The sequence below is a fragment of the Paramisgurnus dabryanus genome, chromosome 3 (genome assembly GCF_030506205.2).
Source record: "Paramisgurnus dabryanus chromosome 3, PD_genome_1.1, whole genome shotgun sequence".
NCBI lineage: Eukaryota > Metazoa > Chordata > Actinopteri > Cypriniformes > Cobitidae > Paramisgurnus > Paramisgurnus dabryanus.
The window spans coordinates 32,790,426-32,912,394 of record NC_133339.1 but is presented as its reverse complement, the minus strand read 5'-3'; the positions used below and the strand labels follow the sequence as shown (position 1 = coordinate 32,912,394).

The following is a 121,969-nucleotide window of genomic DNA, read 5'->3' as shown; positions in this document are numbered from 1 at the left end:
GCAGGAAACCCCAATGAGCTGGCTTTGCAGTTTGCAAGCACTTCATTTTATAATTCTGCACTCTTAAAACGGTTGTGTTAACTAATCTTGTGTTGTCCTTTTAATTTATTTGAACACAAAAATGCTATGTTTTCACATGATGTGTTTAAATAAAACATTATTTGTTGAATGGCTTAACACAAAACAAAACAATGTGTAAATGGTGCATACCCAAAAATGCATAAAAATAGTAAGTGACGTTTATTTATGAACATGACAAGGTGTTTATTTTTTTTTATTACATAAATGCAAAAATTATACAAAAATGTATAAATAAATATACAACTCACAACAAGTGAAAAAAAAACATTAAAATGTCTGTGTTCTTTTTTTACACTGGCAAAACAGGTCATGCATGGTTCGAATGAAAAACTTTTATCACTCAATCGGTAGTCCATTTCTGCCTCTTTTATGCTGATGCATAAACACCCTCTGCTGAGCAGATTAATACCAAAATATTATATAAAAAAGATACTGAGTCTAGTTATGTTTGCATCATTTTGTGTGTGCGCGTAATGACGCGAGGCTGCAGTGCAACGGGTTTAATAGAATCGAGTGAGTGTGAAACCATACCAACACTGCGGGGGGCGCCGGAAACAATCATAGTCGGGGTTGGACAGCAGCAAACAAGCCTAGTACAGTGTAAAAACGCCCCCTGACACAGACTTCATTAGACCAACTACAGTTCTGCTTTGCAAGTCTAACTTCTCTGCTTGATAGCAATGAAGAAACGCGACATGTTTGACCATGTTTATGATAACACCCTATGGATGAAAAAGAACACACGTGGAGGTGAGTCCTTCGATATATTTAATAACAACACATCAAGTTACAGTAATTAAGGTTTAAGATGTTTTTACGAGATGCATGCAGTATCCTCCTACAGTATCTAACAACTATGCATTTAGTGTTTTTTATTTTTAATTAATAATAAATTAACCATCTTAACAACATGATTAAAGCCTGAGACATCAAATTTGGCTTCAGTTCTTGTTTTGTCGATTGTATTACCTTAACGTTGGTCAAATACCGGTTGTTTCAATGTGACATCTTAAAGTGGACATTTCACAAGACTTTTTTAAGATGTCAAATACATCTTTGGTGTCCCCAGAGTACGTATGTGAAGTTTTAGCTCAAAATATCATATAGATAATTTATTATAGCATATTAAAGTTGTCACTTTGCCGTTTTGGTTGTCCTTTAACATGCAAATGAGCTGATCTCTTCACTAAATGGCAGTGCCGTGGTTGGATAGTGCAGATTAAGTGGCGGTATAATTATAATAAGATCCCCTTCTGACCTCACAGGGGAGCCAAAATTTAATGACCTATTTTTCACATGCTTATGAAGAATGGTAAACCAAAACTTATTTACTGGGTTGATCTTATTCACATTTTCTAGGTTGATAAAAGCACCCTTTAAGCTTAATGTAACAACAATTTTAAAATATGCTTTATAATAGCTGAAGTAACAGTTTTAATGCTGATATTTTTGCTTAATTTATTTTTTAGTTGTTTATTATGTGGTATAGGCTTAATTAGGGCTACCTCTTATTATTTAAGATTTTCCTAATAGCAACAAATCCAAGAAACTTCTATTTTCCACATCCTAAAACTATTATTATTATTGTATTATTATTTGTGAAATTAAAATATATGCATCATTTTATTCAAAGAAACATTACAACTAAACATTACAGCAGTAAAAAATTTATAGGAAGTGTACAGGGCCTTGTTTTGAATGACTTATGTGTTACGGTATGGTCTAGGTGGAGGACAAAGGAGAGTATGACAGATCAGTATTAACAAGAACTTTAATAAGCGTAAGCAAACAGCACCTATACATCACATCAACGTAACTTAAACAAGAATGGACGACGACTAAAGAAAACAACAGGATATATATGTGTATATAAGGCAGTGGCGGCTGGGGACTTCTTTTTTTGAAGCGCACGATGCGAACTTCGTCACAACATGTATGTAGCCCGTCATGTGTGTGGTTACTTATTTCAAAATATGTGTTCTGCGGTTTGAGAGATTGTGTGTGCGTCAAAATAAGTGCCTGCTGCAGACGCGTCTAAAGGGTTTAGGATAAAAGAGACGCTCGCATTTGCTAGATACTTGCATAATCTCATGCGTAATCACAGTTTACTGTTAAGTAGGTGTCTAGCGTGTATTTTGGGAACGTTAGCGTCTCTTTTATCATATACGGTTTTGACGCGTGTGCAGCAGGCACTTACTTTGACAAAACACATGATGCACACAGGATCTCTCGACACGCAGGACAAATATTTTGGAAAAGGGAACCACACACGTGACAATCCGATCTCGGATGCGCAGTCACGAGCCGCCACTGATTTGAGGGTGATGACTGTCAGGTGAAAAGGATTGAAGATGATGATCAGGTTATGGAGAGTGGAGGATGATGGGAAATGGAGTTCCTATGAAGATGAAAGGGAACCAAAGTTAAACAGGCAGGAAAACAGAACGGTCTTGTAACATTTTGCACATCTGCGTTCACAGGACATCGTCTCTCACACTCTCTTTTAGTCTCTTCCACTGTTCGGGGTCATAACTTTGTCACCAAGAAACTTTCAAAGAACCGAGAAAAGGAACTGCTTTACCCATTTGGCTCTGTGATTGTCCTGCATGAAAATTGCTGTCTGATTGGGCGATGAACACAGGGAAGGAACCGCATGTTACCGCAGGAGGTTCTGAAAAACACTTGCGTTCACTCTTCCATGTAGCTGTATAAGAGGTTGCATAAAACATCCTCCAAACCATGACACTTCCTCCTTCACCTTTCACTGACTTATTTACACACATTGGGTTCAGACTTTCCCCAGTTTGACAACGAACATATTGTTTCCCATCAGACACAAATAAATGAAACGTACTTTCATCGCTGAAGTGATCTTTGGATCAGTTCTCCTCTGTCTACACAACATGACCCTCAGCAATGATTAGTCTAGCCTTTTAATTCTGGTTTAGTCACTGCATAGTGGGCTTTCAGTTCAAAATCTCATAACCATTGGAATACTGTATCCAGAGGCAGGTCCTTACCCTGTTCAGCATTGTACAGATGAGCAATTCCAGCTGCAGTGTTGAAGCGATTGCCCATTGAGGCACCAAACCAAACCATGGGATACTATGCAATGGAAAAGCACCATTTTTTAAGTGGTTCTCAAACTTTTTCAATATCCGGACCCCCTTTGGTAAGGTGTATGCCTTTGTGCCCCTCCAAAGAAAATGAATGACATAAAACAATATAAAACTTAAAATTTAAATTAAACTAAATATAAAATTATAGAGTGTAGTGCTGTTGGTTAGTAGCCTTAATTTCGAGGTTTAATTACACCGAACTTATAATTAATTTATTTATTTTATAAATGTCTTTAAACTTGGGCCCCCCTGGCACCATCTTAGTGCCCCCAGTTTGAGAACCACTGTTCTAAAGAACTAAGGGTATGTTGTTGTGAAGGCTATGTGAATGAAAATCATTTTAACAGTTGAGTTTAATTTTTATTTTATAGAGAAGAGTTCTGACAAACAGAAGAGGCATTGTAACTGCATAAGCGTTCTCTCTGTTGTCTTCTCACTATCTCTACTGGCTAATGTTATACTGGGATGCCTGTGTAAGTATCTTTAGCCACAGTTAAACATTTAATTCAGAGCTACAGTATGTTTACATCTATACTTAAAACTATGTTTTTGATTTACTACAGATTTTATTAAAAACACAAATATGTTTTTGCATTGTGAGCCGGTAAGAAACTGCTCAAATTCAGGTAAATTATGTCTAAATCTTTAATCTTATACTGTATATTATCTTATATAACTATAACTTAAGCAATTATTGCATGCTTTCTTACACTGTTACTCAGGTCATGAACAAGTTAACAAAAGCTGCAAGTATGAAGAGAACTGGAAGTCATTAAACAACTGCCCAGGTGTTTTGTTTTTCAGCATACATAATAACTGTAGGATTATATTTTAATAGATGAGTCAGGGATTTGCAGTACAGTTTGGTGTCAGTCTTCAAACCTAAACAACAGAGCCAATCAGCTAGTAATCATGTGTTATTTGTTTATAACAAGAAGTTATAATCTTACATTTTACATTTATGCATTTGCCAGACATTTTTATCCAAAGCGACTTTCTGTATTCTGTCAGTATGTGTGTTTTCTGGGATGACAAATTGCATTACAGAGAATACAATGGTGGAAATACATTTAGGTTGGTGAAGGTTAACTGGGTGTTTTTTTACAACCTACAAATGATTTTCTAGCCAAACCACAGACGTTCATTTCCTTTACTTGATTAACAAATATTTTTCTGTAGATTTGCCAGAGCAGTGGTTGAAAGGCAAAGGCAGTTTCTATGTTTTCTCCAGCAACAACAAAACCTGGAGCTCCAGCAGGCAGCACTGTCAGAGTCTTGGTGGAGATCTGGTCATTATTAACAACCCCGAAGAAAAGGTATATACAATTGTGTTTACCGTATGGCCCTCCTTCTCATCTTTTCAAATGAGATGGAAATGTGAGAGTATGCCCACGTGTGAAACATGGGTGTGTGAAGATCAAGCTGAGTTTATGCAGAAACAATGAACAGAATTTTTTTTATCTATATGCATTGCTTTTATCTCCATAACAGATTTTTTATAGATAAATAGATAATATAACATGAATAAATATAAAAAATGCAAACATGCATGATTAAAGTAAAATATAATCTATTTTGATGTAGGAATTTCTTGCCGAGAAATTATGTATAACTGGAAAATCGAATCTCTACTGGACTGGCACTAGTGAGAGGAACTGGGAAGGTCAGGAACAAGTCAACTGTTTTGCACTTAAAGGAAATACACAAGGAAAAGTGTCTTGCCAGAGAAATGAGAGAAGCATCTGTGAGATTCCTTGCCTCTAACAAACAAAAGGCTGATTACTTTTATGGTTGTTGAGTTTTTTAAAACTCTTTCCCCGCCATTGCAGAGTTATTTCGTCAATTAAGAGAAATTGTTCCCTGCTAATGACGCTGCCATGACGAGTTTTTACGTTAATCTAAATTACCGCTATTACCCACTAGGTGGCAGTCTTGCCTAACTTATCAAACACTTAAGTACCCACTGATTCAAAAACACCAAAAACTCTGATTGATAACAAAAGTCCTTAACCAAATTGGAATTATCCCTAAAACCTGCCCATATTTGAGAGGTGAAATCAGTGTTAGTACACTTAATGCGTTGTTCCAGAATACACACCTCTGTGTTATTATTGGAACAACACATTCTGTGTTACTTTTAACACAACTTGTGGTTTATTTGAACAGAAAATCAACACAAAATGACACATTATGTGTTATAATGACACAAAATGTGTTAAATGTCATAACACAAAAAAATTTGTTAAAAAATTAATACACTTTCTTAGAGTTTATTTATAGAAGAAAATTTTCTGGAAGGCATGAAACTTTTGTGAAAATCATTTAAATGGCTAGTTACTTTTTTTAAATGCTGGCAGGGAAAAGTTCAATATTTCTTTATTTTACTAAATAAAATGTCTTAGCAATTTTGTCTTACAACAGCGATGATATATATTTTTATATTAATATGTTTATAAGAATTTAATTATACTTGTTTGTTTACCATGTATATTATATTAAGCCATTCTTAGTCTGTTCGTTTTACATTGTGTTAATTAATAAACCCAGAATAATATATATTTAAACTCTCAACAGAGAATGCATTAGGTTTATTTCAAGTCACATAGTGTATTTATGTTGATTTTATGCAATAAAAAGTAAATTTGCATAATTTTTCTGAAAGTTAAGACTGAATGGACCTGAAAATCTCAAATGGTGTAACCGCCAATTGTGCCAAAGAATGAGAATATTAAATATTGTTTCCACCTTGATGGCATGTACGCGTTATATATATGCTGAAAACAGCTCTATTTTCTAAATAATCTTTGACAAATTAAAAAATCATATTACACTAAATTAGATGATTATATTTGATTCCACATTTTTTATTAATATATTTATTTTTCCATAAAAAAAATACTAGTTACACCAATTGACACAGACCGGTTACACCACATTGACATTTTTGCAATTATCCCCCAAATATTATTTCCAAATGAAATAAAACCAGAAGTTTTAGACTTGGGCTCGGTTGCATAAAGCACCTTAAGTGTAATTTTCAAGTTTACCCTTATGTTTCCCTTAAACTTAAGTGTGTTGCAGAAAAAACCCTTAAGTTTTTTCTGTTGCGTCTCCATGGCAACAATAGTATTTTATAATGGCAAATCTGAGTCGCTGTCGTGAAACACTTAGATTACCCTTACCTAAAAGAACCATTTAAGGGATTATACTGTATGCAACACCCTTAAATTATTATCTTGGGTGAGGAGAATTTACCTCTTAAGTGTCATACTTAAGGGAAAAACTTATGGTGCTTTATGCTACCGGGCCTTGGTCCTCAAAAAAGAAAATGTATGCAAGTAATCTGCAAATTTATTTTTAAATTTTAAACCTTTTACATTTAATTAAACCACACCGACACAAAATAATTACGGTCATGTCATTGACCCTTTTACATGATCGAGGTGGATATGAGCTACGTATTTCTATTTTTTGTAAAGCATTTCATTTCTCTTCAAAAGCAATTTTTTAACTTTTGATGTACAATTCAGAAATAAAACCGTTTTGATTTTTTTAGACTAAATGAGGCTATTTGTCTATTTTTATATGAACTCTTTAATTTGTGTACTGTGAAACAAGTGTCAAATATGTAGATGTTGATTATCAGAACATGAAATGTACTTTAAAGCACTATTAACCAACTGACGGGAAATTGCGTGCAAGCTTAATGTTTCCGTCAAAATGGCTGTGGCTAACCAAAACACCCCCACCAGACACGAAACACCTGCCTGTCTTCTGTATTTTATCACATATAGGACAAACAATGTTTTCTTCAACACTGAATATATCTTTTTCCACATAAGATGCATAAGAAAATGAGAGACTCCAAATTTAAAGATGACCGTAAGTGTCTAATTTTTGACCTTAATAAACAAGTAATCTAAAAAAAAACAAGTAATGACATACAATAAAGATGTTTGAGGAATTTGAGCACTTCAGTTGTATCTTAAGTATACTTTAAGTATATATTGGCCAGATTTAAAAGACGAGGCCTATATTTCTAGACTTGCGTATGCGATGTCTTTACCGAAAACAACTTGCACTATCATGGCTTAAAATATATCAGTGTTTTGTCTCCAGTATAGCTAATGTTTTTCTAAGGTACATTTATTAATGTTAAATGTCCTAATTTATAAGACTTACTTATTGGCTAATATAAGCCCTGACTGTGAAACCAATCTAAAAATGCTGGTTATTTAAAAAAAAGAATGAACACAATCCAGAAACATTTTGTATTTGACGCAATAACTGGTTAAAACTACCATTTTTGGTTGAAACAACCCACCAAGGTTAAATTACAACCCAATTGTTTGGGTTTGTCCTTTTTATATATATATTCATGCATATATTTATGATATCCCTTTTCATAGTTTTGTCAACTTGTGTTTACAATTAACCATCAAACCCTCTCTTTTACTATCAATGCTAACTTTGTTGATGACTATAAGTGAATCAACGTCCATTTTCTCCATTCAACACGGTCACAAAAATAATAAACCTTCAGTTTTTAAGTTATCAAGTGTATTTTCATTTGCAGGACATTGTTCCAGAGCAATGCTGCGGCTACTCTCTGTTCTTCTGTTTTTGTCTTTGTTAGCAAATGGGGTACTGACATACATGTGTGAGTATCTTCATGCTTTCCAAACACTTTTACTGTACATGTTATATTAAACTTATGGGTAATTTGCACAATTTCTAATTTTATTTTTAATCTTATGGTGATTCTTAATGCGGATTCTTCTTAGATTACAACAAATATGTGAATCGACATTGTGAACTAATTCAGATATGTCAACATTTACTCCAAATGAAGCATATAATATTTCTTCAACAAGAAAGGAACATATATTTGAAAATCTCCCCATTTTCAGTTTTTGTAGATTTTCAACCAGTCATCTCCAAGAATAATAGACAACCAAACTATTGTTCAGGTAGACACTATATTATTTATGTCCATCAGATAAAAAAAAAATCATATGCATTTTAAGAGTGTCCTGGTCATGTTTTTATATAAATGATTCAGTAATAAATACACATGTGTGCAGCACTTTTTGTTAATATTAATTAATTATTATTTGTTCCCCCTCAAATCTATTTTTAGCTTAACCACAAAAGATACGTGTGTTCATATCCTCTATTAACACTAACAATGATGTGCATAGATTTGAAAGAGAAGTGGTTTAAGTCAAAAGGCAGATTTTATGTTTTCTCCACTGACACAATGGACTGGAACAGCAGCAGGGAACGTTGTCAGGCCCTTGGTGGAGACCTGGTCATCGTCAACGATAAAGAGGAGGAGGTAGAAAAGAAACGGCAGACTTTTGCTCCTTCAATTCAGAAAAGAAGTATACTAAGAAGTAATGGGCTTCATTACACAAAGCAAAGACTAAAGCATTTGTTTTCTGTATTTTAGGTATTTCTCGCGAAACATGTGGGTGATATAAATGATTTCTATTGGATTGGCTTGACTGACAGCCAGACTGAGGGGGTGTGGCTTTGGGTAGACAACACCCCTTTAAACAACAACCACTCGCAAGTATCATTTTAAAAGCCTGACATTAAAGGTCCCGTTTTTCCTGATCCCATTTTTCAAACTTTAGTTAGTGTTGCTGTTAGAGCATAAACAATACCTGCAAAGTTATAAAGGTCAAAGTTCAATGCCAAGCAAAATATTTTCTCATATAGAATTTCTCTTTCAAAGCCTACTGTAATTTGTATTACTTCCCGGTTGAATGATGTTTTGACTAAACTCCGCCCACAGGAATACGTCAGTCGCCAGCTAAGCTCAAGGTGAACGTGATTTCAAGTAGGATGTGATCCCTCTGCTAAAAAGCTGCTGTTGAATCACAACACACTAAACAAACTACACAATCAGAACTCGTTACGTATTTCTGAAGGAGAAACTTCATAGAACAAGGAAGACATCAGACCGTTTTTAGGACAGTGAAAACAGCGCAAATAAGTAAATTTTGTGAAAAATACTGCGTTTTTTACACGTGAAACATAAACACATGTTATATTGCACACTATAAACACAACCAAAGCTTCAAAACCACAGGAAAAATGGGACCTTTAATATCTGATGTGCATGCATTACCTTTATGTCAGCATACATTAGTGTCTCGTGAATGCAATAATGGATAAACTCACAAATGTCTTTGCATTTCGTACTAAATTTAACAATCCAGTATTTACATACTTTAAATGATTCTCTCTTAGATGGGAGTATCCTCCGGATGATTGGAAAGTAGAAAATCCAATAGGTGAAGACTGTGTTATCCTAAAAAAGAAAACAAAATGGGGTGATGTTTCTTGCTTAAGGAGAGAGAAAAGAATATGTGAGATACCCTGTTCTAACCCCCAGTGATTTACATTTTAACCATGTCCAGCTTAAATACATTGTATGTGTAAGTCACATCAATTTAAAATGTTGACTACAGTGATGAGTTGCTATAGTTATAAAAACAAGTTAATTTTATTTAACATATATTACGCAGTATTCGTTTTTAACATTGTATGACTATGACCTATATCAGTGGTTCCCAAACTTTTTCAGCGTGTGGCCCCCCTTGTGTATGGTGCATTCCTTTGCGGCCCCCCAAAGAAAATTTGTGACAAAGAAACGCTCTAAAACTCAACATTTTAATTAAAAAAAACATTAAATTATACAAAAAAGTAGTGCTTTTGGTTAGTAGGCTTATTTTTTTAGGTTTAATTACACAGAATTCATGATAAATTAATGTATTTCATGAAATGTCATAAAACTGGGGCCCCCCTGGCACCATCTCGCGGACCCCCTGGGGGCCCCGGCCCCCAGTTTGAAAACCACTGACCTATATTACTCATTTAGACTCTTTCTTTACATGCTTTTAGTTATTCTTAATCTTCAAAGCTGTTGTGATTTCATGCTTGTATGTTGTTGGTTAATATGCCACATATGTTTGTAATCTCCTTTAAATAAAATCAAAAAGTAGGAAAAACTAATACAATGTATACAACTGTGTGCTTACAATCATTTATCAAAAAAATTTTTTAATACTTTCATAATATTTGTTTTCCTACTATGGAAGTCAATGGTTACAATCAGCTGTGTGCAATCATTTATCAACATATCTTCTTCTGTGTTCATCAGAAAAAATAAATTCAAACATATTTAGAACAACATGATAATGAGAAAATTATGACATAATATTTATTTTTGTGTAAACTATGCCTTTAAAATTCAAAATCCATGATAATTTTTTATACTATTGATCAAAAAATATTGGTGCTGGAATGCACAATTTATTTGAGTGGTCCTTTAAAATCGTTTTGTAAGAATATTAACATAAAACCTTGCGTCATTTAACAAAAAATATTCTGATTGGTCAGTAGCGCCCGAGGAGGAGGAGACTATCCACACACTGATCAACTCTATGCGGAAGTCTGCCGAGGACGTGACAGTATTTGACAGCACTTTGATAACATTATGTGGCTTGCTGTTGTTATAATCTGTGTAGCTTTAGTTGCTATTATCTATAAATATGTATCGGGATCAGGACCAAACCCGTTTGACATCGACACCCGCGAGCCGTTAAAGCCCATGGTATTTGATCGGAAGGAGAAGAATAAAGTTTTGAAACAAGGTGAGTTGAGAAGTGCGCCCACTCAGTTGATCTAATGAATTGCACTTCGTGTTGTGCATTTATGTAATTCTGGAATTATAAAAACAATTCTTCCCTTTTGCAATCACTGTGAATTGCTGCAATTGATTTATTCCGTTAGATTAATATCTGCAGTTGCAAGAGTTAAAAACGTGTGATAGATTGAATATTTTCGATTGGATTTTCATGAATGGAATTGCCAAACTCTTTTTAAGAGTCACTTACAGTGCATTTAAGCTAAACATTTGTGTGTGGGTTCCCTGCAATTGAACCCATGGTCTTTGCGTTACTTATGCACGTGTCACCAACTGAGCTACAGGAACGGTATTGGTTAACACAGTGCTGAGTATTGTATCTCCTTGTTGTATCTCCTTACAGACAATGCATTCATTCAGTTTGACAGCATGTTTCTCTTTCACATCTAGGATTTCTGGCAAATAGGGTGCCTCAAGACTTGGACGCAGTAGTTGTTGGCAGTGGGATTGGTGGATTGGCAATTGCTGTCCTGTTGGCTAAAGTGGGTAAGAGGGTTTTGGTTCTGGAGCAACATGATCGGGCTGGAGGATGCTGTCACACCTTCACAGAGCAAGACTTTGAGTTTGATGTTGGTAAGATTGATTTTCTAGTCTGTGCCAATTTGGTCAGCAATGTAGCACTACTGTACGTACCTGATCAAACAATACCTGATTTATCTGTCTGAAACCCAGAAATAAACATAAATGTTATGTCCTATCAGAAACATATTAAAGATTATATAGACATATCTACACCATGTCTAAAACGCATATAAATGTTTCATGCAGGTTAGAAATGAATAATCATTATTAATTATTAACACAAACTTTGAACTTGATCTGTGATGTAAATATACTGTGTCTACATTGATTTCCTGATAATCTTTTAAAAGATTTGTACAGTAGTGATTTAAATGCTTCATTCCTCTGCTTTAGGTATTCACTATATTGGAGAGCTGCAGGACCATAAGCCCTTTCGTTGTATGATCGATCAGTTGACCAATGGACAGCTGCAATGGGAACCGCTGGATAACCCCTATGACCAGGTGGTCTTGGGTCCCCCAGAGAACCGACGCATTTATCCCATCTACAGTGGTCGAAACCGTTTCCCAGATGAGCTAAAGAAATGTTTTCCAGGAGAGGAGAAGGCCATTGATGAATATTTGAGACTTACAAAGGTTAGTAGGTGGAAAGTTGTTAAGGTGCATTTGACTTTGAATTATAGTTCATATTTAGCTGGTTATGAAAGGTGTTACATAACAGAGGATTCGTAATGCACTTAGGGTTTAGATGAAATTTATATGACATTTTCCCGACAGCTATGAGCAAAGTCGGAGTGTTGTGACAATCTCTCAGGTCACGTAATCTTATCAGTTACATGAGACTTTTATAACTCAGTCATTGCACAATTCACCCATGAACTTAGTTTTAGAAATTGAATTAGCCTACACAGACAGATTTATGCAATGTTTTAAAAAACACACATTAGAGAGAGACCCAAAGTTGAACACTGTAAATGTGTAACCCTGCATTTTAATGTTTCCATCAGAAAGTTGGGGATGGTGTGTGGTTCATGGTCCTACTGAAGCTCCTGCCAGCTCCTCTTGCAAATTTCCTGGTGCACACAGGTCTGGCTAATCGTCTCTCTTCCTTCTTCCGCTACGCCTCCCGCAGTCTCACCGAGGTTGTGAATGAACTCACTCAAAATAAAGACCTGAGAGCCGTTCTCTGTTACGTCTTTGGAACCTATGGTAAGGTCATCCACCTGTCTGATAGACCAGGTGGTTAAGGTCTTTATCATTAATCAGTGCATCAATATTTTTTTAACAGGTAAAATCCCCAAAGAAGCAAGCTTCTCCATGCACTCTCTACTTGTGCGACACTATCTTTCTGGTGCGTGGTATCCAAAGGGTGGCGCTAGTGAGATTGCCTACCACATGATTCCCATCATTGAGAAGGCAGGAGGGGCAGTGCTTGTTAGAGCACCTGTCAACCGCATACTTCTCAATGAAGCTAAAGAGGCTATTGGTAAGACTTGCGCACGTTGGGTCTTTCAAGCTTTAATATTCACACAACACTGACAAGTTTATAATAACCAAAGCATTTTGTTGGGATGGATGCAGGTGTGAGTGTTATGAAGGGGCAGGAGGAGGTGCATATACACGCTCCTATGGTGATTTCAGATGCTGGAATTTTCAATACTTACCAAACTCTTTTGCCCAAAGATGTGCAGACCATGCCTGGTAAGAAAGAGTTTGTGTTTACACTGTTATTAATAAAAAAATCTCACAGATCCACTGGATGTATTGTACTCTGTCTGCTTTACTGCATGGCTGCAATACACAATGTACAGAATCATGATTATAAAATTGCTAGGTGTTCACATCTGCACAAGAGGTGTGTACTTTTATTAAGCCACCAGAATTATTTAAGAATGTAACTTTTTTTTTCGTCTGTGCAGCGATCCAGAAACAGCTGAGTATGGTGCAGAATGGAGAGGGTGGTATGAGTATCTTCATTGGTCTTGATGGAACGAAAGAAGAGCTCGGTTTAAAAGCAGAGAATTACTGGATCTATTCCGAGAACAATCTGGATGACCTGTAAGGACAATTTTAAACCTCTAATAACGTTTAACAAAATGTTCAATTCCGTTTATTTCCAAACCATTGTGCTCCAGGACAACAGTACTTCTGCTCTCATTCTGTATCCATGTCTGCTCCTCAGGGTGGAGGGCTATATGAAAGGAAACAGGGAAGAATCTGTTAAGAAGATACCTTTGATTTTTGTGGCATCACCATCTGCCAAAGATCCAACCTGGGAGGAAAGAAAACCAGGTACACATTGAAACCAAAAAGAAATACTGAATAAAGAGGGGTCTACCAAGAAGCTTTTGAATGATAAATATGAGCAGCGCTGTGGTTCTATTCATATCTTTAGCATAATATATATTATTCAAATTCCAGTGTACTGTGGGAGGGACACTGCATTATTTGACAGAAAATTCATCAAATACAACAACTCAACAACAAAAGCTAAACATGTCACACATGTTTGGAAAGCTGAAATTCTTGTGATTCGAATGATGTAAACCGTTTTAAGATACAATCAACACAGCAGGTACAATTTGTGTCCTTTTTAGGCATTTTTTAGCCTTTATGAAGAGTTTTAAGGGCTTAAGTCATACACTGCAGAAATTACTTTCTTATTTAGTATTTTTGTCTTGTTTTCAGTAGAAATGTCAAATAAATCTTAAATCAAAATGGGGTTAATTTTTCTTGTATTTATTTTTTTTCCCACCCTATTGGCAGATATTTTTGCTCGTTTTAAGCATAAATTGACAAAAATTTTATATTTTTTGGTCTAAAAACTAGATTTTTTTCTTAGGTCATTTTTGTCATAAGGAAATACATATTAATTTAACAATTTTTTGATATTCCTACTGAAAACAAGAAAAAATACTTAGTAAGAAAGTCATTTTGTGCAGTGTACTTATGGCTTATATGATGAAGTAATATAAGTTGGTTATTTTACAATTTTTTTTTTGTAATTTATTAAGCCTTTTTTTACATTTTGCACAATTCGGTCATGTTTTACTCGGTGTGAATAAGTGTTTTTTTTTTTAAGTAAAGTGATCTTTTTTGGGGTTCCTGAAGAACCCAGAAGTGCTGCTATTGAGTTTTTGTTTGTACACTGCAAAAAAGGACTTTCTTAGTATTTTTGTCTTGTTTGTAGTACAGATATCTAAAAATTCTTAAATCAGGATGCATTTTTGTTGAGCAAAATGACCTTAGAAAATAAACAAATTTAAGTGAATTTGGGCTTAAAACAAGCAAAAGAAAAAAAAAATGTGCTAAGAAAATGGGGTAAAAAAAATTATCGAATTTTTCATGGATTAGGCGTTTAAGAAAAAAGTTCAAGATTATTTCTTGTTTTATGCTCAAAATTCACTTAAATTTGATATTTTTTTGTCTAAAAACTAGACTTTTTTCTTAAATTATTTTGCTCATCAAGAAAATGCATCTTTATTTAAAGGCGCTCTAGCGAAGAATGTTGGCTAAACGTCTGATGTTTATCATACACTTTCCTGGAAACCCTGTGGGAATGTCGAAGTCGTCTTTTGATTTGTTGAAATAAACCGGATTTCCGGAAAACGCGAGTGTCGCGATTAGTTTCGGTCCCTGGAAAACAAAGCTCTGACGCTGGATTCTCAAAAATATGCAAAGTTCATGGCATAGACTCTCTAAAAGACTTCCAAGAGTTTTGCTTGAGGCGGTTAGTGGAGTCAATAAGTTTGGTTCTCCTGAATTGCTTGTAGGTGTTAAAAAGTAAAGAGATTTGCTTCAAACAGACATTTAACGGGAGCGTCTCATTGGTGTGCCTGTTGATGAAGTGCACAACGTTGTTCAATGGTGAGTAATGCTGTTTATTTAGATGCTATTCGGTTGCAGCTGGTTATTTTAATAACTGACTTGTTGCCAGCTGGCTCATTATTGTGGGGAGTCCAAAACGTGATGCTAGATGAAACAAACTGTGATTGGTTGTTTGACATGTCGGTCAAACAGGCAAACGGGCTTTGTCCAGAAAAAGCAGCGAATAACACCAGACCTTAAGCTAGCAGATAGTGAGGAGATGTTTGCAGTATGTAACAAAAAAATGTTATGGCCTAAAACGTGTGAATTCGCTTAGAGCACCTTTAAAGGCAGGGTGCATGATCTGAAAGCCAATGTTGATATTTGAAATCCCCTAAACCAGGGATGGGCAACTTCGGTCCTGGAGGGCCGGTGTCCTGCAGAGTTTAGCTCCAACCATAATTAAACACACCTGAAGAAGCCAATTAAGGTCTTACTAGGCATACTAGAAACTTTTAGGCAGGTGTGCTAAGGCAAGTTGGAGCTAAACTCTGCAGGACACAGGCCCTCCATGACCGAAGTTGCCTATCCCTGACCTAAACAAACATGCCCCTACCCTGAATAGAATCTTTTGATAGACCCGCCCCACACATACACAACCCAGGCAACGATGTTGGTTAGTAGATTGGCTACAAGTGTGTTTTGGTATTTGACCCGACTCCCTCTTTCAAGGTGTTTTTCAAAAATCACGCCCCCCGCCTTTAAGAATTTTTAGATATTTGTACTTAAAACAAGACAAAAATGCTAAGTACGAAAGTCATTTTTTTTGCCATTTTAATTTTTCCTAAACAGGTAAATCCACCCTGACTGTTGTTAGCTTTGCTAACTATGCCTGGTTTGAAGAGTGGAAGGATGAGAAAGTGAAGAACAGAAGTGCAGATTATAAAGAACTGAAGCAGACCTTCATCAATAGTGTTGTAGAGGTGTTGACTGAGATCTATCCTAAGATCAAGGACCGGGTATGAAGTTGTACCATCTCATTCTCTTGAGTAGTGTATAATCTGCTTCTCCTCTGCTTTTCATCATTTACCCTCTTCTTTTATTTTTTTCTGTGTATCTCTGTAGATTGAATATGTGGATGCAGGTACCCCGATATCAAATCAACACTACCTCGGCGCTCCTAAAGGAGAGATCTACGGTGCAGATCATGGCATTTCTCGCTTTAGTGTAGAACTAAACGCCACCATCAGACCACAGACGCCTATTAAAAACCTCTTCCTCACAGGTAAGTGTGCACGACTATGTGTTTGTTAATGAATGCAGAACATGTGATCTCTCTTTTATATTTCTTTTCTGGATGTTGCTCTCAGGTCAGGACGTTATGCTGTGCGGTTTTGCCGGAGCGTTGGGAGGGGCACTGACATGCGGTTCAGTTATCCTAAATCGCAATCTTCACATGGATGCCTTTGCACTTGCTAAAAAGGTCAAGAATGGCAACAACAAGAAGATGCAATAAGTAGACATAACATGTAATGAGGCCGAGACTAAATCTGTTGATTATTTGTGGCCAATTCTGGTCTAAATGGTTTAAATGTTGCTAAGCGTGCTATAGTATAGTGTTTTTTTTTTTTTTTTGCTGGGTGATTTTTATGAATGACAGATGTTGGGATTCTTACTTTTCTGCTGGTGCCGACCCCTGACTACTTGAGTCCTCTACTTTAAAATTATTGCCTAGAGATATCACATTTGATGAAGAAGGTGATATTTGGGATTATAAAAAAATTAACCACTACAACACCCGAATCGATATACTTTCTGTTTGTGCAAACCACGTAATTAAAGGGAAACAAATTAATTTAAGTTTTCATAATGGCATTTCAATATTATGTACATAACCAAGCTGCAGTAGATGTTATCATCTATGTTTTGCCAACTATGTATGTTAAAAAAAAATGCACATTAATGAGAGAAATGCTAAAGACAAAAATATAGCATTTTGTACTTTTTGGTATTGTTGAACTGACTGCAAACGAGACAGTGTTTTATCAAATAAATGTTATGTCTTTAGATTGTGTTTAGTGTTAAAGTAGACTCAGTTTAATGTTGTTTATTAACAATTTAAGGTTTTAATGCATACTGTCTTTATTATATAATGATGACATTTATGTACACATATGTAACTGACAACTATGCGTATTGCTGCCTTTTTAGATCTATGTTTGTGTCATTGAATGAACCTGGATTTGCATAAACCTGTATACAACTGATTTGTAAAAATACTAAATAAATGTTTATTTGAACAATAATTTTGCTATGTGTAATGTGTCTTAACTTTATCACCAGAGGGCACTGTGGTTCCTAAATCATGTTACCTTAAAAAGAAATTTTTTCTATTTTGTATTTTATAAATAACTTTTTTTTGGTTGGTTTTCCAGTCATAAGTAAACACAAGTAAACCTACAATTTATGCTAATATTTGGATTATTTTAAATACCTAACATATCATGATTGCATGTTTTTAATTGCTTAATGGCCATATGTGTGATTTAAATACGACTTTTGTCAAAACATGGAAGAGATGAAAAACTAAGAGTTAAAATGAGACATGGATCCAGAGCTGTTCATTGGCTGGAACAGTCCTTGTATAAATCGCGCACCTCTTTGCACGAGTGTTTTTTCTTAAAATCATGGCTAACACATTTTATTAATCCGTGTCAGTGACTGATATCAGGAGACAGTCATTTTCCTGCAAGATTTTTGGATGACATTGGTTAAAAAGGTAAGTTAGAAACGTCAATTATTTAGTTTACTATCTCATGACTGAAAAATCTTTTCCAGAAACTGTATTTTAATCGCACGAACAAGTGACGTTGGTGCTCGCCACGTTATTAATCATAAATGTTTTTAATAAACACATGTCAGGGATGAAAGACGTTTTCAGTCCCTCGTGTCACCGATTCGAGCACATCAGTTAGGCTCATACAAAAACCAACCATGGTTTAAATATAGTTTTTGGATACATTTGTAGTAAAATCATAGTAAATCGATCATTTTCAGTACAGAAACCATAGTGTTACTATGATATATTTGATGATTGATAATCAATCATCCAAAAACATGGTTATTTCATCTTTACCCTGATAAAACCATGGTGTTCTTTTGTGCAAACTTGGAAAACCCCAAATTATGTTAACCTAATGCAATGGCAGTGTCCATGTACCATCACTTAACACTGTATATTCCTGTTATCAATTTAATTAATTATGTAAACTAAAGTTCATAAAGTCCCAATTTTTTTCTATTTGTCCCCAATGACTGTTCTCTCTTGCAGTAAGAAAGTCTTACAGATTTATATCAATATGGACGATTGCTGTGGTGATATGTCAGATTATGAGATCCTGGCAGAAATTGGACAGGGCGCTTATGGGAAGGTGTACAAGGCCCGAGAGAAGCGTGACCGGCAGCGCCTCGTGGCGGTGAAGAGACTCAACATCTCTGAGGATCCGGACACTGGCATCCCTCAGTTCATGATACGAGAAGTGGCACTCCTGCGGAAATTAGAGCACTTCAACCACCCAAACATAGTCAAGTGAGTATAGACATTACCACAATTTCAGTGAAATTTCTTTAAAAATAATACGATACAATCTTTTCAATAGGTTGCTGAATGTCTCGGCCGGATGGCAAAACCAAATCTTTGACCTGACACTGGTTTTCGAGTGTATCGATCAGGATCTGTCCACATTTCTAAGCAAAGCTTCAGAGGAAGGCCTGGCCAGGGACACAATCAAGGTTTTTGTCTTCCTGTCTGCATCGCTCTTGACATTTACGAATCCTTTATATTTGTTGAATGCATAATGCTTCTCACCTATACTTACTGCTAATATGTAGTTTCTCATTGTGTAGGACGTTATGCGTCAGCTTCTCAGTGGACTTGACTTTCTTCACACGAACACTGTCATTCACCGGGACCTGAAGCCAGAAAATATCCTGGTGAGCAGTCGAGGGGAGATCAAGATTGCCGATTTCGGTCTGTCCAGGATCTATACGTACCATATCGCCCTTACCCCTTGTGTAAGGACCACTCATAAACATGTTATAATGGTGTTTTATGTGGATTGACAGTGAGCATGAAATGTGTTTGTATTGGTATAGGTTGTTACTCTGTGGTACAGGGCTCCAGAGGTCCTGCTTCACTCCAGTTATATGTCTTCGGTGGATATTTGGAGTGCTGGTTGTATCTTTGCAGAGCTCTTTTTGCTAAGGTGAGAACAGAGTTGTGCATGCTAAGCTAAACATATATCCATGTTTAGTTTAAACCAAAAGCTATTAAAGAGATACATATTTTGTTCTTCTCCATTTTTCACACAGGCCTTTGTTTTGTGGATACACGGAGATCCAACAGCTGCAAAAGATATTTGAGTAAGTAAAAATACAAATCTGAATGTAATATTACGTAATTGTTTCTGTAGCTCAATTGGTAGAGCATTGCCAATTATTAGCAGGGCAAAGATCCTGGGTTGGATCCCTCAGAAAACACATGATAAAACATACATCTTACTGTGCAGTGTAGGTCGCTATGGATAAAAGCGTCTCTCAAATGCATAAATGTTAAAAATAATCACTTTTTTTTGTTTCCAATTATATGCATATTTTAACTCTTACACAGGGTTATCGGTGTGCCCGGTGAGGAGGACTGGCCCATGGAAAGTGCTGTCTGCTACAGTCCTGTTTGGGCTGAGAAAAAGCCTACAACACAGATTCTCCCTAGCCTGTCCCATGAAGAGAATGACTTGCTGTCTGTATGTATTTCTTAATTCTTAAAAAGTTTTTTAATGGTTTTACATACATTTGATTTGATTTGACACTTCACTTTTTATGCAGCAATGTTTGACATTCAGTCCAGCTCATCGCATCTCTGCCTACAGTGCTTTGGCCCACCCTTACCTGGCAGACCCCTAATGCCAGCACAGATGGATTTAGTGGGGCGGGCCTTACCTACCCAGACAGGCTATGAAGACGAAACTAAGGATTTGTCTAATCTTACAGGATAATTGCCACAAATATGCTGCACCTTAACTTAATTAAATTGTTTGATTAACCTTTTCCATAAATTATATCAGGACTAAAGGGGATCTTTTCTATGCCGATTCTAATGATCAACTTTGGGGCACAAAATTGCTACTGAACATGAAACATTTTAATAAGAGTTAATGATTTCTTTAAACATGTCTCTTATAATAATGAAATTTTAAAGAGTAGTTGGTCGGTTATTTTCAACAGGTAAGTTCAATTTTTATGTGTTTTAGAGTTCTTATTGTAAGTTAACTTTTACTGTAACTAAGTTTTTTTCTGTCATATCAGGAGTGTTTGTTTTTAAAGCAATTAATGTTTTGTGTTCTGAGAAAATTGTTTTGTTTTTTTGTTTTTAAATGGACAGAAATGCTGTTATTACAATGACCTTTTAAACAAACTCATTTATATACAAGTGTACATACTTAAAAAAGTTTGTTCAGTTTCAACATGTAATTTGTTGCACGTTTAATAATAGCACAATATGTGGTCCTGTGTGAAGATATTTGTTGCAGATCAGTAAAACTGCTGTTAAGTTTGCCACCATTGCTCCATATTGCTATTGTTATTTTTTTTTGTGAATATATAATGGTAAAGAACAAGAGCAAACTTTAAGTGCATTTCTTTATTAATTGTAGTTACAGAACGTGACCATTAGGAGGCAGTGATTCCATAGTTAAATGACATACGATAACAAACCTATGTAGTCCAATGCTTTTCAATAAAAATAGTAATACACTGACGGCTCTGCAAGTCATAAATAGTTTTAGATCAAAATATTTATTGTGTTAGTCACCGGTCCAGAGGAAGTTTAAGTACTTAATTCAGCCTTTAAATAATAGGGCATGCATGCAGTCCCTTGAAATAGTGAGTTGCAATGTAGACCCCCTGCCCTGCTCTAGTCAACTGGGTATTTTTATCCCTCCCCCTCCCCTCTCTCCCTTTTGACTGACACACACATACACCCTAAAAGGGCTTTTGACACCCTCTCATTGGTCTGTGTGTATATGTGTGTGTGTATACACCTGTCAGTCAGATCTTGATCCGAGCGCACAGCTGATCCACCCGCGCAGCGAGTAAGTACCGTCATTACTTTCTGTCTTTCATTGATTTCTGCCCTTAAATTTATCACTTTTATAATAACACTTTGATTTTTAGTTTCTGAAGTACAAAACTTATAGTTCACGTCACCGAGTTAGTTTGACGGGTCATACTGTAATACTCGCTTTCTTTGGTCATAAATAAAGCGCTAGCTGTATTTGAAGTTTCATTTGGTTGCTTATCTGAGGCATTAACGCGCCTGGTAAAACGAGTGCAATTCGATATTTGCAACTCCGGTTGCACCTATTTTCAGCATTGCAAACTCGTACCTGTACACTAAACCCTTTCTCTCACTTTTCCAAATATACGACATCTTTTATTTTGGATTTCCTTTGTATGCGACTGTACACTTACATTATTCACCATTTTTCAATGTTCATAACCATTTGAGCACGTGCCGTCTCACGTTAACTTTAGACATGTTTCTGTCATCATTGTCTACCTATTAGTAAGTTAAAGCGATATAAAAAGTTTGTTTTGTAACACTTTACAATAAGGCTATATAATACTGTAGTAAACATCACAAGCATAGTAAATGCATTAACTAACATGAACAGTATTCATTCTTGTTAATGTTATGCATTAATGTTAACAGTTACAACGCTTGATTTTATAAATGTATTAGTAAATGCTGAAATTTCCATAAACTAAGATTGATAAATGCTGTATAAGTAGTTCATTGATAGTTCATGTTAGTTAATGCATTAACTAATTATGAACAAATATAACCTTATTGAAAAGTGTTACCAAGTTTTTTGTTTTTTTGTAGCACTATACATATAAGCATAAAAGCAAAGCAGCCATAATGCCTATATAGATACAGATTACTTGCATACTTTATAGTTAAGTATTTAAAACCAGTATAATGCATTTCTTATCATAATCCAATATTATGTGTTATAATATGACATAATGTAAATAGTGCACTATCTCAGAGTTTGCCATTTTTATAAAGGATATGATGGCACAGTTTTTTCATTATTATTGTATTGTGCCAGCTAATTGTCATTGAAAATTATCTCTAATTTTAATGTTTTTCCCATGCCACATGTTTATAAGTGTGTCTCTGTACATGTGTGAGGGTGATGAGGAGCTTATGTGACCTGTGTGTACGTGTGAGTATAACCAAGGTCAAAAGCTATGCCATTTCTGTCAGTTATTTATTGTTTGTTATGCTTGTTTTCAATGGTGCCGATTAACACTTTAAATATTTTGTAGTTGTACTCTTTAGCAGATGACTTAAAGGCTATTATCATTTTGCCATGATGGAGTTAAATATAATCTTGACATTGCATTACCTGTTCACAGTCCAGTATGGGGGCTAAAATAGCTTGAATTGAACTTGCTCTATTCTGAATCGGTTGTGATGCGACATAGCAGCACAATATATAAAAGGACATCTCTAGGTCTAAGAAACTGAAGTTTAATACAGACTGAAATATAGAGACTCTCAGAATAAATACTGTATAAAAATATGAAGATTTATAAAGAAATCATTGTGTGTGCCGGACGTTGTCACTTAATAAGCATATGAGGTGCTATGTTTTGGGAATCTGAAGCTGTGTGCCATAGATGACTGAACTGAATGCAGGTCAGCAGTTGTTTTGAACAGGTGTGCTTTGTCGTCCATGTTAGTATATTTGAGCACAGGCCCACTTTGAAATCAGTAATTTGTTTTATTAAATTATCTACAGATACCTACAGTATCATTATATAATGAGATTAATGGCGCTGTGATGGTGTAAATTAGCCCTAAAAGATGGCACGCATGCCGTTGTCAATCTTTAGTGCGATTAATCTAATGTGTTAAGTGTTCAGTTTATCTCTTTGAATAGTGAACAATGTTTTGTGTCTGTATGTGCGTGCATGTCTGTGTATGTCCGTTCACTGCACATGTCCACATCAGATAGAATTACTGGATTAAGGGCTGATGAGTCCATCTGATCCCAAACATCAACGAGCCACCACCTCTTCTGCCCACATTATTAAACTTCCTCTCTCACTGTGTCCCTTGTGTTGTGTCATGGTCTGTTTTTTGCTTTAGTGTAACTGTCTTTGGCTGTTTTGGCATTTGGAAGTTGACATCCTTTTAAGCTGATCTGTATTATTACCTCTAATTCAGTTGGAGTTCATTTGGCTGTTGATTTCTGGTGATTTCCGGCTTTTTAAGAAATTTGTTGATGGAAATATTGTTCAGTTGTTTATAGTGATTACTTTGAAACTTGAATTTCCTACTAGGGATGCACCGATACCACTTTTTTGGAATACGAGTACGAGTACGAGTACTTGCATTTCGGTACTTGCCGATACCGAGTACTTAATAAAAAAACATGATTTAAATTTACAGGTAACAGCTTTAGTCAAATAATTTAACAAAAAAACAAAGGACTAGTTTTCCAGTTTGTTGTAAACTCTGCCTCTTTAGGCAACACAAGAGGCATTAACCCCTTACACGCCGCTCAAACATAGACATTTCTCAGACCGTGGTATCGATTCCAGGTATCGGGGGACTTTTAATGAGTACGAGTACTATAGAAAATATGGTATCGAGGCCGATACCCGATACCAGTATCGGTATCGGTGCATCCCTATTTCCTACTTACTCTTTACTGTAAACAGTCTCTCAGGTCATGTGCTAACAGGTCTTAAATTAAATTAGACAGTAGTCTTTCTATCAATCTTTTGTTTATATAACAAAGTTTGTCATCTTATGTACATTTCTACATAGAAGCTTAAAATCTGCTTTTGGCTTGTGAAATACCATGCATAGTATTTTGGCTGAGTAGAGTTGTCCTCTTCTATCTAGCATAGTACTGCTGGATCTCTGCTCTGTTGTTGTGATGTGTGTCTATTGTGTTTCAGTTGTGAGAGGATCTGGCAGAATGCTGATGTTTACCGTTTTTTTTTTAGCAGCAGAGGAACCCCTAAACCAGGGGCTACCACAATGGATAAAACAACTTTTTGATATAGTCTACTCAAAACTTTTTTGGTTTACTTGTTGATATTATTTTATTTTGCTGGTTGATATGTTATTAGTATTGTTTAAAATGTTAACATACGTAAACCAAGCCAAGCTAATATATAAATATGCAATAAATAAATATTTCAATTGAGACTATTAATAGAATGTGCAGGTAACCCATTTTTCTGTTCGGGCACCACATTGGACCTTCCCTAAACACACACACACACACACACGCACAGCACACACACATATTTGTTGTTCACATAGACTTCACGTTATCCTACCCCTTAACCAAACCCTCCAAACTTTTGCCATTTTTTTATTTAGTATCTTTTAAGCCATTTGGTTGAAGAGGACACAGGAAGCATGTTGTTATACATATGTCATTATTAGTGGTTGACCGATATGTTTTTTTATGTCGATATTGAGAAAGCAATCAAATAACACAAATGCAATTTACATCTTAGTGTCATTTATTAGGAGAAACTTAAATTAAGGAACAGAAAGATTCATTGGCGATTGCAAGACAAGGCAAATGTAATATTATAGCACATTTCAGGTAATTCATAGTGCTTTACGTAAGGAATAATTGATGATGGACCGTTAAATTATTCTAAAATAATGCACACCCAAGATGGTAATGCGGCACGATGCGAAGTATATATAATTTAAAGAAAAAATATTTCAATTATAGTTCATTTAATCAATTATAGTATATTATTCTGCTTATACCACGGTTACCACAGACAATGCTCAGGTGGTTATTTCAGACATTTGACAGGTTAGGTGTGCGTTTTACAAATTAATCAACACCCGTGTAACATTTCTCAACCAATCAGAATAAAGCATTCGACAGCCCCCGTGTTATAAATAGAAATAATTTCAAAGAAAAAAAACTCTAGGAGAAATTAAAGGTACATAAAAATGTTAGTAATAATGGGGATAATAATAAATATTGGCCGACATATAGGCCACTGCAAACACCAGTTACAAACACCAGTTATCACAATAACATTTTTGTCAATAACAATTCATAATTGGCCATTGTCTGTCTTAATACTGACCCCCCCCCCACACACACACAAGCAGACACACTTTACTTTGCAGCAGCAAATGAATGGGTTGGAGAGGTCTAAGTAGTCGCCCATCGACCACATGCCATCAACCACAAGTCTATGTTACCTGGCTGATAAGATGATAATGTCATTATTTATGTATGAGTAAAACGGTGTTTGTGTTGTTATGCTGGCCAGGTGAGCCGCATCGTAGCCATGGGTGACCACATCTTTAGACTCGCATATGATGATCATTTCGAGTAAAGCTTGTTCTGACTTGTCCTGTCTGGGGAACATCAGATGTCTTTAGCTGAATGTAACTAACATGACTACCTTTGTCTTCAGATCTGACTCATTAGCTTCACTTATTCATCAACTAGGCATTACTTATATTTTTTTATGATTCATCTTTGTCCATTTACATTTATACTTTAATGTATACAATGTATACCATACAAATTGTTTGAGCAATATTTAAATACATATTAAAATATGAATACCATGCCATAATGTGCTTTATGGTGATACATGTGAAAATTTGATTTGTTGTTTAAATGTTTTTAAGAGTCTTTGTAAGCTTTACTGTTAAACTTACTGATACTGAAATATACTAAACTACATCTGTTTTGGGTGTTGATGGATCGGTGTATCTATTAAATGACTTGCACTTAGAAACTGCTGAGTAAGACTATGCCTCAGAGGTGTAGTGTATCAGTTCAAGGGGAGTTTCCCAAATGCAGGAGCACAACATGTCATCCAGCACACAAAGATGGACAGGACAGGGGAATATGAGGCTAGCTAGAGATGCTTATTGTGCAGGTTTTTTAAGTGGGGTAAATAATTTGACTGGATGATCTGAAAAGGCATAGAAACATTATATATGTAATCTAATAATAGTTTTTTAGAGTATACTAGGCTAGTTTAAGGGCACATATGCAAAATCCACTTTAACAATGTGTTTGGACATAAATGTTTGTTGGCAGTGTGTGAACACAACCACCCTACAATGAAAAATTCACAATTTTTTTAATCCCCAATAAACCAAAGCAGGACATCCTGTTTTGATTCTCTTATCAATGTGATGTCACACTGCTAAAGCCCTGCCCATGACCACTGACTGACAGCACTGCATAGTTTCCATCCTCAGCCAGTTATAGGCTGTCTGCCATATCTTAATAGTGAGATGCTTTTGTCTCAGGCTGTATTCACAGGAATCAGATCCATTTTACTGAAAGTGCTCACTGTCTCCTTTGGTAAGGAAGTGAGGAGCTGCAGCTCATTTGCATTTAAAGGTACAGACAGACCCCATTTTTGCTCCCACCTAAATATAGGCATTTTGGACATGCTATTCAAACGATCTTTGGGGTATTTTGAGCTGAAACCAGACGGAAACTCAGGACCTCGGAAACACATGCTGGGCACACCTGAAAAAGATATTACATCTTGTAAAAGTTAGCATAATAGGTGCCCTTTAATACAATTAATCTTTTTTTTGTGCATCTGTAGACTTATGTGACACCTCTGTATATTGAACTGTTGAATGTTTAAGTTGGCTGTCCTAACCAACCTTTCATTTGCTTTTTCAACAGTGCCTTTCCCTTAAGGTAGTAATCAGGATTATATGCAAACATACCGTTAGATGAACCTGCTGTAATCTGAGCGTCTGAGTAATCACACTTTTTTCGATTGTGACTTCACCTTGTTTTCAAGTCGAGGTGTTGACATCATCTTGAACATACATCAGGAGTTATTCTCTCTACTTAAAGCACAACAGATATCCAGCAAGGACAACATGGAAAATTTAGCCCAGGAGTCCAGAGCTGAACGGATAGCTCGGTACAAGGCGGAGAGAAGGCGGGAACTGGCTGAACGCTATGGCAACCAGGAAGAGGAGCTTCCATCGAAGTGGTCAAGAAGAGAGAGGGAAGGACGGGGCGTCCGTGATGCTACCTGTGCAGATAAATCACTTTCAGAAGGAATAAATGGGGGAACGGGCCGGAATGGCACAATACCACTAGACGAAAGGCCAATTTCTACAAATATCTCCAATGGGTGTACCAACAGTGTAGAGAACGCCCACCAGACCAGGTGAGATTTCATAAGATGATATTCGATATCAGTGTCTTTTTGTCTCATCCTATGTCATTTGTAATGGGTTATTTTAATTAATTGTACAGCTAGGTGATAAGTGAATGCCGTTTAAGCTAGTTGTCATAACATGACATTAGTATTGTATTAAAAGACAATATATCAAAATCAGAGATTCAGACAGTACATCTGAATCCATCCTTCCTGCCTCGCATACTCTCTTTATTTCCTCCAGGGAATGTTTGTTTGGCTTGTCAGGTGGGAAAAACCCTCCAGACTCCCATGGGCTCTCGACCCCTGACAAGCCCCAGTTACACACTCATGTATCAGTAGGCCAGCTGAAGAACAACCTGCTACAGCAAACCACCAAACCAGCTCCACCTGACAAAGTGTAGGGACGTGTGTGTATTTATAAATCATTTGCTGTTACCACAGGCTGAGCAAAAACATATCTGCCCAACGCTTACTTGATAATATTACTCTAATTCACAGCTTATTTACTTTGCTATGGTGTGCTTTGCTTGGCTTGCCTCTTTAATATGTGGGTGCACTAGAAACCAGGATTTGGATGCAGAATTAGAAAAAGGGTTTCATATAACAGTAAACAGGAAATCAAAAGATTATTATATTATAGATATATTATATTACCTGTATATTATATTATATTATATTATATTATATTATATTATATTATTTAGTTATCTAGTTTGTTATAGTGATTTGTAAGGGAAAGATTGTTCCTAAGAGACAAATAGAAGCTAGTTGCTCATATGTAAGTTATTAAAATTCCTTTTCCCCCTATAGATTTAATTATTGGCAATAAGGTTGATTTGTTAACAGTACGCATTAGCTCACATGATCTAACAATGCACAACACTTCTACAGCAGTTATTAATCTTAGTTTATGTATGCAAATATTCCAAAGCTCATTCAGTTTAATGTAATGCTTTCATTCACTTTATTGGCCTATAATGAGATGCTAATTTGCACATGTAGTTTTTGGAACATATGTGACCCTATCTGTCATATCCAGGCTAAAGTTTCATAATTATGAGATTATGAGCATCAAACTTTGATTTCAATCTTGATTTCGCATTGATTTCAATCTTTGACCTTACTCAGTTAATTTTAAAGATATCAAGGTTATATTTTCACTGAATGTTGTTTTTTTAGTTATATGTAGGATGGTTTATAAAACAGTAAATCCTAAAAAAGGACTTATTAAGCAACATATACACTGTTAAAAAATTGTCAAAATACAGTATGTACCCCAGATGTCACTGGGGCAGTACTCTTTAAAAAGGTCCTAATATGTACCATCAAGTACATATACAGTACTGTGCAAAAATCACCAGCTTTGTTGCTTTAGCAAAGTTTTAATATCCATCCATATTTATTTTTCACTCTTTTTTAAGGTACAAACAGAAAATACAGGAAATATGTACTCAAATTTAAAACAAAAATGTTATGTACTAAATCTCTTCTTCAGGCATCAGTGTGACATATAGTGCATTTAGTGTGACCTCTCTTGGCATGAAACACATCTTGAGCTTTTTTGAGGAGACTGAAGTCCTGAAGTCATTTGACTTGAATTGGAAATTAGGATTTAATTAATTTCATTTAGGTTTAAGAGATCCTGCAGCTGCCTGCTGCTATTGCTCAAGTGAAAGGGGAGTTTACCCTAAATACTTGACACTTCAACTTTTATACAGTTTTTAATTCTACATACAAATTTCCTGTATTTTCTGGTTGTATTCTAATAAAGAGACTGAGATATAATTATATATGATCACTATAACATTGCAAAAACAACAAATCTAATGGTAGCATGGTGGCCTAAGACTTTTGCACAGTACTGTATATACTGTACCTTTAAGATGTATCTTTGAGGTACTAATACGCTCTCCTTGCTACCAATATGTACCTCTAAGGTACTAATATGAACTCTTTAGGTACAAAGCTGTACTTTTTGACAGTGACAGCTGGGGTACATATTTTAGCCATTTTTTCTGACAGTATAATGACAGTAAAGTTTGATAAATACTGGCTGATATTTACTGCAGACATCTTTTCTAATATTTTCCTTTGTCTCATTCTTTCATTGTTGTTTTCTTTCCCTCTCTCTCTTACACACATACACACCCACACATTCTTCTTCTCCATCTGTTACGGTCCATCTCTTATCATAGTGATGGTGATGTGGTTGCCTTGACTCTTGATCTTGCGGTTCAACCAGTCGGAGAAGGAGGTCGCCGTCGTACCCGTCGCTACTTGCCGGGAGATCCCGTGGGGAGCCGCAAAACTAGCGAACGCTTTCGTACTCAACCCATTACAGCATGTGAGAAACATGACAGCTGCGGGTATGATCTCCACTCCACAGGCCTGCTATGACATCTGCTTATGGGAGTTACTGTATTGTTGCTTAATAACAACACGCTGACTTTGTTGGGATGATATGATGTATTTGCCATTGACCTATTTTAATAAGTGACAAAAAATTATTCAGACATGCTCATATCTACTAAACTACATAGCCAAATATGTGTAGACACTGAAGCAATATATTCATACTATATGTATATGTGCTTGTTTAATAACCATCAACTGTAATAAGGAGTCTGTCGCTTTACAGCTGTAACAACTTCAACATTTCTGGGATTGTTTTACATTTTTATGTGTAAACATCTCTATGATTTTTTTCGCATTTAGTCATATGAGCTTTAGTGAGGAACGCTTATCCTGGCAATTGGGCCTGGCACACAGTTGCTATTCAGAATTATCCAAAAAATATGCAGTAGAGTTTTCTCATTCTTTACTATAAAATCAACCAACTAATATCGAAAACTTGCTCTAAAATTTCATCAAAATGTACTACTGCCAAAGTTACAACTTGCATTGAAAAGCTGCATTGCTTTTTCAACCATATTGAGGGTGTTTAGTGTTGATGTTTTGTATAACTCGTCTTCACTGAAACAGCCAAAACTGTAAATAACTTAAATAATAATTTAAGGGGATGTTTGCATGTTATTGGCCATCTCATTATTGAAGTATTACATTTCCTAATGTGCTGTAAAAATATAATATGAAATATTTTTTATGATTTATAACATGCTCTAATGTCACATATTGCTCATGAATTGGCCCATTGCTGTTTTTGAGTCAGGGACTGAGCTCAGTATGTAGTGTATTTCATTTGCTTATCAAACAGGGTGTGTTTAAGCACTCAAATTGTTTTAAAAGTTGACATTATGTCATGTTTGTAACTTGCACAGATATGTTTGAGTGTCGGTCACAATACCTGTAGTGCAGGAGAGGCTTGTTAAAGCAAGATTTGACGTGAAGTCACCGCAACTTTTCTTAACCTTCATATCTGTCATGTTGGGATCCTGACTGGGATCCTGACTGTGTGTGAGGCTGACTGTTTACTTTAATCTCTGACACTTCCATTAACTTTATTTTACAGAGTAACAGACAATGAAAATCAGGACAACTCACAAAGTAAGTGCTTAATCTAAAATGTTATTTTCATCGTAATTTAAAGGCAGGCTGCATGATCTCTGAAAGCCAATGTTGACATTTGAAATCACCTAAACAAATACTTTTCCTAACTGTTTTTTATTTTTATTTTAAATCACACACCCCGCCTTTAAAGGTGCATTGTGTAACTTTCAGAAGCAGACTGCAATTTACAATGTCTCCGCTAGAGGCAGATAAAAATCTACACACTGTAGCTACTGCACCGATGTTTTTGTGAGGGTTATGGGATAGACAATATATTTAGCTCAGTATAAAACCAATAGAAAGGCCTCACCATGATGTGTGTGGGTGTGTGTGAGCTTGTTTAAGGTCAGTTATAAATCTGCCATCTGAGTGCAGTACACCAGGTGAAGAATATATCTGCCAGGCTATTTGTGCATTTGGCCAAATACAGAGTAATGAGTTTGTGAGTGTGTGTGTGAGAGAGAGAAGGAAGGAAAGAAAGAGAGAGAGTGATATGCCTGTTAGTCATTTGGTGATCTCACACATAAAACTTCATTATGATCTAAGGTGAATAAAACGTGTTTTTACATGTATGAGTGTAAGTGCATTTTGTAAATCAGCAGAAACTTTGCACACATTTCATATTTTGCCACATGACAGCTGATGCAATATGTTTTTTTTATATTGATTAATTGGCTCTATAAAGCATATTTACGTGTTAAGCTTTTCTCTGTGTAAGTTTGTGCATCTTGTATTTCTTGCAGTGGATGTAAAGACGGATGACAGAGCCAAGATGAGTGTAGCTGCCAAGATGTCTCTGTTTAAAGTAGGTGAAAGAAGACCCCGCTATATCTATTTAGCAACTGCTGCAGCCCGAACAGATAAAAGATTATTGCCATTGATGGAATGGAAAAGACCCTCAAAAGAGCTCTTTCTACACACTCAAATATATACACACCCCAATGAGGGCTTCTCAAAAATATAATACATTTATTCATGTCCATGGAACGATATTCAGCTTTTTTCGTGCCTTGAGCATGAATGTCTTTTTCGTGTCATTTTATGTTTTGTTTTCTTTTTTCCCCCTATTTTTAAATCATTGTCGCTTGGAGTTGGGGTTAGATTTGGGGTTTGGTTTAGTATGTACTTTTATGTTTTGGTTTCTACCATAGACTGTAAAAAAGATGGACGTAGTGTCTGTGACGTCACCCATAGGTTTCTGAAGATCGTTTTTGAAGCTTAAAGTAGGCGGTGCCTGCCGTCGCCATCTTGCCCGCTCGTCACCGCGCATTATGGTTACAGAGGTGGGACATGGGTGAAGCTGAAGTGGTTGCTTGCTGAAACCACGCCCCCCCCCAGCTCGACTCAAGTGACAGCCGTGGCTGTTCAACCGTCACTCAAGCGGCCACACCCTTAATTATGCAGAACTTTAAGGCTAAATATAATTTAAACGGATGAGTTACAAAAAAATTCACCCCCCCTCACAGTTTTCATGAAGGGCAAAATAAGCTACATAGCCAAAAAAGTTTTTTTGTACCAGGCTGTAAACATATTATTTTCTACTGTAAAGTTGGACATTTTTACACGGAGGTCTATGGCAGGGATTCCCAAAGTGTGGTACGCGCACCCCCAGGGGTACGCGAGCTGCCACCAGGGGGTGCGCGAGAGGAAAAATGTAATGGCGGTCTGTTTCTTTAAGTGGGATTTTTCCATACAATAAATAAATAAAAAAATGAACAGTAAACATTTCCTTTGTAATCGCTTTTATTTTAAATAAAAAACTATAATTTATTAGTTTTTGATAGAAACGTAGAAGACAGCTGCTGTCTTTTTCTACGCACTGCTCTTCTGTTATATCCACTGCAGCCGCTATATGCGTGCCAACTCGTTTCATTCATTCCATATATATTATAAATATGCTTAACTGACTGAAATCAGGGAAACTGTCATGTGGGACGTCTTATGATAAAGTTGTTAGTCACGAAGGAGGAGAGGGACCAAGAGAGAGAGACTTTTTTATGGCAAAAATAGAAATAATGTGTACGTTTTTTACCATAGTAAACTCGAATGGTGTCTAAATTTCACAGTGGTTAAACGCATACACGGGGGCGCGCATCATCTACGCTGAGCGTAGTTTCAGATGGTGCAATAGGCGTAAATATTTTTCACAATGTTGGACGTAGCTAAGCTGACGTAGGACTATTACACCCAACTTCTTAACGTCCGGCTAGTGCAACCGGCCCTTGGTTATTTGCGCATGATTAAACATGAGTATTTATGGTGAGAAAACAAAGCTTTTTTGGATTTTTTTTAAATGGGGATTGGGGGTGCGCCAACCCGGTTGGGACATAGAAGGGGGTGCGCAGGAAAAAAAGTTTGGGAACCCCTGGTCTATGGGAATTGACTCACTTTTGGAGCCAGCCTCTAGTGGCCAGTCAATGAATTGCAATTTAAGTCACTTCCGTATTGGCTTCAGCAGAGAGATCGGAAGGTTGCCCCTTGGTTTTTACATGTTTTTCTTTCGCTTTTAAAACTGTTCTCACCTGGAGTTGGGGTTAGAGTTGGGGTTTGGGTTAGGATGTCTGAAAATTTTACAGAAAGTGATTCTAACCCCAAGCGACAATGGTAAGAAAATAGGACAGAACTTTAAGAAAACAATACATGAAATAAAACCAAAAAGACATTTGTGGCACGAAAAAAGCTGAATTTCATGCCATGGACACGAATAAATTAATACAATTTTGCGTGACTATAACACAACTCGCCGTGAGATCAGTCTGCCATTACAGTATCAAATACCATTATGGCACTTTTTGATTAAAGGGATCTTCATTAAAGGGATATTTCACCCAAATTTTATATTCTCTCATAATGTTTTTCAAAGGAAACCCTTAATGAAATTGAAGAAATCTTTCTTCATTGAGCAGAATTATTCATTTAACTATTTAATTCCATATTAAACTAATGTAAATTAAAGTTTGAAACCTATATCAAATATGTAACCCTAGTCTTTAGTGTCACGCTGTATTTGTAGAAATAGCCAAAAATACATTGTATGGGAAAAAATGATCGATTTTTTATGCCAAAATTCACTAGGATATTATATGAAGATCCTGTTTCATGAAGATATTTTATACATGTAAATATATCAAAACTTTTTTTTTGTGAGTGGATGCAGTTGCTAAGGACTTTACTTTCGATAACTTTAAAGTGGATTTTCTCAATATTTATATTTTTTTGCACACTCAGATTCCAGATTTTCAAAGCGTTGTATCTAAGCCAAATATTGTCAAATATCCTAACAAACCATCAATGAAAAGCTTACTTATTCAACTTTCAGATAACATACATCTTACTTTAAAAAATTGACCCCTTATGACTGTTTTTGTGGTCCAGGGTCACATATATACAGTACTGTATGAAAATGCATTGAGACATGATTTAAATGTGCTTTATGTAATTATCTCTCTTCTTGTCTGCTTCTTTGGTTTATCTGGGTTGTAGTTAGTAATAAGACACCCAGAGTGTTTGGTTACAACATGACCCACAATGTTTCATTTGTTACTATGACTTCCTTACCCAGGCTGCCCTGGACAGGTGCTGTTTAATTCATCCACCCGATGACCCATTTAACCAGAGAGAGCATTAATATTAGCATTCAGACTGTTTGGCAGAAAAAATTAAACCCCATATTCTTCAATGTTAAAAACGCAGATAATGTAAACTCTGATCATGTTGGGAGCCTTGGAAAATGTGTAAAGAAGGTTGTGAAAGGTTGTGATCTTTTGTTCAAAATATTGAGAAACATACCCTTTTCCCACTGACTGACACAACTGGACAATTTTAAAAACAACACAGTTTTATCAAAAACAAATACACTTTTTGTTGAAGTGCCTATTTGAAGCTACTGGTCGCAACTTTTAATTTCGTTATTTAATACTTTCTGTTAATTTAGGAGTTGGAGAAGACAGCTTCACCTGATGCCTCGTCCTTCCTCAAACCCCGCTCCAGTTTCCATGAGCGCAGAGTTCGCCGTGGCAATGATACCCGGGCACTAACTCAGCCAATCACCTTTGAGGAAACAACGAAAGCAGTGAGGTGGGCGGGATATTCGTTTAATAATAGACTGCAGTAATTTAAAGAAATAGTTTACCCAAAAATTACCTTTTTTTAGTCATTGTATCTCAGTGTCATGTTACCTGACTTAACTTCTATCCATCTTCAGTCCTCAGTCAGGTGAGTCCCAGCCTCTGCAGACTGAACCTGAACCAGTGGAAGATGATGCCAGCTGTAAACTGTCTATGAGTGAGAAACTGGCTCTTTTTAACAAACTGTCTCAGCCAATACTGAGTGCTACGGGGAATCCAATAGGAGATAACGGCTCTCAAGAGCCCAATGAGAGACGCAGACAGAAAGGAGCACGTTACCGCACACAGCCCATTACTATCGATGAGGTCAATTTGGTAGGTGTATTCAGTATGCATGCATGAACAGACGTGTCACATTTGTAAGATTCTTGGATCTAACAGGAGAAATATCTAAGATGCAGGAGACTTTAAAAAAAGACTTTAAAGGATTAGTCAATTTTCTTAAAAAAAAAATCCAGATAATTTACTCACCACCATGTCATCCAAAATGTTGATGTCTTTTTTTGTTCAGTCAAGAAGAAATTATGTTTTTTGAAGAAAACATTTCAGGATTTTTCTTATTTTAATGGACCCCAACACGTTACAGTTTAAATGCAGTTTAAAATTGCAGATTCAAAGGACTTTAAACGATCCCAAACGAGGCATAAGGGTCTTATCTAGGGAAATAATTGTCTTTTAACAAGAAAAATAAAAAATATGCACTTTTAATCGACAACTTCTCGTCTTTCTCCGTCTGTGCAACGCGCCACATATATGAAACACGCATAAACTGACACAAAGACATTAAGTAGTATAATTCAACATACAACAATGTCGGAACGGTCCTCTGTCTCCACACTGGGGCGTAGTTTCGCATACGTCATCCGTGACCTCTTGACGAGATGTTGTACTACGTGAGGTTGCGCTGGCGCATCACAGGACCGGAAGAAGATGAGAAGTTGTGGTTTAAAAGTGCATATTTTTTATTTTTCTTTCCAAAGTTTACAATCGTTTCACTAGATAAGACCCGTATGCCTCGTTTGGGATCATTTAGAGTCCTTTGAAACTGCAATTTTAAACTGCATTAAAACGAATAAATGTTGGGGTCCATTTAAGTCAGTTAAAATTAGAAAAATCCTGGAATGTTTTCCTCAACAAACATCATTTCTTCTAGACTGAACAAAGAAAAACATCAACATTTTGGATTGAATGGTGGTGAGTAAATTATCTGGATTTTTTTAAAGAAAATTGACTAATCCTTTAAACTTATTGAGATAACAAGAGACTTCATGCATGATTTTTATTTATAATTGGTAGCTATTATTTGGCTCTTTCAGAGATGTTAACATAGTAACTCTTTCTTCCACTTCCACTGTAGCTTCAGAAGGGGCCTGTTCAACTTCCTCAGCTTCATCTCTCGCCTCATCTGTCTGACCGACAGCAGTCTCTATCCATCAATCTGAAGCCCAGTGAAGTGCATCTAAACTCTTCACAGGTGGAGGTTTCCTCCTGTGAACTTACTAGTGCACCCAGTCAGAAGCCTACAGACGATGGCAGCTCCCATAATGCATTGCAGCGAGGCACTCAGATCAAAGGCATTCTGAAAAAAAGCCCATCAGAGGGAGCGATATGGAGGAGAGAAACTAGAGACAGAGATGACCTGAATGGAGATGGTCAGGGGCAGAATGGGGGAGAGAGGAATGAGGAGAAACGTACCAGCGTGTCACCAGTGGATGCATCTGTTTCTCCGCTCTCTGCTGCTCCCTGGAGACAGAGGGCAAGAAAGGACGCTGGTGGTTCCTCTGTCAGAACTCGAAGATCTGCACCAAAGCCTAAGGAACGTCTGTCTCTATCAGAGGAGAAGCCGGTCCATTCCCAGATTACGGAGCATAGTGGTTCATCACCGATTAGTGACAGGTCCTCAGTTTGATTGTAGAGATTTGTTAGTCAACCACCTGGTTATGTCTTGTGAGAATGATAAAATAACAAGTGAAAAATCTTTGTCACAGGCTCACAGACTCAAGAGAAACGGAGGAAGAAAAGGAGATGCAAGGTGATGGGGCAAAGTGCAATATGACTGTAAACACTGAACAACAGGTATGCATGTGTTAAAAAGAAAATTAAAGCAATAGTTTCTTTCTCAGTCTCATATAACGATGTGACTATGACCCATATGTTTTTTCCTCTTTTCTCTACACTGCCCCCTGTAGGATGAGGCAGTCACTACAGTTGAGTCTGCACTACAAACTCAATGCTGGGTAAGTGGGTTGTTTGTGTAATATAGGTTTGTGTGAGTTTCACTCAGTTACGCATTGTTTTTTATGTAAAAGAGATATTTCATAAGTCACTGACCATAGAGTTTAAAAAAGACTTGTATAGACCACATATATTATTTACAGTGTCACTGTGTTCATTTTATATGTTCCTCTTTTCTTCTTTCTTTAGAAGCCTGTGTTCTCCTCTGTATACTCTCGCTGTAACTCAGCACCTCAATATGTGATGTGTTTTAATGAGGTGAGCATTTCAATGTTCAATCCACATCATGCATTTATTATTCATTATCAGATGAAATGTGTCTGTTAAAGGGAAAGTTCACCCAAACATGAAAATTCTGACATTATTTACTCACCCTCAAATTGTTACAAAGTTGAAAACTTTATTTGTTTTGCTAAACACAAAGGGAGATTTTTATAATCAAGCAAAAAACAGGAGCATCATTGACTTCCATAGTAGGAAAGAAAAATACTATGGAAGGCAATAGTGATCAAAAAAAGGTTTGGTTACAAACATTGCTCAAAATATCTTCTTTTGTGTTTGTAAAATGTATACAGGTTTGTAACAACATGAGAGTGAGTAAATGATGACAGAATTAAAAAAATTATTTGAATTATCTTTTAATTCACTATTAATGCTTTAAGCATCTGCTGTTTTTTAAGAGACAGTAGTTGAAGGCAATTTAAATTAATTAATTAAATAATAAAATAAAAAATAAGATCACAAAATATGTCCCAAATGTAAAAAAATAATAATTATAAAATAAAAATGAAAACATTAAATTAAATTATTTCATTTTCAAGGTGATAAAATTGAAGAATAAAATGCAATTGATGATTTGACATTTCGTTTTCAATACAATCTCGAGGCAAGACTGGCAATATTAAAATTAAAAGACAAACTTGAAAAGGAATCTGTAAATTAATTTTTTTAAAGGCTTTTTATTCATGCCCAAGCAACAATAGTGACAAAATTTTAATGTAAAGTTCAGTTTTAATTTTATGTTATCTTTTATTTATTAGTTTTTTTATTTTATTTTTCATTTTCGAAAATGAAATAATTTTATTTGTTTACATTTTTATTTTAGCATTTAATTTTCTAATTTGGGACATATTTTGCGATTTTATTTGATCATTTAATTAATTAATTTAAAATTGGCTAAAATGACCTTCCATAGTACCACACACATTTAATATTTTAATTATGTGGCATGGTTTTATTTTTTTATAATCAATAAACTACAGATAATGATTTGTATGATTAAGTAAATTGGCATTTTTAAATTAATATTCATAATACATTTACACAATCTGTTACTTTGTCTTATACTCTCTCTCTCTCTCTCTCTCTCTCTCTCTCTCTCTCTCTCTCTTTTTTTTTTTTTAGAGGAGTCTTTCTTATGAAGCTCAAGAGGTTTCATCTCCCTCTCAATCCCAACCACAAGCTAAGGAGAGAGCCAAGGTATCCATAACTTACAATTTAGAAAAAATTTGCATAATTTTCAAAAGAAGTCAAAGCATCAAACCGGGAATATCAACTTTGCCAACCGACAATTGATTTTATGGAAAAAGAAAAATCATAAAACTGGTTCCACTTTACATTCACAAATATTATCTGCAAATACAGATAAGTGGAGTAAAACAGTGAATGTCTGTGTTGTTATACTAAATAAATATCAGCGTTGCTGCATCATGTAGACCAAGTTTTGTTTTTTCCCTTTTATTTTAGGCAAGCTGTGAAGAAGATGACTCTCCCAAACATGTCCTTACCGAGACACAAACCATTTTCCCAGATGAGTTCAGAGAAAGCCTGCAGTGTACCACTGATGTGGCTAAAGAGATCATGACCTCTGAACCCTCTTCACTGCCAGCATGTCAGACCAGTGGAGGAGACACAGAGCCCGAAACGAGCTCTTTCTATCAAACAAACACTCAAATGTGTGTGTCTACATTTATGACTTTTTATTAAATCTCGTATGTGCAATTCAGTATGAATTTGATGAATTTAATGTGTGTGTTTTTAGTTTGAGTTCAGCTGTAGCTGAACACAGACGTTCGGTGCGGCCGTCCCGCAGGACCCAGGGTTCGAGGAATCCATTACGTGCTCTTGCAGCTCGGGAAGATATCCAACAGGATTTCATGCAGCCTGAGGATGACCGGCAAACGGAGAATAACAATGGTCAGTCAGTCAAATCTCCAATGAAATATTAAAAGAAAACATCTTACATTTCATGCCCGCTCAGTAGAGTAGACTTACATTTTATTACTTTTCCCAGAAACTATGAAGAATTCAAACGGTACCACACCTGATGAGGTCACTTCCTATGGAAAAGTGAGCAGACCTACAGTGCCATACAACAATCTCATGCTCATACAGGTTAAAGGTATTCATGTTTTTATTCATTTACAGAGGACCGGTAGTGAAAATGCTTCTTTTGTGCTTTTCTCTAATTTGCTCTCTAATCTAGCAAAACAATTTGTAAAACATGTTTTTCAGATTAACCAATACTGAGAATAACCCAAGTGTATGTTTCATAGTTAAAAGTAAGTAAATGTGGTTTATATACGGTATGTGTGTCTGTGCATTTAGGATGGAGGCACGTGCAGGTGCGTTTGGTGAAACCCGTGTCACGATCTCTTAACAGTGGCGACTGTTTTCTGCTGGTCACACCTTCACATTGTTTTCTCTGGACTGGAAAATTCTCCAACACCATTGAGAGAGAAAAGGTAATGTCAGATTTGGAGATGGTGTTATTTCTGTTTGAACCAGGAAATTGTCTTTTATATCAAAAGAAATGTAGTCAGGTTCAATCACTGCTTTATATAATGCTTAAATTGACTAAAGTTATAGATTTTCTTTGGTACTTTTTCGAAACACAAATGAGTTTTTATGGTATATATGTTTATGTCAACTCCAGGAGGACTAGCCGTGTGAAAGATAATCTGAATGTTTATTGTTTTGTTTTTTTGTTCGATAGTAGTGATGGTTTTGGTTTGTAGATGCTGACTGATGTTTTGTTGCAGGCATCTGAAATGGCTTCCTGGGTTGTCTCTCAAAGGGATTTGGGTTGCCAAGCGACAGGTATCATTCACCTGGATGAAGGTGTAAATACAGACAGTGTTCAGGCTGAAGAGCTCTGGAAACTTCTCGGTGGACAGGCCCAATATAAAGGCAAGAGATGACAGAGCCGTCAGGCCACAACCTTTCCCATCATCATGCACACCAGTGGTTCCCAACCTTTTTCACTTTAAGACCCCCTAGTTGCCCATACCAATATTTGAAAGCCCCTCACTCAGTCATTTTTTCCACATAAAATTATATTTACTTTTGAATGACTAGACAGTAAATGTGCTACTAAAATGGCCAACAATAAGAAACATCTTGTTTTTGCTTGTTTAAGCTTATTTTAATGGTTGTTTTGTCCAATTTTTAATAATTTTAAATCATTTTGTGGCCCCCTTGTAAATCTGCTGAGGCCCCCCTGTTGGCCCAACCCCCTGGTTGGGAAACACTGATATACACTTTTGAAGTTCAACCCTACTAATCTTATTCATCATCGAAACTGCTCTAAAGATATTTATAGGTTTGTGTATACATTTCTCTGCAGGTCCAGATGGTGCTGATGATGATGAACATTATGAAAAAGCCATATCAGAGTCAAACTGTATTTATAGACTGCAGGGAGACAGACTTATACCTCATGAGCAGGCCTGGGCCTCTATACCGCACCTCTCTCTACTGGACTCCTCTCAGGTAGTTATCTCAATCCTTACAGTATTATAATTGAAAGCTTTGTCACACTTTGCAGTGTCCATGTCCATTTAAAGTAAGTACTGTAATTATAAAGGACTGATTTGTTAGTATAAATGGTGAGCTGTGTATTGCTTTGGTTGTTAAATGTGCATTATATACAGTAGAGAGCTGCAAGGATGACATATTTTTGTAGGCCATCCTGGAAGTTAGTGTAGCTTTTCACACGTTCCCTCCACAAAATGTGATTTAGATTATATCAATAAAGCTCTATGATCAGCAAAAGGTTATGGTACTTACACATTTTGTCCATCGCCAATCTTTACAAATGAGAACAACTTTAATGGGGAGATATTATGCCCATGCGTCTGTGAAGTTTCAACTCAAAATATCCCACAGATCATTTGTTATAGCATGTCGAAAATGCACCTACTTGGGTGGGAGCAAGTAAGCGCTGTTTCATGTGTGTACCTTTAAAGGATTAGTCCATTTTCTTTAAAAAAAATCCATATAATTTACTTACCACCATGTCATCCAAAATGTTGATGTCTTTCTTTGTTCAGTCGAGAAGAAATTATGTTTTTTGAAGAAAACATTCCAGGATTTTTCTCATTTTAATGGACTTTAATGGACCCCAACACTTAACTCAACACTTAACAGTCTTTTTCAACGGAGTTTCAAAGGACTCTAAAAGATCCCAAACGAGGCATAAGGGTCTTATCTAGCGAAACGATTGTCATTTTTGACAAGAAAAATAAAAAATATGATAAGACGCTTATGCCTCGTTTGGGATCGTTAAGAGTCCTTTAAAACTCTGTTGAAAAAAACTGTTAAATGTTGAGTTAAATGTTGGGGTCTATTAAATTGAGAAAAATCCTGGAATATTTTCCTCAAAAAACATAATTTCTTCTCGACTGAACAAAGAAAGACATCAACATTTTGAATGACGTGGTGAGTAAATTATCAGGATTTTTTTAAGAAAATGGACTAATCCTTCAAATGCAAACGAGCTACAGTTCGTCACTCCTTTACCAACAGACAGTGAGTGATTTTGGTTCAAAATAGATCTGATTAAAACAGTTTGAGACAATAGTATATTTAGCTGCATAAGTGCTACAACATGCTAACAAACACATTTAGAAAATCGGTCAGTGGCCGTGGGTGGGGCTTTATCAGTGTGACGTCACATTAACAAGAGAACCAAAACAGCATGTCTAATGGGACCGTTTTGGTTTAATGGGGATTAAAAAAGAAGTATTCTTCATTTGTTTTTATTTATTGCAGGGTTCTTGGGCTCACACACTGCCAACACATATTTATGTCTAAACACTTTGTAAAAGTGCATTTTGCTTTTAAGTCTAAATAGAATCACCAGAAATTTAAAGCTAGCATCAGTCTATAAACTTCATAAAAAAACGTTCATAATTTTTTTTTGATTTTCATGCATGATGTTGATAACATATTGACAATGTATGTAATAACATGTAGCAACTTGTTAGGAACCACTCCTTTCAAGAGACGTAAAAATTCACAAGTCGAGGTATTACTGGGGTGTTTTATGTCATCAGTAAAATGTGAAAATATTTTAAGCTTGTTTTAACCACAGATCTTATCTAAAACCCCATTTAAATAACCCATTCACTTTACGGAAGTGGTAAAATGCTAACTTGTTGCTGGGTTTTGGCCTACAGAAATACGTCATCCCTGCAGCTCTCTATTATAGCTTTGGTTAACATGTTCAAATGAACTGAACTGAAGTGTTGCATGGTGGTAGTACTGTTTTGCCCATCCCAGGGTAGCTCTCAGTAACCTCACTGGTATTGTTTGAATGTGCCTGTCATCTACCACATTAGGATATGACAAACTGTACACTCATAAACTGCTTTGTCGTTTTCAGACTCTGTTGTTTGACTTCGGCAGTGAACTTTATCTGTGGCATGGCCAAGACGTTGGACCGAGCGAGAGGAAACTGGCGCTGCAGCTCGCTCAGCAGGTCTGGGATGGAGCTTACGACTACAGTACCTGCAGGATCAATCCTCTGGATCCCTCTGGTGGAAATAACCTGACGTAGGCTTAAATGTTCATATATTAGATTAGGAAACGATTACCTCTATGTTCAAACTAGCATATCAAAAAATCAAACATGCATGAATGAAACTGTGCATTGCTTATGTTATTGTGTGTCTTCGAAAAAAAAGTAATGTTAAAGGTGTGTGCACGTGTTTAGGCAGGGCACTGGCAGGCCGGACTGGGCAATATTTGGACGTGTGTTTGACCAAAATGAGACGGTACTGTTCAAAGAGAAGTTTGAGCAGATAAGGCCGAATAAGAATAACTCTGCTCCTTCCATTCAAGAGGAAGTTCAGGTGAGAAACTCCAGACTTCTCCAAAGTGTTTGGTAAATTATGGCTCTTTTTGTACTTTTGTAATTTTATCAGGTTCTCATAGTTTTATGTTTGTTCTGTAGACCCCCTTTCTTGAATCCCAACCAATGCTTGAGCAGTGGTCATGTGATGCCAAAGCTCTCTTTGATGGAGCCGGTTTCTCAGAGCTGTCACAGATCGTTCTGGATGGGGTGGATGTACGAAGGGGGCGGGACCTCGTCACGCTAAGCAATGGTCAACAGGCAGAGTTACGTACCATAGCGGTAAAAATGTGGCTTATTAAAGAGGGTGAAGAGCGTGAGGTGGACCCGGACAGTTTTGGACAGTTTCATGAAAACAACACGTATGCTATACGTTGGATGTACAGCCTCGTAGTTGTGGGTGAGTTCTTGTGTAAATGTGTGTTTAAATTTTTTTTTTAATGTGTTTTGTGGGTTTTTCAAATGGAAATGCTTTGATTACAGTGGATCATATCGCCGAAGACCAAGAAAAGTCTGCGCTTTTTATCTGGAAGGGGCGGCACTCAGATATCAGTGGGCGGGAAGTGTCATCAGTTCTGACCAAAGAGTGTAGTCCTCAGGTGTTTGTAAAAGAAGGGGAGGAGCCACCCTGTTTTCTGCAGCTGTATCAGGGAGGAATGGTCGTTTACAGACATCATGGCAACAGGGATGTAGGTCTGTTGTTTGTGTTATCTACCCTTTGCTTTCCTTTAAAAACAACTTTAATTTGGGATTTCTCTTGATTGAGAAACTATTGCCATGCATATCTTTAAATTTCAAAATGACTGATGTTTATGTGTTTCAGGAGGCTGGCGTCTGTTCTGTGTGAGAGGTGATGTGCCAGTGGAGGGCAGTCTATTGGAGGTCGAACCCTTGTGCTCCAGCCTCAGGTCTCGTGGTTCTCTGATCATGCTGAACAGCCAGGAGGGGGCGATTTACCTTTGGCATGGCTGTAAAGCCCACAGCAAAGCCCGTCAGGTGGCTAAGCAGACCGTCCAACGCCTCAAAGAAACGTACGAATCACAAAAATTGTTTGTTTGTGCAGTGAGAAACAATTTATATAAAATTCATGATGGATGATGAATATTTATAGACTTGCAGATGTAATGTCTTAATTTGATTGATGTAATGATTAGGTGCCCACCTGAGTTAGGTGTGAGAACGGGCGGCTTTGTGAATGTCCAGGAAGTGGAGGAAGGAAAAGAGCCAGCAGAATTCTGGAATGCGATTGGACCACAGGACAGGAAGTCATATGACTGCATGTTGCAAGGTGTACACTTGTTATAACCTATAGCAGATCTTTCAAAACATGATTTATTTCTATTAGGCAGTGAACGTGGGTCAAAAATGGGCATACCTTAACAGTTGGGTTAAAGTTAAATTTTTCTATGTTATTTTTTAACCCAATGGTTGGAAGTTTGTTTATATTTAAAACAACAATGGCTTGTGTGTTTTTGGTGTGTGCTACCCTTTTAATAACCAACTTAATAACAATGTCCTATGTCTTGTTTTTCAATTAGATCCTGGTAAATTTAACTTTACCCCCCGCCTTTTTCACCTAAGTGCCCAATCAGGAACGTTCAAAGGGGAGGAGCTGATAAGCCCCTCCCATGTGAATGGTGTCATAACAGCAATGCCCTTCCTCCAGGACAAGTTATATGATGTGCCACATCCAGGTGAGAGGAAGCACGTTCACACAACACCAAAACACACAAAGGGAACAATTTCACGTGTGACATCCAAAATGTAGACACTGTATGCATAACTTTTTAGATACTTTAATATAAATTAAATATGCATTTTCTTTTGTTCTTAAAACTACTGTTGTGTTGCAAAACCTCTCACAGCTCTGTTTCTGCTGGATAACTTTCTGGAGGTGTATTTATGGCAAAATAGTGAACCCGGAGCCTCACAGTGCCCCCATTGGGACAAAGAGAAGAAGTGTGCCATGAAAACTGCCTTGCAGTACTGCAAAGGTAAGAGTGGATAACCGTCACAGAAAAACACAGGAAAGCTTTTGTTTGTCATGGCACTGCACTGTCTTTTATGTGTATATGTTTTGTACAGTAAATGATTTTTTGGTGTTTGGTGTTTAGAGAGAAATCCCAGACGGCCTCCAATTGCGTACCTCATAGATGAAGGGGCGGAGCCTCTCACATTCACTAATATATTTCCTTCATGGGAGATGAGACAGACAAAGGAAATGCAGGTCAGAAAACTTGAAATGTGACTCAGTCTGTAAGTCATTTCTAAATAAAATCATTCGACATAATGTAAAGAACATATTGTGAAAATATAACCTTGATATCTTTAATATTTACTAAATAAGGTCACGTCAAAGATTGAAATTAAAGTGACCTTTGAAATCAAACTTTGATGCTTCTAATCTCAAATTTACATTGAAACTTGGTTACTTCAACTACTATGCATGCAAATATATGTATGCTTAAATATTTGTGTTGTATTTTAGGACTGCATGGTGCGTAAAAAGCTGACACTGGTGCAGGATGCCCTAGCTGCCCTTAATAGGACCCAGTTTCCCCTGGAGGATCTGTTGAAGAGACCCTTACCTGAAGGAGTGGATCCGCTACACCTGGAAAACTACCTGTCTCAGAATGATTTCAAGGTTAACGACACATTCATAATCATGTCTATGACACTTATATATTCATAGTTTTCTTATAATCAGCTTGGAAAGGTTTAAGTCACTGCTCTGTTTATTTGTTTTAAACAGGTTGCTTTGGGAATGACGTGGAACGAATACAACTGCCTATCAGACGAACAAAAAATAAACCTCAAGAAAAGCAAAGGACTTTACTGAGCATCAGCGCTGTGACCTGATGTCAACAGAAACAATGATATATTATTGTAAAATGATGACAATCCCATGTACAGTACAGTGTAATTGTGAGTGTGTTACACAGTGAGTGAGTTTCCTTTCAGCCTGTTTATATAACGTCCAGCACTCATTTTTGGCCAAAGCTCTGTGCTCACAGCTCCAGTAGACTGAACTGTTTACTCTTTACCATTACTTTGACAAATAGCTGCCATGTTTTTCTTTGTGATTTCTTTCTTCCCCTCCTCCATCCTCCAGCGCAGCTGTTTCTGCTCTCACTCGTTCTTTATCTCTCCTGTCTGCCATCAGTCTCCTCTTTAAACACAAGCAGCACATGTGAATATGAGGTGTGGGTGATTTCCTTAACTTACAGCTGAATTTAGTCATGCTTATTTTGAAATAAAAACACGTGACGTATTTGCACTGTGAAACTTATTGTATTTATCTTTACACATTTCAAATACATTAACAGGATGAGAATTAAAGCAGGAATGGAGCAATAAAAAAGAAACATTGGTACATCAGTAACAAGAACGCTCGCAAACCGAGACTATAGAAAATAAAATCGAAAGAGGAAATACTGACAGAGATTCAAACAAACATGGCATTTTCTAATATATTAGTGAATAGTACATAATTGATTGATAGACGATTGATAAGACTATCAGTTACAGAGTCTGTGTGTGTGCGTGCGTGTGTGTGTGTGTGTGTGTGTGTGTGTATGTGTGTGTGGAATTAGACATCATGTGACTCCAGTGAAACATAACAGACCACGTGTGGATGGCTGACAAAGAAAAGTATGTGAGTGTCTGTTTTACTTGCTTTATAACAGAATCTGCTAGCTACATTCACCATGAGCAAAATAAGTGCTGTATCGAGATGTATGTATGTATGGTATGAATTTTACAAACATAATTTAACATTTTTATTCCATTTAAGAAGATGAAAAAAAGAATATTGTATCTGTGTATTATACATGCTCCTATCCTATTCCTTACATAACCGAATGACTGCAGCACACGAGAAGCTCATTCAAAAACACAGCACCTAATCCTTAACCCAGTGGTTTTAAAACTTTTTCAGTGTGCCGCCCCTCCTTGTGTATGGTGACCCCCACTTGTGCCCTTCGTGGTCCCCCCAAAGAAAATGAATGAAATAAAACATTGTAAAACATACAATTTGAATTAACAAAAACTTATTAAAATATACAATGTAGTGCTGCCGGTTAGTAGCCTTAATTTTCTGAGGTTTAATTACACAGAATTCATGATAAATTAATGTATTTTTATAAAATATTATAAAACTGGGGCCTCTGTCACCATCCAGGGCCCCCAGTTTGAGAACCACTGCCCTAACCAATAAACTTGATAATAACAATTAGTAAAAATGTTGGTATCTGTTTTATAAAATTTGATTGTCTCGGGCACTATGACAGCTTGGTATTTGCATTTCAATTCAGCATAGGAAAATAGATGTTATGACCACAGTTTAACCACTGGACTGGAATGTAACAGAGATAAACTTAAAAGAACCAATTGAAAGGAAAAAATAAACACAAAAATAATTTGTGTTTAAAATACCGACTTGATATCACAGGTATGCGTACGCATTTCACGAGGTGGCTTATTTGTATAAATTTGTATGAAATAGATCGTACAAAAACGTACAATCATAAGGAAAAGGCATCAAAGAAACCCCGCCTCTAAACCCATTCAGTCAAATCGCACAAAAACGTACAAATGATCTGTAAAAAATGAATTCCTGGAGCCTTATTTATAAAGCATGCGTATGATCGTAGAATAAGTGTATGCAAAAATTCACAGCAACTTTCATATTTATAAAAATGGTCTTAGTGTAAAAGTGCTTAGAGCCACGTCAGTATGCACTTTTGCTTGTCCGATTGAAGTTTTTGGAAAATAAGCCATTTTTACTGCTCTAAAAGGATTTAAACATTGTTAGGTGATCTTTTATATGTCAATGACATTAACTAGGCATACGTTTCTTCACAAGTATGCGTTTTGAGAAATGATAACAAGTTTGAATTTAGGGTGATTTCTAAGCAGCGCTTTATAAATGGTTGCCTTAAAGGGGACATATCACGAAAATCTGCATTTTTTCATGTTTAAGTGCTATAATTGGGTCCCCAGTGCTGCTATCAACCTGAAAAAGATCAAACTAGTAACTTAGTTTTGGTAAACCATTCTTGGCAAGCATGTGAAAAAAATAGAAAAAAATAATTAAATAAAAAAAGGTAATTGAAATCTGTCTTTCTTTGTGATGTCAGAAGGGGATAATATGGCACCTTGCATGCACTATCCAACCATGGCACTGCCATTTAGTGCAGAGATCAGCTCATTTGCATTTTAAAGGACACACCCAAAAACTGCACATTTTTGCTCACACCAACAAAGCGGCAATTTTAACATGCTATAATAAATTATCTATATGATATTTTGAGCTAAAACTTCACATACTTCACATGGGGACACCAAATATTTATTTTACACATTAAAAAGGTCTTGTGAAATGTCCCCTTTAAAATTTAATAGTAAGGAAGTTGCAGTAATGTGATCGTACAAACTGATATGAATAAACCACCTGTTAAAATATGTACGAATTTTGCCTGAGATTGTGTTGGTGATGAAAATTTCCTTGACTATAAACACATGAGTATCTCTTGTGTACTTTAAAGAAGTCAGATCGACTGCTCCCTCTCCGGCAGGCATCTCTCTGGTTCTGACGCCAAGGCCGCTTCTCTCAGCACGACCATGTGATCCTCGGCTGCATTCAGTGACTGGTCGATCCAATCCAGACAGCCAGACATGTGGCAAGCGTTTCGTGTCACCAGCACCAAGTGACTGACTGACAAAAGCAACGCAGTGGCCCTGTGGGGAAATTTTAAGAAAATATGTGCAGACTTAGTCTACTTTAAACAGAAACTGTTTGCATCCTGTTTGTCTGTGTAAAGCAAATTTACTGAGATACAACAGGGCTTCATATGTAGGTATGAAATTACCTGGCATCTAGGAGAATGGGGTCCAGGGGAGGATACATAGACCGAACCACATCATCAACCCTGTGACAGCAAAAAATATGTTAGTATTACCAAGTTTAACACTGTCAGGTGTGTCACGCTTCTGAATCCGGTTACCTTGGGCTGATACGTTTGGCCACAGTGATGATGTCATTCAGACTGGCAGGTGCCTTGACCTTTGCACCAGACCCCATTGTCATGGCGACAAGCTTTTCAGTGAGAGTGTGACATATCTGTATAGAAAAAGAATCATCAATTAAGAAATATTTTTGGTAATTATTAATACTAAATATATATATATATATATATATATATATATATATATATATATTAAATATATAGTAAATAGTAAATCTACCTTAAGAATTGCAATGCAGTGAGACACAAGGCCCCTGAGAGAGAGAAAATAAAATAGAGATCACTACATTGTTAATATACTACAACAGTGATTATTAAAGTTGTGAGGATGAGTGTGAAGTGGAGGTAGTACGAGGCATCCTCGATCCAGTCTTCATTTTCCAGCATGGCCTCAATATGAGGGTTTGTGATGACAACATCATCCAGCTCCAGCTCTGAAGGTTCACTTTGAGTCTCCATTGCTCCAATCAGATCCACTGTGGGTCTGAGATGGGGTAGATTAAGGGGTGAGAAAGTGAACGGGAGTGAAAGTACCTTATTGGCTGAGAAAAACAATGGTGATGCAATGCAAAATGATCCCAGCCTAATCCACAATGTGAGAAACGAGGTCACAAGGTACATACTTGGAATCAAAGTGGTGAAGAAGGTCAGGAGGGTGGCAGTAGCGATGCCGGCACACAACCACTAATGCCACAAATGATGCCAGGAAGATGGTGGCCAGCACACCTATGGCCACAATCACAACTGTCTCCATGGTTACGTGATGATGAATGATGAAGATGAGGATTGTCTAAGAGTTGTTTGGTTGGGGACACCAAATTCAACATTTATCTGCGAAAAAAGAGGACATTTTATCTCTGTTTGCATCAACTTTTACTACTGAGTGTAATTATGTAGAGCTTCATTTAGACCTCTCAGATCAAGGCTTCTCTGAAGTTTATTGCAGTCCAGGAAGCAATATTCAATATAATGTTCAAGTATAAAAAAGAAAAGTCAGTGTGGGAGTGTGTTTGTGTACCTGGTACTTTTGTAGGGGCCACTCCCATCAGACTTTATCCCAGAGTTTAGTCAATTATTAACCTGGTTACAGGTGTATATACCTGATATTAATAGTGAGTGTGAATGGTGTGATTGCTGTAAGTAAAAATAAATAAATTGTAGCATGCACTCCCATGTTAAGAAGTTTTAACTACTTATAATAATTATTCTTTCCCCTTGTCACATATTTGCTTATCTTTTGTTATTTTTTTGTAGACTTTTAGTTTGTAATTCGTGTTTCCTGTTTCCCCTTCTCTTCTATATTAGGCCATGCCATCTTATTTATTAAGGCCCTTGTGTTCCAGAGTTTACTTTCATGTCTGGTCTTTGTAATCTATAATGTGGTAAATTGTCAATTATTTTTTTGGCAGTTTCAGTTCAATATGTTTCTTTTTTTTCATGAGGCCTAATGAGTTAAGCATTGTCTGTTTACATTGTTAGTAATGCAATGATTATTCACTATGGGCCACAATTAAAATATAAATAGTTCATTTCCATCAAGAGGATTATGTATGTGAAATTCAGTTTTGGAATGCTGTAATTCACAAATCAGATTAATGAGCATTCTTCTGGCTGTGTCATACTGTGCAATCTCTCTAAGCATTTTCCCCTGAGCATTTGGAGGCATTGAATTAAAAAAAATTTATACACACATTTTATGTATGTTTTACAAATAGTAACATAAAAGTTGATCATAGTGTCAAGATTATGTGAAGGGTAAAAACAAGTAAGTGTTTGTATTTTATTTGAATGCAGTGATAATGCTGAATGTCAGTTAGACGGGTATCAACAAATCTGAACTAATAAATTATGAATTATATAAATTTGAGAAGTATAATTATTTCCCAACAGAAATATTGATACAGGCTCATGTAAATTTCACAGGCAGTAGTTAATATGAACTGCAGTTAATAAAGGAAAATAAGTATGGACCACAATGAAATTAACTGAGATCAAAAATACTCATAAATCAACAAAACAGACTTGGCGTCAATGCGAGTTTGAGGAATAGATGACAAATTATGTTATGAAATAAACAGAAATAAAATGCAAATAGGAAGAAAGATTGTTTTATGTAATAAAATAATACATTTAGGATGTCATGCATTATCTGTAAGCACTGAATTAACATTAAACGCATTGTGGCAGTTACCCGGACAGGGTTTAGATTAAACCAGGACTATAGGCCTTATAATGGCAGTAGTTTTTAACAAACACACCAGTCTTTTCTGTAAGTTACAGAAAACAAAACTGGCAGGCATCTTGAGAAAAACAATGGCACTAAATGATATACGTTAAAGTAAAAGTCAGTGCAAGATGTTTTTAAATTAACACACGTGCATTGTAGTCTGGGACTAGAATAAACCCTGTCTGGGAAAACACCCCAATTGTTTTTGTTTAGTATTATAATGTCAAAGTTATGTTAAAGTTATGTTACCCTAGTTAGGTTTAGCATTCTTAAAATCACAAAATCACTCACAATTCCCCTTTAAGGACTGAGGATTTTATGTTTATGGTAGCCTTTAATAAAATATGAACAACATGGATGCTGTTTTGTTTACTGCCTCACACGGATAAACACTTGTGTCTAAAAGTTTTCTTTAGGTTCAAGGTAATACATTTTTTTTAATTCACAGTCACTAGGCTATGTGTTGTCTTTTTAGAAAAAAAATTGTCCTATATAGACTCAATTAATGTCCATATCAGCAACCCCACTATCATCAGGCTTTTCAACTGCAGATAGCACAACTTCGCACAATCATCATTTTACAATCATTATTTATGTTATCAGAAAAATTCTAATAAATACATTCTAAGAATATATTGCATAACATTAATCCTGACGAGAAACGTAGTTTGGATTTTAGTATCTTACCTATATACCGTTTCCATTTTGCGGCGTTGTCCCATTAAAACAAAGCGCGTTTGGGTGGTCGAGTGGAGACGGCACGGAGATCTCCAGCGCGGGAGTGCGCACAGCAGTTCGGTGAACTTCGCTCCGAGGCGCGCGCTCACATCTAATGCAAACTGTTAACACTCAGCCACAAGGTGTCAGTGACGAGTCAAACATCAGTCATTAAAAAGTAAATGATAATAAAAAAGCTTTCTTAGACTTAAGAGGAGAATTAGAGATTAAAAATACCATAAGTTTATTATAAAAACAATAAAATCCCATGGGACATCAGTGTGTGACTCGGTTTTATCAGTTATAGAGATAAAAAAACTTTTAAGGATGAGGGTTCACAAAAGTGACAAAGTAATCAGTAAAGGTTACAGCATCTTTACTAAAGTATTCCCATTACACAAAATAGACTCTGTAAATGTAGTTTTCAATCCTTAGCTGTATTCGTTGGAAGTTGCAAAGTGTATGGTACAAGCAGAATAGATGTCATTTTACAGCTTATTTTTAACAATCCGGCATTTGGTTAAGATTAAATAGTCTGCAACCATTTGCAACTACGCACATGATACTTCAATGCATCATCTTTTTTAATGCTGCTTCCTTTTCTTTAGTGACATCTTTGATGTTATCTCATAAGCTGGTTACTTCTTTACATGACTTATTTATAAAAACTCTAACTGACATTTTTAATTCAAAAATAACATGTTGTTCATGACATGACAGACATATGTATAAAGATTTCAGGTCAATAACACAAATGGCTCTATCAAGATTAACTTTTCTTTTTTTTCAAGTTTTATACTTTGCTAGCAAACCACATCACAAAAACGTATAGTATACTTGACACTGTTTGCAATTTTGCGAATACTTAGTTGACTTATACCTTAAATTACTACTGTAAATTAAAATAAAACAATACAATAGCTGCAGGTTAAGTTAAAGGAAAATGACTACTAGGGTCCAGCTGCTTTGTTGCTTATAGTTTTTACAAATGTGTGTGTTTTAGTTTTATTTTAAGCAGGCATACTCTGAGTATTCTGCTGTGGTGATCTGTTTTTGAGCAGGTCTTGCTGCATTTTTAACATGGACAACAGTTGAATATGTCACTTCATCCTGTAGAAATAAACGGAATGTGAGAGATTGCGTTATAAACATTTACCTAAAGTACAAACACATGCACGCACAGAATAGATTTTGACTGACCTCAGTTTCATCTTGTTTAATGTGTTGGTCTTGAGCTGAGCTATCAGGCTTTAAGACATCCTAATAAATGAGAATGCTTGTTAAAGCATACACAATTACATCCATCATATTCACACACCCTCTTTCTCAAACTTTCTGAAATGTATCTGGCACCTGACTATGATGCTTTTCATAGTCCTGTGTTAACAACAGGGCTTCTATTGACAAAATATACAGTATGCCATGTATCTACATCTTAACTTAATATCTTTTTACAATAGATTTGTGTTCACCTTCTTCTCCCCATCATTATACAGCACTAGTCCATCACTGGTCCCATTTTTCACATCTCTTGTTTCTAAACAATGAAACATTAGCCAGAAATCTGTGAATCAAACTTTAGATACATCAGTAAACGCTTAATATTTCACAATATATCTAAAGATGGTTGTTCAGAATAAAATCTAGCATTAGATAAATAGCAACTTTCAGTTATAACTGAACTTCTGATTATACATGTTGTTGTTTAATCATCTCAGATTTACAAGTCATTAAAACGAACTATTATTTATCTTGACTAGAGATGAGGTGTTATAACTTAAAAATATCGTTGCAATATGTCAACTTTATTTTATAAGTTGTAGCTCATCTCTTGTCAAGATACATAATAGTAAGTTAAAATGACTTGTAAATCTGAGTTGATTCAACTAAAAAAATTAATGCAGCATTAATTTTTTACAGTGTAGGTGTAAATTTAGTCAAGTATAATTTATGTGTGTGTATGGATGTGTGGTTGTGTACCTCTGCGTCTCCAGATCATTACTGCTAGTACAGTAAGAAGCAATAATGAAAACACTGATATAAGAGCAAAGACATCTATGAAATAAACAAAAAGACACACATACCCTAAATATGGATATTTAAAGTGATATAAAAAGAAGATTTCAAAAAGACGTGACTGTTACTTACATGGTTTTATTGAACTGCCTTCGGTTTCAGATCTGGGATTGGTTTGAGGTGTTGTTTGATGTGTTGCTGCAGTAGAATATGTTAGATTATTTCATTATTCCAACAATTTAGATTTTATGAAGCAACTCAATATTGTTAATGTTCAAAGTTACAAAATTAACACAAATTTACCTTTAGCTTTAAGTCTGATGTTGATGTATTGTTGAGACCCTACAGAACATGTATAATATCCTTTATGCTGTGTGGTCAGGTCTGATAAGAGGAGAGAAAGATTTCCTGGACTTGTTTTATTTAACAGTTTGATTTTATCTTTGTGTTTCGGACTCTGCTCACTTGGGTAAATTTCTTTAGGTTTTGTATTGAATTGTGTAATTGAATAAGTCCATGCAAGTTGTTGAGGTTTAGCTTGTAGCTCTTTACAGTAGCAGGGCAGAACTACAGACTCTCCTGGACGTCCCATCACTTCAACTGTCTGTGTATTATTAACCAGATCACAACCTGTTCACACATTTATGAAACTTATATTAATATTTAAAGTGCATTCACTACTGATTTTCTCCATGACTGTAATGACATGTTTGTATAAATCCTTTTTGTAAAAACAACATATAAAAATAATAAAGTGGTACTGAATTTCTTGTATTATTATTTTATCACTGTACTAGCATAACATTAACAAAGGGTTATTGAAGGTTTGTGATCAGATCTGAATGTAAAAATTACTTCTGAAATAGCACATTTCTGTTTCTGTTTAAAAAAAATGTAGGCCTATTTCATTTAGTAAATTACTATTACCTTTAATTGTTATCGTAATGTCTCTGTATTCAGGGTTGTGACTATATATCTCACACCTATACTTTCCTTCATCCTGCTTTCTCAGGTCAGAAATGAGAAGAGAGAGATTTGTAGGTGAACTTTCATTTAACAGCTTCAGTCTGCCTTTGTAGTTTTCATTATGAAATACTTCGTTTCGCTGCTGTTGCAGATAAAGCCAGGTAAATGTCTGAACTGTAGACTGTGGGTCTGTGCAGGTACAAGGCAGCAGCACTGAACCACCAGTGTATCCTGTGAGTGTGAGCTCTTCTGTTCCTCGATTAATACAACCATACAGACAAAAGAGTTTTGCCATTCAAAACAGATCAGAGATTTTCAGATTTAAACAAACAACAGGAAGAAGTACCAGCTAAGAAGTTGAGAAACATATAGGGACATTTAAACAAAAATGCAGATCTTAAATATTTACATGCTTATAAAAAACTCATTGTAAATTATAAGCAGTTACTATGGGGGATATATGAGTCAAATAGAAAATGTATCTAACACTCAGTACTTTTATATGTGATAAATTAAGATAAAAAAGTAACAACATTAAGCAATGGTTACAAATGTTTCCAAAAGTTGAGTAACAGAGAGATTTAAAGAAAAGCTCACAGTGTATTTTCTAAGGGTTTGTTGACTTCCTCTCATGATGGTTTGACCACTTAAAGGCAATGTTATATGTGTTTCTCATATGCTTGCAATTTACCACTTCCTGATTTTTGCCTCCTATTTTCATATGTATGTAATATCTTATATATTATTAATAATAAAAGTGAACTTATCACACTTTTTTTATGTTTTAAAAAAATTGTGTCATAGTAGAGCCAAAACACAGATTGTACTATTTAAAAACTCTTGAAGACTTTCTTAGAAATATTTTTAGAAAGCTCTAACTTTACAACAACCCTAACAAACAAACAAACAAATCTTTGTTAAGCTGTTTAAAATGACTTCTTTACTCCTCAAGGAATTAAAGATTTCCTTCACAATTTCTTGTTGTGATTCACAAACAGTCACGAGTTTTCTGTATTCTTATAACTTTCCAAAGGTCAGCTTTATGTTTTATTTTAATTAGTATTGACTTATAACACCTCAGATGCCTTAATAGTTATTTTCCAAAAGAAAAACAGATACATTAATGTTTGGATTTGATTTTTAGTTGTTGGTCATTATTTAGTAATCTTTCATCAACCCTTATTAGGTTTTGTTGAGCACATTTCTAGTATGTTAAATAAAGTTTATAATTTATGGATCAGCACTACTGCTACAGCTGTTATGAATAGTTAATAAAAGCAGAAAGTCTGGACTCACCTGCAGTGAAGTGAAGCATAAAGAGAAGATAAAAACAGATCTTCATGACTGTTTCTCACTGATCCTCCATACACGTAGACAACACTTCATGAGCGAGTGTGAATGTTTTATTAAAGTCTTCGGGAACTCATCATACGTCATTTCCCCCTTTCACTACTGCATGTTCTATATACTTCCTGGATCTTCATTAAAACTTTTATTATTTTTATTAAGTAATCTACTGTATGATAATATTTTGTGTGAATTTCTGTTTCAGGAGAGTTAAACTGGTTTTGCTAAACATGAAGAATAAATGTATGTGATATTTATATGATGTTTATGTGTACAGAAAGGCTACAGTATATGATGTTGAGCGCCAGTAGTCTTGTTTTTGTGTTATGTAAGGTTTAATGACAGCTCACATAGAAGAACTTCATGTACAAGACAGCTGAGATGTTTTTGTAATAATGTCAATATGTGCTTAAAGCTCAAGCCATTCTCCAGCCATTAACTCATCATCATTTGTTATAATTTTTGGTCCATGGATATTAGACACTAATACACTAATAACACTTTTATATTACACTTTCTTTGTAAATACACTATGTGAAACTTTATTTAAATGCACTTTATTTATGTAAACAGTTATCTCTGCACACACAACATTTAATTGGACTGGGTTTACACATTACTATAATTCTTAAGTTAAAAGAGTATTGCATCAGGATTGCATACAGTTACTGTATCTTTACATACACACAATATAATTGCCAGGCTATAAGCTAGGTTTAAAAGTTGAAATACCTTAAAGTTGAACATACAATATAGTTCATAGATTTTAGTCATTTTGCTTTGATGTAGTAAACTCTGTGTACTCTGCTGTCACGTTATGAGCAGATGTGGCTGCAGTTTTAACAAACCACAGCAGAATGTGTCATCTTATCCAGTCTACAGAAAAAGAAGAGATTATTATCAAATGGCAAAAACCTCTTAAACAGATGCAATGGTATGAAAATTAACACGAAAATGCAAGTTTGTAATGCTGAACCACATCCTATCCTAAGCCTCACTCATACTTGTTGAGATTATTCAGTTTTAAACTGCAATCTGTAATTTTTGTTTCTTAAAAATAACAAAATTCACATACTGAGTAGGCTAAGTACATAAATAAATCAATTTCTTCTTAGCTTGATTCACAACAGCAAGCTTACATCAATGATTTATCATTTTAGCTGTTGGGTAAATTGCACAGGAAATGTCAGTTTGACATCATCTGACTTCAACCCCTATACTTTTAATTTTATGTTTTAAACAATGATGATGGGTCAAAGGTTATGGATTGCAACTTAAAATAAAATACCATTTGACCTATTTATAAGGTACTGTACAAATTAGTGAGGAACTTTGTTACTGTGTTAAATGGTAGTTTCAGTTTTGACCACGGTTTGAGACCATTTGATAAATGATGTCATTTTAAACATTTATTGCTTACATTGTGGTGTGTTGTGCGAATTCTGACTCTTCAGTAGTTGTTGTCACTTTGTTTAACAGGTTTATCTGTCGATAAACAGACTTCTTGGATATGCCATTTGGATGTGTCATCTACTGTAAAGATGATGTTCAATAAGTATCAATGAAAAATCATTTATTCCTCCAATAGTTGGAATATTTAAAATACTTTATATATTAATGAAGTTAAGAATGTTGGTATTTCATTAGTTAACTTTTAAACAATTTTAATTAATATGTGCATCCTTAATACATCTATACTCTGGGTAAATGAATCACTTTAGATTTGTTGTGGCAAAACAAATGAAGACACGTGTCAAACACTTTTAGCTAAAGCCTAAGAAATGGTTATACTGATGTTAACAGTTACAGGAGGAGAATTACCTTTGACTTTAAGTCTGATGTTGATGTATTGTTGAGACTCTATAGAACATGTATAATATCCCTCATGCTGTAGGGTCAGGTTTGATAAGAGGAGAGAAAGATCCCCTGGACTTGTTTTATTTAACAGTTTGATTTTATCTTTGTGTTTGGGACTCTGCTCACTTGGGTAAATTTCTTTAGGTGTTGTATTGGATTGTGTAATTGAATAAGTCCATGTAAGTTGTTGAGGTTTAGCCTGTAGCTCTTTACAGGAGCAGGGCAGAATTACAGACTCTCCTGAACGTCCCATCAGTTCAACTGTCTGTGTATTATTAACCAGTTCACAACCTGTTCACACATTTATGAAACTTATATTAATATTTAAAGTTCATTCACAACTGATTTTCTCAGTGACATGTTTGTATAAATCCTTTTTGTAAAAACAACATATACAAATAATAAAGTGGTACTGAATTTCTTGTATTATTATTTTATCACTGTACTAGCATAACATTATCACACAATTATTTAAGGTTTTTGATCAAATGTGAATGTAAAAATTACTTCTGAAATAGCACATTTTTGTTTCTGTTTAAAAAATATGTAGGCCTATTTCATGTAGTTAAGTACTTTTACCTTTAATTGTTATCTTAATGTCTCTGTATTCTGTGGTTCTGTTTTGACTATATATCTCACACCTATATACACCTTCATCCTGCTTTCTCAGATCAGAAATGAGAAGAGAGATATTTGTAGGTGAACTTTCATTAAACAGCTTCAGTCTGCCACTGTAGCTTTCATTATGAAATACATCGCTCCACGACTGCTCTTGATTACGCCATGTAAATGTCTTAACTGTAGACTGTGGGTCTGTGCAGGTACAGGGCAGCAGCACTGAACCACCAGTGTATCCTGTGAGTGTGAGCTCATCTCTACCTCGATTAATACAACCTACAGACAAAAGAGTTTTGCCTTTCAGAATAGATCAGAGATTTTCAGATTTAAACAAACAACAGCAAGAAGTACCAGCTAAGAAGTTGAAAGACTAATGGAGATAAACAGAAATATTTTCAATTCTCAGATAATAAATATTTACATGCGTATAATAAACTAATTGAAAATTATAAGCAGCTCCTATGGGGGATATATGAGTCAAACAGAAAATGTATCTAACACTCAGTACATGCAAAATTTGATATGTGATAATTTATGATAAAAAGTAACAACATTAAGCAATGGTTAATGATGAATGCAAAAGTTGAGTAACAGAGAGATTTTAAAAAAGGCTAAGAAAGCTCTTAGAAACTACACGCAAGACACTCCCTTAACAGTAAACTTTGATTATGAATGAGATTATGCGAGTATCTGGCAAATGCGAGCGTCTCTTTTATCATAAACCCTTTAGTCGCATCTGCAGCAGGCACTTATTTTGACAAGACACGTGATGCACACAGGATCTCTCGATGCGCAGAACTCATATTTTGAAAAAAGGAACCACACACATGATGGACTACATACATGTTGTGACTAACTTAGCATCGAGTGCTCTCGAAATAAGAAGTCACCAGCTGCCACTGCCTTAATGTTTGGATTTGATTTTAGTTGTTGGTCATTATTTAGTAATCTTTCATCAACCTTTATGAGGTTTTGTTGAGTACATTTCTATGGACAAATTTTAGTTTAAAATAATCTCAGTTTGTTAAATAAAGTTTATAATTATTGATCAGCACTACCACTACAGCTGTTGTGAATGGTTTATAAAAGCAGAAAGTCTGGACTCACCTGCAGTGAAGTGAAGCATAAAGAGAAGATATAAACAGATCTTCATGACTGTTACTCACTGATGCTCCACATACATAGACAAACACTGCATGAGCAAGTGTGAATGTTTTATTAAAGTCTTCAGGAACTCATCATACGTCATTTCCCCCTTTTCAGTCCTGTATGCTCTAGATACTTCCTGGATATTTATTAAAACTTACTTTATAAGGAATCTACTGTATGATAATATTTTGTGTGAATTTTTGTTTCAGGACACAGTTACAGTATCTCTACGCACACACAACATTTAATTGGACAGGGTTTACTGCTTTTTTACTACTTTATTGCTTGCATACTCTGTGTACTCTGCTACAGGGCCGGAGTGGGGATACTTTTCAGCACGGGAGTTATAGGCCCAAGACCGGCCCACTTTTTCCATGGTGGAATTCCAAATTAGCACTTTTGCCAAATTGGATAAATGAAGCAACAGTTCAGCATTTACTTTTGTTTTTATTAATACCATGGTTTGCTTGTGAATAGGTAGACAACAGTATTAGCCGAATAATTAAGTTGCTAACCCTGCTGAAAAAACCAGCATCAAACCAGCATGGACCAGCATGGGAATTATGCTGGTCTATGCTGGTTTAGCTGGTGGTCACAGCATACCAGCACCAAAACACAACATATGCTGGTATGACCAGCATGGGATGCTGGTGCTAATGCTGGTTTAGCTGGTGCTAATGCTGGTTCGCTGCTGGTTTAGCTGGTGCTGATGCTGGTGCTGATGCTGGTTTGATGCTGGTTTAGCTGGTGTTCACTAGCAAACCAGCACCAAAACACAACATATGCTGGTCTTGCTGGTATGCTGTTTTTTTCAGCAGGGAATGCTAATCATTACTAGGCATATCTCTCTTTACCTGTCACCACTTGTGTTTGTCCTCTTGAAAATGAATTGGTAAGCTTGGCACATACCGTTACGGTAGGGCCGGCCCAGCCTACCTGAGTAAAGTTTTGGAAAAGACGCGCTATGGACCGAAACAACTCTATGGGAGGAGAGGGGGGAACTCACCCACATGGTACAACCCATGCAGAGGCTGCGCGCTGCGGTGTCAGAATGCGGAACGTGTGTGTTATTTAAGAGAAGATAGACTCACCAATGTGACAAATGTAAAAAAACAAAAACCTCAACCTGCCCAAAAGAGAAGCGGCCCACCGGGAATTCTCCTGTTTCTCCCGATGACCTACCTCGGGCCTGCTCTGCTATCACTTTATGAGCAGGTGTGGCTGCAGACAAACCACAGCAGAATATGTCATCTTATCCTGTCTAAAGAAAATAAAAACAGATATTATTGTCAAATGGCATTAACCCCACTGTTCAATAAAATCAGCTAAAACCGCTGTCAGTGGTTTATAAATGAAAGTCTGGACTCACTTGCAGTGAAATAAAGAGGATATTAATAAATCTTAATTTTTGTTTTTCTGATGCTCCACGCAAACATTAGCGAGTGTGAAATGTTTCTTTTTCCAAGTCTTCAGAAACTCACACATTGTATGCTTTTAACATGTCCTTTATACTTCCTGGATCTTTAAAGCTCCACTGTGTACTTTTTTGAGTTAATTCTTAGCAAAAACCCATGTTTTCTTTCAAAAGTATGTGCTCATTCATGTGCAATTACTTCCCACCCACTAATCAAAGTATTCTCGTAAGTGTAGAATCTGCTATTTAAAATAAATACGGTCGAATCGCTCGACTGGCGCATCCATGTTGTGCCTCCATCTTTGAAATACATTCGCCACGAGGGACATTCCTGAAATTCAAGCTCCGCCTTTCGCGCTTTCAGACTACACTCACGCTGGCCGCTAGCTGAAGCTCCCGAGGTTGCATGTGTAGGCGGTATACGTCATCAAGACAGTCTTATTTCAGAATATTAACAATTATAAAGCTGACAATTATTCTTAGTTAATTGTAAATTTATGTAATATGATTATGACTTCTGAATGTAATGCTCAGTTAATTTAAATAAACCAGGTTTTATGACGTATGCAGCCCACATATGCGACCTGAATCCTTCGGCTGCAACAGCTGTAAACCGTGATGATCCCGCAATCTAATGCTTTGATTTGAGGCAGATTTGAAAGCCTGTTGAAGACATATTTTTGAGGACATTAAAACAAGTTGCCAAGGAAGCGAAAAGGGTATTTAAAACGACAACGCGACAGGAAAAACAACAAGACCAAAGTCAATATTGGAGTAATGTTAGTTTTCCAAGATGGGACTCAAGGGAGACAGAAGTTGCACTTTCTATATTCTCCACAGGTAATTCAGCATATTCGTTTACATCGATACAGTCTATGTTGTAAACTTAAAGTTTTATAGTTCCTTGGCTAACTTTAGCATGATTATGCATAAGACTTGTTAGTGTAAACATGCATGTGGTTTAATGTGTTCGAACAACCACACGCCGTCTCTCCACCCATTTATGTAATCTGAGGTACTGAGATAAATGTTTTTCATCTTTTCTGACCTCTAGCACAAACACAAGGTGACAGCCCTATTTTAAGCCTTTCATTGATTAAACTGACCTGCTCGTCTTTCGTTTCATTTTACAAGCGTGTGAAAGTTGACCGATCTTATTTCACTAATATCAGAGAAAGCTCTTACATACACGGACATGTAACATGTTTACTTAAAACATAGGCATTGGACTCTGACATAATATAAGTTTGTTTCCATTTAAACCCGTCATTACTCCCGCTCATGATTAAATGACAGGAGAGGGACTCGTCCACAGACCATCCCCTCAGTAATCTGGAGTGAAGTGGTCGAAAATGGACAAAAAGAGTAAAGTGTAAACGTGATGTGTCTCTCTCGTCCACTTGTGATCCGATCGACGAAAACACATCTTAATACCAAGTGTAACAACCCCTGGGATATTTTTCCTCGCGTCAATGAAAAAGGAGTGTCTAAGCTACGTTTATGGATGTATGTGATTTTAAGCGGACATATCATGAAAATCAGACTTTTTTCATGTTTAACATAAATCTGTGTGCTTTGATGGATCACAGGCAAAGGACATTGCAAATTGTTCATTTTTTTCATTGCTTTTGCTTTGTAGCTACTGGAAGCCATGTTAACCTTGGCATGACACAGCCACCGTACGAGTTAAAATGTTTATTTTTGCTAAACAGGAAGAATACATTTGCGAATAAATTCAATATACTTCTATTGATTTGATAGATGTACAGTATTAGCTATCTAAAGGAGTACATTCCATAGACCTTAATACACAAGTAGTTAATTTACTTGGACCTTTAAAGTGCCCATCTTGACTGCTTTTCCACAAGTTATATAAGGTGTATGAGTTCCATAAAGCATGTTTCAAAAGTTGTTTGCTCGAAATAGCTTGTAGGAAAAGATTGTTACCCATCTCTAGTAGCCTCTGTTTCAGGGCAGTTCAGATTGTGCCGTTTTGAGCTAGTCTTACATATTTATGAGCTGCTGCTCCTTTGATCACGCCCCACTACTAACGTCATGTCCCCGTGCGCGTGCTCAGTGGTATCGTGAGCAGTACAGACCATACTGTGTTATTATTTTATATATTATTATTATTATTAACGGTTTATGTTGCCAACAGACAAATCATAAAGAAAAGCATCACTAATAAGTACACTACAGGAGAAGAAACTCATGACACACAATGATTCCTGAGTAAATTGTGATGTTACGTTAGCAGTCACAACAATAAACTCGTTTTCCCTGGACAATGCTAACATATTCCCATTATAAAACATTTTAAAACGCATTATTTTCGCAAATTACATAAATTAAGACCCGACGGGGGATGTATACTGCTTGTGGACTGCGTGCTAATTGCTAGAAGCTAGCGGGAGGTCCGGACCGTAAAGTTATAAGAGGCTCGGGGGTTAGCCTCGTCAGAAAAGCCGGGGCTGTAAGGCCCGGTCTCGGTGTGTCAAACTCATCATGACACACAAAGATTCCAGCGTAAATTGTGATGTAGCAGTCTGAACAATACACTCGTTTTCCCTGGACAATACTAAAATTTCCCGTTATAAACATTTTCAAGCGCATTATTTTCGCAAATTACAAAAATTAAGACCCGACGGGGGGATGTATACTGCTTGTGGACCGCGTGCTAATTGCTAGAAGCTAGCGGGAGGTCCGGACCGTGTATATATCTATGCGGACCGTAAAGTTATTAGAGGCTCGCCTCGTCAGAAAAGCCGGGGCGTACGGTCTCGGTTAGTTTGGCAAAAAGCTTTTAGCTCTAGCATCATAAATGTAGTATTTTGTGACAGAAGATGACAACATGCAAAATATAACGTGACTTCTTACCTTTTGTGATGAAACAACGCGATCGCGAATCGAATCCAGTCTGTTTCAGATGTGTGAATGATCCATGAAAGTCCAATAAAATACATCCAATTACCATTTTTGTGCACAAATGCTTATAATCCGTGAAATATAGATACATAGTCTGTTGTTTACATCAGATTTCGCATGAAGGTCTTATCGCCTACAATCTGAGGACTGTTTGCGTCGTAACACACTGTATATAAGATTACTCCGGGTTCCAATAACCACGCGTTAAAACTTTGTTTTTAAAAGTAGGTGGGAGTATAATCCATAATATCCAAGTAGCGCTGTTATTTCCGTGAGAGATGATAACAGCACAGAGGGTCTCATTCAAGTGACTGCTCTATGCTCTCTAGCTACCTGGTGGGTGGAGACCTGCGAGTGGGGTGGTGGGCGGGAAAATTCAAACTGAATGTGACGAAACGGTTTGTTACGTCACAACGGAGCTGAGTTTTAACTGGCGCAATCTGAGACTCAAGGCAGAGGACATTCAGAAACCTGTATCTCACTCAAAACAGCATGGATGGATTTTTTTCCAAGTTTGTATGCGTGTGGGAGCATCAGAGAGACAAAATAACACCCCAAAACCCAGAAAAAGTGAGTTTTTCATAATACGGGCACTTTAAAGCTTTATTGACAGCCTCTTATAGATGCAATGAAGATTATTAGATTCAAAACAAATCATGATTTGGCCTATTTATGAGATTTACCAATAGTGACAGAAACTTCAATTGCAACATGAGCTAATGGAAAATGTATGATGATTGCAGTTTTAGTGTGTTTTAGTGGTCTCCCTTTCCTGTGAATTGTAGGTGTTAAGCTAATTTGGGTGTTCATCCCCCCACTGATGACTTGTCTGATCAATTTCAGCCACTGATGTAATGTGTTTTTTTCATGTGTTTACAATTCACCACTTCCTGATTTGTGTCTCTTATTTTCATATAAATGTAATGTCTAATACAACAACAACAGCAACAACAACAAAATAAAAAATTGTCCTGAATTGTACACTCTTAAAAATAAACGTGCTTCACGATGCCATAGAGAAACCTTTTCTGTCTAAATGGATGTTTAAGGCATCTTTAACATCTGATTTTTTTTCACAAAACGGTTCTTTAAGGTATATAAAAGAACTTTAAGATTATAAAAATGTTTAAAAGAAAATGGTTCTTTGAGGAACCAAAAAAAGGTTCCTCTATTGCATCATTGCAATGGTTTTGTCTTGTCTTTTGTTATTTGGATCTTATATTTTGAAGTCTTGTTTCTGGTCTTTTATTTTGATATCATTCCATGTCTCACTTCACTATTCACTTCCTGTTTGTCTTGTATAAAGCCTGTTCACCCACCCAGTCACTTGGCGAAGTATTGCCAGTGTAACACTGCATATCGTTCTGGATCTTGTTTCTTGTTTCTTGTTTCTTGTTTCTTGTTTCTTGTTTCTTGTTTCTTGTTCTTGTTCTTGTTCATGTTCATGGTTTTGACCCCTGATATGAAGAGTTTCTTTGCAAAACAAGATAACTTAAATTTTTCAGAAATCTAGTTTTTTGGTTGTGCATTCCAATTAATATCAATTCAACTGAAGTTCGTTTGTTTTGAAAATACAGCTAAGTAACATCATAAAAAATAATAACATGATAACATAACAATACACATGTTTTGACAAAAATGTTAAAAACGGATTTATCTTGTTTTGCAATGAATCTCTTCATATATTGCCTTTGCTTCACTAATGAGTGGTTCTCCCTTCACTGTGGGTGTTGTGGATGGAAAACCAGAGACTGATCACAATACACCAACCCATGCTATGCCTGTTTTGACACAATCAGCTCAAGCTAAGCCTGTCTCTAAGATGGCCGCCACCATGCCTGTCTCTAAGATGGCCGCCACCATGCCTGTCTCTAAGATGGCCGCCACCATGCCTGTCTCTAAGATGGCCGTCACCATGCCTGTCTCTAAGATGACCGCCACCAAGCCAGTCTCTGCACCCAAGATGGCTGTCACTTTACCTGCACCTGTTTTTAAGATGGCTACCACCATGCCTGCACCTGTTATCCAAAGAGCCATTGCCACGACCACACCCGTCTTCAAGAAGGCCGTTGTCATCCCTGCACCTTCTATCAAGACGGCCGCCATGCCAACACCCGAGCCACTTAACAAGATGGCTGTCACACCCGAGCCACTTCACAAAATGACTGCCTCACCTACATCTCCAGTTCATGCCAAGACCCGACTATTGATGTCAAGTTTGCTGGATGTCTTGATGTTGTCTGTGCGGACAGCTAGGATCTAAAGTCAAGTTTTGTCCAGTTCTGTGGTCCCTATGGCAACTGAGGTATGTCCCTGTGGTGTTTGCGTGGTTTGTTTCCTGCTCTTCTGTTTCATGTGAGGATTCTCAAGCCCATGAATCTGAATCATCCGATACACCTCCTGTCACAGCTAGAACCTGAGCCTCATGCACATTCTGTCACGAGTGAGTCGTCTGGTTCACCTGAGTCGTCTGATTCACCTGAGTCGTCTGATTCACCTTAGTCGTCTGATTCACCTGAGTCGTCTGGTTCACCTGAGTCGTCTGGTTCACCTGAGTCGTCTGGTTCACCTGAGTCGTCTGGTTCACCTGAGTCGTCTGGTTCACCTGAGTCGTGAGTATTTATAGTTTTTTTGTCTAGTGTTCTGTTTTGTGGGCTCCAGGAGTCACCCTTAAGAGGGGGGGGGGTTCTGTAATGGTTTTGTCTTGTGTTTTGTTGTTTGGATCTTATATTTTGTAGTCTTGTTTCTGGTCTTTTATTTTGATATCATGTCTCACTTCACCATTCACTTCCTGTTTGTCTTGTATAAAGCCTGTTCACACACCCAGTCACTTGGCAAAGTATTGCCAGTGTAACACTGCATATCAAGCGTTCTGGATCTTGTCTTGTTTCCTGTTTATGTTCATGGTTTTGAAAGGTATGAAAGGTTGACGCAAACAGCGCATTTTAGCTTCTGGAAAATAAAGCGAGCACTACAGGCCCAAGGAGTTATGGCAATGAAACACAGCATCTCGTTCACTATCTCAGGGAACAGAGGTTACAGTCGTAACAAGACATTCCCTTGGAGGCAACTCAAAGCTACATCATGAAATGGCCTTTGGGGAATGAAGGCCTACTATGCCATTTGTGCCTGTCCTATTGTAAAAAAAGTGACATGCACAGATTAGGACATAAGAACTTGATTACAAGGTAAGGATGAGAGGTCAAAACTACACTCACCTAAAGGACTATTAAGAACACCATACTAATACTGTGTTTGACCCCCTTTCGCCTTCAGAACTGCCTTAATTCTACATGGCATTGATTCAACAAGTTGCTGAAAGCATTCTTTAGAAATGTTGGCCCATATTGATAGGATAGCATAGTTGATGGAGATTTGTGGAATGCACATCCAGGGCACGAAGCTCCCGTTCCACCACATCCCAAAGATGCTCTATTGGGTTGAGATCTGGTGACTGTGGGGGCCATTTTAGTACAGTGAACTCATTGTCATGTTCAAGAAACCAATTTGAAATTATTCAAGCTTTGTGACATGGTGCATTATCTTGCTGGAAATAGCCATCAGAGGATAGTGATTGGTTGATTAGATAATTGCATTAATGAGAAATTGAACAGGTGTTCCTAATAATCTTTTAGGTGAGTGTACCTTATAAAAGTATGGCGAGGTGGATTACCCTGCAGCATCACACACATATTGCATGGAGGCCCCAGATAGAAGGGGCTGAGAGATGCCATACTTCTGGTCGAATGTGTCCTGACTAGCAAAGGTAAAGGCAATCTGTGCACCTCATAAGCTAGAAAAACAGCTTCCACAATTAATGTACTGATGCTCTGCTTGGAGGCAGGTTGAACCTTTGGTAATGGCCCCAAAACAAGCAAAAAGTTGATCAGATCTTTTCCACAGAGAAGACCTTCTCATATACTCTTCTAATGTCCTAACAAGGCATAACAAGAATAATCTTGTTGATCGCGACTTGTAAGGAGGAGGATGAAATGCCTGAAGACTTAAGGTCCTGGCTGCATGACCAGGAACCTTAGGTATATAACTTGGTCTTGGGTATAGAATGGCTTAAATTCTGCCTGGAGCGAACTGCAGACATGAAAGAGAGGCAGATAGTGTATGATGGCCAAAAGAAATGATAATTAGGTGACAGAAGTTTGTCCGTACAGAAATAAATAGATTCAAAGGGTGCCATGATCCCTTCTAAAAATACAGTAAAGTACCATATCGGAACTCTCACAGAAGGAGGCCTCAGGAAACAAATGAAAAAGGGATGACTCCCCTAAAGACCCCTCAGTAGGAGGGAGGGAAAAGCAGCTAAGGCTGCTGTATATACTCTTAAAGTAGAGAGCGCAAGACCTGAGGAAAACCGATCTTGTAAAAGTTCCAGAACTAAAGCCACTGGGCAGTTAATGGGTCAATGTCTTTCACTACACATGAAGTCAAAACTCTCCACTTTAATGTATACAGCTTTAGAGTTAGAGACACTGATTCACAAACTGATCCCTTATAGGGGCCGGAAAAATGGCACCCTTGGCCCACATCAGAAGGTGCCTCCTCAGAAGAACCTGTCATGGTTTACCTGCTAGGAGAGCTAGGAGGCCTGAAAACCCAACTCGGGCTGAAAAGGCCAATGCAGCCTATCAGTTCTTTAGAACCCCAGAACGATTGGGGAAGAAGGTGTATACTGTAGGTGTCACCTCAGCCACGTATGTACTGTAGCGTCCAACCCTAAAGGGGATGGACGTGTCAGGGAGAACAGTGGGTAAATGGGTCGTCTCCTCAGACACAAATAGGTCCGTAAACCATTTTTGGACCAAATACAAGACCACAGTTTCTTCCATGTAGACAGGGAAACTAAGACATTGCGCATAACCCTGAACATAGAGAATGGTTTCCCCTCGGGGAAAACCTTTTGAGCCACTATTAAGGAGGTCTCATGTGTAGTAAGCCAAAAAGAATGTTGGATGCTGCTACCTAATACGGTCCCAGACACTGTTGTCAGGAATGATGCAGCAGATAGATGTGCTTGCATTGTCACCGAATCCCAAACCACCCTGAGAAACAATGTTTGTTTATTTGTTTAGGGCATTAAATTGCTTTGTTTGGCTTTAAGCCGAGCCATTTCAAATGAACAAGGGACTACATCTCAATGCCAAACTTCCATTTTGTGAGACTTTTGAAACTGTACTAACACATACAGTCATCTAAATTGATCCCCTGAAGTCTCAATGGAGCAAGGGCTGAATCCATACATTCTTTGAATGTGAGAAACCACGGTTTCTTTCATGTAAACAGGGAACGAAGACATTTGCATGTAACCCTGAACATACAATACAGGTTTCCCCCCAGGGAGAACCCTAGAGTCACCACTAAGGAGGTCTCCTTTGCAGTATGCCAAAATGAATAACGTTTGATGCTGCTATTTCTAAAGATACTTCAGTGTGAATGCAGCTGAATATGATCCTGGACACTGCTGTCAAAATTGACTCGGTGCAAGCAGGAACAGATGTGCCTGCATCATCACCGAACCCCAAACCACCCAGAAAAACGATGTTCTTTGTTGGGGGGGGGGGGGTTGATTGCTCTCTTATGGCTTTAAAACCATAACCCCAGACGTTTCATATGGCCAGGAACGGCATCTCGATGCCGAACAATCATTTTGTCAGAATGAGCTTGCACCACCCAGTTGTCTAAGCGAATCCCCTGAAGTCTCAGTGGAGCAAGGGCTAAATCCATACATTTTGTGAATGTGCGAGCGGAAAGAGCTAGGCTGACCGGAAGCACCCGTTATTTATATGCTTTGCCCCCAAAAACAAACCTCAGAAACTTTCGATGAAGACACGCTTTTCACACTGCACTTAACCCTGGGTTATCTTCATTCTAAACCCCGCTTTTAACCCTAGGTTAAGGATTGTTTCACACTTGTTATTTAGAAGTGGGGTTATCCCTGAAATTAACCCATGTTTATGAAACCGGAAGGAAGGTTAGCTCTGCTTTTGTGGGGTTTACCCAGCATTGTGGTGCCAAACGCATGCAGTGTGAAACGAAGCAGGGTAAGAATGTCATGACCTCAATTTAACACAGCTGAAGCAGCTAATTACAGACAGGTGTGTAGGAGCAGGGCTGGAGACACCTGACCTAGGGTTTAGGAATGCATAGTGTGAAACGCCAGATAAATACCCAGGGTTTTCTCTAAACCCTTGATTAAGTATGAACAGTGTGAAACGTGAAACAGATAACCCAGGATTCCGATAACCTGGGGTTTTGGTTAACTATTTCCAGTGTGAAAAGCCCTAGAGAGATCTGCCGCCCATCTGATCTCGTTTAATAAGGCTGCATCCACCAGATCACCCTCTTTTATTCCCCCCAGCAAGGCAGCCTGGTATGCCTGAAGAATATCATAGTATACAGGCACTCACCAGCCCGACCTGCCGCCATATATCCTTTGCCCATTAAATTTGATGTAACCCGACATGGTTTTGAGGGTAATATCGGGCTCTTTAGAGTTAAGAGAGTTCGTAGGAGTATGTTTAACACGCGGCATTGTCCCATAACCATTTTCTTTAAATCACTCAATGTTAGAGAAGTTAGATGTTGTGTTTGTGCAAATATGGGCAGAAATATGTTCTTTTACATAATTTAGACATCTTTATTATAAAGATCTGGGAAATAGGGAAACCCTTGGCGAAGGGGCTGCACCCGTTTCTTTAAAAACCTCTCATCTAATTTACTTAAAGATGTGGATTCAGTTTTCTCAGTTGGCCATTCAATGTTTAATTTATCAACAGCCTGGGTGACAACCTCCATTAATTCCTCATATCCATGTGTGAATTGTGTATCTTGGTGCAGACTAACAACGTCTAACTCCTCAAAGCTAGAACACTACATTCTCATGAGTGTCCCTGGCTGTTATAAAACAAGGACAGGGAAACACACTTCCTGAACTGCTCACTAGCCATTTCTTAAACTAGTTCTGACTAAGACACAGTTTTGACACAGAATAATTTCAACACAGAACGCTCGCTGAATGACAGTAAGCTAAAATGTGCTGTTAAAAATAAGATATTTAAAATGATTTCCTATTGACTCCTTAAAATGTCATGTCTGAAACAGAGTACATTTTTTTCATTATTTTTTCTGATGCAGAGATGTGCTTTGAGGTTCATAAACAGAAACGGTCACAAGAGTTATATATATTTTTTCCAATTCTAAACTTGACATTTGCTTGTTTAGGATTGACTCATAAACCCTCAGATGACTCAAAAGATAAGCAGATATGCTCTGCACATGTAAAAACACTTGAGCGAGTGTGAAATGTTTCTTATTCAGGAATCTTCTGTCATTTCCCCCTTTCATAACATGCTCTATATACTTTCTGGATCTTTAATGCCCTGTTTATAAAGTTTATACCATACCATTATAACATACAGTTTATAAAAGCAATAAACTGCATGAGAATTTAAAATATTTTTTGTGAACTTTAATTAATTTTTGTGGGTGCAAACACTATTGGGCGGTTTCCCAGACAGGGATTAGACTAGTCCTAGACTAAAATAAAAGTAAGAGCTGTCCACACTGAAAACTACTTGCACTGACGTATCTTAAAATACATCAGTGCCCTTTGTTTTGCCCCAAAATGCAAACAAGTAATGTTTTTAGTAAGGCATGTTTGTAAAAACTAGTTATATTTCCTAATTAAACTAAGTCCTGGTTTAAGCTAATCCCTGTCCGGAAAACCACCCTTTTATGAGTAGTGAGTTCTAGTGGTGACAGGTTATACACAGAAAAATTGATTTTGCAAGACATCTGAGATACTTCTGTGATAATGTCATTATGTGGATAAAGATCCAAATCTTCAGCCATAATTTACGTAAACGCATTGTACGAGCATATAGCATTCAGGAGATTTGCATGATTCGATTGCTTGTTTAGAAGAAACGATGCAAAAAGCTAATTAGCTGTGAGAAAAAGCCACAAACACAGCATACCAAGAAAGCAACATCTCACAAATGTGTTAACACAGAGAGCCGTTGAGAACAAAAGTATTCAAGCAAGGCGATGGCAAGCTAATGCTGTGTTGTGTAAGTTATGCTTGCATGCTAATTTGTGTGTCCCTACAATGTATCTCTATGAAGGTTTAATTTAGAAGTTTGATTCCAGCCAAGATATGTGTTTCATGCAGAATAGCTTTTAACTTTAACTGTTATCCAAAAGAAGTGTTTACTTATGTTATGTCTGTCTAAAAAAACTTTCAACTGTCAAGTTTTCCACTAAGAAAAGCCCACTCAGAAAGGAATGATTTTTCCCAGTCTTACATTATTTGCATGGTGTAATGTCATTCTGTGACACAAGCATGGATGAAAGACCGGAAAGTGAACATTTTCCACACATTGGTTAAAAAAAATCAAAGAAGATTTTAACAAGAATATTTGACTAAAACGCATGATACAATTATGAAATGTACTTCTAAACTACATTTACACAGCAGCTAGGCTTTAAGAATGAGCACAGGACCAAAATGTTACAAATAATTGAAGGATGTCTACAGTCGCGTGCAGTGGAGAAACATGTTTAATTTTCGTAAGGTTACTGTTATGATCACCACAGTGGCTCCTTCTACTGGCCACCAGAGTCTTCACAACACATTATTCTCAGGACTCCATCACCCAGAACCCCTTCCACCAAACTTATTACTGCCACACTTGCTGCTCATTATCTGGACTATATAAACCTGGCTATCACGCTCTCATTTTGCTAGTCTTGATTAGCTGTAACACTGCAATTCTGAGCTTTGGTATCTGTATTCCCTGTTTTCTGGTTTTTGCTCTCTGCCTGTTCCTTGGATTATTCTGTACTTGTTTTGCCCTTGTCCGTGTGACCTTTTGCCTGTTCTATTGGATTTATGATTGCGGATTACCCTTTGCCTTTGAATTAAACCTTTGCATTTGAATCCTTAACCCTTCGCGTCTCAGAGCAGTCGCCTAACCTCGTTAAAGGTGCAATTTGTAAGATATTTGCAGTAAAATCTCCAAAAACCACTAGGCCAGTGTTATATATTTTGTCCAGCTGATTACTATCAATATCTGTAATGTTTTCAACTACTTGTAAATCATGAGAAAATTTCCATTCAAAACATTGACACGGGGCAGTGCAGTCTCCTGTCAATGACGTTAATATCCATGTGACCCTTTGTCACCGCCTTTACTGACGTAAACCACATGACAACAGTGGTTGAGCTCGAAAAAATAAAATGGCGGCCAAGGAAGCAGCTGGAGCACAAATTTAGTGAAAATAAACGTATATTTTCACTTTTTAAGCATTTTAATTGCATTTCTAGCGAGAAATTAGTATTGTAGTTTTCAAATATGTGATTAGTTATCACAAAGGCGCTCTCTGTTTATATTTCAAACACGCTGCCTTTGTAGTGCGTCGGAAAGCCTTTCTCTGAGCGGCCTTCAGGCCTCCGAGGCTGAAGTCATTTCCTCAAGAGGCAGCGAGGCAACAAGTCCTCACTGCCTTGAGTTTTCGGACGCAGCGAGCCAGTGTTGTGGACAAATGCGGAACTATGCAATAGCGCCTGTCGGGCTACGCGCTTGCTTATGAACTTATGGATATCTCTGTACCGTCTGCCTGGTTGTGTCAGCTCCTGAAAGCGTACGGGCCAACCAAACGACCCAAGAAGAGTTTGGAACAAAACGAGGGAGGATCAATTTGTTGTTGCATTATCTGGATGGAGAGAGCTTCACGACAACATTTAACTAGACCGAGATTCTGATCCTGCTTGTGTTTTACGCAATGGGTGAGTTGTTTTGATTCGTAACCCTTCAAAAAACGTATGCTATTATATTGATCACAACATTAGTGTGTAGATTGTAATCAGCGCGTCTTCCCGCGGACGATATGCACATCAAAAGGTATTGTACAGCAATATAAATGGTCATTTTAAGACACTTCACAATAAGATTTGTACTGTCAATACATTATGTCAAAAATCATTGTAGATTGTAAGTTGAAAACTTAATTCTGTGCTGTGTTTACCATCGAATTTGGACTAATACTGTAATATCAATATGACTAACAATTTCGTTTTGAACATCACATATAAACTTACATAATGAAATTTATAAGACTTGATTACCTTACGTGATTTCTCGTTCGCTTCTGATTGATGGCCATCAGTGGTTGAGTTAAAGACTACAAATCCCATAATTCCACGCTGCTTCAGAGCGTCAGTAAACAACATCATTGTTATTGTTTGATCTGGCGCCATCTAGCGGCGAAAATAATACAAACTGCCTTCTGTCATGAAGAAAAGACAATCACTCACTGCTCCTGACTGAATAACATCCTTAACTTCTTAATAAAGATGAGTCCATATTTATGTTGAGCTCTGCTATTTGAAGTAAGTTTAAAGTTTATCATGGAGTTTAGATTTCCTGAAAAACTTTTACTGAATTAATGCAGTTAACGTTATTTAGCTTTATTAAAGGGATAGTTCACCCAAAATGAAAAATCTGTCATAATTTTTTCATCCTTATGTTGTTCTAAACCTGTATGAATTTCTTTTTCTGATGAACACACATTTTTCACAATATTTCCATAATATTTTTTCCTGCTATGAAAGTCAATGGTTACAATCAACTGTGCTTATCAAAATAGTTGTCTAATGTGGGGTAATGTGAGGTAGGCTGATTAAAGCCTAATTAGTGATCATAACATTAATTTATGCTTTTTTGATACATGGTTACACATCGTTTTCTTTCATGGACTATGGACCCCTTAAAGCAACACTAAAGAGTTTTTGCTCTTTGCTCCCCCTACAAGTTGGAAGCGGAATTGTCCATTACCACTGTGGTAAATAATTTAGCCTACTGCAGCAAAGCGTGCTCCCATTTTCTTTTCTTGGCCTGCTCCGAAATGAAACCCTTCCTTTTCTTAGCAGGCTCCGCCATGATGACAATTGAAAAGCTGCATGAACGCTAGGTAATGGTATCTTTCTTTTATATGTTCCTGCAGAGTATGCTCCACCCACAGCCTGCAGGATGCTCCAGTGCGTTAAATCAAGTTTTTTTTAGATTTCACTCGAACTACAGGACTGCGACCCGATGGTTGGAAACTTCTTTAGTGCGGTTTTGGATGATAGAGGGCTGCAAAGCGAATGTGAAAGTGCCGTTCACCCTGTTTCGAGTGGATGAATGACTGAAACTTTTTTGAGAACGTTAGTTTAAGGTAAAAAAACTATTTGGTGTTGCTTTAAAAACAAACACTTGTATTTACATAAGCATGATTAAAACTACAGTAGATGACAGAAACCAGCTTCGGAAAAAAGATAATTGAAGTGTAATTAAATTGTTTAGTTGGTCTTAAGTCCCATTGAGTAACATGGGGGAGGCGGGGTTTATGACCTATACTGGCCTGGGACCCGTCACTGGGGGCGATCGAGACGTTTTGGCTTCACTTTTCAGGGCTTGTGCGGCAGGCTTGAGTAAAGCTGCTTGACAGCTGCACATTCCCGTCTTTCAAACAGGTATCATTATAACAAGAGTAAACTTTATAGTTACTTCCACTGTGTTTGTTTGATATGAATAACACACATCAGCAAATTATTATTCTTTGAAAATAATATTTATTTATTTATTATTTGCATACATCAGTGTGTATTTTACAAACTAAAAGTAGGCTATTGTTTTACCATGTGTATTTAAATGTCTGAAATCTAAAATAAAAATTTTGAGGTTGAAAACACTGCATGTGTTGATATATGACAGCGCTGAGCTCATCCGTCTATAGCTCAGCGCCAACTAAGGTGAAAGACGTTTGAATCTGGCAGTATAGTCACATCACTGAACATTTTAAATCCCATATGGGGATAAGGTTAAATTATTAACTTAAAAGGCTGAACATTTTATTTGTAAACATGATTTAAAAAAATTAAACAGAGGGGGCACAAATCAGATCTGAGGGGGAAATGCCCCCTTTTGCCCCCTCGTGGCGCTGTGCCCCGCTCTCCCCTACTGTTTTCAATTTTGCGAATAGTTAATTGACCTTAACTGTACATTACTAAAGCAGATAGTATACTGTAAATTAAAATAGAACAATACAATAGCTGCAGGTTAAGTTAAAGGAACTGACCACTAGGGTCCAGCTGCTTTGTTGCTTATATAGTTTTTACAAACGTGTGTGTTTTAGCTTTATTTTAAGCAGGCATATTCAGAGTATTCTGCTGTGACGATCTGTTTTTGAGCAGGTCTTGCTGCATTTTTAACATGGACAACAGTTGAATATGTCACTTCAACCTGGAAAAATAAACAGAACGAGAGAGATTGTGTTATAAACATCTACCTTTACACAGGCATAAAGTACAAACACACGCACAGAATAGATTTTGACTGACCTCAGTTTCATCTTGTGTAATGTGTTGGTCTTGAGCTGAGCTATCAGGGTTTAAGACATCCTAATAAATGGGAACACTTGTTAAAGCATACACAATTATATCCATCATATTCACACACCCACTTTCTCAAACTTTCTGAAATGTATCTGGCACCTGACTATGTTGCAGTGTACAAACTGATTTTATGCTTTTCATGACCAATGCCTGTGTTGTCATCAGGACTTCTATTGACAAAATATACAGTATGCCATGTATCAACATCTTAACTTAATATCTTGTTACAATAGATTTGTGTTCACCTTCTTCTCCCCATCATTATACAGCACTAGTCCATCACTGGTCCCATTTTTCACATATCTTGTTCCTAATAAAACATTAGCCAGAAATCTGTGAATCAAACTTCAGATACATCAGTAATCGTTTAATATCTCACAATATATCTGAAGATGCTTGTTTAATAAAATCTAACATTTAATATAGAATCACAATAAATTGCAACTTTTAGTCAGTAATAATTTAACTAAACTGATTATAAAACCAAAGGTTTATGAAGCTTTTGTCATTATAGCTGTTTATTTAGGCAGTGTATAATATTATGTTTAATTGTGTGTGTGTGGTTGGGTACCTTTGCATCTCCAGATCATTACTGCTAGTACAGTAAGGAGCAATAATGAAAACACTGAAGTTAGAGCAAAGACATCTATTAAATAAACAAAAAGAAACTCATAGGCCTGCCTTTAATATGGATATTTAAAGAGATAAAAATATTTTTTTCAGCATGAATGTTACTAACATGGATTTCTTGAATTGCCTCCAGTTTCAGATGTGGGTTTGGATTGAAGTGTTGTTTGATGTGTTTGAGAGTTAATTGTTTGTTCTGCAATAGAATATTATCATGTTATTATTTCATTATTCCAACAGTTTTGATTTTATAAAAAAAAACAATATTATTAATTCAAAATATAAATAGTTCAAAGTTACAAAATTAACACAAATTTACCTTCAACTTTAAGTCTGATGTTGATGTATGGTTGAGACTCTACAGAACATGTATAATTTCCTTCATGCTGTGTGGTCAGGTTTGATAAGAGGAGAGAAAGATCCCCTGGACTGCTTTTATTTAACAGTTTGATTTTATCTTTGTGTTTCGGACTCTGCTCACTTGGGTAAATTTTTTTAGGTTTTTTATTGGATTGTGTTATTGAACTATAAGTCCATGTAAGTTGTTGAGGTTTAGCCTTAATCTCTTTACAGGAGCAGGGCAGAACTACAGACTTTCCTGGACGTCCCATCACTTCAACTGTCTGTGTATTATTAACCGGATCACAACCTGTTCACACATTTATGAAACTTATATTAATATTTAAAATGCATTCACAACTGATTTTCTCCATGACTGTGAGATACATAATGACATGTTTGTCCATTTTTTTTTTTTGTAAACAAAAATTGATGAATACAAAAAATCTCTGCATTAGCATAACAGTATCACATAAATATTTAAGGTTTGTGATCAAATTAGAATATATAATAACTTTTCTGAAATAACACATTTCTGTTTCTGTTTGAAAAATATGTATTTCAGGTAATTCATTACTTTTACCTTTTATTGTTATCCTAATGTCTCTGAATTCTGTAGATGAAACCTCACACCTATAGTCTCCTTCATCCTGCTTTCTCAGATCAGAAATGAGAAGAGAGAGATTTGTAGATGAACTTTCATTAAACAAGTTCAGTCTGCCACTGTAGTTTTTATGTTGTAATACATTGATCCACGACTGTTTTTGATTACGCCATGCAAATTTCTTAAATGTAGACTGTTGGCCTCTGCAGGTACAAGGCAGCAGCACTGAACCACCAGTGTATCCTGTGAGCTCATCTGTACCTTGATTAATACAACCTACAGACAAAAGAGTTTTTGTCATGACTGGTAACAGGAGTAAGGACACAATTGCGCAGTTCACAAGACATGGTAACATTTAATAATAAATAAAACACGAGGAGCATAAATAAAATGTGAGGATACAGAAAAGTAAAACAAGGAACAGGTACAGATGTGGTAGTAACAACAATGATCCGGCAGTGAGTGTTGCACAAACAGAGGTATAAATAGACAGACTAATGCTGAGTCCCAATTCGCATACTATCCGTCCTAAATAGTATTCGAAACTAGAATTAGTACGTCCCAAATCGTAGTATGTTGAAATGAGTATCCCAAAGATACCCGGATGGTCTACTATTTCCGGTTAGAATTCGAAGAGCAGATCAATGCACACTCTAATGGCTAATATTGCCCACAACCCATTGCGTGCGGGAGGGAGGAGCTTAACCACACTGACCCTCTTGCTTATTTGTAGTAATACTGTGGCTGTAGAAATGTTAACTTTATTAGTCCAGCGAAAGAAACATGGTTCCTACACTTTTACTGTAGTAAAAGCATGGTTCATTTTCATCTGCATATTTTTAAGTTTTATGTAAGTATAAAATACATAGTTATACTATAAACTTTTTAATATTTGGACTTTAAAATAAGTAGCTTTTGTTACACACATTGCACATGAACGTCAGAACCAGCCGCCTCACAAACGACCTGCGTTTGGTTCTAATGATGCTCTGCTTCACTCCTCAACTTTGTAGAACACATTGTAAAATGTATTGTGAAAAAAACGATGAGAAATAAAGATGGGAATAGTAAATAAAATTTTATTTGACATAACTAACAAGAATGAATGAAATATTGTTACAGTTGTGGTGTGCGTAACTAGGCAACCACGTTTTCGTTCACGTTGCATGACGTCATCGAAGTACGTCCCAGAATGTGCATACTGTTTTGCTACACACTCAAAAGTATGTACATTTTCCTCACAAAAACAGTACATACTTTTAGGTCGTAGTATTATGCTGCGTTCCAGGCAACCTGTAACCCGTAACTCACGACTTCAAAATCACGACTCACGACTCTGAACTGGGAGTACATCGATCTAGTACGAGTTCACGGGTGGGAAGTCACGGGTTTGACTGCCGTTCCAGTGCACTTTCACCGGTAGAAGGATGTAAAAACACGAGTTACAGGCTGCCTGGAACGCATAAGGTCGTGAGTCGTGGTTTTGAAGTCGTAACTCACGGGTTTAAAAACCTGCCTGGAACGCAGCATAAGTAGGCGAATTGGGACTCAGCATAAGTGATGACAAACAGGTGGAATGAATCAGGTAATTAATTAATGAATGTCCAGGTGATAATAATTAGAACAGACACAAAATATGACACAGACTAACCGTGACAGTTTTGCCTTTTAAAACAGATCAGAGATTTTCAGATTTAAACAAACAACAGGAAGAAGTAACAGCTGAGAAGTTGAGAGACTAATGGAGATTTAAACAGAAATATTTTCAATTCTCAGATAATAAATATTTATTGAAAATAACAAGCAGCTCCTATGGGGGATATATGAGTCAAACAGAAAATGTATCTAACACTCAGTACATGCAAAATTTGATATGTGATAAATTATGATAAAAAAGTAACAACATTAAGCAATGGTTACAAATGTTTCCAAAAGTTGAGTAACAGAGAGATTTAAAGAAAAGCTAAAAAAAAGCTCACATTGTATTTTAAAGGGTTTGGCAAAAGTGAGATTGCTGTGAATTGTAGGCATTAAAGCAATTACTGTGTGCTTAACCATCTCACTGGTGATTTCCTCTCATGATGGTTTGACCACTTGAAGATAATGTGATATGTGTTTCTGCTTACAATTTACCACTTCTTGATTAGTGCCTCAGATTTTCATATGTACGTAATATCTTATATATTATTAATAATAAAAGTGAACTTATCACACATTTTTTTATGTTTTTAATTTACTTTTTGGAAAATTAAGAAATAAATAATGCTACTGTAAATGGTGTCACAGAACCAAAACACAGATTGTACTATTTAAAAACTCTGAAGACTTTATAAGAAATATTTTTAGAAAGCTCTTGTAAAACAAACTAACAAACAAACAAATCTTTAAGATGTTTAAAATAACTTCTTGACTCCTCAAGGAATTTAAGATTTCCTTCATAATTTCTTGTTGTGATTCACAAATAGTCATGAGTTTTACTGTATTCTTATAACTTTCCAAAGGTCAGCTTTATGTTTTATTTCCTCAGAAGCATTTAAATGTTAATTTCCAAAAGAAAAACAGATACATTAATGTTTGGATTAGATTTTTAGTTTTTGGTCATTATTTAGTAATCTTTCATCAACCTTTATTAGGTTTTGTTGAGCACATTTCTAGTTTGTTAAATAAAGTTTATAATTTATGGATCAGCACTATCGCTACAGCTGTTGTGAATGTTTTATAAAAGCAGAAAGTCTGAACTCACCAGCAGTGAAGTGAAGCATAAAGAGAAGATATAAACAGATCTTCATGACTGTTACTCACTGATCCTCCACACACGTAGACAAACACTTCATGAGCGAGTATGAATGTTTTATTAAAGTCTTCGGGAACTCAGACAGCATACGTCATTTCCCCCTTTTCACTACTGTATGCTCTATACTTCCTGGATCTTCATTAAAACTTTTATTATTTTTATTAAGTAATCTACTGTATGATAATATTTTGTGTGAATTTCTGTTTCAGGAGAGTTAAACTGGTTTTGCTAAACATGAAGAATAAATGTATGTGATATTTATATGATGTTTATTTGTACAGAAAGACTACAGTATATGATGTTGAGCGCCAGTAGTCTTGTTTTTGTGTGATGTAAGGTTTAATGACAGCTCACATAGAAGAACTTCATGTACTAGACAGCTGAGATGTTTGTGTAATAATGCCATTGTGTGCTTAAAGCTCAAGCCATTCTCCAGCCATTAACTGATCATCATTTGTTATAATTCTGGGTCCATGGATATTAGACACTACTAATACACTAATAACACTTTTATATTACACTTTCTTTGTAAATACACTATGTGAAACTTTATTTAAATGCACTTTATTTATGCAAACCGTTATCTCTGCACACACACAACATTTAATTGGACAGGGTTTACATACAGGATACAGCATCAGGATTGCATACAGTTACTGTATCTTTACATACACACAATATAATTGCCAGGCTATAACCTAGGTTTAAAAGTTTAAATACATTAAGTATTAAAGTTAAACATACAATATAGTTCATAGATTTTAGTCATTTTGCTTTGATGTAGTAAACTCTGTGTACTCTGCTGTCACGTTATGAGCAGATGTGGCTGCAGTTTTAACAAACCACAGCAGAATGTGTCATCTTATCCTGTCTAAAGAAGAGATTATTATCAAATGGCAAAAACCTCTTAAACAGATGCAATGGTATGAAAATTAACACAAAAACTTTGTAATGCTGGATCACATCCTAACCTAAGCCTCACTCATACTTGTTGAGATTATTCAATTTTAAACTGCAATCTGTAATTTTTGTTTCTTTAAAATAAACCAAAATTCACATACTGAGTAAGTACATAAATCCATGTCTTCTTAGCTTGATTCACAACAGCAAGCTTACATCAATGATTTATAATTTTAGCTGTTGGGTGAATTGCACAAGAAATGTCAGTTTGACATCATCTGACTTCAACCCCTATACTTTTAATTTTATGGTTCAAACAATGATGATGGGTCAAAGGCACACATGGGGACTTGTGACTTGTTGACTTGGACTCGAGTCAACTTGAGTCGCTATTTTTGTGACTTGTAACTTGACTTGACAAAAAATAAAATACTTGAGACTTGACTCGGACTTGGAAGTTAAAGACTCAGGACTTGACTTGAGACATGATGATTTAAATGACTTGAGTGTTAATCACATCATGTTTTCAGTTTGAATATAAAATATATAAACTATTAAAAAAAATAAAGTTGACCCAGCTGGAGCGCAGGCTGAGAATGGCATTGTCATGACTGAATCACGACACTATCATCAGTCATGCCCTCTCGTACCTTACGCACACCACGCCCACATAGAACTGTAAGCCCTGTAAACCCTGACAAAAGGTATTTCTAAAAGCCAGCAGCAAATGGCTGAATCCACAGGGAGCCGCTTCCTCTAATTCCTGTTGAATTATCATCTGAAACCTATCTCAAAGAATTCACATCTACCCCCCAAGACAGTTACCCATGGGGTGAGACAGAAGAGTCACACACCCTACCACACTTTCTCGTCCCCCTCTCCTCATGTTCTAAAAGCAAACTGTATACATTCTACATGCACAAAGAATGTGAAACTGGTCTTGTTTGGTGTTATATGAAGTGTTTTAATGCAAGTGGTACATTTGGGTTTATTAATATGACAACAAGATTCAATGTTAATCTGTGACAATAAATAAGTAAACTTAACCTAATGTTGGGAGACAACTCCTACCTTAGAGATGTTGACCAATCACCCACTGTATGTATATTAGGCAACACCCCTGAATTTTACAACAACCAATCAGTACCAAACTCCTATATGCTTTGTCTCTCTGGATATTTAAGGGAATGACGTAAAATGGTTCAGGGGGATTTTCAATACCTAGAAATGCACCCCCATGATGCTGTATCTTAGATATAGCATCATGTATTTCATTTTACTTTGAGGAATCTGTAACCAGATTTCCATCTCCGTACCAGGTATGCATTGGTTTTTTGTATGTTTCGTATTTGAATTTGAATGTAAATTGGCTTCTGAATTATGTTGGTAACACTTTATTTTACGACCCGCAAAGTACCGCGTAATTAAACCGAATTTACAGCGTACCTATTTGTAACAACAGGGTACCTCTACAGTACGTACTTGTAGGTATAAGGGAATAATATTTTAAGTTTGGGGTAATAAGGGGGTAAGAATATGAAGAATTATAAATTATTTATACTCTAAGTATTTTATAACAACAGGGTACCTATTGTAATATTACGTGGTATGTATGACTTAGTCAAGTCTATGGGGAAATTAAGGTTTTTTTTTTATTGTGAATTTTTCATATTGACTACTGAATGTTGTATACAGTCAATGTCTACGAGCCACATCGGCAAATAAATATAACAGCACATCACTTTTATTTTAGTAGCCTATATTACTTGCTTTTAATAACAAAAGTCCGGCTGATTTAATGTGGTTATCTTTTTTTAAGGTAAGTACAATAAAAATAGCAACTTATTCCCTATTTACCAGGAAACTCCTACATTTGCGGACATATTTGAAGTGGTGCTTTGCAATTTATTTACTGTAAACACAAGTATTTTAGCCAAATATAATTTATGCAATGGCAAACCAGAATGAAACAACAGCAGATATCAGCTTCCGCTAAAGCAAAAGACAACTACATGCGTACTGTAGGCTACTGCGCAGGTAGAACGCGCGGCCGTTTGCAGGAGGTTTGCTGGAACGCGATCCTGAGGTGAAATTTCTTTAAGAGGTTTTAAAAACGTTCTACACTGTGGAGTACGGCTGCAAGTGATGTGAGCAGGATCCGCATGTTGGATAAAGTGACTGGTTTTGTTAATACACTCACGCATTTCAAACACTGTTTTTTCAAGAAAGTTGCCAACGTTAGCAGGTTAGCTAGCACATAAGTTAGCCTAAAGTTATTAACGTAACTGGCTCAGAAAACTCTGTTTCTGTCAAGGCACAGTGAAGAAACAGGCTTTCATTTATGTTTTTTATATGTAATGCAGAGCAGCATTTGTGAGACGACATCAACTCATCATCCGAGTGGACAAGAACACCAACAGAGGAAGCCAAGCCGCAAAAACAATGAAAAATTGTCATGACTTTTTATTTTAAATAAAAGTTATGTGATAATAAACATTAAGTGTTGGCTTAATTATAGTGTTTTAAAGATGTTTTGAAATAAGTTTTTTTAAAATAAAAATATTCTGTATGTTTATGGTATTTACCCTATAACTTTATAACAAGAGGTGAACAAAGCACCACTTTAGTTTACAGCCCGCAAATATGAGAGTTACCTGGTACATACACAGAACAATCGGGGAATAAGCCCCACTTTAGTTTACAGCCCGCAAATATAAGAGTTACCTGGTACATACACAGAACAATCGGGGAATAAGCCTCACTTTAGTTTACAGCCCGCAAATATGAGAGTTACCTGGTACATACACAGAACAAGCGGGGAATAAGCCCTACTTTAGTTTACAGCCCGCAAATATGTGAGTTACCTGGTACATACACAGAACAAGCGGGGAATAAGCCCCACTTTAGTTTACAGCCCGCAAATATAAGAGTTACTTGGTACATACACAGAACAAGCGGGGAATAAGCCCCACTTTAGTTTACAGCCCGCAAATATAATAGTTACCTGGTAACTCCTGTTTACATATACAGATCAAAGAGGTACAAGTTGCTATTATTTTTATTGTGTGTTATATTTTATTTGCCGACGTGGCTTGTAGACATCAACTGTAGGCTATACAAAACACTTCATCAGGTAAGTAGCAAATATGAAAAAAAAACATATTACACATAGACCATATTATCCATAGACGTAAGTCATACATACCACGTAATATTACAATAGGTACCCTGTAGTTATGAAATACTTAGAGAATAATTTTCCATATATTCTTACCCCCTTATTACCCCAAACTTAAAATATTGTTCCCTTATTACTACAAGTACGTACTGAAGAGGTACTCTGTTGTTACAAATAGGTACGCTGTAAATTCGGTTTAATTACGCGGTACTTTGCGGGTCGTAAAATAAAGTGTTACCATTATGTTTTACCTACCTGGTTAATAAATTGTTATGTTTGGATTTATTCTGCGGCTACGAAAGTTATTGACATGATTAGTAAATTACGATGTATTCTTGTTTCCGCAATGTCTGAAAATCAGGCTAGTTTCGGAGATCCGACTAGCACTTGGCGTTAGTTTAAGTTAAATTAGATGCGTGGAGGCTAATTTCCTGTTTAGAGTAACAAGTAAATGTTGTCTGACCACTCTAAATCAGATGAGCTTCAACCTCTGGTTATTTCAATATTAATCTATCTAAGTTGCATATTAAATTATGGCACGATTATACAAAGCTATCATTGGAGAAGACGGTCAGTTTGTTTTATGATAGTGGTTGTGAGCCTCTGGTTAGAAATAAATATTGTAATAATTAAGTTGCACCTCTATGGAGACTAAATAAAGTATGTTCAGAGATGAGCACGCATAAAAGGCGGCCTTCTCAACATATGGTCTAACTTCTAGCAGCGACCAAGCCTGATTCGGTTGTGATCGTGGGCCCGCATGATTATTAAATATTAATAAACGGCCGGTGCGTGAGTCCAAAGCGACATGAGTAGCCGAATGAACGGATGCAATAACAAGTAGGGCTAAACCAGAATAACCAAACATCCACCCAAATTCTGCAACTGTTAAAAGTAAATATCAATCCGATTTATATTAACCTTATCTTGGAGTCAGATAATAATACAAAATCGCATAAATGCCAAAACGTAATCTGCAAGCGCCAGAAAAGACCGAACGCGCTATAATCCTCGGCCATGCCGTTTGGATTCCGTCGTTGGGCCAAACGGATGGATGGGGTCATATTTGGACCCCTTAAAGAACAGATATCAACATGTCAGCCGGAGGGGTAGCGGGGGTCATCGCTTTCGGCTTCAACAAGATGGCAAAAGACGAACAGTGCGTTGCAAGACATGCAACGTTAAAATCACGGGCAGCCAGACGACAACCTCCAATTTCTTCCATCATTTGAAGAGCCATTCTGCCCAGTAAGTGCTTGTCAATTTGTTAATATCAGATTAATTGGTAGTTAGCTTATGTAATAATAGCTAAAGTAGCCATTAACCCTCATCATATCGTTTTGGGGACAAATGTGTGAAAAATAATTTTGATTTACTTTTTAAAAATACTTCCCTTGAGCGGTACTGTACGAGACTTGGCTACTGTTTCTAAGTTTGCCACCTGAACACACACACACACACAGAGAAAATGACTGGATTCTACAATGTTAGGGCCGGTTCACATATCGCATCTTTTGCGCAGTCAAGTTAGTTTTTTCCAAATGTTGGCGCGCGAAAGAGATTACAATTTTGTTTGATTCCATGATGTATTTTACTGAACATGAGTATTTCTTTATATCTTTATATTCTATATATCTTTATTAAGATCAGATTCTGCAGGTAAAATTACAATAATAAGGTGACTTGGACTTGGACTTGACTTGACCTACTACAGGACTTGACTTGACTTGACTTGACATAGCCTGTGACTCGACTTGATTTGCCCAAGAGACTTGCACATGTGTGACTTGGTCCCATCTCTGGTCAAAGGTTATGGATTGCAACTTTAAATAAAATATGATTTGACCTATTTATAAGGTACTGTAAAAATTAGTGAGGAGGTTGTAAATACCAGTTTTGGCCACAGTTTGAGACCATTTGTTAAATGATGTCTTGACTACCACAACATTTTAAACATTCATTGCTTACACTGAGGTGTGTTGTGTGAATTCTGACGTTTCAGTATTGTTGTCACTTTGTCTAACAGGTTTATCTATCGATAAAAAGACTTCTTTGATGTACCATTTGGATGGGTCATTTGCTGTAAAGATAATGTTCAATAAGTGTCAGTGAAAAATCATTTATTCCAATAGTTGGAATATTTAAAATACTTTATATATTAATGAAGGTAAGAATAGCAATACAGAATTTTTTTAAATTATAATGGTATTTCATTAGTTTACTTAAAACATTTTAATAAATATGTACTTTCCAAATACATCTACTTTGGGTAAATAAATTCCTTTAGAAGATTTGTTGTGGCAAAAGAAATGAAGACACTTTTAGCTAAAGCCTAAGAAAATGGTAATATTGATGTTTACAAACTAACACAGAAGAAATTTACCTTTAAATTAAAGTCTGATGTTGATGTATTTTTGAAACTCTACAGAACATAACATCCTTTATGCTGTGTGGTCAGATCTGATAAGCGTGGAGAAAGATTTCCTGGACTGGTTATACTTAACAGTTTGATTTTATCTCTGTGTCTCTGACTCTGCTCACTTTCTTTATGTTTTGTATTAGATTGTGTTAACTATAAGTCCATGTAAGTTGTTGAGCTTTAGCCTGTGGCTCTTTACAGTAGCAGGGCAGAACTGCAGACTCTCCTTGACATCTCATCACTTCAACTTTCTGTGTATTATCAACCAGATCACAACCTGTGATCCAGTCTTTTGCTAGTTTCAACCCGGCGCAATGATCAAAATGCATTTGCACCCAGTTTTGCGCCCATGGGCGTTCTGGTCTGAAAACGAGGTGTATTCAGGCGCATTGTTGGCACGTTGCTATTTTGAGGCAACTAAAATAGACTATGCCATTGACCAACTAAAACCTGGTCTAAAGTCTATGGCGCAATAGTGTTTTTGTTATTTAATGATTATTTAAACCCTGTATTTTGTTGAGTATTTTGTTATTTAATGAGTATTTAAACCCTATAACTTATATGCTGCTAGGTGTAAAAAAACGAAGAAGAGTCGTCCTACCCCACATGGAAAGAACCTATATGTGGATATATGTGCATATATGAAACCTATATGCAGCTTATATGCACATATATGCTGCATATATACAGCTTATATGCACATATATATAAATATATATGCGCATATATGAAACATATATGCAGCTAATATGCACATATATGCAGCACATATACAGCATATATGCACATATATAATAATATATATGCACATATATGAAACCTATATGCAGCTAATATGCACATATATGCTGCACATATACAGCATATGTGCCCATATATGATCATATTTATGCTGCATATATGCAAAATTGAGGTGCATATATGTGCATATACAGGCCATATAGGTCTCCTGTATTGCTTCTTTAAATCCACATATGAGCCCTATAAGTTATGTCTCCTATAAAGCAGGATCTGGTCATTTTGTAGCTCATATCTCACTTTGGCAAATGACATGCTCAGCTCATATTTTCTATTATCAAGGCAATAACTAAGAACTAAAAAAAAAATGCAAGAACTTATGTATGTGCAAACACATGAAATTTGTGTCACATGTAATTGGCATTTTATGGAATTTAACTACACTCTATGAAAGGATGTGTTAATCCTATTTAGCCGTGATTGGTCCACAGATTCCCGGAATTAAAGGTTTACTTTCACAATCCCTAATAAGCCCTATAAAAAAACATATACCTTACCATACTTACCTTACGAAAATTAACCATGGTTTTACTACAGTTAAAACAAATAACAACAACAAAAAACATAGTTACTGAAGTAAACCCATGGTGTTGCTAATTGTAATCAATACACAAAAACATAGTTACTACACTTTTACCACACATAAAAACCATGGTTAATTTTTGTAAGGGTTATTGTTATGATCACCACAGTGGCTCCTTCTACCTACCACCAGAGTCTTCACAACACATCACAGGACTCCATCACCCAGAACCCCTTGCCAGAACCCTGGACGGCTTTCACTCTCTAATTTTGCTAATCTTTTAATTGTGAGCTTTATTATATGTATTCTGGTTTTTGCTCTCTGTCTGTTCCTTGGATTATTCTGTTATTCTTGTTTTACTCTTGTCTGCATATGTTTGGATTGTTCTCCTGTGTATGACCTTTTGTCTTTTGGATTTATGATTTTGGTTTACCCTTCTAATAAAACCTGCATTTGGATCCTCAACCCTTCGTGTCTTAGCAGTCATAGTTATCTTATTAACTTGCACACATACTTATTGTACATTGTTATTATTATGTCACACATTTAATAAACTCAAACAAATGCTAGGTTATTTTCAACCAAGTGGGTTAAATTAACCAAGACAATTTTATATTTGACCAAACGTTGGGTTGAAAAAAAACCCAGTATTTTTTTAGAGTGTACAGTGAACTTACCCTTAAAATTAAACTGCTATTTTCCACGTTAGCAGATTCGTTTCATCACAGGTCCCAAAGATAAACATAACTGTATTAACCTATTTTAAGCACAAGGGGGCAGTAGCTCATTAAATACCGATGTTAGTGTTTTCCCAGTGGCTAATTGACAAACTAAAAGTTACAATTGTTGTATGATGCAAAACATATTTTATTATGACAATATATTGTGGGTAAATAATAACAGTTAAGGTAATACTTGAATGGTAAATATTTTAATTACGCTAGGTGTGTTTTCTTGTATTTCAGGAAGTCTCTTTGCAACAGTAGGTTGAGTGTGTAGAATGATTGACAGTTTAAGATTTCAAAATCTTTTGCTGCAGGGTAAACCCGCACACATACATGCACCCAGTGGCGAGGCAAGTCAGTCCCGGGCCCATATGCAAAAAAATGACGGGCCCCCTATAGCCAAAGCCCCCCCCAACCTTGCCCGTTGGCACTGTTAACTGTGGCGCACAGGTCTGTTAAGAACATATACCTTTAATAAGGTAGTCAAATATTTTTACTTTACTTTTTTACTTTAAAGGGTAGATTTAAATAAAGAAAAATTAAATGTTTTGGGTAGTTTTTGACTTGTGACTAACTTCTCCGCCTTCTCTTTTCTCTTTAAGGCCCCACTTTTATGTTTATATTGGTCCATCCTTAATGTTCATGTAGATAGCCGCTATAGTAACCTCTCACAGTGTGTTTTCTTTTTTTTTGGCGCGGCGATGCGTCATGTAAAAAAATGATGGCGTAATAGTCTACGGCAGCCGCGGAGTGCAAAAAAAATAATAAACGCAAACAAGAAATGAAGGAGAAATTAGACATTATGGAGAAATAAGAAATCACTACACATGATATGCATACAAAAATATATTTATTGCGGCCACAAATAAAAATTAAATTGAAAAAAAATGTTAATTAAAAGCTGGGGCGGGCCAGGGCCATTGCATGTGCATACCCTACATGCCCAGACGCTACACCACTGCATGCACCTGTTCATGATGATAGGAAATAAACCTTTTCCTCTTTTCCTTGCCTTTTCTCTCACACTTTGACACATTATTTACTGGAACAAGAAAGTCTTTTATACACACATGAACCCTTTTGTAAATTCATAAAATGTTACGACTCTTTCTCTCTTTCTTTTATGTCTATTCTGAGTTATTAAGACATTCTTTATAGACATTTAGACACAGTCTGAGTCCCTTTTTGTCATACAGAATAATAGAAACATACAGACACCATCTCTGCACAGCTATGTCATAGGATCAGTATCTGAATTTAGATCTGAAGTTCATTAAAGTTCACATTTTTTTGAAAGATTTTTGGATACCGAGTCAGTATTTTTCGACTGTTTAGCTTGTACTGTAGCAGATTTTAGTTTTAATGAGTCGCTGCTAACTGTTTGGTATTGAATACCAAAAGTAGATACAAAACAATGGTGTGAAAAGCCACACTTGTTTCACAGATATCCAAGCAGATTACCCACAAGTGTAGTTTATCACCTAAACTATTGACAGATTTTAAGAGCAGTGCAAATTGTGTGCATTTTTTTATCTTAATTGTGAACAGTTTATCTGTTGTTTTATATCAACTGATATGGAAATGACTTGAAACTTCTTTTTATTAAATTTTTTTGTTTTATGTTTACTGTTATGCAGTGTGCACTGATCTTTGTTTTGTTGTTTCTAAACATACACATTTAGGTCAATGATTTATTGATTTAGTAAAGGAGACATTTAAAGTCACTTTCTTTCTGTGTGTTAAGGTTTTTCCATACTCCTGTGTGAGTCGACCACCTCCCACAATGCTGTCTGGAGTCATTGATATCTTGCTTGAGGAAACTTTCAACAAAGGTCAGAACTGAAAAGCGATTCCAAAAATGTCATAAATAGTGTTATCACAAAATAGACTATTTTCTAAAACAACTAGAAGACTTAAGATTTTCAGTTTCAAAATGAATGAGGCTTGTACTGTATGGCAGACATCTATTGGATTTCTGATAAAATGGACCCATGCTTAAGTCAGATATTATGTGAGCATCTTTTGTTTTGCCCCCCCACATGAAGTTGTGTTAATCTGTGTATGTATTTGTGCAACATTTAGAGCAAGACTAACATTTGTTCACATGCATCTCTCTCACTGTGAGCTGCACTGCCTGCTGGGTAACATGTGGCAAACATAAAGACTGATTTGTATTAAATCGAAGCTGTGCTTTACTTTGTCTGTTGTTGCTAAGTGATCTATAAAACTAATCAATAATATTAGTGCAACTGCTTTTCCAGATGGAAACATTTCACGTGTATTTAACATCTGTTTGGCACCTTGTACGCAGCTGGCTAAGACACTATACAAAGTATGATTGACTAGTCTAGTTGTAAATATGCTGTTTAATCATTTTGTTTTGATTGTAGCTCAGAGGGATCGCAGGCAAAAGATTGTGGGTTTGATTTCCAGGGAACACACTTTAATTAATTTAATTTAAATGTTTGATAGTCTTTTTAATAGAATTGATGATTTGACAAGAAAAATGTCGAGAAAGATGAACTGATTGATCTAATGAAGTTTTCTGTAGTGAGGATTTTCTGTCTTAATTTACCTGTAACTTAACAAGCAGAAACCTTTCTGCATTTTCTGTGCACACACACACATGCATGCACGCACGCACGCACGCATGCACACACACACACACACACACACAGTACAGACTTGGTATTGTACTGTATGTCTAAGTCTATCCAGGAACTCTGGTTTAATCCAGAGTCACATTAAATTTGGTGCTAAATGACCTTTTGAACAAGACTAAATGACCTTTTGAACAAGACTTTACTGGGTCTGTCTGTACCATAACAGCCTGTCTACTTCATTCAATGTACATTAACAATGTGCTTAACTCACATACACAGATAATAAGTAATGTAAAAACATTACTTTTTGTTCTTTGCTAAATGAAACCAATGAAGAATAAAGTGAAATATTTTCCTAACCCATTTTCAATGTGAAAATACACACACACATAGAGGTTTCTTTTATAGTGCTGTCATTTGTAACACCTTACAGCAAAACATACAGCAAAAAAATGCATTTAGATGAACATTTGTCTTGGACTTTATTTCAGTATTTTTACAGTGTTGGCATGAAGTGCTTGTGCATGTGTGTGTAAGAGTGATATAGCACCCCTTAACTCTCACGGGCCCCAAATTGTTTATGTAACTATTAAACTGGTAATAGCCTACTATAAAACTTAAAAATAATCTTTACCAATGAAGAGTTTGGTTCCAAACCTAGATAACTCATGTTTTTATTAAGTTTTATTTTGCTTCTTTGCTGTAATTTTTAGTTATGAAGGCTTAAATCAAAACTAAACAACCGCAGTTTGACTGATATTAATTGCAATGCAGAATCAACAAAATAGTTTTTTGAAAATTTTTTAAAACAGAGTTATCTTCAAATATATATTGTTGGAAAACTCTAATAGTAAAGTTTTCTAATTTTACCATCATTTTGAGAAAAGAATGAGAGAGTGAGAATATTTTTCTAAAATGTCATGGGCCCTCAGGTGAGCCCACTTGTTATTACATATTTATAACACTAATAATATAAATCTTAAAAAACTTGACAACCTATATATTACTGGCAGTTTAAAATACATATATACACATGAGATTAAAGACTCTAGTCATACCAGTAGCTTTATCAACCCCCCCATCATTTTATACTATACATATATTGCAAGGTTAACTAAAATTAAATTGATTTTTGTATGAGGGTGTGTGCTGGACTGTTTCTCTCTGATCTTATACACTTTCTTTATACTTTTATTTCTCTACTTTTATTTCTCCAGCAGGTTGCTTAGGAACCCCATCAGATTAATGTCCAGCCTTATCGAGTCACCCTCCCAATTTCCTGTAGTTGTGTCCCTCCCTCTGGCAAACGGTCCCCCAGAGTGAGAGACGAGGAGACGGATGGGTGTAAAAAAGGAACCAGTGAGACAGATGGAAAAACAAAACGTATACAAACAGAAAAAGAGCATAAATATATGTATATAGAGAGAGGAACAGATATATAATATTTGTGCAAACACTTCTTTCAAATATGCTCTCTTTGTTTTTGACTGATTTCGATCATCTCAATAAATTTACTCGATATCTTTATCAGCTTCTCGTTGATTATATTTACTAACATTTTATAGCTATTTACAGAAACATTATTGGTTAGCCTGTCTTTTGGGAAAAGGAAAGAATATCTGAAATATACAGCACAAGTCTTTTTTTATTTTATAGCACTTTTGAAGCCTGAAGAGGTGGTCACAATTCACTCCTGCTGAAACTTGAAAACCCAGAACAAGAAATTATTTAAAAAAATCTGAAGAATCAAGAAGCCATAGGATGATTTAGCAACATGAGGGTGACAAACCAGATTACACAGGGACGTAATTCAAAGTGCCTTTAGTATCAGCACTACAAAATAACCCAACAATCAGGTATAAAATTACAATGTATACATATAAGCAGTGGCGGCCGGTGACTTTTTTTTTCGAGGGCGCACGATGCGTAATTCGTCACAACATGTATGTAGCCCGTCATGTTGTGTGGTTCATCATTTCAAAAAATGTGTTCGGCGAGTCGAGTGAACCTGTGTGCATCACTAGCCATGTCAAAATAAGTGCCTGCTGCAGTCGCGTCTAAAGGGTTTATGATAAAAGAGACGCTTGCGTTTGCCAGATACTTACATAATCTCATGCGTAATCAGAGTTTAATGTTAAGGGAGTGTCTTGCAAGTATTTTGTGAATGTGAGCGTCTCTTTTTATAATAAACGGTTTTGACGCAACAGGTCACTTATGTCCGTTGACGAATTACAGGTTTGATAATAACATTTTATGGACAGTTATTAAGTGATATATTGCAGAATATAGATTTTTTGAGATCATAGATACAGTAGCATTATTTATTTTTTTATTATTGATGGGGTCATTTAGGCCACCACACAAAGTGATTCATGATCCTCCTGTTTGTTGTTTGATATCTTAAGAACATCTAAATGCACTTACAGATATTGTCCACTGAATCATGTTTGAAGTTCAGACACAAGATGATGATTCATTTTTATCTGATTGTTTTGTGAAGCGCGCTGGCCTCAGCCAGAATATGTCTGCATTGTTAGACTGGACTCTATATGATCTTATTGATTGTGTGCTTTATTTTAGTTTGATATCTTTGAGGAAGAAATGGAGTCAATAAAGGTTCAGCAATAACTTTGGCATCTGAAACAGTCAGATTTTATGGTATGATCATATTAGTTTTATTAAATGCACCATATCATTAGGTTCCTGCTGATAATATTTTAAGAATCATTGAAGTGTATTTTAAGGGATAGCTCACCCAAATTAATTTTTCATTACATGCCTTCATATTTTGCTCCAAACCAGTGTGAAAATCTTTTTTGGTGCTTCTGAAGTCGCCTGCATCTCAGATATTTCACATGAGATAAAGAAGAAATACCAACATACAGTATGTTAACCAATATATTCTACCGTAATTTTACAGCTTTTTAAGTGGTAATGTTTTTTAACACTTGTCTCATTCATTCTGTTTTTATTTGCAGTTTAATGAGAAACATTTTAGTCTAAGTACCTAAATTAAACACAAACTCCAGAAAAGCAACCAGAAATATTTTTTCTTTCGGGAAAAATAGGATTTTAAAGAATTTAGTGAATGTTGCTCTTTCTTCATACAATAAAACTGGATGGGGACTAAAGCGGTAAAGCTCCAAAACTCATTTTGTGTTCCACAGATTAAAGAAAATCATATCCATTCTGAAAAACAGAAATTATTTGGGTTTAAATATTACAAATATTATTTTGTTTGTTTGTTGATTACGAAGTACAAAGTAGATGAGGAAAACTATAGGATTCCGTAAATATTCAAAGCATCGCCATTAGGGGTTGTGTACACCAAAACTTTTACGCCCGCGGTCGGCGCATGTTTTCAATTGTTCCCAATGGAAGCTCGGCGTTTTTCAAATAAGCCAGCAGCTAGCGGGTTTTTTCCGCGCTGAAAATTGGCGCTCGGCGGTTTTTCCGCGCTGAGCGTCAAGAGTTGAAAGAGATTCAACTTTGGGAGAAAAGCTCCGCTCGTCAATGTCAGTTCTCACACGGCCGCCCAATCACAGTGGAGGGCGGGACATTAACACAGCGAATAACCGGCTCGCAGCTGAAGTATCAAAGCTACCAAAGTGCTCAGCTGCCCCCTAAGGGGCTGGACACACCAAAACTTTTAAACGCGGCTGAAAACGCCTTGAGGACGCCGAATGCCAGCTGTTTTTCAGCTGAGTGCCAGCTTTCTTCAGTTGAGCGCTTTGATAGCTGTGATACTTCAGCTGCGAGCCGGTTGGTTGCTGTGGTAATGTCCCGCCCCTCCTCCACTGTGATTGGGCGGCCTTGTGAGAACTGACATTGACGAGCGGAGCTTTTCTCCCAAAGTTGAATCTCTTTCAACTCTCGACGCTCAGCGCCGAGCGCAGAAAAACCGCTGAGCGCCGGTTTTCAGCGCGGAAAAAACCTGCTAGCTGCTGGCTTATTTGAAAATGCAGAACTTCCATTGGAAACAATTGAAAACATGCGCCGGCCGTGGGCATAAAAGTTTTGGTGTACACAACCCCTTATTGTTTACAATGCATGGAACGGTGCACTGTGATTGGTTAAGTGGATTTATTGCATTCTGCAGAGAACGAGGACTAATGGAACAAAGGTAGAAAATATGACAGAATAACAAGGTGGATATCGGCAGGGCAGGACTTAACAGGGTGGAGGCCCCTGGGCTTGAATAAATTTTGGGCCCTACACTATCAGAACAAAAGCTTTCACTGGGACGGTACCCTTTAAATGGTTCCTAATATTGACCATTTAGGTACAGATATAGGTACATTTGAACCAATTATATGCACTCTTTAGGTACAAAGGTTTACTACTTGAAAGGGTACCACCCCAGTGACAGCTTGTGTAAATTATCTTCTGAGAGTGCTCACATACAGTAAACAACCTAAAACAAAAAATATATCATAGAACTATATTTTAGGGAAGTTTCCCGACAGGGTTTAGATTAATCCAGCACTAGGCCTATTGCTAGGTTATATTAGGGCATTCAAGTAGTTTTTACAAACAAACCTTACAAAAAACATTACTGGTGTGCGTCAAACATGCATTTTAGTCTGGGACTAGGATAAGACCTGTCTAGGAAACTGCCCCTATGTCTCTATAGCAGAACATAAGCCCAGTCTAAAATTAAATCATGTATTTTTAGGGATGTCATAAATCCAAATTAATCATGCACATTAAAAAATACCCCATAACAACATTTAAAATCATTGTGTAAGACTTAGCTTAAGAAAAGAATGATATGTCTTGATAAACATTCACCTTATTACACACCATATAATGTTATAAACATAATCAACAAGTGTATTTTGTGCATATAGCCTAAGTGGTGCAGTGCTTAACAATGAAAAACAAAAGATTTTAGGATATTATTTAATAATTATGACAAGACTATCATGTACTATTAGACACCAAAATCAAAGTGGAGAAGATGATCATTAATTCATTTTTGCGTCTGATATGAATGTAATACATTAAAACCTTGAACGTAGATATAAAAATGAACACTTTTCAGAAGTTTAAACTGTGATTCTGTTAGCAAACATGCTGAAAGAGAAACTACAGGAAAGTTAGGCTAGCTAGTGGATTATATCAAAAACCATCAGGACATCAACATGCCCATGCCCATAATTTAGTGAATCCTCACCTCCAGATGAAGTAATAAACTGGACTGATGATTTAAATGTTGATATAATCATGTGCGTTGTTAACTCTCCGGATTTTGTTATGTTTCGTAGCTCTGCTTCACTCGTTTATTTCTCCACAGGGACTGTTTGGTTAGTGTTGTGTGAGCTGCAGACTGCGAGCAGATTGGATTTCATTTGGCGCTACGCAGACCGCTTGGTCATGTCAAAGTACAGCGAGAGCGATTAGAAAGCAGACTTCTCTGTGTGATTTCTCGAATCGCTCTCGCGGTACTCTGATGTCATTCTTTTGGCTGTTGTGGAATCACATGAATACACCCGTCTGCTTTACAGTCACTTTTGCGCTGTGATAATTTGATTTCATATGATGATCGGATCGCGCAGTGCCGCATGAAGTCAAATGCACCAAATACCCGACATGAGGTTAAATCCTGCCAAAGTAGCAAGTGGAGCATGCGAATGGTGAAGGATTCAGATGTCAATTTATGAATGAAAGTGTCAAAGGTTTGTCACACACTGTTAAGTATTTTCACGCTTTTTAAAATGGGTATACGGAAATCCTTGACCATTAGTGAGTAAATTGCGAATAACGGATTACAAACAAACAAGAAAAAACAGAGTTACAAGACCATAGCCTACTTTAGTAATCTTTTTCATACTGAGCGCTTCATTTTCGCGTTGCTCATTATCTGTAAAGCTCATTCATGATTCCCATTTCGCGTATTCGCTATTATACTAGCATCATCTATGGTTTTCAAAGCGGTAAACTCAGCGCGTCATATTCGGCACCAAGATGACTGACATATATATATTAACGAATTAAATGCAGCACCAAACAATTCCGCACCAACCAATAGGCTCTTAGGCTGTAAAATAAAAAATGAAAACGACTGAACAAATCAAACGAACGCAAGCAAGCACGGAGGCCCCTATTGGCCGGGGCCCCTGGGCTCAAGCCCAATCAAGCCCAATGGTAAGTCCGGCCATGGATATCGGATTTTGCTTAAAATGAAGAATTGACTTTTTAATACTGAACTGATACAATACTGATTTTGGCGCTAACTTTTTTTTTAAAAATTGCGTTTATTGCGTTTTGGAACCAAACTTTTCACATTATTTTTTACATGTATTGTGACCCTTTCAGTCCAGTGTCTTTTGAATTCCATATATGATCAATTTCACATTAATACCCCCCTCTCTCTGCCATGTCACTATAGGTTGTCCCTGCTTACGTTGATGAAGATCTATTACAGAACAGAGGTTCACAACATAGCTTCTCAATTACCAAGATGCTGATTTCCCACAGCACTAAGCAACATGAGAAGTCTTAACCCATCTCTACCCTACCAGAATAATTAAACATAAACCATCAATCTAATCATCAAAGCAACTAATTATGTTTCTTATGAGATGCATCGGTTCAATGCTAATCTCATTTTAGAGGTGTGTGTGTGCATATGTGTGTGTCTGTGGGGTGTATCACAATAAAGTATCTTTCTGCTGCAATACCTCAGTGATTTATTAAGTCTGGAGAGAGACTTGGAAAGTGTTGCATATTTCAACCCAGTCTCATGAAAAAACGTACCCTGACTACGTTGGTCCAATTTGCAAAACGTGGAGGGGTTACAATAATGGCCCTAGAATTGTATGACTGTTACATTTTTTTTCGCCTATTCTTTTAATGGCCCTTGAATTGTATGACTGTTACGTTTTTCTTTCGTCCAAGTCACGTGACTTTCAAGCTACCGGCCGTGAGAACAAAAAAACATGGCGGACATTTCTCTAATTTTTAGTGGAAAAATCTATATTGTGAGTTAGTTTCTGCATAAAAATAAGTTTTGATTACATTTCTAGCGAGAAATATATATTTTATTTTCATAATATGCACTCAGTGAATTTACATAATCACTCGCTTGCTCGATGTTACGCAGATTTTTCAGATCTCGCCAGAATAATGTAAAACTGATACGTTTTTGGTTGCTATGGTTGCTGCCAGGGCTCGTCACATGACGTCTTCTACAGACCATAATAAATAAGAATAAATAGGAAGAGGCAACAATAAATGATCTATGCCAGCGCAAGTCAATATTTATCTGGCCAGTCAACTGGTTTTTAATTTTAAAAATCCCTCGCAGTCTGAACTGCAACAGCACGGTCTGCGGTGAGTTAAACAACGTTCAACTGCAGGATCAATAGCATTCAGCGGTGAGTTTAACAACCCTCAAATGCGGTTAAAACAACATTCAGAGGGAAGCTTTATTTAAACCGCGTTCAACTGCAGATAAAACAACATTCAGAGGTGACTTTAACAACGCTCCACGGCGCGTGGGAGTAGCATTTTAAGCGTTTTCTGATCATGTAGGTAAGTGCTTTGATTACCTTTAGACGTGATGCATGCTGGGAGGCAAATATTTTTTTATCAAAGGCTCGTTGATGGTAATAAATATACATATAAATATACATTTTACTATACTACGATTGTGTTCGATTAATTAATGGGTTGTTTAATTATTAATTTGTTTATTTTAAATCCTGTAATTTAACAACTCTGACGTCATCGAATGCGACGATGCCAAGGTCCATTGCGATTTCCACTCGGTAAGTTGATGGAGATGATTCTTACATTTACACAGCAAAGAAATGTTTAATCGTGACAATAAGTTGTGTTTGGAACATTCTAATGTATAAGGTAGCAATCTTAGGATGGTAAATAATATAAGTCATTAAACAAATAACTTTGTTGCACCACATATGCATAGGCTAATAGCAAAAGTAGCTAATTAAACTATTTTTTGTCGCAAATAAGTTGATAATGCAAGATACGGGGAAATGCAAGATTTTCAGTAGCGATATGTTACCTATATTACACTAGCTCGCAACAATTAAGCCTCTTTTAGCCAACATGATCAGATGAAGAACAGTGTTGCCAGATTGGTTTGTTTTCCAGCCCAGTAATTACTTAAAATCCACACAAAATTATAATAAACTCCCAGAATGATCTATAATAAACAATACAACTTACTTCATACCAGCACTACTTTTGTGGCTTGTCATGTAATATGAAATAATGAATAATTTAAGTGCTCTTTCAGATATTATATAGGAGCCTACGATAGACACTGCGAATGTAAAATTATTTTCCATTTCTGTACTTTCCCTTAAAATAACAAAATTTCACCTGCCCAAGCCCATTTTAATACACATAGTACAACCCAGAACCAACTAAATGGGTGGAAAACATTCTGCCTGACAAGACTGATGAAGAATACTGGTGAAAATGTAATGCTCTTTATCTCCTACAGCACACACACACACACACGGACACACACACACACACACACACACACACACACACACACACACACACACACACACACACACACACACACACACTGGGGGAAATCTAAGCAAATGCTGGTCGTATGATCTGTATCCACACATCCATCCAGTAAAACCTTTCATAGAAACTGCCAGTAAACAATAAATACGATAATTGTTTATAAACAAATAATATTATGCTCATAAAAATATGCCGATTTAGCTGTTTTATTTATTCTGCTATATATTATTACAAAAATGTGATTACAGTACAGAATATATATGACATAAACTGATTCACGTTCACAAGGTCACGTTCTTTCTGATCCCATTTTTAAACCCAGTTAGTGTGTAATGTTGCTTTTATAGCATAAATAATACCTGTAAAATGATAAAGCTGAAAGTTCACTGCCAGTCGATTTATTTTCTTTAACAGAATTCGCCTTTCAAAGCCTACAGCGAACGGACGGTTTGGACTTCAGCCCTCTACTTCCTGCTTTAATGATGTCACTAGAACAGTGTTTTGACTAAACTCCACCCACAGGAATACATCAGTGGCCAGCTAAGCTAACGGCAAGCTAATCTGCTATCAAATCACAACACACTAAACAAAATACACAATCACAACACACTAAACAAACTACACAATCACAACACACTAAACAAACTACACAATCAGAACTCGTTACTTATTTCTGAAGGAGGTACTTCACATAACAAGGAAGACTTCAGCCCATTTTTAGGACAGTGAAAACAGCCCTATAGACCCTTTTACTGTTTGTACACAATGATGACGTGGCAGCGTATGCGCGCGCATTTAGGCAACGGAAGTATCGTAAGAATCAACAGTGAAGCAACACAAACAGTAAGTTATTTTAAAAAAATTGACTTTATCAACATTTTCAACACAGCTACCAGATCCGTGTACTATAGTGGAGTGGATAAAAGACGTTAGCAGATGGCCAAAAATAAAGTTGCCAGATACATATATACGTATATTAGTATATTATATTTTTGCAACCAAACGCAACAACGGGACATTTTGATGTTGAGAAACCGTTTTAATAAACTTTCTGAGTTGCTACCACGTTAGAACCAATGGGGAATAACACCACTTCTGTTGCCCAAATGCGCGCGCAGGCTATTTGATCACGTGAGCTGTAAAAGGGTCTATAGAGATAAGTAAATTATGTAAAAAAAATGTTTTTTTGAACGTGAAACATGAACACGTTATATTGCGCACTATAAACACAATCAAAGCTTTAAAAACACAGAAAGAACGGGAGCTTTAATGTTCATAACAGTTCTAATTGTGTTTGTGCGTTCTTTTGTTATGTTTTAAATTAAAAAGCAAATAATTTTAAAATAAGCAAATAATTCCAACTCATATCTCTCATCTTACCTCCTTGGTACCATCTAGTGCGTAAGAAACAATGTAATCATATTTTCATAAAACGAAAACAATATAAAAAATAGTTTAATATGTTTATTATGGTTTGATAAAATAACTTACAATGTGTTGTATGAGAAAGATACTGCTGACTGTCAGACCACATGAAGCACGATGTATCGCCATAAAAACTAAAATTGAATTTTTTATTAAAAATTGTTGTTTAAAAAAATCACACCAGAGGGACAATTTAGACCATTGCCTGAAAAAGTTAAAAACACAAAGTCTTCTTGATATATTCACAAACTCTCGACTGACTATCCCATTGTAAAGATACTGGTATGTCTCTGTGCTTTTATAGTTGCACACTGAAGACACGTCACCCCCGATCAACAACACAAAATCACTGAATATATCTTCATATGATATATCAAAACACTTTAATCCTCACACTGGTTCATACATGGCAGGTGTAGTAAATATTTACAATACTGTTAAAATCATGTTTTATGTGTGCTTCCACGATACTGTTTTCTACCGGCTGGTTATTGAAACGGAGGTCTTGTACAAAGAAGGGAAATACGTCAAATCACTAACGTCCACATTCAAAAATAAGGTGGATACAGTTCAAGACTAATATTTATTTTAATCTTTTATGGTAACACCTCATTTACTTGTTCATTTCAGGTGCGAGCCAAGCCAATTTTATTTATTGGGAAACAGGATAAAAAGGCTTCGAATAAGTGGGTTGCATATATTATTACCCATTGGCACCCCACTCCTGTCACTACAATTTTTTGGAGGAGATGCGGAGGGCTTTATCTTGACAAAAGGTCAGAGTAATGTTTATGTTTAGAGATTTAGGATTTAAAATACATGTATATTCCTTTGTTGATATGTACAGATTTTATGATGAAAGTAAACTTGTATTATAGCAACCTCCACAGGACAGCAGCCTGAGAGCCTTGCCATGGAGCGGCCTGAGAGCCCTGCTGTGAAATGGCCGGAGAACCTCACCAAGAAGTCAGAGGCTATATTTGTACTAAATCTTGTTCTTCTGTCTTCTAGACTCTCTCCAACCTCTCTTGCTCCTACTACCTCTACTGCTTTTACAACAATTTTCTCTCCACTTTTTTCCCCACCTTTCACTGCCATGCTCTAAGTTTTTGCCACAGAGGAAGAGGAAGATAAAGAAATCTACCTCTTCCCACTATACCACACTTGTCTCTCTTCAATTTGCATCTGTCTCTTACAGTTCTAAATCTCAGAAGTGGCCACTGGTGAAGAACAGAATAAAGGAGAACTTTTCCTCTTACATCTTACTCCACAATTTGCTCCTACTGTAGTCAAATATGTCTTCATGTTAATTAAATTCATTTAGCTAACCAGGTATTTGTTAGCCAGTTCACAGTGTTTTAGAGCCCAATGTCCAAGGACTGTGGTCAATGTAAATTCCTGACTTAAAGGGACACTTCACTTTTTTTTGCTAATTTTCCAGCAGTAAGTTTTACCGTTTTAGAATCCATTCAGCTGATCTCCGCGTCTGGCACTACCACTTTTAGCATAGCTTAGCATAATACATTGAATCTGATTAGGCCATTAGCATCACGCCAAAAAATAACCAAAGAGTTTCGATATTTTTCCTATTTAAAACTTCTTCTGTAGTTACATCGTGTACTAAGACAGACGGAAAATTTAAAGTTGTGATTTTCTCAGCTGATATTTCTAGGAACTATACTCTTATTCTGTCGTAATAATCAAGGACTTTGCTGTTGTAACATGGCTGCAGAAGGCATAATGATATAACGCAGTGCCCGAAAAAAGTCCCCTTAGTATATTTCAATAGCAGGGGCAATTTTCGGGCACTGCGTAATATCATTTTGGTTGATTGACAAAAACAAGCACAAATTTGTTTGACACTAATGGAAAGGACTGCATATCACTTCACATAAATATGGACTCATGTGATTCACCTACAAAGCATGGCATTCATGGCTTAATAAACTTTTTGTCTTTTCATCATTTCAGGTTGCTGAAAATGTAGTTGGCAGAAGGTTTCCTTTTCGATAAAATAACTGGGGAACAGATAAATGAGGTAAAATGTTATTTACTAAGATGAGTGCTTGTCTTAGTGACTGATTCTGACCTTTCAAAGATAATATCCAGTAATTCAACAGGTAAATAATTATTAATTGTGTTTTGTTTGTGTGTGTCTGTGTGTGTGTGCGTGTGTCTGTGTGTGTGTTTGTGTAGAGGAAAGCCGAATTGAAAGTTCACTGGTTACGTGCTCTGTGTGGTAAGTCATATTTTATTACCTTATTATGTTTATTCCATTGAAATGCAAATAGTCCATTCCATAACCAATACAATGTAGGCAGTGATGTCTGTTAGATAAAGTTCCCTGGACATGTTGATCCTGACAGCAAAAATAAATAGTATTTAAAGAGTTAGTCTGGATTTAAACAGAGGGTGATCCTGAATGTGGAATGGGAGATGATCTATCTAATCTGTATGTAGAATAATCTATTAACATCTTGAAATTTTGTGAAGTGGATACAGTCAGGGTTCCCACGGAGCATGGAATTTCTGGAATATCATGGAATTTTAAAGGTCTTTTACAGACATTAATAGTCAATCATGGAATATCAGGGATTTTTGTTTGTTGCTTTAAGGTTTAGTTTCCATTTATTAACAGTTATTCAGCCTGTTAACTTTTAGCATCTGAAACACTAAGCATGTGATAATTTAGTACTATTTCTGATAGGAGATCTGGTTTTACTTATGCTGGAAATGTGATTTAATAAAACGGTTGTATATTACATATTGTAACAATACATCCATTAAGAGTCAAATTAATAACATTTCATCTTATTTTGGGATTTTGTTTTACCAATAATTAATACCTCTGTTTTGTCAGAATGCATCATGTTAGGATGATGCTGGAATTTGGTCTAGTAGTGTCTTGCAGTATTACTGTAATAATAAATGTGAGGAAGAGGAGAGCAATGATGAGTGGAAGTGATGCAGACACTATCCTTATCTAACGTGCCAGATCTGGAACACATGAAAACATGCAGAAATTGTTTAACTTATTCCGCTTATATAAAATAGCTTAGTTACCTTAACAAATAGGAGAATATCCTTAACTCACTAATGACAACTTAATAATTCATTTTAATAAATACATTTTGAAATCACTACATTTGAAGTAGGGCTGCACGATTTGGGTAACTTTTCCCATTGCGGTTATTCATGCTAATAATGCGATGTGCGATTGCGATTATAATAAATGGTATTATGAGTCAACTTGATGGGTTTTAAGGAAAATCCACACACAGTTTAGTGATAATGCTAAAATGTGTATTTGTAAAACTAGAAATGTTTTCGTATTTCCACGTGATGTAGTAACTGCTCAGTGTCAGTAATCCTAAATCCAAAATACTGCCATACAACAGACGTACAGTTTTTTTTTTTAGCTACCAGATCACTGTCAACCTCCTCTGCATCCATCTTTGCTCTGGTATTTCCGCGCTGCGCACACACAAGTGACGACGCACACCACACACGTGCATGCCACACATGCACTGCCTTTTTTGTTTGTTTTTCTTTCTTTTTTTAAACAGCAAGGAAAATCATCAAACTCTTATCAGAAAGTTTGTGTTAACAAGTCCACACATTTATTTATTTTAATATAATTGCAACATTTTGCTGTCATATAATTGCACAGGCTGACATCGCGATTGCGATTGCGATGCGATTAATTGTGCAGCACTAATTTGAAGGTACATCCCTTCTGGAAAAACCAGCACACAAGCCAGATGGGAAAGTTGTGTTTTGGTGCTGGTTTGCTGGTGACTACCAGCATAGACCAGCATAATTCCCATGCTGGTTTGGTGCTGGTTTAGTGGTGATCAGCATACCAGCATGGACCGGCATGGGAATTATGCTGGTGTATGCTGTTTTTTTCAGCAGGGATGGCTTTCAATATACAGGAACTGTATGGATATTTATTTTAAAGTACTATTTTAACTACAGTCACCAGAAAATGTTGAGAAAAATATGCCAGCTAAGTACAAGTACCTCACATTTGTACTATGTGTTCTAATGACATTATCTGCACTTATATTACAGTGGAAAAACTTGGGATGACACATAGGAGCCTGCCAGCGAATTCCAACACAAGTCCCCACATCCCAACCAGTTTTCAGCATGACAGCCTACACCTTTACATTATCAAGCACCCTTCAACTGTTTAATTTTGAGTGTCTTTGCTTGCTGTTCTTTATTAAAGTTTTTGCACAGTACCCAGTCTCTTTTAGTTTTTTTTCTTAAATTTTGTCTTTTTAAAAACTCTGTATTTGTCATGAACTAAACAGCAGACAAGAAGTGTCCCATGCAAGATCATAAGGTAAAGATTTGTTTGTCATAATTCAATTCCCAAAGGCATTATAATTAAAGATTTTTGAAGCACAGCATGGGTAGTACAGTTTAGGTAAGTCTACTTTAACTATTTGTGTGGTATGCCAGCCATGAATAAGTACCAAAAATTCTCCCAAAGCTACTTAAATCTCACTTAAATTTTGTAGTCCTGATTGAAATGTTCAATTACAATATTAAATAAGAGTTACTTTGACATTTATAATTGTTATTAACAAATTGTAATTTACTTACATTTATTCAGAGTAAAACAATAAAAATGTAGTCATTCTAAATTTAAAACAGTAATTCAAATATATTTTATTTTTGGATATTTCTTTAAAGGACATAAAATATATTTTTTGGTAGCCTGCATGCTGCAATAACTTTATTTTATTTTGCAAGTAAAAATGAAACATTTTGAAATATTGTAGCCTATTATTTATTTCACATACAGTAGGCTATACATCTGGAACAAGTATATAATATTAGTAACCTTCAGGTTTATACTATTGAAACCAATAGGTATTTGCTTAGATAACTGAGAAAACCTTTTTTCCTGTTTCATTTAAGTGTGTGTTTCTGCGTGTGTAATAAACATTATAATCGTACCTACAGCGATTTACAGCGGTGCTGATAATTTACATTCAGGAAGAACGTGCACGTGATTACCATTTATAGACGTGTGACGTTTCCTTGGCGTTAAGCTTTGGTTGGACTAACTTTAATTAAAAAATAATAAGTGATCCGTTTTGCAAACTATGTTTTGCTGTTGTTATGACGTTAGTAATACTGTCAGTTCTTGTAAGGTATTGCTATGTTAAAAGAAATTACCCGATTATCGAGATGCTAACCCTATGGTATAACTACACTCTTCAATGAACTACAATTTACAACGCCATGTTTTCCCGTCCCATCGATAGAATGACAATGGCTTATGGGCAATGTAGTTTAAAAACGTTTAGTATTAGAATTAAATAAATACAATCTTTAATGAACAAAATGGCATGTAAATATGTTCATTGTACAAACCTCTATAACATATTTAAGAGTTAGAATGAAATATTGTATTTTATTGTGATTACTTTTTATAATGCTTTTTAACAGCTTTCCATGCATGTCACAAATCTCTGTCCAACATTATTTAGTAAACATATCATATCATAAATAGCTGTCCTAACAATTTTCTCTTTAATAAACTAATCAGACTTTGGTTTAAAGCCATTTGAAATGTGCATTATTTTTGCATTTCCATGGGCTGTTACTGGACCCCTACACATATGTACCCTCTTCATCATGGATAACAATCTGTGCTGAGTGACATTTTTATCTGAACAATATTCTTATTTCCCACCTTTTCCAAATTCATTGTGTTAGGTTTTGTTGATATTATGAGAAAATCAGAATACAGAAATACAGTAACAAATTTAACAGATAAGTCAGGCGAGTCATAAAAATCATGCAATGCAAACAATCACAATATAAAAGACAATAATAGAGCATTATTGTCACAAATGTCATAACATAATGTGACTAAGATACTTTTAATAAATTACACAGAAAATTTGTTGTATCATAACTGTATCATAATGATTTTCAGGATTAAATTTTTATACAGCACACTACAGTTCAACTAAACTGTACTATTTTATTCTCAGCCACCAGCTGATGTTCAAACATCCAATTTATCCCTGTCAATCATTCTTTGATTATTATTACTCATCCAAGATTATTTGTTGGTGTAGTTGAGGTGATTAGCTGAAGTTGTGTAAATATTAGTTGCCAATCAAATAGTTTATTCTGAGACGTTTTGCTTATAACAATATTAGTTCATTTTTTTCTATCTAAATGACAATGGAATAAAAATAGAAGGTCGGATGAGAAGAAATACCTCAAATCTCTACTACAATACAGTGGATGTTTGTTGGAGTTGTGCACTTTGACTTTGGCTCTATCATTCAAAAGATATTTAAGATAGATTAATACTTTTTTACACAATCAACACACACCTCTCTGCTACAAATGAACACTTATAGTTTGTTTATGTGACCCACCGTTATTGTACAATTACACCGAAAGTTATTGGAGTGCAAACATTACAACTTACCTCATAGGTGGGGTTCATTGTAACAAAAAGAGGGTTTGAAAATGTGGTTAAAAGACAAATAATTCAGTTCAATTCAGTCTATATAATAAAGGTGGATGTTCATATCTGCCTATAATAGATGAATGTGTGAATGTCTATCCCAGTAGTTCTCAAACTGGGGGCCGGGAGATGGTGCCAGGGGGGGCCCAGTTTTATGACATTTTATAAAATACATTCATTTATCATGAATTCTGTGTAATTAAACCTAAAAAAATAATAAGCCAACTAACCAACAGCACTACTAGGTATTATTTAATATGTTTTGTTTAATTAAAATATTACATTTTAGAACTGTTTTTGTCATAAAAAATTCCGGGGGGCCGCAAAAGAACCACTGGTCTATCCATCCTTCATCTAACATCCTTGCATTATGCATCAATGCATATAAATAGATTTTTATAGGGCCGCACAATTAAGACAAAAAAAATCATAATTGTGATTTATTTTCCCTGATATTGTATTATCATTTTAGTATTTACACTGTTTTCATTTCACTATCATTGTCTACCCGACTGTGTTACAACTAACCCCGCTGTGTAAAAATGATTTCAATCCCAGCTATCAGCTATATGCTGACATGTTTCAAAAACCTGTTATGTTTAAGGTAACAAGACAGTGATCAAAATAATGCAAGGTTGGATTTGGTGACTTACACACCCAACTCAAAAATAGAAAAAAACATTAGACAAAGAAATTTACTTCCATGCCTCTAAAACACTCTCTGTTCAATATCTTAACCAAAACACATTACACAAATTCATCTTCGACAGTCAGAAAAAAGACCAAAAGCACAGATTGCTTGGCCCTGTATAAAAAACATGTAACCGTCTTACAATCAACCCCATGTTTATTTGTGCCCCGCTCACCCCTACTTTATTTATTCACTTTATTTCCACCACTGAGTAGTTGTAGAAGCATATTGTACATGTATACAGTATGTGTATTATGTGAATAAAGAGGCTACATAAGGTTATGAAAAGTAGATTTTATTAAATGCTTTATATTGACAGTTAGAAGTCTTTGTCCAGAATGATGGAAGGTGACAGTCTTGTGGATTACAGACCATCATCAGAAATGTCAAAGTCACTGTCGTACTCATCAGGTGAAGCACTGTACAAGAAGTTGATGTTCTCTGCTCCAGACAAAACTTGTAGGTAACAGTCTCTTGCTTGCAAATTTTTCTGATTTTATGTTGCTCTCTGAGAATGGTGCTCAGCAGACCTTTTAGACCCTCTTCACTTAGGCCACATGGTGAATCTTAAAAGAGGAACACAATAACTTTAATTAGAAACTTAATAAACAGACAGTATATTTATTAGGGCAGCCACTATAAGTCAACAAAATGTTTGCTGGTCAGAAGAGTCATAGTCTGGCAAATTTTGATTGGTGGCTGCACAAAAAGTCTATAGGATGTGGTGACAATCCGACGGACCACACGGCTGGTCCCTATGGTTATTAGAAAGTAGTTATATATTTCAGGAAGAAAAAAGTGCAATGACTTGTTGACCTACAGCCACTTATGGTTTAATAAAATGTGTTTTCATTACTACTTGTTACTTCAATGATTAGAGAGGATATGTCCTATATGTAGTTATGTGAATGTGCACTTTAGCAGATTTAAGTTAATAGGTTATACTCTTACTAAAAACAAAATAAAAATATCCATTGCCATTATGCCATATATTACAAATACATACTTTTCATTGTCTCATTAGAAAACAAGCAGGACAGCTCTCTGATGGCATCAGCACAAGCTTAGAGATTTCCAATGATGGTCCATCTCTGCAACAAGCATCTTCTGCTCCTCCTGAAGTCTCCAAGCTGACTTAGATGTACAGAGTCTGGAATGCAATAATGAAAAAAGTCTTAAGTCATATGTATTAAAAGTCAACCTTCAAATAATCTCTGAACTTGTATAGGGATACAGACTAATATTTGAAGCATTTTGGAAATTGTGTCCTTTTTCATAAAATTTGTCAAATGCATTCATAATATAACAAATTATTATTTCATCACAATCTGCCCATTCCTTTATATCACTGACCTAGCCTTCCAATTAGCTTTCTGTCACTGCCAATTGGGCTTTCATGGACTCTAGGTTTTCTAACTGGCTTTCCAGAGCTTTTTGGTCTACAATGACAAACAATCACAGATAGCAAGAAACAAAAAACAAATGTTGTTTAATGCACTGCTTCAAACATTGCTCAGACACATTTCAAAACATCTAAAACAAATTCTACTGATTTCATTACCTTCTGATATCGACGAGTAATTGAGATGGCTAAATTGTTAAACTTTTGCTGATTCCAGCGCATGGCCATGAGAGGCAGATTGTCTGCGCGTCCTGCGAACACAGAAAATGTGTCAGATATCAACATATTTATTATATGATTATATAACTAGTGCAGTTGTCTTACCTGCTTTTCACAATTGTTTTGTAGTCACTGCAATCCTAGAGAGGAAGGTACTGCACTGTCCCACCTCCTCTCCTAGTGTTAATACAGCAACATCCTGCATTTGCCCCACTCCATTTCACCTAGTTAAAGAAAAAAAATATACATAGATGTTCACTTTATTTTCTATCACATAGCAACTTTTCCATACCTCACATTTAAAATTATGGGCTTTGGCATGAAAAACTGAAAGGAATGGGTTCATGTTAAAGGAACACGACAACTTTTTGTGACTTTAGCTTATTCACTGTATCCCCAGAGTTAGATAAATCCATATAAACCTTTTTCATCTCTGTGCGTGCCGTAACTTTGTCTGACGCACCCACCGCTAGCCTAGCTTAGCACAAAGACTGGAAGTAAATGGCTCCAGCTAGCATACTGCTCTCAATTTGTATAGTTTATGTATATATATATATGTATGTGTGTATGTGTATGTATGTGTGTATGTGTATGTGTGTGTATGTGTATGTGTATGTGTATGTGTATGTGTGTGTGTGTGTGTGTGTGTGTGTGTGTGTGTGTGTGCGTGCGCGCGTGCGTGCGTATATATATATATATATATATATATATATATATATATATATATATATATATATATATATATATATATATATATATATATATATATATATATATATATATATATATATATATATATATAAGCACTGCTACTTGGGCAGAATAATTTGCTCGCAGCACCTGAGAATGGTGAGGAGAAGAGAGTTAGCTAATCACTCCGCCCAAGTAGCAGTGCTTTGCCTTCTTAGAATTTTGTTCACAGTATATATACGATTAAAAGATGATTATGTCTCATATGACCTTGTTATTTGTACACGAGGTGACGATACAAATCACAATATATAAATAAGAAATTGGTGGCGTTATTTTGTCACTTACACTGTATTGGGAGCAGTATGCTAGCTGGAGCTATTTACTTCCAGTCTTTGTGCTAAGCTAGGCTAGCAGTGGGTGTGTCAGACAGAGTTATGGCATGCACAGAGATGAAAAAGGTATGTATGGACTTATCTAACTCTGGGGGTTATCTAACTCTCTAAAGTCCCAAGAAGTCGGCGTGTTCCTTTAAGAAGGTGCTGGAGCTCTGGACAGCTTTTCACAACTATTGAAGGCCAATATTTACAGGTTACATCCTGTTTTCTGGCAAGCTTTTCGTTGTGGTTGTGTTGTGAATGTAGTCCACAAATCTGGTAACATCTTTATCCTTGGCTATAAAGACACCTTCAAAGATGGCCGGTTCCTCAGATCTAAAAATGGGGCAAAACAATTTATGATAACTTATTGTGTAGGTTTACTTGATGCACAAGATTTAAGTTTCTAGATAACACTTTACAGTAAGGTTGTATTTGTTAACAATTAGTTAATGCATTAGCTAACATGAACTAACAATAAACAATATTTCTACAGCATTAATTAATTTTAGTTCATGTTAATTTCTGCATTTACAAATACATTTATAAAATCAAATGTTGTAAATTTTAAGTCATACACCATGAGCTAACATTAATTACTGTAATGACATAAAATAACATTAACAAGAATTAAAACATGTTGGAAAACGATATTGTTAATTGTTTGTTCAAGTTAGTTAATGCGTTTACTAATACATTATTGTAAAGCGTTTAGTGCTGCTTTGCAGAAGAAAAGTGTGTGTACTGTGTATAATAATTATGTATATATAAATACACACACATACATGTATAATTTTAAGAAAAAATATATATATAATTATATATAAATATAAACATATATATGCACATGCAAATGTTTCTAAATTATATACGTGTTTGTTTATTATTATTATACACAGTACACCCACATAATATCATGTAAACAAACTTTTATTCTGCAAATGATTAGTCGCGACTAATCGTGAGGCAGCACTAAAAGTGTTACCATTTTCTTTTTAATACAAACACTGTGAAAAAAAGTTTGGAGTACCTAGCAGTATTCTTGAAATGATCTACTGAACTGCAAGCATCTCTGGGGTGCATGCAGGGCAGATGAAAGGCTCTTCCTTGCAAATATTGTCCACCTTGAATCGCACAGCCTCCCACTCAAAAAAACTTTTCTGAAAACTGTCTGCCGAGATCTTGCCAGTCTATTAAAAATAAGGAAATCAACAGCTAATAATGTGCAACAAATACATTAGCACCAAGCAGCTTTCAACCCACAATTCAAATATATTATCAATACTGTAGGATAAATACTCACACGACCAAAGCAGACAGTTCGCTGATCCAGCATTCTTAAAAAATGCTTGACAGGACAGTCCTGGTGCCGCCATCTTCATCTCTTGAAATGAAAACAAGATATCTATGGCATAAATTGTGGTGAATTGAAGGGTTGCAGGCCAGTACCCACTTCTGTTTAAGTCTCCCACTGCACATTCCCTGTAATATAAACCTTAATTAGATTAATTAGTGTTTGATTTCTTTGTACAATTTATACATTTCTTTCTACTTTTCATACTTAAATGTTGTATCAATGCTAAATTATTGGAAATCAAGTATGTAAAGATTTTTAAGATTCCACTATAACAGAACAAAACAAAGTTCTTCACTCTGGTGAACAACCACAGATTTTGTCAGGCATTTCCACGGGTACAAGCCACACTGAAAAACATCATACAGTGCAGGACAATTAAGATTGTTTGATTTGACTGAATAATATAAGATTGTAATTGAATAATGGTGGCTGACAAGCAGTATCCACATAAATTCATCATCAAACAGAAATAAGAGACAAAAAGGTATAATTGAAATAGTAAAGCTTATTACTGTAGCTTAACTACTTACTTAGGCAGATGTGTGCATCCACATTTTCTTGTGCAACAGCCGTGTTCACCAGATGGGCTCTCTCTCCCCTCCACCTCTCTGAAGAGACTTTGACGTGTTCTCCAGTTTGAGGAAGCCAGAAGAAGATCTCTTGGGGTTCCAGGAGGTGATGCCTCGTCACCTGAGAAATCGTTCAGTGAATGCACTCTGTAAAAAATAGTATGCAGTATACAAAAACAATACTTTTATATTTCCCTTTATGAATATACATTTACAGCATTTATTGTACTTCATGGAATGGCTTTGAGTGTAAAAGGTCCGGTATTCTATCAAATTTAAGAAAAGTATTTACATTATAACCTACTGTTATATACTGTAATTTAAACACATTGATGTACACACCAACAGTCTCTGGAGCAAAGGCCACCTCACAATGAGTGTCAGGAGCATTGGGAGGATCAGTGTTCCGAATGTGATCAGCTTTAGAGGATAAAAACAACACAAAGCAACATTTATATATAATATACATATATACAAAATTCCAACTTGTCCCAAGGCTAGTGGCACAGTCTGGTTACCAGTTTGAAATGGTGCAAGCTCTCTGTTTAAAGGTCCCATTTTTCCTGTTTTGAAAGGGGAATCCTGTTAAAGGAAACATATCGCTTGGCATTGAACTTTAAGCTTTATAATTCTGAAGGTATTGTTTATGCACTAACAGCAACCTTACACAAAAAACAATATAGCTAAAGAGAAAAACTACAACACTTTAATTTCCCAAACCTAAATGTTAACAGTCCAGTTACTGGATGGTTATCTATGTCATGCAGATGATGACAGCAAATAAGAATGCTTTAATAAAACAGATTATAAAGAAACAAACTGATTGGCCATTGACATTATCCTTAGAAGTAGAATCCATTAATTTTATACACCTGTAAGTCCTAAACAGTGTAGATACTAAAAATATATTTTAAAATATAAACAATACTGACCTTTCTTTGGTTGATTCCTGCTTGACCTTGGCCTTGCATAGACAATATTTACATCAGTGTCTCTTTGTCTCCAATGCACCCTCGGCTCAGGTGTCTTCTCTGGTGCTGCTGCCTCCTCTTCTTACAGATCACCAAGAAAGTGTGTGTGTGTGTGTGTGTGTGTGTGTGTGTTTGTGATGGGGGCATAAATAGTTGAAGGACCTAAACAGAAAAGAAATAAATAACACACCTATATATAAACACACACATATATGTATGCACACACACACAAATTTAAGCTCAAATCTATGTGATATTGATTTTGTACAGTTAAATGTTTATAATTTATACTGATCGTGTTGGCTGAAATTGGCTTTAATTACTTCATATTAAAACACGATGAGCCACAATAATGGTGCTGTTATGAATTAAGTTGTATTGTTTATTATAGATCATTCTGGGAGTTTATTGTATAATTTTGTGTGGATTTTAAGTAATTACTGGGCTGGAAAACAAACCAATCTGGCAACACTGTTCTTCATCTGATCATGTTGGCTAAAAGAGGCTTAATTGTTGCGAGCTAGTGTAATATAGGTAACATATCGCTACTGAAAATCTTGCATTTCCCTGTATCTTGCATTATCAACTTATTTGCGACAAAAAATAGTTTAATTAGCTACTTTTGCTATTAGCCTATGCATATGTGGTGCAACAAAGTTATTTGTTTAATGACTTATATTATTTACCATCCTAAGATTGCTACCTTATACATTAGAATGTTCCAAACACAACTTATTGTCACGATTAAACATTTCTTTGCTGTGTAAATGTAAGAATCATCTCCATCAACTTACCGAGTGGAAATCGCAATGGACCTTGGCATCGTCGCATTCGATGACGTCAGAGTTGTTAAATTACAGGATTTAAAATAAACAAATTAATAATTAAACAACCCATTAATTAATCGAACACAATCGTAGTATAGTAAAATGTATATTTATATGTATATTTATTACCATCAACGAGCCTTTGATAAAAAAATATTTGCCTCCCAGCATGCATCACGTCTAAAGGTAATCAAAGCACTTACCTACATGATCAGAAAACGCTTAAAATGCTACTCCCACGCGCCGTGGAGCGTTGTTAAAGTCACCTCTGAATGTTGTTTTATCTGCAGTTGAACGCGGTTTAAATAAAGCTTCCCTCTGAATGTTGTTTTAACCGCATTTGAGGGTTGTTAAACTCACCGCTGAATGCTATTGATCCTGCAGTTGAACGTTGTTTAACTCACCGCAGACCGTGCTGTTGCAGTTCAGACTGCGAGGGATTTTTAAAATTAAAAACCAGTTGACTGGCCAGATAAATATTGACTTGCGCTGGCATAGATCATTTATTGTTGCCTCTTCCTATTTATTCTTATTTATTATGGTCTGTAGAAGACGTCATGTGACGAGCCCTGGCAGCAACCATAGCAACCAAAAACGTATCAGTTTTACATTATTCTGGCGAGATCTGAAAAATCTGCGTAACATCGAGCAAGCGAGTGATTATGTAAATTCACTGAGTGCATATTATGAAAATAAAATATATATTTCTCGCTAGAAATGTAATCAAAACTTATTTTTATGCAGAAACTAACTCACAATATAGATTTTTCCACTAAAAATTAGAGAAATGTCCGCCATGTTTTTTTGTTCTCACGGCCGGTAGCTTGAAAGTCACGTGACTTGGACGAAAGAAAAACGTAACAGTCATACAATTCAAGGGCCATTAAAAGAATAGGCGAAAAAAAAATGTAACAGTCATACAATTCTAGGGCCATTATTGTAACCCCTCCACGTTTTGCAAATTGGACCAACGTAGTCAGGGTACGTTTTTTCATGAGACTGGGTTGCATATTTTCATTTGCTGTTTCATTAAATAAGTGAGTACTTTCCTTGAATCTACAAGCAGCTGTGTTGCTGTAAGAGAGCTGTTAGTTGCGGATGTATCTGTGAATGTACAGTGTGGCTTCAATGGCAAATCAATTCTATTGCATTTCATTTATACAGTGGCGTGTTTACCCACCTTGCAAACCACGCAATTGCGTGGGGCCCCGCGGGCTTGGGGGGCCCCCCACTGGCCACAATGTGTGCGAAAGTATGTTACGTTTATTCAGACCCAAATCTAAGGTACGGATAAAGCATGCACGAGCGAGAGATGTGCAAATATGCATGCAGAATAATATTTGCACGCATCCTTGCAAGGGAACATATACTGTAGGCTACTTCATGAGCTCTACGGGAAAGCGCACCTCTGCTTAGCGCACAAGCTGGAATGTGCCCTCCCTCGTCTGTGCTCTCGTAACTCAACATTCACTCGATGGTCAAGTTTACTTTAAAGACTTTGGGCTTCACACCTGTGGTTTGGTTTGATCAGTGACATGCATCTTTTGTTCCACTCTGGTACAGGTTTAAACATGATAAAGATACCACGCAGGGGTTTTAATCATGTCGAAAATACATAAATCATATTCTGTATATCATCATTAACATTAAAATCTCATCTTTAGTGTTTGTCTAGTCTACATGCTTGTTGTATCTCACAGTAAGTTTGTTTTTGCAATATGAACATGAGAGTTATGCGATTCCCATCCATAAATTTAAGCAATAACCAACTTACAATGTTGTTTGCTGGTGCTTGTTAGTTCAGCTTGTTAGATCAGTATAAATCTTTATCTAATGCTTTCTCTTTATCCTCATTTAAAAAAAATTGTAAGATGTCAGACACTGTAGTTGCAGTATTTTTTACATTGTTTTAAATACATCCTATAAGACATTTGCAAACAAAAAATATATCTCAGATGGGCGTGAAACATTTTTTAAACCAAGAACTTTTGTCATACCAAACTGTAACTTAGTGTAATTTAGTGTTATTTTAAGCAGTGTAAAACAAAAAAACCCAGTTTATGAATATTGCTGTTGAGCAATTCAAATGAAAAACCTTGGGCAATGCTGGGGCATGGAGGGCCCTGGTTCTTGGACTTTGCTTAGGGCCCCCAAATCTTGTAGGTTTAAAAAATTGAAAAAATGGTCACAAAATGATCCCCAGCTCTCACTGGGCACTAATACTATTTTAAAAGATCCTAATACATATCATTATTCATAGATTTGTTACCAGTATGTACCCATACGGCAAACATATATTTTTAAATAAATTTCAAAATATACAAAAATGGCCAAAAAATATATACTTTGGAATATGTTTAGATAGTTTAGAAGTTTTTTGTATATTTTGGATTATATTTTAAAAATAAATACATTTTAAAGCATTAAAAATATATATCTATTGTATGACATCTACTTTGTTTATGTTACGAACGTGCTTATGTTACAAATCTTTAAAAAAGATAATATATACTTTATAAAATTAATTTGTATTAAGTATATATTTAAAATATATTATTGCAAAAAATAAGTTTTTGACATATTGGATGTAAAATTAAATGTATTGCTTGCCCTTGAAATACATTTTGAAATATATGTTGCTATATAAAGGTTAAAACTAAATAGCCTATACTTCCAAATCCAAAAATATATTCAATTGAGCATTAATTTCTACAAAAATATTTAACATATATTTAAAATATATTTTGGCCCAGAAAATTTTTTTTTTTGCCGTATGGGTACCATAGACTGTAAAAAGGATGGACGTAGTGTCCGTGATGTCACTCATAGGTTTCTGAAGATCGTTTTTGAAGCTTAAAGTAGGCGGTGTCTTCCGTCGCCAACTTGCCCGCTCGTCACCGCGCATCACTCGCGGATATCTGAACATGGGTAAAGAGGCAGGACGTGTGTGAAGCTAAGGGGGCTGGTTGCTGAAACCACGCCCGCCTAGATCGACTTCAGTGACAGCAGTGGCTGTTCAATCGTCACTCAAGTGGTCACGCCCTTACAGTAATTTTGCAGAACTTTAAGGCTTAATATAATTTAAACGGATGAGTTACAAATAAAATTCACCCCCCTCACAATTGTCATGAAGGGCAAAGTTAGCTATACTGACCAAAAACACTTTTTGTTCCAGGCTGTAAACATATTATTTTCTACTGTAAAGTTGGCCATTTTAACATGGAGGTCTATGGGAATTGACTCCCTTTTGGAGCCAGCCTCTAGTGGCCAGTAGTTTAAATGATGAATTGCAGTTTAAATCACTTCCATATTGGCTTCATCAGAGAGATTGGAAGGTTGCCCCTCGATGGGTACCTTTGAGGTACTAATATGAGGTACTAATAATATGCACCTGTGGGACCAATGTGCACCTCTGAGATACTTATACTGTATGAATAATATGTACTTTTTGAAAGGGGAACCATTTAATGACTATTTTTGCCAGTGTAGGTGCATGTAGAAATGAAATATCTCTGACGGTGTTTGTGTTTGCATGTGTAGTTTATCAGTATTTGTTTTTCTTGGCCAAGACATGCTGAGTAGCATAATGATTGCAGGTCCCTGTGGTGAAGGTCTGTTCTGTCAGTGTGTGATAAGTAAACCAGATCCCCAGATGGATACTCACTCTTTTCCTCTTTCTCTCTCTCTCTCTGAGGAAGACTGACTGCTTTCTCCTCGGATGCTGGCTAGCTTAAACAGGCTTGAAAGAAAACTCAAAGGGACTAAAACCTTCATACCCACTTTGCGTATGCTCTTGGATCACTTTGTTAAGCTTCTATGAGATTATTTATTTCTTTATTTTTTGACATGGTGCCAGAGGCAGCGCTGACTCACTTGGTGAACTATACTGTGCGATACCAGATGAGGTGTAAAAGAATAAATTTAATGAAATGAAACTCAAATGTGGTACTGTGTATCTGCATGATTCTCTGTTTGACAGCATCCTTTTAAAACCAAATTAAGAAAAATGGGGTGACATGAGGCTGTTAGATTGGCCCCACAGTGGCTTTTTCAAAATGAACAAACCATAGCCTCCTAGGGGATCCTGATTCCCAGAATGCTTTCTATTATATGCAACACCAGATGGTGCAGCATACAGAGACATCAAATGAAACCTTTCATGATTAATCTAGCCAACAGAGGAGCATGTACTGTATGTGACAGACAGTAAACTACCAGAAAAGATAAAAAACACATTCACAGTTTGTACAGGTTATAGTATATTGTCTTTTCTTTAAGATTATTTTTTTAAGATCTATGTTTTGCAAATAGCACCATCTGACTACGGTATCTTTGAAGGACAAGTAGCATTAATATAACCTTCTGATACTATCATTATCATGCAAAAATTCTTAATGTGTGTGTGTATGTAAACATGAAAGTAAAAAAACATGCAAAGCATCTTTCTCCTTTGTGCTTTTGCTCCAAAGGAATGCCTGATTTCTCTCATCTCAGGCACTCTGGGATAATGCAGTCATTTAGTCTTTGGACCTTGGACCTTGTAATCACATCTGCATCGGCCTTTTATAGAACAAGATCTCATTTTTCATGCTGATTGGCTTTCTCACATCTGTGCCCCATTTGCTTCCTCATCGTTTGATTGGACTGTGTCGTGTTCTTGTGATGATTTAGGATTTTTGAACAATAAACCAAGAATCTCCTTTGTCAAGGAGGTCTTTGTTCCATTGAAGGACACACAAGCTAGGATAACACATATCATCTGGTTTTGCAGCTTCTGAAATTTATGTCAGCTTGAATACAGGCTGTGTACTTAAATTATGCACTTTAGTTTAGGAACACTTCATGTTTTTTACCTAATAGAAGTGTAAACGGTGTTTCAGATGAGGGAAAATTATGTTGACCGCATGATGCAAGTCAATGTACAATGAAAGTACAATGAAAATCAATTTGTACAGTGATTTTTAAATGTCATTGTTATTTATTTTGTTCAACATGACTTCAATAAGAGTCTGCAGGTAAACTTTGCTCTCAAGGCGTCTGATAGCCCCGTCTCTCTTCCATTACAGTACATTAGCAAAGCCACGACCGTTGAGTGCATGAAGTGTCCAGCATTGCACATTTCAAATTTTCAGTTGAATACGTGGATCATCTGGGTACTTAAAGTACACTTTTTTGGTATTTCCAGCGAGAACACACTTACACTATTTATATCAGAAAATGGCATAAAATCGTGCAAAAGTGTGCAATTTGGGACGCACCTTAAGAAATGTAAGAAACTTACATCATACTAAGAAATGATTACTATTATTTCTATTATTTATTAAAATTTTAGTTACATGTTTTATTTTCAAGTTTTTATGCTAATAATATAATTTGTCATAATATTTTAAAATTATAAAACAGCTATAGTTATTCCTTTACACCACCAAACTAAGGCCCGTGGGCCGACTCAGGCCCGCCACCCCCATTTGAACGGCCCCCCAGCCCCTCTGCCCCCCATTACTTGAACCGGCCCTATGAGGCAATTTTATTTTTGTAATTGTTTTTTTGGAAAGTAATAACACGTCGCATCTGGTATTTTGTTGATTTTTTTAAGTAAAAAAATTATATTTATGTATAAAATTTACTATATTTGCAGAAGTTTTGTCACCCGACATGCTCAAGATTAAAAAGAAC

The 121,969-nt window shown here is 36.2% G+C and overlaps 7 protein-coding genes and 1 long non-coding RNA gene across 13 annotated transcripts; 4 read left to right on the top strand and 4 right to left on the bottom strand.

Annotated features, from left to right (window-relative positions):
- Window positions 1-650: 650 nt before the first annotated feature.
- LOC135749471 (C-type lectin domain family 4 member E) lies at window positions 651-10,090 on the top strand. 2 transcript variants are annotated; one of them, XM_065268272.2, is made up of 11 exons: window positions 651-831; window positions 3,572-3,673; window positions 3,764-3,826; window positions 3,923-3,988; window positions 4,380-4,516; window positions 4,785-7,082; window positions 7,777-7,860; window positions 8,111-8,170; window positions 8,402-8,538; window positions 8,653-8,771; window positions 9,459-10,090. In XM_065268272.2, the coding sequence occupies exons 6-11, from the start codon at window positions 7,043-7,045 to the stop codon at window positions 9,604-9,606; spliced, it is 588 nt and encodes a 195-aa protein (XP_065124344.1). In that variant the 5' UTR covers window positions 651-831; window positions 3,572-3,673; window positions 3,764-3,826; window positions 3,923-3,988; window positions 4,380-4,516; window positions 4,785-7,042; the 3' UTR covers window positions 9,607-10,090. The 2 variants fall into 2 exon arrangements, with proteins under 2 accessions (XP_065124344.1, XP_065124269.1); XM_065268197.2 differs by lacking the exons at window positions 8,402-8,538; window positions 8,653-8,771; window positions 9,459-10,090 and having other exon boundaries at window positions 675-831; window positions 8,111-8,149.
- Window positions 10,091-10,632: 542 nt separating this feature from the next.
- retsat.2 (retinol saturase, tandem duplicate 2) lies at window positions 10,633-17,551 on the top strand. The gene is made up of 11 exons (XM_065268388.2): window positions 10,633-10,864; window positions 11,308-11,490; window positions 11,833-12,074; window positions 12,446-12,647; window positions 12,727-12,924; window positions 13,020-13,139; window positions 13,358-13,496; window positions 13,621-13,730; window positions 16,098-16,264; window positions 16,371-16,530; window positions 16,616-17,551. The coding sequence occupies exons 1-11, from the start codon at window positions 10,708-10,710 to the stop codon at window positions 16,759-16,761; spliced, it is 1,824 nt and encodes a 607-aa protein (XP_065124460.1). The 5' UTR covers window positions 10,633-10,707; the 3' UTR covers window positions 16,762-17,551.
- A 1,053-nt stretch (window positions 17,552-18,604) lies between these two features.
- cdk21 (cyclin-dependent kinase 21) lies at window positions 18,605-20,304 on the top strand. Its single transcript, XM_065280979.2, has 7 exons — window positions 18,605-18,834; window positions 18,905-19,037; window positions 19,152-19,319; window positions 19,401-19,510; window positions 19,617-19,667; window positions 19,915-20,047; window positions 20,130-20,304. Exons 1-7 carry the CDS (start codon window positions 18,605-18,607, stop codon window positions 20,205-20,207), a joined length of 903 nt encoding a protein of 300 aa, XP_065137051.1. The 3' UTR covers window positions 20,208-20,304.
- Window positions 20,305-21,260: 956 nt separating this feature from the next.
- Window positions 21,261-47,663, top strand: svilc (supervillin c). Of its 2 annotated transcripts, XM_065268484.2 has the most exons (30): window positions 21,261-21,394; window positions 27,029-27,527; window positions 27,763-27,918; window positions 29,717-29,887; window positions 30,991-31,025; window positions 31,772-31,833; window positions 34,963-35,105; window positions 35,233-35,470; window positions 36,513-37,051; window positions 37,144-37,231; window positions 37,345-37,392; window positions 37,580-37,648; window positions 38,795-38,869; window positions 39,137-39,345; window positions 39,432-39,586; window positions 39,684-39,791; window positions 39,998-40,134; window positions 40,432-40,579; window positions 41,016-41,161; window positions 43,056-43,225; window positions 43,386-43,524; window positions 43,626-43,923; window positions 44,007-44,216; window positions 44,347-44,554; window positions 44,678-44,811; window positions 45,062-45,217; window positions 45,389-45,517; window positions 45,638-45,750; window positions 46,012-46,167; window positions 46,276-47,663. In XM_065268484.2, the coding sequence occupies exons 2-30, from the start codon at window positions 27,232-27,234 to the stop codon at window positions 46,360-46,362; spliced, it is 4,623 nt and encodes a 1,540-aa protein (XP_065124556.1). In that variant the 5' UTR covers window positions 21,261-21,394; window positions 27,029-27,231; the 3' UTR covers window positions 46,363-47,663. The 2 variants fall into 2 exon arrangements, with proteins under 2 accessions (XP_065124556.1, XP_065124619.1); XM_065268547.2 differs by lacking the exon at window positions 27,763-27,918.
- Window positions 47,664-49,046: 1,383 nt separating this feature from the next.
- Window positions 49,047-52,696, bottom strand: tmem98 (transmembrane protein 98). Of its 4 annotated transcripts, none has more exons than XM_073814014.1 (8): window positions 52,464-52,696; window positions 50,568-52,108; window positions 50,173-50,380; window positions 49,902-50,033; window positions 49,770-49,803; window positions 49,529-49,644; window positions 49,394-49,453; window positions 49,047-49,262 (listed from the first exon to the last, which is right to left on the bottom strand). In XM_073814014.1, exons 3-8 carry the CDS (start codon window positions 50,301-50,303, stop codon window positions 49,073-49,075), a joined length of 663 nt encoding a protein of 220 aa, XP_073670115.1. In that variant the 5' UTR covers window positions 50,304-50,380; window positions 50,568-52,108; window positions 52,464-52,696; the 3' UTR covers window positions 49,047-49,072. The 4 variants fall into 4 exon arrangements, with proteins under 4 accessions (XP_073670115.1, XP_065124771.1, XP_073670116.1 ...); XM_065268699.2 differs by having other exon boundaries at window positions 50,568-50,683; XM_073814015.1 differs by having other exon boundaries at window positions 50,568-50,629.
- A 693-nt stretch (window positions 52,697-53,389) lies between these two features.
- Window positions 53,390-55,770, bottom strand: LOC135770990 (uncharacterized). The gene is made up of 7 exons (XM_065280992.1): window positions 55,437-55,770; window positions 54,813-55,139; window positions 54,642-54,707; window positions 54,474-54,548; window positions 53,966-54,030; window positions 53,694-53,753; window positions 53,390-53,603 (listed from the first exon to the last, which is right to left on the bottom strand). The coding sequence occupies exons 1-7, from the start codon at window positions 55,768-55,770 to the stop codon at window positions 53,499-53,501; spliced, it is 1,032 nt and encodes a 343-aa protein (XP_065137064.1). The 3' UTR covers window positions 53,390-53,498.
- Window positions 55,771-57,414: 1,644 nt separating this feature from the next.
- On the bottom strand, window positions 57,415-60,521 carry LOC135767476 (CD276 antigen homolog). The gene is made up of 5 exons (XM_065277217.2): window positions 60,405-60,521; window positions 59,259-59,573; window positions 58,644-58,970; window positions 58,243-58,355; window positions 57,415-57,698 (listed from the first exon to the last, which is right to left on the bottom strand). The coding sequence occupies exons 1-4, from the start codon at window positions 60,448-60,450 to the stop codon at window positions 58,273-58,275; spliced, it is 771 nt and encodes a 256-aa protein (XP_065133289.1). The 5' UTR covers window positions 60,451-60,521; the 3' UTR covers window positions 57,415-57,698; window positions 58,243-58,272.
- A 15,951-nt stretch (window positions 60,522-76,472) lies between these two features.
- On the bottom strand, window positions 76,473-77,601 carry LOC135767620 (uncharacterized). The gene is made up of 3 exons (XR_010542073.2): window positions 77,482-77,601; window positions 77,183-77,242; window positions 76,473-77,084 (listed from the first exon to the last, which is right to left on the bottom strand). It is a non-coding gene; the product is annotated as an uncharacterized lncRNA (long non-coding RNA).
- Between the last annotated feature and the right edge of the window lie 44,368 nt (window positions 77,602-121,969).

What these genes read in the sequence shown, in the direction of transcription:
- retsat.2 (XM_065268388.2), top strand. Translation starts at nt 10,708, where the DNA reads ATGTGGCTTGCTGTTGTTATAATCTGTGTAGCTTTAGTTGCTATTATC. An exon ending in ATCCTAAGATCAAGGACCGG is followed by an intron (nt 16,265 to 16,370) that starts GTATGAAGTTGT and finishes GTATCTCTGTAG; the next exon opens with ATTGAATATGTGGATGCAGG. An exon ending in TAAAAACCTCTTCCTCACAG is followed by an intron (nt 16,531 to 16,615) that starts GTAAGTGTGCAC and finishes TGTTGCTCTCAG; the next exon opens with GTCAGGACGTTATGCTGTGC.
- svilc (XM_065268484.2), top strand. Translation starts at nt 27,232, where the DNA reads ATGGAAAATTTAGCCCAGGAGTCCAGAGCTGAACGGATAGCTCGGTAC. An exon ending in CACTACAAACTCAATGCTGG is followed by an intron (nt 37,393 to 37,579) that starts GTAAGTGGGTTG and finishes TTCTTTCTTTAG; the next exon opens with AAGCCTGTGTTCTCCTCTGT. An exon ending in ATATGACTGCATGTTGCAAG is followed by an intron (nt 44,812 to 45,061) that starts GTGTACACTTGT and finishes TTTTTCAATTAG; the next exon opens with ATCCTGGTAAATTTAACTTT.
- LOC135770990 (XM_065280992.1), bottom strand. Translation starts at nt 55,770, where the DNA reads ATGGCAAAACTCTTTTGTCTGTATGGTTGTATTAATCGAGGAACAGAA. An exon ending in ATAATGATGGGGAGAAGAAG is followed by an intron (nt 53,754 to 53,965) that starts GTGAACACAAAT and finishes CTCATTTATTAG; the next exon opens with GATGTCTTAAAGCCTGATAG. An exon ending in TTAAACAAGATGAAACTGAG is followed by an intron (nt 53,604 to 53,693) that starts GTCAGTCAAAAT and finishes TTATTTCTACAG; the next exon opens with GATGAAGTGACATATTCAAC.
- LOC135749471 (XM_065268197.2), top strand. Translation starts at nt 762, where the DNA reads ATGAAGAAACGCGACATGTTTGACCATGTTTATGATAACACCCTATGG. An exon ending in GAAAAAGAACACACGTGGAG is followed by an intron (nt 832 to 3,571) that starts GTGAGTCCTTCG and finishes TTTATTTTATAG; the next exon opens with AGAAGAGTTCTGACAAACAG. An exon ending in GTCATTAAACAACTGCCCAG is followed by an intron (nt 3,989 to 4,379) that starts GTGTTTTGTTTT and finishes ATTTTTCTGTAG; the next exon opens with ATTTGCCAGAGCAGTGGTTG.
- tmem98 (XM_073814014.1), bottom strand. Translation starts at nt 50,303, where the DNA reads ATGGAGACAGTTGTGATTGTGGCCATAGGTGTGCTGGCCACCATCTTC. An exon ending in GCCAAACGTATCAGCCCAAG is followed by an intron (nt 49,454 to 49,528) that starts GTAACCGGATTC and finishes TTGCTGTCACAG; the next exon opens with GGTTGATGATGTGGTTCGGT. An exon ending in CCCATTCTCCTAGATGCCAG is followed by an intron (nt 49,263 to 49,393) that starts GTAATTTCATAC and finishes ATTTCCCCACAG; the next exon opens with GGCCACTGCGTTGCTTTTGT.
- LOC135767476 (XM_065277217.2), bottom strand. Translation starts at nt 60,450, where the DNA reads ATGAAGATCTGTTTATATCTTCTCTTTATGCTTCACTTCACTGCAG. An exon ending in TATGCTTCACTTCACTGCAG is followed by an intron (nt 59,574 to 60,404) that starts GTGAGTCCAGAC and finishes TTTTGTCTGTAG; the next exon opens with GTTGTATTAATCGAGGTAGA. An exon ending in CATCAGACTTAAAGTCAAAG is followed by an intron (nt 58,356 to 58,643) that starts GTAATTCTCCTC and finishes TCATCTTTACAG; the next exon opens with TAGATGACACATCCAAATGG.
- cdk21 (XM_065280979.2), top strand. Translation starts at nt 18,605, where the DNA reads ATGGACGATTGCTGTGGTGATATGTCAGATTATGAGATCCTGGCAGAA. An exon ending in GCAGAGCTCTTTTTGCTAAG is followed by an intron (nt 19,511 to 19,616) that starts GTGAGAACAGAG and finishes TTTTTCACACAG; the next exon opens with GCCTTTGTTTTGTGGATACA. An exon ending in AAGAGAATGACTTGCTGTCT is followed by an intron (nt 20,048 to 20,129) that starts GTATGTATTTCT and finishes CTTTTTATGCAG; the next exon opens with CAATGTTTGACATTCAGTCC.